The sequence below is a fragment of the Tamandua tetradactyla genome, chromosome 1 (genome assembly GCF_023851605.1).
Source record: "Tamandua tetradactyla isolate mTamTet1 chromosome 1, mTamTet1.pri, whole genome shotgun sequence".
Lineage (NCBI taxonomy): Eukaryota > Metazoa > Chordata > Mammalia > Pilosa > Myrmecophagidae > Tamandua > Tamandua tetradactyla.
Genome location: NC_135327.1, coordinates 205,186,957 through 205,331,135, shown reverse-complemented (window position 1 = coordinate 205,331,135; position 144,179 = coordinate 205,186,957). Strand labels below are relative to the sequence as shown.

General features: G+C 35.6%; 1 protein-coding gene and 1 pseudogene across 4 annotated transcripts; both read left to right on the top strand.

Moving 5' to 3' along the window:
* The first annotated feature begins 31,518 nt into the window (after positions 1 to 31,518).
* NCAPG2 (non-SMC condensin II complex subunit G2) lies at positions 31,519 to 136,247 on the top strand. 4 transcript variants are annotated; one of them, XM_077151596.1, is made up of 29 exons: positions 31,519 to 31,634; positions 31,895 to 32,034; positions 33,505 to 33,624; positions 45,437 to 45,625; positions 46,103 to 46,217; positions 47,728 to 47,882; positions 49,891 to 50,025; positions 59,949 to 60,043; positions 61,527 to 61,596; positions 64,691 to 64,777; positions 79,884 to 79,979; positions 80,714 to 80,839; positions 91,121 to 91,300; positions 94,814 to 94,966; positions 102,490 to 102,712; positions 102,928 to 103,031; positions 104,772 to 104,945; positions 107,067 to 107,137; positions 108,217 to 108,370; positions 108,485 to 108,658; positions 110,300 to 110,416; positions 110,510 to 110,650; positions 111,090 to 111,189; positions 116,351 to 116,538; positions 118,226 to 118,366; positions 124,791 to 124,894; positions 125,731 to 125,831; positions 127,025 to 127,124; positions 135,857 to 136,247. In XM_077151596.1, the coding sequence occupies exons 3-29, from the start codon at positions 33,547 to 33,549 to the stop codon at positions 135,906 to 135,908; spliced, it is 3,423 nt and encodes a 1,140-aa protein (XP_077007711.1). In that variant the 5' UTR covers positions 31,519 to 31,634; positions 31,895 to 32,034; positions 33,505 to 33,546; the 3' UTR covers positions 135,909 to 136,247. The 4 variants fall into 4 exon arrangements, with proteins under 4 accessions (XP_077007711.1, XP_077007705.1, XP_077007723.1 ...); XM_077151590.1 differs by having other exon boundaries at positions 31,895 to 32,166; XM_077151608.1 differs by having other exon boundaries at positions 31,546 to 31,657; positions 31,895 to 32,166.
* On the top strand, positions 80,851 to 86,256 carry LOC143675066 (uncharacterized; annotated as a pseudogene).
* Positions 136,248 to 144,179: the final 7,932 nt, after the last annotated feature.

The following is a 144,179-nucleotide window of genomic DNA, read 5'->3' as shown; positions in this document are numbered from 1 at the left end:
GGGGACTTTGCCAATACTTTTTGATTATCTGGTTAATACACTCTAGGATATTTCCAGGTATTACAATAATCTAAACAGGATTAAAGGACCTCTTTCTTATTTGGTGCTTCCTGTGTTTCAGTTGTTCAAATGAGCTATACAGATAGGTTGAATTAGATTATGCACTACAGAAAAATTCAGTCCCAGGTCAAATAAACCTTTCTTTCACTGGTCTCAAAGAGTATGTGTGGTTCTAAACTATAGACACTGTCTCCCTTAACCCTATGTTCTGAATTGCTTTAACCCCAACCTGTTTGGCTCCATTTTTATCTCTAAACATCAGGTTATATATATAAAACAGCCTCTCAAAATCCGGAAATAATAATAATCACCATTCTGGACTTAATGTGTCTGCTCTAAAAGCTTATAATCTAGGCCCTTGTTTTTATAAGCATTTTCTAAAGGTGACCATACCATTGCTGTTTTTATAATATTCTTTCTAATAGCAAATAGATAGAAACAACCTAAATGTCCTTCAGGAGGAGAAGAGTTAAACAAGTACAATATATCATATGTACTTGTTTACTAGTACATTTACTATCTAGTCAGTAAAATGAGTGAGGTAAATCCATGTGCTATCAAGCAAAAAATATCTATTATATACTAATGAAAAGGAAGTTGCTGAACAATAGTCTTAATATGGTCATGTGTATGTACATTATTCCTTATGGGTATGAATACTTTTTCCTCATATATTTTCTCTATTGCTTTTTTTTTTTCCTTTTTGCATGGGCAGGCACCAGGAAACTCTGTATTGCTTTTTCTTTCCTTTCTCTCTCTATATTGCTTTTGATACGTTGTTATGTTTGTTGAAAATCAATATAGATCACTTCTATAATTTAAAAAAGTGGTGTCCCAGTTGGACCCTGTTCCAGACCAGAGATTGGGGTAAACAAGACCTGAGAACGGCAGTGAGAGGGACCTCTGATAGGAAATGTGAAAAGATGGTATTCATGGAGCTGATGTAAACATAATAGGATCCAAAGGGGTGTGTAGAACAGATCAAGCTGCCTATTGACTTACATCGGGACTTACATCCGGGAAGGGTAACAAGGAATTGCTAGAAAAGTAAAATGTTAATCAAAAGGGTATGCGGTTTTAAAGAGATGCAATGGGTAGCATGGAGAATAATTTTGGCAGTTTTATGCAAATGAAAGGGAAGAAAAGAGGCAGAAAATATAAGTAGCTTTAGGGAAGAGAGCAATGAATCCAAAATTGAGAGATTTGGTTCTGTCATTTGGTAAAGCTGTTAACTAGGGAGGGTCATGTCTCAGAGTCTCTATCTCATCTGTAAAATGAGCTTATTGGTACTTTATTTTTTTTCTTCACAGGATGACTATGAGATTTAAATGAGATGAAACAGAGCTACTTGTTTTTTTTTTAAGAAAAGACAATATAAGTCCAAACAAGAACCAAAATAAAGAATTTATTTATAACTGGAAAGGGAGAAGAAAGGGGTCGGTAAATGTCATCAGATTTCCTTTGCATTTTGGACTACTTAAATGACTAATTTTGTTATTTAAGTTTGTTATTTAAGAATGTTTGAACAGGCATGGAAATCAGTTATATTAAAATAAATGCATTATTTTAAATAAATTAAAATAATATGCAAAGGAAATTAGTTATAGTAAAATTACTTTTGTTAGTCATTTAAGTTATTTGGATGCAAAAATGCTGTTCTGAGAGAGGGAAAGACAATTTATATTTGTTTGTATATAGATTTCCTTGCTATCAACTAAAGTAAGTAATTCTACATAGTTGTCCACCTCCGTATGGGAACAGCAAGATAAAACTGCAGATATTATTTATAATCATAAAGGAAGAAAATAAACAGAAGAAAGTTAATGTAGAAATACTGCATCTCCAGATTGCTTGGAATCTTCATGTTGGGCCTTGCCTTACAATTTTTTCTTTTTTAATATCATTCCCATGAAATTCATGGGAACTACTCAGAAAGAACTATGTTCTGAAAAAATCTATCGTTAACATTCCCTGCACTTTTTTTTTTTGATAGACTTTATTTCTTAGAGCAATTGTGGCATTCCCAGCACATTTCAAATCTTGTGAAATTTGTTTTGCTCTGAGTTACTTGCTTTAGGTGCTGGACATACAAACATAATTAATACATGGCAGTCTGCCTTCAAATAGCCTCCAGTGGCAGACACGTGGACAAAGACATTGTAATGGGAGTGGGGCAGGATTGTCAGGAAGAACTTACTGTGCTTTTGTAACTTCATTTTTTTCTTTTCATTCCTTCTAAATGCTTGCTAGAACTCTAACTTTTTAGCTGTTGTTGTTCAGATGTGTGTTAAGAAGAATCAGGCACCTCTTCTTAGCTTTTGCAGCATCCTTTGAAATTCAGTATTCCAACTTTATAACATATTCATGGGAACTTTAAGAAAAGTGGAAAAAAATTCAGGGAGCTGCATTTTTTTGTTTTTGTTTTTAATCTTATAAACTTACCACTCCTGAATTGAGTTAGTCTTTTTTGGAAAAAAAGAAAGAATTTTCTCCCCTCCCCCATTCACAAGGAACTTAAAAGAAGTTTTTATCTTAGGTGCTGTCTACTACAAAAGAAACCCAACCTTCTCTCTTGGGCTTTCTTTCCTGGCTTCTTTGGATTTTATATGTCATACCTAATTTTCCTTCTTTTTACCTCTACTGATAGTCTTCATTTCTATAGTCTTCTCCATACCTCTCTCTCCTGTCTTTTCATATCTGTCTCTAGTGCCCCCTTTAGTATTTCTTGCAGAGCTGGTCTCTTGGTCACAAATTCTCTCAGTGATTTTTTTGTCTGAAAAGGTCTTAATTTCTCCCTCATTTTTGAAGGACAAGTTTGCTGGATATACAATTCTTGGTGGGCAGTTTTTCTTTTTTAGTAATTTAAATATATCATCCCACTGTCTTCTCGCCTCCATGGTTTCTGCTGAGAAATCTACACATAGTCTTATTGGGCTTCCCTTGTATGTGATGAATTACTTTTCTCTTGCTGCTTTCAAGATTCTCTCTTTCTCTTTGACATCTGACATTCAATTTGTAAGTGTCTTGGAGTATGTCTATTTGGCTCTATTCTGTTTGGGGTATGCTGCACTTCTTGGATCTGTAACTTTAAATCTTTCATAAGAGTTGGGAAATTTTCAGTGATTATTTCCTCCATTAGTTTTTCTCCTCCTTTTCCCTTCTCTTTTCCTACTGGGACACCCACAACACATATATTTGTGCACTTCATGTTGTCATTCAATTCCCTGAGTCCCTGCTCATATTTTTCCCATTCTTTTCCCTATATTTTCTTTTGCATGTCTAATTTCAGATGTCCCATCCTACAGTTCACTAATCCTATCTTCTGCCTCTTGAAATCTGGCATTGTAGGTTTCCATTGTTTTTTTTTTTTTATCTCTTTCTACTGTGCCTTTCATTCCCATAAGTTTTGTGATTTGTTTTTTCAGACTTTTGATTTCTTCTTTTTGTTCACTCCTTGCCTTCTTTATATCCTCCCTCAATTCACTGATTTGACTTTTGATGAGGTTTTCCATGTCTGTTCAAACATTCTGAATTAATTGTTTTAACTCCTGTATCTCATTTGTATTGTTGGTTTGTTCCTTTGACAGGGCCATATCTTCAATTTTCCTAGTATGATTGTTATTTTTTGCTGGTGTCTAGGCATTTAATTACCTTAATTTATTCTGGAGATTGTTTTCACTTTTTTTTTTTAACCTAGGATTTTCTTGCTGGATGACTTTGTTGTCTATCTGTTCTTTGACATTCAGTTCAGCTTATTCTGGACCTCTAGCTTAGGTTTTACTTAACAGATCAGAATTTTTCAGTTCCTGGTTTTTTTGTTTCTTGCCCTGCCTGTATGGTGCCTTTCCTCCCCCTTAGGAGGGTCTACTTAGGTATGATAGACCCCAGCCAGTTTTCCCAGACCAAACTGGCCTCCTCTCAGGAGGAAAGAGTCACCTGTGCCAGCTTTCCCTGAGGATGAGACCCAGCAGATTGAAAGGCTTTCCTATGAAGCCTCTGGCTCTCCATTTTTCCTATCCTGCCCAGTATGTGGCACTTGTCTGCCTGCGAGTCCCACCAGCATAAGGTGATGCAGTACCTTTTACTTCCGCAGACTCTCCCTGCTGGGGGCATGGTGGAGACAGAGGGGAGGTTGTAGTCTGGTTTTAATGGCAGTCAAGCCATAGAAACACAGCCACCAAAATGAAAGAGAAAAGTCCTTTTCAGAGCAGGACACCCATTCCTTGGGTTTGCCAATCAAGAACTTAAGTTGGTACGCTGTTCTGTGTATCTCCAGGTTCTATGTGCCCCCTCCTTTTCTTCAGGGCCCACACCTTTTCAGATCCAAAAAACCTGTTTGTTTTTTTTTTCTTCTTCTTCTTTTTCCATCAGCCCTGACCCCTCTGTGCTAGAGCAAAAACCAGCAACCTCAGCTTTTACTCAAGATTCAGCTGAGCTGGGGGCCTACTTTTAGTAGTCAGAATTTGTGAATTAATTCCACAATTGGAGTTTGGTTGCACTCAGCCCCTGCTGCTGGTAAAGTCTCTTTCCTTTCCCCGCTGGGAAGCAGCCTGTGTGGGAGGGGTGCCAGCCACCATGGTTTGAGGAACTCACAGTTCTGGGTGGGCTCGCAGCCGGTCCCACTGGTTCAGACTGGTGTACACTGTGTGTCCAGTCACTGATGTGGCCCCAGCAGTTGTTCTGTACTGTTCCTGGATATTTATTAGCTGCTCTGGAGGATGAACTATATCCCACACCTCGCTAAGCTGCCATCTTGGCCCCGCAAACAAGCAACTCTTTCAAAAGCAACTCAAGCAGTTTTAATGGGCAGCCATGGTTGAAATTTTTTTGCCCTAGATTATGTGTCTTATTCTCCCTTGAATTATCCACTAGGGAAATACTCCTTTGTTCAGGTCTGTCATCCTAGCTTTAGAGTAGTCTCTTTAGAAGGATGTTGCCCCCTCCCAAAGACACCAGGAGAAAGATGGAGGTGGAGATAACTCATCTTCTTTTTTTACCACTTTTGTCCCTCCAAACTTCTCAAGATTACAATTTTAACTTGTCTTAGTTTGCCAGGTTGCTATGACAAAGACCACATAATGGGTTGACTTAAACAACAACATTTAATGTCTCATAATTTTGAAGTCTAGAAATCCAAAATCAAGGCCATGCCTTCTCCTTAAATTCTGTAGTGTTCTGTGCTGACTTGCCATAATCCTTGGGGGCTCCTTGGCTTGCATCTCACCCGCTATCACATGGTGATGTCCTTTATCTCCTCCTCATGGCATTCTCTGACTATCTGTGATTGAAATTTTTCTGTTTATAAAGGACTCCATTAATATGGATTAAGGGCCACCCTGATTCAGTTGGGCTGCACCTAAATAGGATTTTACAAGATCCTATTCACAAATGAGCCCACACCTTAATTGATAGTACATCTTCAAAGAGTCTTATCTACAAATAGACACAGAAATGCAGATTAAGATTAAGAACATGTCTTCTGTTGGGGTACATCATTCAATGTACCATGCAGCTGTGTTGACAAATGCCTTATTAAAGAGGAATTACAACCTAGGAGGGGAAAAAATAAAAATGGTACCAAAAAGGACCTTTCCCAGAGTCCAGAAGGCTCTGCTTCAGGGCATATTCCAACTCTTAATCTAGTTCATCCATTCTAATTTCACCCTTCAATCCTTGTTGATCTCTGTTAAACTCATCAATGGATAAATCTTTACTTTCCCATCCTCTTCTCCAAGTGTCCCCCTAAGAGTAGTAATTCAATCTGGGGCTCAGCAGGAGGATCTGGAGAGCCTGTTGCTCCCCCACTTCGCCTCCACACCCCTGCCCCAATACCCAGGAATAGAGGAAAGGATGTGCCTTACAACTGGGCTTACAATTACTATTCCTTTATGATGACTTCATTACTTTTTCTTTAATCACTGTACTTTTGGAATCAAACACCTTCACATCCACATTTCCCCTACTATATACAGTACAGCATAAAACCAAAAAAATGAAAAAAATATTTCCAAAATCACCTCATAATTAGCCACGAACTTCCTCTTTCTTGGAATCACTGGGTGGCACCACTGGGCAGCACAATGCTTGACTCTCCTCTCCCTTCCCCTTGAGTCTGCCAGTGGGGACAGGGTGGCCCTTAATAGCTGCTCCACTTTGTAAGGTTTTACCCAGAATGCCTATGAAAGGCTCATTTTACTTTACCTAATAAGTTCTTAGTCAATGTTCTTTGTTGTCTTAGCTTATTTTTCCAATAATACTGACTATTGTTATCAATTGTAAATTTTGTATCATCTTATATGTGCAAAAAATATTTCTGGAAAGTTATTTAAGAAACCGGTAATAGTAATTTCCTTTGGACTGGCAAATTGGGTAACTGGAAGACAGATTATGAGGAGGCTAACTATATATTCTTTTATACCATTTCAGTTTTGAACTGTGTGATTGAATTGCTTATGCAATAAAAATAAACAAAATTTAAAATTGATCCATAGCCAAAGCCAAGTTTTATACCCTTTTCGCCTGTATTCAATACCTTCAGCCTTAGTTTCATATTGCCTTGCCATGATATCCAACTTTAATTCTGTAAATACTTTCTCACTAACCACATTAGAAGGTTTTAAGAGCAGAGATTATCTCATACCTTATTCATTCATTTATTCAGAAAACCTTTTTTCAAGCATTTAGAATGCGCCAGGCCTTATACTGAGAATGTAGGACCAAATAAGATGTTGTGCTTGACATCAGGGAACTAAGTGTATGGTGGGGAGAAATGAGGACTCAAAGATGACAAAGATTACAGGGTACTTATGGAAATGTAAAGAAGAGTGACAAAACTGTTTAGGGGGTTTAGGATATGCTTCCTGGAGAAAGCAAAGCTCGAGTTGTTTGTTTGATCCACAGTTGTTCTTCTGCAGGCTTCAACCCCTTTTCTACCAATCAGAACCTCCACTCTAACCAAGCCCATCTACTCATTGTGTGTCTTACTGAACTGAGTATTGAAAAAGGAATGAGATTTTTTCGGTTGGGGAAAAGCACAGGTGGCATTTTCCAGTGAATAGAAGTCTGAGTGAGCAGAGCACTCGTGTCCAGGGAATGGCACAGAGTGAGGGCTGACATTTATCCAGCACACATTATGTTCCCAGGCACCATTCTACCTACTTTATTTACATAGACATTTAAGCCTCATAACAATCCCCTTGAGTAGGTATTTCTGTTTTTCTCATTTTACAAATCAGGAAATGGAGGCTGAGAGAAATTAAGTAACTTGTCTAAGGTCACACTGGTAGGAAGCAATTTATTCCCAGGTAGACTGGCTTCAAGTCTGCATATTTAACTGTTTTGTTATATTCCAGTTCTTATTTAGGAGGCAGAATGAACAGAAACAGATAACTATTTGTTGTGATGATAAAAAGAATAAGGAAGAGGAACAGATTTTAGTGGGTGGGGAGGGGAAATGGTGAATTTACTTTGGGACGTGTGGTGTTTTGAGTTTGAGGAAGGTGTCAACACCCATATGGAAGTGTGCAGTGAACTGTTGAGAATTCTGGAGCTCAGAAAAGTAATATGCATTATAAACATAGGTTTGGAAGTCATTAGTTTGAAGGTAGTAGTGAAACCTTGGCTATGAATGAAATTGCTCAAGGAAGAGCTTAGGTGAAAGGAAGGTATGGGTATAACCTTGGGGTTATTTTAAAAATGTCAGAGAAAGTGGAGGCCAGTGTATATAAAGTGAGGAAACATCAGGGAAGTAGCTGGAGGTGCAAAACAGGTCGGTAATATATATTAGCCCCTTGTTGAATAGGGGTTCTCTAACTTCCCATGCTTCCAGTGGGGTCCCCACCCCTCTCTCCACCCCAGCTCTTCTTGCCTCAATGCTACAAAATTCTAAATAGACCAGTCCTCTCACCGCACCCCCCCCCACACACAAAAAGCTATAATTTTATAGGATTATCAGCCTCCACCTAAAATGGATTCATCACATAATGCTTTCCACTCCCTTTCCCCTCAGGCACCACAATAAACGAAAGTGTCAAAACATTCTCATCTAGACTCATACTCAGTCTCATCTAGACTCATAGAAGAGGCCACACCTCTTCTCCAAACAATCCCTTTCCTTTGGACTTGAATTGAAGCCTGGATAATTCCAGAGGGCATGCTTTCCTTGAAGCACTATCAGGAGTAGTTATTGTTTTTTCCAAACTCCATGTGCTAAAATGAGTCTGGACGTGACGCAGAAATCTGCCTGGCTACTACTCCTTGGAGCTTCCAGGTAATTATTCCTCCCTCCCCACCCCCCATTCACCACCCGCAAAGCCTTCAATCTGCACAGTACAATCTTGTAACCAGTAGTTACATGTGACTATTTAAATGTGAATATATATTAATTCAGTTGAAATAAAGTGCAAAATCCAAGTGGCTCAGTCTCACAAGCCACATTTCAAGTATTTAATAGCTACATCATCCCAGAACATTCTATTTGATAGCTCTGTATCTGGGTCCTTTGTAGGTAATACTACCCAAAGTCCTGTTTATCAATAACTGTCCACCTCTCACATCTCATTATTAAGCTTTCCACTCTCAGACCACCAGTTCCTGCCTTTACAGCTTATTATCTCAAGTTGCACTGTCTAATAAGGTAGCCATTAGCCACATGTGGCTACTGAGCTCTCAAAATGTGGCTAATCTGAACTGGGATGCATTCAAGTGTAAAACACGACCATATTTGCAAGACTTAGTATAAAAAAGAAAGTAAATGTCTCAGCTCACTAATATTTTAGTATCACTTGAAATGATTTTTGATATGTTGGGCTAAATAAAATATGGTATTAAAATGAATTTCACTTATTTATTTTTACTTTTTTTAACGTGGTTACTAGCAACTTAGAATCACACATGTGGCTCCTATTTGTGGCTCGCTTTAAATATTATTGGATAGCAGTGTGCCAGTCCAACAATCTCAACAATTCTTCAACCTCATCCATACCTTGAATTAATTTGGGTTTGGTGAGGAAAACAGAAGTAATTGTATAAGTTCCAAGCATGAAATAATTTAAAGCAGGAAAAGAGGCACAGACCTTTTAGAAGGTCGGTAGAGCAAGTCAGGGAAATCCGCATTCAGGAAATGAGGAACTATAAGAATCACAGGATACGGCCTACAATTATCTAAGCTGTTTTACAGCCCAGAAAAGTGGGTGATTCACACTAACCTTCACATGTGCCAAAGTCCACAGGCTGCTGTTTCAGAAACAACGATTACTTTTGTTCCTCTTCCACCTTCCAAACATCGTGCAAGTGTTTCTCGTGGGTGATGCTGGCAGAGTTTCCGGAAAATGTAGCTTACTAGTTTCTAGCCACAGAAATGTGAGGGAGAAAGAAAAGAGGCAAAGCAGTGCTCAGATGTCAACAGACAATCTCTAATGCAAACTTCCTTTGCCATTTGTCTATCAACTTTCCTCTGCCCAACAACCCTGATAGGTCCTGGCTTGCATTTCAAGGTGCATCATCATAATCATTCATTTGTACTCTTTGAATGCCATTACCTAACCCTCTCTCTATCAAACTTACCTTACAAGGACCAGGAGTGTAGGTTCAATTCAATTCTTTGTTGACTGAGTTCTTGCAACTAAAGAATTGAATGAGACTGATGATAAAATTTTTTAAAAAAGCAGTGATGACTGGTCTCACTTTAAATTAGTGACAATGAGCTTCAGGTGGACCCTTAGTGCTGTCTACATTTCTCCAATCAACTTACTTTACCACTCTCTTAAGAGACCATTTCACAACGTTTTTTCCTTCCGACAACTGCCATCCCCATGTCCTTTCTCATTCTCAGCTGATGATCTTTCTTCTTTATTCACTGGGAAAAAAAAAATGAAAAAAAGAACTTCAATATTCTTCCATAATAAACTTTATCTAGAACTATACCATATACTTTGCGTTCTTAATCTTACAGTGCGTGAACTGTCCAGGTCACCACCTTCCCCCAAAATCTCATCTCTTGATGGCATCAGGCTCAGGCTCCAACTTCAGTATTTTGTCAACTAATTCAAGTACAAATGTGAATGAGACTCCTCAGGTGTGTTTTCTTTGATTCAACTGCTCAAGTATAGTTTCTCCTGATCCAGAGACCTATGAACTAAAAAGACAAGTTATCTGTCTACTGCATACCCACCAGGATAACTGCAACAAACATTCACATTTAAAAAGCAGAGTAACAGGAGGCCCAGAGCATTCATGGAATGATCTGGCATGTGTTTCTCTTTTCCTTTGCTCTGGGGGCAGGGACTGATTCGTTTTTGTTTTTTTTTAGAGCATTATATTTTATTAATTACTTTCATATTTGGTTGTTACATTGCGCTAGCATTTAACAACTTTTCTTTTAGAGCAGTTGTAGGTTTACAGAAAAATCATGCAGAAAATATAGTTTCCATATACTACTCAACCCCAGCCCTGGTACACACACACAGTTTTCCTTATTATTAGCATTTTTCTTTAGTGTGGTACATTTGTTACAATTGATGAACCAATATTATTATATTTATATTATTAGCTAAAGCCCATAATTTACATTTGAGTTCACTTTCTGCATTTTAGACCTCTCTGTTTTTTAAAAAATTTTTATTGTGATAACATATATGTAATATAAAATTTCCCATGTTGAGTGTTTCAAGAATACAATTCAGTCATGTTAATTACATTCATAGTGTTGTGCTACCATCACCGCCATCCATTACCATCACCCCAAACAAAAACAGTACCAATTAAGCATTAACTACTTATTCCCCACCCCTGCTCCTGGTAATGTGTGTTTTAACCTCTGACTCTATGAAGTTACATAGATTATTTCATATGCATGAAATTACACAATATTTGTTCTTTTGTGTCTGGCTTATTTTATTCAGCGTGATGAGTTGTAGCATGTATTAGAGGATGGTTCTTAATTAATTGTCTAGCTCATTGTTTTCCCTTGTTTTTGGCTCCTTCCTCTGAGAAGTCATCTATTTCCCGTAAAAATTGGACTGCCCATAGAGAGTTTTTGTTTTGAACTGCCTCTGTCCTTTTGTCAGTGCTTTCATCAGTATAATTCTCTTAAACATTTTGGGAGCCTTCTATATTTCAAATCGTGGTTCCCTCCATTAGGCAAATAGCATATCCACAAGTTAACTTGAGAAAGGCTTTCTTCTAGTTTGCTCTGAAAGTCAGAGTACTGTGGGAAAATACCCTCAAGATTTTAGAAATCCTTTTGACTTCTAAGCCAAGCTTTAGTAGCTGTGACGGTCTATGAGGCACTACCTTAAATCTTTCTCAGGTCTTAAACAGAGGTCTTAAAGTCACACCCTTAATTAAATCATTACTCTGAGATAATGTCTTAGCAGTGAAATGGACTTGATTTCTTCCCTGAAGCTCTTTCTTACTTTGAGAACTTTTGAGGAGTTGGAAATGAGAAACAGTTTATATTGCAAGCCAGTGAGTCCTGGGTTGGAAACGTTCCCTTTAATTCTGCTTGAAAACTGATCAGAACTGTCATTATTTAATCCTTCTCTTTCAGTACTTAATCATAGGCAGCTATGATTTGACATTCAACCTGGAAATCTCTTTATCCAGTTGCACAATTTCCTTAGATATATTTCTATTTTCCACATCACTACAAGTGTTCTGCCAATAACATAGATTCACCTTTCTCTAGATGCTAATAGCAATTTCTTCACTGCTCTTCAAAGCCTCCAATAATAGTAATTCCAGCCTCCACCCATTGCCCTGTCCCAATGTCAATAATGCATATTTTAGATTTTTATTATAGTCCCTCCCCACTTCAAGATACTCATTTCTGTTTTGCTTATCTATTGATGCATAACATGGCACTCCAGAATATAGTGGCTTAAATAGCAAAGATTATTTTTTGTCATTCTGTGTGGATTGACTGGGCTTAGATGGTGGTTGCCCATGTGGCTGCATTGGGCAGGCACGGAAGTGTCCAACATGGTCTCTTCTCCTCCAGGGCATATCTCCATATAGCCTCACCCTTCCATGATCTAGTCCACGTTTCTTCAAAGTATTGCAGCTGGGTTCTAAGAAAGCAAAAGCAAAAATATCCATGTCTCTTAAGAGTACCTGGAACTGGCATGGTGTTGTTTCTGCCAAAATCTGTGGATCAGAGTAAATCTCCGGCTAGTCAGATTTAGGGGAAGGAAAAGTAGGCTCAATCTCTTGATGGGAGGAGGGGTATGTTTGTTCATGATGAGGAATGGATAGAGAGAGAGAGGGAGGCACAAGACTAAGAAATTATTATTTGCTTGTTTATGAGAGAAATTTAAACAGGTCTACATGTTGAGGGCAAAGTCTCACTAAATAAACAGAGACAGAGGGCTTCTTAAAAGCAGAAAATTCTGTATTTCTGTATCCCTAACTTCTGCTGTAGTGCCTAATATATTGTACACATTCTTTTAGTGTTCTTAAATAAATGAAATGAGATAAAACAATTAAGCAGGATTCTTGAGGAAGTAGGAACAAGGATGGAAAGCTTAGCCTCAGAAAGGATGAGGGATCACTCTTCATCTAGTTGAATAGGGATAAAAATTAGATTTTAAGGGGGGAAGTGTTTTGTTGCAATGAATTGAAGGAGTTCAAGCCTCACAGCCTGTCTTCTCTTACAGTGAAGAATTAGAGGACATCTGTTAGGAATAAGGAGGTTGGAGGAGAAGACTTAAGAATGGAACAACTGGGAGAGAGAGTTGGCCAGGGGACCTTACAAGAGTGGACTTCAGACATGGGTATTTCAAGACTTTCCAAGGAATATTTTGAAGAGGATACATTTCAGATTCTCTGCTTCTTTAAGTAATTGCAGAAAATGTTATGGTTTCTGGTGTCTTTATCTATCAACTCACCCCACATCTGAGTTCACCTGCAGCTGCCAGAAACAGTTCCTGGCACACTGACAGCTTTCTCCTCAAGGACCTGTGTCTTTCCATTTATCTTCACTATGCAAGTTTGTCCAGGCAGGGGTTCATGTTCTTGGGAACAATTCAATCCCTGAGGATGGGAGTCAGTGGATAAGAGTCCTTCCCGTCCTCTAGAGGGACAATTATTAGGCATGTTCCACACAGTTTCTCAGAGTTTCCCATGTGGAACTGAGTCATAGTTACTTTCACTAGTGACCTATTTATTAACTTACCTTTATTGGGTTTTCTTCCTTCCTTGTCTTACTTCTCAAACTCCCTCACTTGTGCTTCCTGATCGCCTCCATTAGGGGATGAAATCATGTCCCCTGCAAAAGGTAAATTCAGATCCCAACCCCTTCCCTGTGGGTATGAACCTATGTGTAAAGAGAACCTTTAAAGAGGAAATATTCAACTTCCCCATGGTGAATTCCTGATATTCCTGCAAGCAGTGAGGACAACCAATTCAATAGGCCGAGCCCTTGATCTTGGGTTAACCCCTGTTTTAGTTTGCTAGCTGCTGGAATGCAATACACCAGAGACAGATTGGCTTTTTTTATTTTTTATTTTTATTTATTTATTTATTTATTTATTGACAGATTGACTTTTAATAAAAGAGGATTTATTTAGTTAGTTCTTCAGAGGAAAGGGAGCTAACTTTCAACTGAGGTTCTTTCTTACTTGGGAAGGCATAGGGTGATCTCTGCTGGCCTTCTCTCCAGGCCTTGGAGTTCCAACAACTTTCTCCAGGATGATTCCTTTCTGCATCTCCAAAGGCCTGGGCTAAGCTGTGAATGCTGAGGTGAGGAATGCCGAGCTGCTTTTGGTTGTGCTATGTTTAACTCTCTCATTTAAGCACCAGGCAATTAAATCAAACATCATTCATCACAGAAGGCACGCCTCCTAGCCGACTGCAGATGTAATCAGCAACAGATGAGGTTCACGTGCCATTGGCTCATGTCTACAGCAATAGAACTAGGCACCTTCACCTAGCCAAGTTGACACCTGAATCTAACTACCACAGCCCCTATGAAACTAATTCTTGCAAAGGATAGGTTAAGCCTACTTAAAATTAGGCCTAAAAGTCATTCCCCAGAGAGGCTCTTTTGTTACTTAGATGTGGCCTCTTTCTCTAAGCCAACTTGGTAGGTGAACTCACTGCTCTCCCCTCTACATGGGACATGACTCCCAGGGGTGTAAATTGCCCTGGCAACATGGGACAGGATTCCTGTCCTGGGACTGAGTATCATGGGATCAAGAATGCTTGACCAAAAGGAGGAAAAGAGAAATAAGACACAATAAAGTTTCAGTGGCTAAGAGATTTCAGAATTGAGAGGTTATCCTGGAGCTTATTCTTATACATTATATAGATATCTCTTTTTGGTTTATAGTGTATTGGAGTGGGTGGAGGGAAGTACCTGAAACTGTTAAGCTGTGTTACAGTAGCCTTGATTCTTGAAGACAATTATATAATCATATAGCTTTTACAATGTGACTGTATGATTGTGAAAACCTTGTGTCTGATGCTCCTTTAATCCAGGGTATGGATAGATAAGTAAAAAAATAAGGATAAAAATAAATAAATGGGGGGATAAAGGGTAAAAAATTGGGTAGATTGAAACAGTAGTGGTCAATGAGAGGGAAGGGTAAAGTGTATGAAATGTGTGAATTTTTTTGTCCTGTTCATCTCTTTTTCTGGAGTGATATAAATGTTCTAAAAATGATCATGGTGATGACTACACAAATATGTGATGATATTGAGTGTCACTGATCGTATACCATGTAGGGACTGTATGCATGTGAAGATTAATAAAATAAAAATACATTTTTAAAAAATAGGATCTTTAAAGATATTATTAGTTAAGGTGTGTCCAAAATGAATGTGAGTGGTCCTCAATCCAATATGGCTGAAGTCCTTATAAGCAAAGGAAATTCGAAACAGAAAGAACATTGAATTCCACAGAACCTGGAAGAAAGAGAAGATGCTGCTATGTACATTGCCATTGACAGAAAATCAAAGACCAAGGATCACCAGCAGCCAGTTCCAGAATACCACAGTTTTCCTTGATACAGAATCACTTTTCTGATGCCTTAATTTTGGACTTCGTCTAGCCTCAAAACTGTGAGCCAATAATTTCCCATCATTTAGGCCACCCCAGAGACAGCCAGGAAACTAAAACACTTCCCAGATAAGCTACCTGCAAGTCCTTGTCTAGGGGTGCCCAAACGACAACAGCACCCTTTACTACAATAGATTGACCTGAGAAATACCCTGCTTGTTTGGGCGGGTTCTTCATTCCCACATCCCTTCATAATAGTCCTCCTACTTAAAAAAAGGAAGATCTACTTCTCATCCACCCCGAATCTCACTATCGTACATCGTCCCAGCATCCTGAGTATCAAAGGGAAAATTCACATGATTCATTGGGGGGGGGGCGGGAATCTTCCTTAAATGATTAGTCAAAGTACAGTATTCTTGCTTGGGTCTTTTCCTGTTTCAAATATATTTCTGTTTAGGATGTTTTGACTTCATGTATATTGTAGAATGGGACAGTAGAAAAGACCTAGTATTTTTCATCTTCTGATTAAAGGATATATCTCCTGAAAGTAAATGGTTCCTGAGAGTTAAGCAAAGAAAAACTCAAATGCAAGCTACATCTTTTTGTACCTCTCTTCCCTCTCCCTTCTCTCCTTCCTCTTCTCCCTCTCTTCCTCCTCTTGTCTTCCTTCTTCCATCAACAGCTTGAAAGAAAATTCTACTGTAACAGGCTGAAGCCGATATGAGTCACCAAAAGCAGCTGTTACTTATTTTTATATGTGTGAGGCAATTCTAAAGTCCTTTACAAAATATCAAATGTCTCGTTTAATGAGACCACCTGTAAAAAATTACAAGTTTATTTCAAGTTTTTAAATGAGATATGACTCCTCACGCACATTCAATCTCATCAGATAGCTTCAAAATTTAATCCTTGAGGAAAGTTATTTCCCGAGAAGATTTTTACAGTGTGCTAATCTCAAATATATTTATTCATTTATTCCACAAATATTCTTGAATGCCTACTCTGTGCCAGACACTGTTCTAGGTGCTTAGAATTCATCAAAGAACAAAACAAGTAGATCCCTGCCCATATTGAAACTTACTTTCTGGGTAGAGTAAGGCACAGGGAGAGGGGCAAATTATGGATTACCTATAACTGAAAGCAAAATGTCAAAAACCAGAATTTAATTATTATTGTGCTTGTCTGGGCATTCGATTGCTATGTTAGCAATGTTTGGTTGACTGATAAATACATAGGTGACATTAATTCTTATTTATTTATTCCATGACATTTTATTCTTTTTGCTTTCATTTTGGCAAAAATCACTGTTTCCAGAATCAAGATTTTCACAACTTTTATTCTATAGATAGTAATGATCTTAAGCCTTACTGAATTAAGGTGCGAAGTTTTGTATATATTTTCATTAAAATGTCAATTAAATTCTGGCAGCTAGCAAACTAGAACAGTATCTTTCCCTGATGCCTTAAATTGGACATTTCTATATCCTTGCTTTAACTGGGACATTTTCACAGACTTAGAACTGTAAACTTGCAACTTTTAAATAAATTCCCCTTTTTAAAAGCCAAAAACAAGCCAATTAAAATAACTAAAAATATAAAAATTAAATTTACTTTCTTGCACATTTTCAGAAAAGTTTTCTTCTAAAATATTTTAAATGATCTGTTAAAAGCAAAACACAGATTATAACAGGAATAGCAAAATGTTAAATCAAATTATTTAAGCATAGCTGAAATTCTTTAATTTTTGAAATTGTAATGAATCTTATTTAAAAACTTTTATAGAAATAAAAATATTTGCAATTCCAGCATTCAATGACCATTTAGCTTCTAAAGTAAAGAACTGTTACCCAACTGAACACATGTTATATGTAGATCTAAAGTTATATTATTTATGGAATAATATGAACTGTTCAATACTGGAAATGTGACTCAAATACCAAGTGAAACTGTTGTGAATACTATGCCAACCTGTGACTAATTCTGGAAACATAAATTGGAATACAAGGGGAAGCAAGGAAATAGATGCTTGGGACTAATGGGAAACAGTACTTCATTATGTTAGAATTTATTGCATTTTTGCTATCTCTGAGGAAGGATTTGCCAAGTTAATCAATTTGTCTTTTCTCTTACTGAAGTGCTTCAGTGACTAGATGCTACCTGCACTGGATAGTGGTGTCAGTTTCCAACATCAACGGCAGGACAACCCACAAATATTCTTGGCATTTTGTTTCAAGGGTACTAGGCAAAGAATATGGAGTACTATTACTCTGAGGCCTGAGCAGTTAGTCAGTCACGAGAATGGTTGTCTATGGTGACAGGTTGAGGGGCGGTTCTGTGGGCTGGATCCAGATTGACACCGCGGCTTATGTGGTATTATTATGTATCTAGTGCTTGTGAAACACAAGATCATCCAAAACATGGTGCCAAGATCAAGACGTCCTCTTGCCTGGTCTAAAGATAGTACTCAGATGAGGGCTATCCGAGTGTTTTGGAGCCAGCTTGTACTCACTCACAAGAATCAGTTATTTTCAATCTGCTCCAACACTGCATTCAGTGAAATCATATTGCTTGGTTGAAAATCAGGCATGGTGGGAAACTACACCCCAGAAATTGGAAAATACTGTAAAATTAGGGCTTTTCCCCATTCCCATCTCAACAGACAGCTGTTAAACATCTACTAGCACTTCACTGGGTATGTTAGGACTTCAGATGGAGAAGTAACATGATCCGACTTTTATTACAAAAGAATCACCCTGACTACTGTATTAATATAGTTAGCAAGGAGGAAAGAGTAGAAGCAGGGAGATCAGTTAGGAAGCTATTGTTATAATTAAGGCAAGAGATCAGGGTAATTACAGCAATGGTGATAGCACTGGAAGTGGAGAGAGATGATCTGATTCTGGATGTGTTTTGAAGATAGAATCAAAAAGATTTTATGGTTGGAGTCTGTGGACATTCACTTTATTTTTTCCAGTCATTTTTTAAAAATTGATATTAAATTCATTTAACATAAAATTCACCCTTTTGCGGTATACCATTCAGTGGGTTTTATTATATTGCACGAGGTTATGCATCCATTACCACTATCTAATTCCAGAACATTTCATTACTCCCCAAGGAAAGCCCATTATCAGTCACTTCCCATTTCCCTCTTTCCCAGTCCCTGGCTACCACTAATCTAATTTCTGTCTCTACGGATTTGCTTATTGTAGACATTTCATATAAATAAAATCGTACAATGTCTATCTTTTTATATCTGGCTTATTTGACTTAGCATAATGTTTTCAGTACTTATCCATGTTGTAGCATACATAGCACTTCCTTCCTTTTTTATGGCTGATTAATATTTCTTTGAATAGCTATACCACCTTTTCTTTTACTCATTTATTTGTTTTTTTAATCTCCTTTTTGGTTGTTAAGAATATGTTGCTATAACACTTTTATACAGGTTTTTCTGTGAACAAATATGTTTCCAATTCTCTCTTTACAGCAGAGTTAATGTCTCCAAGGGACAGTCAAACTGTTTTTCACAGTGGCTGCACCATTGTCACTGTCACCAACAATGTTCGAAGCTTCCAATTTACCACATCCCTGCTAACAGTTGTTATTGTTCCTCTTTTTGATAATAGCTAGCCCAGTGCACGTGAAATAATATATCATTCTGGTTTTGATCTGCACTTCCCTAAAGACAAGTAATGTTGAACATATTTTTCTGTGTTTATTGGCCATTTATACATCTTCATTAGAGAATTGTCTGTTGAAATCCACTGCTCATTTTAAATATTGGGTTATCTGTCCTTTTATTGTTCAGTTGTAAGAGTTCTTCATATAGTTTGGGTACAACTTCCTTATGATTTACAAATATTTTCTTCCATTCTGTGTATTGCTTTTTCACTTTATTGATAGTGCTCTTAGAATCACAAAAGTTTTTAATCTGATAAAGTCCAATTTATCTATTTTTTTTCTGTGGTTACTTGTTGTGCTGGTTTGAAAGGATGTTTGTCCCCTAGAAAAGCCATGTTTTAATCTAAATCCCATTTCGCAAAGGCAGAATAATCCCTATTCAATACTGTATATTTGAATCTGTAATTAAAAATAATCTCCCTGGAGATGTGATTTAATCAAGAGTGGTTGTTAAACTGGATTAGGTACAGGCATGTCTCCACCCATTTGGGTAAGTCTTGATTAGTTTCTGGAGGCCTATAAAAGAGGAAACAGTTTGGAGAATGAAGGAGATTAGGAGAGAGCAGAGAATGCTGCAGCACCATGAAGCAAAGAGTCCACGAGCCAGCAACCTTTAGAGATGAAGTAGGAAAATGCCTCCTGGGGAGCTTTATGAAACCAGAAGCCAGGAGAGAAAGCTAGCAGATGACGCCGTGTTTGCCACGTGCCCTTCCAGCTGAGAGAGAAGCCCTGACTGTGTTCACCATGTGCCTTCTCACTTGAGAGAGAGAACCTGAACTTCATCGGACCTACTTGAATCAAGGTTCCTTTCCCTGGATGCCTGTGATTGAACATTTCTATAGACTTGTTAAATTGGGATATTTTCTCAACCTTAGAACTATAAACCAGCAACTTATTAAATTCCTGTTTTTAAAAGCTATTCTGTTTCTGGTATATGGCATTCCGGCAGCTAGCAAATTAGAACACTTGTGCTGTAGGTATCCTATCTGATAAGCTATTGCATTTGCTAGGTCATGAAGATTTATTTCTAGTTTTTTTTTTTTTAAGAGAAATTGCGGGTTTATAGAACAATCATGCATAAAATACAGGATTCCTATAAACCACTGTATTAACAACTGTATTTTCTGCTAAGAGTTTCATTTTAGTTTCCTAGGTTGTTCAAAGCAAATAACATGAAATGGTTCAGCTTAAATGATGGGTATTAATTCTTTTACAATTTTGAGTTTGGGAAAATGTCCAAATCAAGGCATAATTAAAGCAATGGTTTCTTCCCGAAGACCAGTTACCAGCGATCCTTGGTTCCTTGCCACATAGCAAGACATGTTGTGGTGTCTGCTGGTCTCTCCCTTCTCTTCTGGTTTCAGCTTCTTGCTTCTGTGGAGTTTTTTTTTTTGTCTTGCTTCCTTTTATAAAGGACTCAGTCATAGGATTAAGTCCCATCCTGAATGGGGTGGGTTACACCTTAACTAAAGTAGCCTCATCAAAAGGTCCTGCTTACAATCCATTCACAGGAATGGAATAATTTTAAGAACATGTTTCTCTTAGGGTACATATAACTTCAAATCACCAGAAGTTTCATACTTTAAGTTCTTATACCTAGGTGTATGGTCCCTTTTGAGTTAGTTTTTGTTTACATTAAATAGACGTTTGACTTCATTCTTTTGTATGTGGATATCCAGTTATTCCAGCACCATCTGTTGAAAAGACTGTTCTTTCCCCCAATGAATTGTCATAGGATCCATGTAAACATCAATTAACCATATATGAATGGGTTTATTACTTGACTCTCAATTCTATTTCATTGATCTATGTGTTTATACTTATGCTGGTACCACACAGTCTTAATTACTATTTCATAGTAAGTTTTGAAATTGGGAAGTATGAGTCCTCTAACTTTTTTCTTCTTTTTCAAGATTGTTTTGGGCATTCTGGGTCCTGTGAATTTTCATATGAATTTCAGGATCAGCTTATAATGCCTGCAAAAAAAGCAGCAGGATTTTTATAGTGATTGAATTGAACCTGTAGATAAATGTGAGAGTTTTGCCATTTTCACAATATTAAACCTTCAAATCCGTGAACACACGTCTTTCCTTCTTTTAGATCCTCTTTAGTATCCTTCAACAATGTTTTATAGTTTTCAGTGTACAAATCTGGAACTTATTATGTTGAGTATTTTACTCTTTTGATGCTGTTTAAGTGGAATTGTTCTCTTAATTTTATTCTTGGATTAATTTTATCAAACATTGCAAATGTTTAGAAATACAGTGATTTTATATTCTTTGCCCTTGCTGAATACAGCAACTATTAGAGCAAAAAACTATGCTCTAATAGTTTTTTGTGTGTATTTGGATTCCTTAGGATTTTCTATATATTTGACCTTGTTTTATGTGCATAAAGATAGTTGTACTTCTTTCCAGTCTGGATGCCTTTTATTGGTTTTCCTTGCCTAATTACCCTGGTTAGAACTTCCAGTAAAATGTTAGAGATGGCAAAAGTGGACATTCTTATCTTGCTCCTGATATTCTGGGGAAAGCATACAATCTTTCACTATTAAGAGGGATATTATTAATTGAGAGTTTTCCATGCATGTCTGTTATTAGATTGAGGAAGTTCCCTTCTGTTCCCAGCTTGTTGAGTTTTTATCAGGAAATGTGCTGGATTTTGTCAAATGCTTTTTCTGCATCTATTGAGATGATCATGCTTTTTTACACCTTCATTCTAATAATGTGGTGTATTACATTGATTGATTTTCCAATGTTGAACCAAACTTGTATTCTTGGGATAAAACCCAATGGTACATAATCCTTTCTATATGTTCCTGGATTTAGTTTGCTTGTATTTTGTTAAGGATTTCTACATCTATATTCATAAGGGACATTGGTCCATAGTTTCCTTTCTTGTGTGCTTTTATCTGGTTTTGGTATCAGAGTATAACTGGCCTCAAGGAGTGAGTTAAGAAGTGTTCCCTCTTCTTATAATCTAGGAATGCCTAGAGTGTATAATAATAGTGAAATGTACAATGTACAAATTTTTTTATTTATTAAAAAAATTAACTAACACAACATTTAGAAATCATTCCATTCTACCTATGCAATCAGTAATTCTTAATATCATCACATAGATGTATGATCATCATTTCTTAGCAATGTACAAATTTTAAAAATGTTTTTGCATGAGGAAGAACAAAGGAATGTCATTATTGCAAGGTGCTAAAAATAGATAATTAATACTTTAAAATGTCACCTTATGTGTGAGACTAAAGCAAAAAATGTTTGTTACAAAATTTAGATTTTGACTAGAGCATTCCTAATATAACTCATGTAGATAGTTTGATTGAATGTCATAAGTACTTGGAATCTCAGGTAGCACATGAGATTTTGTTGGTTTGTCAAGAGTGATGCCCCGATGAATCCCAGAGTGATTTGATCAGTGACTGGAAAAGTATTTGCAAGCCCCCTTCGGGGAATGGTGAGAGCGGGGAGAAATTCAACTTCCCCAAGTTGAATTCTTGATATTCTCACAAGCAGTGTGGACAACCAAAGCTATAGGCTGAGCCCCCAGTCTTGGGATTTGTTCATATGACACTTAACCCCACAAAGGATAGGTCAAGTCTACTTAAAATTTAGGCCTAAGAGTCACCCCCAAGAGAGCCTCTTTTGTTGCTCATATGTGGCCTCTCTCTCCAGCCAACATGACGAGCCGTCTCACCACCCTCCCCTTCTCTTCGTGTGACATGACTCTCAGGGGTGTGGACCTTCCTGGCAATGTGGGACAGAAATCCTGGAATGAGCTGAGACTCATCATCAAAGGACCAAGAAAAACCCTAGAATGAGCTGAGAATTAACATCAAGGGATTGAGAGAACCTTCTCGACCAAAGGGGGAAGAGTGAAATGAGAATAAGTGTCAATGGCTGAGAGATTCCAAACAGAGTCGGAGGTTATCCTGGAGGTTATTCTTATGCATTAAGTAGATATCACTTTGTGACTCAAGATGTAATGGAGAGGCTGGAGGGAACTGCCTGAAAATGTACAGCTGTGTTCCAGTAGCCATGTTTCTTGATGATGATTGAACAATGATATAGCTTTCACAATGAGACTCTGTGAATGTGAAAACCTTGTGCTCCTTTCAGCTACTATATCAACAGAAGAGTAGAACATATGGAATAAAAATAAATAATAGGGGGAACAAATGTTAAAATAAATTTAGTTTGAAATGCTAGTGGTAAATGAAAGCGAGGGGTAAGGGGTATGGTATGTATAATCTTTTTTTTTCTGTTGTCTTTTTATTTCTTTTTCTAAATCGATGCAAATGTTCTAAGAAATGATGAATATGCAACTATGTGATGATATTAAGAATTACTGATTGTATATGTAGAATGGAATGATATCTTAATGTATTGTTTGTTAATTTTTTTTAATTAATAAAAAAAAGTTTAAAAAAAAAAAAAGAAGTGTTCCCTCCTCTGTTCTGGGGAGAGTTTGAGGAGGACTAGTGTAAATTATTCTTTAAATATTTTGTAGAATTCACCTATGAAGCCATCTGGGCCTATCCTTTTAATTGTGGGATTTGTTCTTGGTAATCACATCCATCTCTTTTTATTGTTATAGGTATTTTCAGATCTTCTAATTTTTCTTGAGTAAGATTCAGTAGTTTGTGTCTTATTAGGAATCTGAGTAGTTTATATAGGTTACCTAATTTTGGGCATATAATTGTTCATAGTATTCCTGTGTTAGTTTGCAAGCTGCCGGAATGCAATCTACCAGAACTGGAATGTCTTTTAAAAAGGGGAATTTAATAATTACAGGTTTATATTTCTAAGCCTATAAAAGTATCTAAATAAGGCATCCAAGAAAAGATACCTTGATTTAAGGAAGGCTGATAGGTTAGAAACACCTCTGTTGGCTTGGTAGTCACATGGCTGGAATCTGCTAGTCCCTTGGTCCTGGACTCTGTTGCTTTCAGCTTCTGTTCCTGTGGGGGTTCCTCACTTTGTTTCTCTGGGGCTGGCTTTCATCTCTTAGCTTTCCTTGGCTCTCTCCAGGTTCTGGCTTGCTTAACATCTCATGGTGATGTCTGCTGGGATCCAAGCATCTCCAAACATTCGTGTCTCTGTTCTCCAAGTGTCAGCATCTGTGTCAGCTCTTCTCTGAAGTTTCTGTTGGCTCTGTTGTTTCTGACTCTCTCCAAAGTGTTTCCGCTTTTAAAGGATTACAATAAACTAATCAAGACCCACCTGGGATGATGGAATCACATCTCCATCTAATTAAAGGTCATACCCACAACTGGGTGTGTCATGTATCTGTGGAGATGATCTAATCAAAAGTTCTTGTCCTACAATTTTGGATTAGAATTAAAAGAAATGGCTGCTCCCATGAGACTGAATCAGGATTAAAACATGGCTTTTCTGGGGCACATAATATTTTCAAACCAGCACAATTCCATTACAATTCTTTATATTTCTGTAAGGTTGATAGTAATGACCCCTCCTTCATTCCTGATTTGAGACCTTTTTATTTTGGTTAGTCTAGCTGAAGTTCTGTCAATTTTGCTGATATTTACAAACAATTGATTTTAGTTTCAATGATTTTCTCAATTGTTTTTTATTCTCTATTTCATTTATTTCTGTCTAATCTTTTTTATTTCCTTTTGCCTGATTTAGATTTAGTTTGTTTTTCATTTTCTAGTTTCTTTATATGAAAGTTTAGATCATCAATTTAAGATCTTTTTTTTAAATATAGGTGGTTGTAGTTCTACATTCCCTTTAAGAACTGTTTTCATTGCATCCCATAACTTTTGCTGTGCTATACTTTCATTTTATTTCATCTCAAAGTATTTCCTAATTATCCTTGTTATTTCTTCTCTGATCCAGGTGTGCATTTTTCAGTTTCCACATAGTTGTAAACCATGCAGATTTCCTCCTGTTGCTGATTTTAAATTTCATTCCATCTTGGCCAAAGAACACTCTTCATTTGATTTCAATCGCTTAAGCTTATTGTGACTTGTTTTATGGTCTAACATATAGACTATCCGGGAGAATGCTCCATGTGTTCTTGAGAAGAGTGTATATTCTACTTTGTTGTCTGGACTGTTCTATAGAAATCTGTTCTATTCTTCTACTTCCTTGTTGATCTTCTCTCTAGTTGATTTATCCATTATCGAAAGTGAGGTAGTGATAGCTTCAAGTATCATTGTTAATTTTTTCTATTTATGCCTTCATTTTCTGTCAACTTTTTGCTTCATGTATTTGTAAAATTACATCTTCATGATGGATTGACTCTTCTATTATTACAAAATATCCTTCTTTGTGTCTAGTAACAATTTTTTTGCCTTAAAGTCTATTTTGTCTTAACTTAGTATAGCCACTCCAGCTCTCTTTTGGTTACTATTTGCATGATATATCTTTTTCCATTCTTTTACTCTCAAACTAATTTGTCTTTGAAACTTAAGTATGTCTCTTGTAGGTAGAATATGTGGATCATGTTTTTACATTCATTTTGTCAAACTATCTTTTAATGGCAATGTTTAATCCATTGTAAATTACATTTAATGTAATTACTGACAAGGTTGGATTATGGATTACTATTATATGTGATCTTGAGGTGTTTTACATCTTTTGTATTTATATGGTGGAAATAGTATAACGTGGTGTGCTGCATCTCTTCCCAACTACATGTTTAGTACTGTCAAGTTGGTAGCTTGAAATCGGCCATGGCTGGAGTATTTATATCACATAAATATACAAATTTGTGCTTGACATATTGTTTTGTTGACTGTTATTTTGGTTTGCTAAAGCTGCCAAAATGCAATATATCAGAAATAGGTTGGCTTTTTCAATGGGGTTTTATTAGTTTACAAATTTATAGTTCCAAGGCTATGAAAATATCCCAATTAAGGCATGAGCAGGACAATACCTTTTCTGAAGAAAGGCCAATGTGACAGATTCCTCTGTCACATGGGAAGGCACTGTTAATCTACTGATATTTCTATCCTGGGTTTAGTTTCTGGTTTCAGTGGTTTTCTCCAAAAATGTCTCTGGGCTTCTGTTTAATCTCTTTGAGTTTTTTTTTTTTATCCTCTCACAAAGGACTCCAGCAAAGGATTAAGATCCACCTTGAATTAGGTGGGTAATATCTCCTAAGCAAAATGGCCCAACCATAATAGGACTACACCCACAGGGATGGATTCAAAGAAACTAGGCTTTTCTGTGGTACATAACAGATTTAAATCAGCACAAATGTCTAGAGTAAGAGTTGGAAATTTTTTTCTTAAAGAGCCAGATAGTATACATTCTTGGCTTTGCAGGCCATACTGTCTCTATCACAACTACTCTGCTGTTTTAGCATGAAAGTAGCATAAGAAGACACTTAAATAAATGAGTGTGGCTGTGTTTCAATAAAACTTTATTTACCAAAATAGGCCAGTCTTTAAGCCATAGAGTGCTGATCCTTAGTTTAGACTTAAGAAACTTGCAGCAACATTAAGCACCAATTAATGAATGCATAGACCTCATCAGTCATCCCTGAGAGAGATCAGCCATCCCTGAGAGAGACCAAGTTGGCTCTTCTGCCCTGATGACTGAAATAGAGAAAACATAAAAATGTAGATTAAACTTAAAAGTGTGTCATGTCTATAAGTGATACATTCTGAACCATGATTCAGCAAAGATATACTCACATTACTAGCAGATGATGTTCTGACATATGTCCTTTTGTTTTCCCCACTTACTCTTTCAAGGTAAGTGAAAATATCAACCTACGTTCATGTTGGAACTATTCCAGTTCGATAATTGTTAAGTATAGCTTGGCTGTGGATACAAGAGTTTAGCAACAATCTACAAAGCGTTCTGTGAGGATCAATTGGTTATATGGTGTTTTAGTTTGTAAAAACTGCTGGAATGTAATGTACCAAAAATAAACGGTTTTTTAAAAAGGGAATTTATTTAGTGGCATGTTTACATTTTAAGGCCATGAAAATATCCAAATTAAGGCAAGCCTATAAAAATGTCCAAATGAAGGCATCCGAGGAAAGTTATCTTGGCTCAAGAAAGCCAATGATGTTTGGGGTTTCTCTCAGCTGGAAAGGCACATGGTGACGTCTGCTAGTTTTCTCTCCAGATTTCTTTAATAGCTTCCCTGGGGATGATTTCCTTCTTCATCTCCAAAGGTCTCTGGCTCTGTGGGCTCTGTCAGTTCTGTCAGCTCTAAAGCTTTTTCCAAAATAGTATCATCTTAAAGGGCTCCAGTAAGCAACCCCACCTTGAATGGGTGGAGACACATCTTCATGGAAACTGTCTAATCAAAAGCTACAACCCACAATTGGGTGGGTCACATCTCCATGGAAACAATAAAAAAAGATCCCACCCAGCAATATTGAATAAAGATTAACACACATACATAGCTTCAAACCAGCATATATGGAATTTACAGTAAAGAATATTTTGTATTTTATTATTACTTTAAAATTGTGTGCTATTTGTTGATTACATCAGTAAGTTGATAGTAAACTTACATATGTATATATAAAATGCATTTCTGGGAGTAGTTGTTCAACACTTACTAGCACATCAATCGGTAATGAATATTACAAAATGTTGGCATGAGGTTCAAAAAGAGGAAGGGAGCTATTTTAATTTGCTAATGCTGCCAGAATGCAATACACCAAAAACTGATTGGCCTTTATAAAGGGGATTCATTTTGTTACGAATTTATAGTTCTTCAGAAGAAAGGCAGGTAGCGTTCATCTGAGTTTCTCTGTCACATGGGAGGGTTCGCAGCGATTTCTGCTGGCCTTTCTTTCCGGCTCTGGGTTCAAATGGCTTTCCCTGGGGGTGATTCCTTTCTGTGTCTCCAAACGTCTGGGTCTGGCCTACTCAAGCTCCTCTCTCCTGACTCCTTTTAAGCCTCACTCATTGTGGAAGGCACTCCCCTTAGCCTACTGCAGATGTTGTCAGCTATGGATGAAATTAGCATGCTGATGAGTCAAGTCCATTGCAACCAAATTGGGGGCCATCACCTGACCAAGTTAACACCTGAAGCTAACTACTACAGGAACACAAACTGGAAGTGAATTATTAGAAGCAAAACGAATCTCTACCTCACCTTTTATATTAAGGTTGTGGGAGAAAGAAGACCACCACTTGTGAGGGTTGCTTGGGTGGCCATGTCCTTACAAGAGAGCTATTAAAGTGGTAAGAGATTTGTACGCAATTGGTTGAGGATATAGGAGATTTTTCTGATCATGTACTGAGAATTCTAGAGTCATAGAGGAAAGGTTTAGGGTGAGTGGAGAAAGGGGACAGAACAAGTGATGTGGTAGGAATTTATAGGGACTAGAATGTAAGAGATGAGGGGTAATCTGGGAGTTATGGGGTTTCCTAAAGTGACTGAAAAACACGGTTAATAGCATAGCAAACACAGTCCTACCATCAAGACAAATAGTGGTTGGGGAAGGAGCATAAGGACAGGTAGATTTTTGGAGCTCCTTTTATACTCTTACTAATGACATTAAAAAGTCCAGGGGAGATAAGTCTTAGTCCCAGTTGGTTGATGCTTGCCCCTATTGGGGAACAACTTTAATTCCAGAAGGTGTGTTGTGTTCTTTCCTGACTCTAGCTGATACATTTGAGAACTTTTGGCATTAGCTCAAAAATGGGTATTTTTTTTCACCTAATGATTGGGGTAGATCCTGGGGAAGCTGTGATCTTAACCTCAATATTCAGGCCTCTTCTTAACTCCTATCGAGGGAGGATAATCCTAAAAGATGCATTACTTATTGTTTAATAGCTTTAAAAGTATTCTTCTTGATATTTTTGAGAGAGTTAAGTCTGAACTGGCTGATTGGCTTGACAGTGAGGTCTGAGCTCACCAAATGGAATTTTATATATTCCTATATTTTCTATAAACTGAGTGAACTAAATCTGCAGGTCCCCATGGTTTGAGAAAAACATATTTAAGGCATGTTATAAAAGTTTTTTAAAAAACATGTATTGTAAATGAATGAGTGACAGATATCATTAATAGTAATTTAATGTGTCTCGGTAAAGGTTTTTTGATAAACTTTCTAGAAACATAGAAAGTGAATGATTCCAAGTGATTGGGCAAAAAATCATTTTAAAATTTAGGTGGTTTCCAAGTTTTTTATTTCAATAAAAATGGAAGGAAGTTATTATCTGATAGAAATTAAATAAACATGTTTCAATGACAGGTCAGTACGTGGCCTTTGCCTTTTAACTAAGAAAATATTCAAGGAATTGAGTGACATTATTGTTATTTTTCATTTCTAGCTCATTCATATGTACACGATTTCTTAGCATTTAATCTATGAACATGAAAAAAGCAGTTTAGAGTTATAGTGAACCCATTCACTTTCTAGCATAACTAATATTCATTCTTGGAAACATGAACAAATAGCCTTAATAATTTCACTAAAAGGAATATTTTTATATTTAATACTTATTAAAATCTGTAATATATTTATATGGTTTTGAGCTATGTGTTCAATAAATATAATGTAAAAAATTTTTTAACCTAGAGCTTGACTTTTGGCCACAGAAATAAAAAAAATCAATTTTTCTTCGTATTTTTGTTGAAGAGACATCAAATATAGACTATAGCAAAAATATATTTAACATTGGATAGAATTATTATTAATAGAAATGAGTTCAAGGATGCTAGGTATTTCATTGGGTACATTTACAAGGGATATAAGTTTAAGGTTAAATGTTATAATTATTTCAGAGATTGCATCCTTTTCTGTCATTTAAACCTATGATAAAAAAATTTAGATGTCAAGATTAAAAAAATCTCTAAAATTCTTTTAATGGGTACAGGAGTGAAATAAATTGAAGACCTCCACCTTAGAACAACTGCTGGTTCTTAAAGCTCTTGCCTAGAAAGGATACCATGAATTGGCAGTTGCCCCACTCTGAAGGGGTGGGTAACTAGAGCTGGCCTAGAACATAAAGGCATAGGTTAGAAAGTTAGATTGGTCCAGGATTGGAGTCTCATGATAGAAATGCTATGAATGATGCCTGTGTTGAGTCATAACAAAAAAAAGGTTAAGTGATGAATTTGGGGTCTAAGGAAAGAAGTGAATCCAGGTGGTGGTTAATGTATTGGGTGAAAAAGGACAAGTTTAGGCATTGGAGGGCCTGGGTCCAAGAGGCTGTAGAATGCATAAGTGGAAGGAACAAAGTAGGTTCTTCATTTTCCAGCCCCTACAAGTGTCACCCAGGCTGAGTCTTCACATTGCACACTTTCTCTGCCCTAGTGGGTCTTCCACTTCCTGTCCTGGAGGACTTACGAGTGTCCTCTGCTGTTAAATGAACTTGTGAAACTCTGCCTACATTGGATGGCTTGGACGGGTCTGGATGAGTGAGCATCCAGACCTCAGCACACATCCCTGAGAAAGACCGAGCTGGCTCCTGTGCTCAGGTGCTGGCCATCGAAGTTAAAGACCTGGTGTTCTAGTTTACTAGTTGCTAGAATGCAACATACCAGAAACAGAATGATTTTTAAAAAAGGAAATTTAATAAGCTGCTGGTTTACAGTTCTAAAGCCGAGAAAATGTCCCAATTAAACCAAGTCTATAGAAATGTCCAATCAAAGGCATCTAGGGAAAGATACCTTGGTTCAAGAAGGCTGACAAAGTTCAGGGCTTCTCTCTGAAGTGGAAAGACACATGGCCAACACAGTCAGGGCTTCTCTCTCATCTAGAGAGGCATGTGGCAAATATGGCATCATCTGCTAGCTTCCTCTCCTGGCTTCCGGTTTCATGAAGCACCCGGGAGGTATTTTCCTTCTTCATCTTCAAAGGTCGCTGGCTGGTGGACTCTGCTTCTTGTGGCTATATCATTCTGCTCTGCTCTCTCTGAATCTCTCTCTAAAATGTTTCCTCTTTCATAGGACTCCAGAAGCTAATCAAGATCCACCCAAATGGGTGGAGACACACCTCCACCTAACCCAGTTTAACAACCACTCTTGATTAAACCACATCTCCAGGGAGATGATCTAATTACAGTTTCAAACATACAATACTGAACAGGGATTAGAAGAAACAGCTGTCTTTACAAAGTGGGATTAGGATTAAAACATGGCTTTTCTAGGGTACACGCATCATTTCAAACCAGCACACCTGGTAACAGGCTTTCTAATTATTCTAGGGCCTTCAGGTCCTCTTCCTCCCGTCCCTTGTCTCTTCCCTAACTTCATCCCCACTTTCATCTCCCAAATTGGACAGGGAAGTGGTCTGCCTCTTCCTCAATACATTATGCCCAGAACCCCCCTCCCCACTCGCCGCCCCTGTCCCGGCCCCCTTCAGCATCATCATTAGATTCCTCAGAGTTTTCATTTGACAGCAAATTCGTATGGGTATAAATTCAAAAAATATAAAGCCGCAACTGCCACCTTCCCAGAAGAGTGGGTGCCTGGTGCCAGGCGTGTTCAATGACTATGCAGAGGTCTGAGCCACATCCGGTTCTGTGTTTGTTTCTGAGTCGAGGAAATCTAAGAACAGTTAGTCTTAAGGCCACACCCCAGAGGAGAGGTCAGACGGGGAGGGGAAGCCCAGAGGAGACATCAGGTTTGAGAGCTTGAAGAGCCGGGTGCACTGCTGTGGAAGAAAACGCGCCAATCGAGGGTTCCCGCGGAACCCGGATGCCTGCTGGGTGCGGAGGGAGGGACGCGGGGTTGGGGGCGGAGCTCGGGGGCAGGCGGCGAGGCGAGGCGGGGCGGGGTGGGGCGCGAGCTCTCCGAGTGCAGCCTCAAGCCGCAGGCGCGCTCCAACTCTCGCGAGAGCGACGCTCCCTGCAAGCGAGGTTGGAGCGGCGTCGCTGGCGCCGGCGGGTGCGTTTGAATTTCGGTTCCGAGAGCGGGAATCGCCTGGTCTCAGAGAGGAGGTGAGCAAACGCTACCGACCCAGGTATTTGGTTCCAAGCAGAGGGACTTGAAAACAGCAGGAATCAGGCGGAGAAATCTGCCTCAGCATACTTTGGTGGGTTGGGGTCTCCGGCCAAGACACTTGCCCCTTGTCTGGGCCGCGAATTGAAAACTACCGCTAGTTGGGATACTTCTCCAGGATGGAAAGCCGGGAAACTGGGGAAGAATGTGTTTTCTTGAACTCAGGGTCAACGCCCTTTGTTTTCCTCTCTGTGTTAAGGAGAATTCCCTAAGTACCTGAACCCGGGGGATCTGACTCTTGGCGTGCTTGCCTTTGCCTTGTCGCCGAGTGGAGGGAAATTTGCGGAGAGCTTTATGAGAAGGTGATGAAGTAACTCACAGGCGGGTGACACCACAACAGTGAGTTTTCGTTTGAAACGTTCGCGTTTATTCACCTGGTATTGTGGCCTTCTGTGTGAGAAGCACCCTGCTGTACGGATGGATACCCGATGTGTCAGATAATCTTTTGCCTCGAAAGTAGCTTACGGGCTGGTAGGTCTTCTGTTGCCATTTTGAGTGAAAGTTAAAAAATTTGTAACCTTGAAAGGAATTATAATCACTTGCATAAGGAAGAAAACAGGGAGTATCCCAATGTATTTAGTACTGTGGTGGAAATAGATATATAAGACTAAAATACCAAAAGGAAACACTTGGAATTGACAAAACAAGAAAAGTCATCAGAATCACAAGAAAGATTGGAGGGTTCACATTCTTGCCAGTTAAGATCAGCTATTGTACCTTATTGCAAAAGTATTGTTTATTGTTAAAAAATCATAAACAGATTAGTACTAGCCATTATTAGTCATGCTTGTTGCTAACCACCGTCCCCACCCACTCTGCATTTTCTTGGCCAGTAGTAAATTATACTTCATAGCCAAGCCATTTCAGTCGAGAAACAAGTGGCCGCGTTTCAGTTTTCCTTATGTGGGGAGTCATTAAACTGAGATTTTCTACTTTTGCTCATTTAATTTAGAATTAAGATCTAGGATTATATGTTTATGATGACTCCCTCTACCGTAATTATTGCCATCAGTACCAGTAACATTAGTACCAGTAATTTTCTATATTGTTCTATTCATAATGGTGCAGGAGGTTTTTATTTATTTGTTTTTAAAGTGAGGAGCTCCTATGTGCAAATCATATTGCTGTTATTTCTTCTTAAGGTTCATGTTTTTAGAAGAGGGCGTGGACATTTACTACTAGCACCAGGTGGTGTAAATGTAAAATAGGACTTATTTAGGGAAACACAAGCTTGGAGGTAGGGTGCATACAATTCCCCAGGCTCTTATTATCCTGTCGGAGTGGTGGGGGTGGGGGGGGTGCTTTGCTTTGGCACAGCTAATGCACAATCTTAACAAGCTCCCAGGTGACACCAATGGCACTGTTCTCAGGTTGTACTTTGAATAACAACATTACTCAAACGTGACAGGAACAATGAGATTTTTCTTGATGGAGTAGTTACAATTTAGAAAGGGAGAGTCCAGGGACCACTTTTGTTTTTTTGGTTGCGCTAACTCACATCTGCCGGAGCATATTATAAAGGAAGAGAAGGTGAACCTCCTAGGGCTGTTTAGATTTCTCTGCTCTATAATTGGGTCCTTCATTATCAATGAATAATAACATAATATTATGTTGCTGATATCAGTAGTAAAGAAAATATGTAGATTATTTTTCAGATATAAGAACTTTTTGTATCAGAGTATTTTAAAAGTTTACTCTTAGGTGGTGCAAAAATTTTCTTGCAGTATTTGATGTTAATACCAAATTAAACCTTGAAGGAAAAGATGTATTTACAAATGCAAATTATGGTATGATTGTATTTTCCTCTAGTGTTATGAAATAAATGCCATATGAAAACCAGTTTCATCTGTCATGGAAAAACGTGAAACGTTTGTACAAGCAGTGTCTAAGGAGTTAGTTGGAGACTTTTTGCAATTTATTCGCCTTGATGTAAGTTTTATATTTTAACTTTATTCAGATTTTTTGACTGTTAATATAAAATAATGTTCTAAAAATAAAATATGGTTACCTCAGTGAATCCTTAGGGATCAGTGTTCCTTATTTTAAAAAATAAAACAAATTTTTTTCTAGCCAAAGACTTGCTGATGAGCAATTACTCATAGATTGTATTTCTTTCTTTCTTTTAAGAGAGGTTTCAAGGGATTTAAGTGATTTAAGGCAATGCATTTTATTTTCTTAACAAGTATTTGTTGATCTCTTGCCTTATGGGGGACGTAGCCAGGAAAACATACTATTTTTCCCCTCATTCTTTATAGTGTTGTAGTGGATTCAGGTGAGTAAATAGGCTATTTTAACTGTAGTGTATTAAGTTTCAATATTGGGGAATGTATAGAATATAGGAGGGGTACCAAGTCCGGTTGTGGAGTGTTTCCCATTTCAGTGGAAAGGGTATGGAAACTAAGACTAAATGCTAAATAGAAATGAGGGAAGTAGGGAATAATCATTCTAACCAAAAAGAATAACTAAAGATTAGAGAAAGTATGTTGTGTTTGAAGAACTTGAAGATGTTCCAGTAGGGCTGGAGTGTACAGTGCAAGAGGAAGAGGGGCAAAAGATGAGATAGGGTGTGAGGGTGAGGTGGGGTTTGGTTGTCATGACTTCTTTACCATTTTAAGGAGTTTAGACTTTTTCCTGAGAGGAAAAGGGACAACATCAAAGAGCTTTAACCAGGGAGTGACCTGTGTGTAAGAAAGGATGAGAACACACCATGAAATTAACAATTCCCCTGACCAAAAGGGGGAAAAGAAGTGTGACTAATAAAGTATTAGTGGCAGAGAGAGTTCATATAGAGTTGAGAAGCTACTCTGGAGGTTGCTCTTATGCAACTCAAGATAATGCTGATGCTATACTGGTGACAAAACATCCTTACTTCAAAAGTGCATTAATTCCAACTATCCCAGTAGAAACTTTGTAATGTTGCTTAGTAGCTGACATCTTAAAATACTTGAATTAGCTTTTCAAACTAATGAGGCATTAATTTTAGTTTATAAATAGAAAATTTTATTAACACAGTAACTCAACTTAGTACCTAAATCACTATAGAGCCCTTAGGTAAACATGAAAATGGAAATATATGGGATTGTGTACCACTTGGTTATATTAAGTTGAGCTATATGAAATGCCGAATTGTAGGTCAGAATGATTGAATAATGGCAGTTTCACATTAGCTTGGTAAGAACTAAGGAAGAGACTTGGCATTTTAAATTAGTTTGAGAACTGTTAGATAGACCTCACCGAATAACTAAATTCTGCAATAATGCAACATATGCATGACTAAAATTAACTGTGCTATACAAAATCAGCAGTAAAATGTACAGGGCTTGTGGGGAAAACAGGAGTAGGGCATAATACTCAAAGAATATCCCCAGGTTTCTAATTTGCTGGTTCCATTCTGTTGAGATGACATAAAGTGAGGGTCAAGTTAGAGAAAGAAGATAGGTTCAATTTTAATATTAATTTAAAATTGAAAGACAAAATAGCAATTCAAAGAATTTTGCCAGTGACACATTAATAAAAGATTAGAACCTAATAAAAATAGTACCACAATTCTATACATCTTAATCACTAAGAAATACATAAATACTGCAACAAACCTGATGCTTTTCCTGAAGTTTGCTTGTGCTCCCACTAGCCTACCTTCTGATCCTGTTTGTGAGAAGCAGAAAACAAAAGTGAGGTAATAAAGGAGAGAAAACAGATAGAACACAGAATAAAAATAGGAACTAGGCCAAAGGTAAGAGTGGGACATAAAGAGGGCACAGTGTGGACTCTGGCCATTGGAAGGGTTGCAGCTTGTTAAATAACTGGGAAGTGGTAGAAAGCAGATCATTTGAAATTGGATGGATGGAACGTTGTAACATTGAATGTGAGTGATGGATGTCCCTCATAATGCATGCTGGTAGATGTTTGAGGTATATGCATGTGCACTCTTGTGTAATTCTGTCTGCTTCCATTTAGCTAGGTGTAGTTTCCTGCATTCACCTAGTGTTTCTTACAGATGAAATACCACATAAGCAAATGAGGAATTCACTTATGTTCAAATTGTTCCCTAATATCTCAGTTTCCTTGGAAAAAATTTGCATTTTAAAACGAAGACAAGCATTATAAAACACAATCTTTGTGCCATAGATCATACTTTGAGAATCCGTGATAGAGTAATAAAAGGAGACAGAGGACTGAGGAGAATTAAGAGGATTCAGTCATTTAAAAAATATTTAAGTACCTTCTATATACTTTTAAGTTCCCTTCTGTTCTGGGAACTTGGGATACAGTGGCTATGCCAGTTTGAAACCATTACGTACCTCAGAAAAGCCATGTTTTGATACAGCCTTGTAGGGTGGAAATTTTTAATAGATTATCTCCGTGGAGATGTGACATGCCTACGTGTGGGTGTGGTATTTTGATTAGATGAAGATGTGACTCTACCCATTCAAGGTGGGTCTTGATAAGTGCACTAGAGTCCTTTAAAAGAGGAAACATTTTGAAGAAACTTCAAATGCAGATGCTTGGAAAACAGTTGCTTCGGAGCCAGTATGAGATCCAGACAGGAGATGCAGGGCTCAGCAGATGTCACCATGTGCCTTCCCATATGATACTAAGTAGGCCAGAACCCAGAATTGTATCCCAGAGGAGCTAAGTAAAGGCCCACAGATGCTTAGAGAGAAAACCACTGGAAACAGAGCTGAAAGCATTGGCTCCCAGGACCAAGGAACTATCAGATGCCAGCCAGGTGCTTTCCCAGCAGACAGAGGTGTTCTGGCATTAGCCTTTCTTTAGTGAAGGTGACCTCTTGTGGGTGTCTTAATTTGGACATTTTCATGGCCTTAGAACTGTAAATGTGCAATTTAATAAATTCCCTTTTTAAAAACCATCCCATTTCTGGTATATTGCATTCTGGGAGTTAAACTAAGACAGTGGCATACAAAGCAAAGTTTCTGCCCCAATGGAGTTTATGTTCTTTCTAGAGGTTAAGAAAGTAAAACATAATAACAAAAATGTAGAACAAATAAGTAGGATAAAGGATGGGAGTGATGGTGGCTACCATTTTAATTGAGTTGGCTAGTGAAAGCCTCTGAAGAGGGATATCTGATCAGAGACATGAGTAAAAGGAGGGTACAAGCTGTATGGAGATTTGGGGGAGGAGAATTATAGAAAGTCAAAGAGCTGTGAGGCAGGAGCATGCTTGGAAAGCCAGGGGTCTGGACTTAATGAGAGAAAGGAGGAGTGGCAAGAGTCATGATTGGGGAAGTAGTTGAGGGCCTAGTCACATAGAGCCTGGTAGGCCATGGTAAGGACTTTGTGTGCCATTCTCTGAAGTGCCCAAAGAGGTAGGAGGTAAATGTGGACAAAGTGGCATCATAATGGAGGAAGTATTCAGTAGTGCCCAGTGGAATTAAAAAGGGCTACTGGATGTCTTTGACCTTGGCAAGAGCAGTTGCAGTGGAGTTGTGTGGTAGAAATCTAATTTCGTAAGATGGATAGGCTATGAGGAAGAGGAAGATAATGGTGGTAGCTGGAAAGGAGAGTAGATTAAAGTTGGTGGATTTTTTAAAAACAACCTGGGAGAGACGAGTATAATTAAATGCTTATAGGAAGGGACAATAAAGAGTGGGGCTGACAATACGTGGGAGAGGGAGAGGCACAATGGAGAGTACAGGGTCCATCAGATGGGCCAGGAGGGGAAGGAAGAAAAGAGGGGTTTATGTAGCTCAAGTTTGATCACAGGATGTTGAGGGAATTCTGGTTTGATGACTTCTATTTTTTCTCTTTCCTTTTTTTTTTTTGGTAACTTTTGAAATAATTTCAAAATTGCAGAAAAGTTGCAATCTGTGGCCCATATTCAAATTTCTACAGTTACCCCAATTATATCCTGTATAGCGATATTTTTTCCTGATCTGGGACCCAGTACAGTAAAACACATTGTATTAGTTGTCATGCATTTTTAGTTTCTTTTGATCTGGGAGAATTTCTCAACATTACTGTGTCATAACATTGACAGCTTTAAAGAGTGCAAGCCAGTGGTTTTATGGCATATCCTTTGATTCATATTTGTTTAATGATCTCCTAATTAGACTCAGTTTATGTGTTTTGGCGGAAATTCCGTAAGCAATGTTATGTCCTTCTCAGTGAACTTATGTTGAAGAGCGCATTGTGCCAGTTTGTTCCATTATTGGCGGTGTTAATTTTGATCATGTGGTAAGGATGAGTGCTAGCCACGTTACTCACTGTAAAGTATTATTTTCCCCTTTGTAATTAATAAGTAAGCTTTGGGTAAATACTTTGAGATTATGCAGATATCCTGCTCTTCAACGTTTTACCCAGTATTTTAAGCATCCATTGATGATTCTTGTCAACTCAGTCATTACTATGATGGCTATAAAATTGTAATTTTTTTCAAATGCAGTATTCCTTCTCTATTCATTGACATTCTCATGCAAGGGCTTTCTCTTGTTACTTATTTATTAATCATCAGTATGGACTTGCTGATTCTTATTTTATTCAATGGGTTATGATCCATTACTGTCACTATTTTGGTGTTCACACTGTCCCAGATTTGGCCACAGGGAGCCCCTTTTATGCTGGCTTCTATGTCCTTCTTTTTTCTTTTTTAATTTTTTCTTTTGAAAAAATTTCAAACATGATGTCTGCAGAAATAATTCAAACCCCATTACAGAGAACTCCAACATACTCTCACTTCCATTGATACCCAGATCCACCAATTTTAACATTTTACCACCTTTGTCAGCCTGCCCTCCCCCCTTATCTGTATTTATCTATCTTCTGAGTATTTGAGAGCAGGTTGTACACATCATAATACTTCCATGTATATTTCCTATGAACAAGGATATTCACTCATGTAATCACTTCTAACTGCAGTTACCAGATTCAAGAAATTTAACATTGATGTAAAGCTTATATTCTATATTCCAGTTTTTTAATGTTCCAGTAATGTCCCTTTGAGCCTTTTCTCCTCCATTCTTAGATCTCATCCAGTATCATGTGTTGCATGTCATTCTCTCTTTGTTTATTTTTCCTTTTTTTTTAATTGTGGAAACATATATACATCATATAGCTTTCCATCCCAACCCCTTCCATGCATACTATGCATTGAGATTGATCACATTCACATTGTTTGCATTACCCTCCCCACCATCCATTACTAGAACTTTCCCTTCATCGCAAATAGACACCCTACACTCATTTTGTATTAAACTCACCATTGCCCCTTCCCCCTACTCCTGATAACTTCTATTGATAGTCTTTATGAATTTGCATTTTCTCTGGTATTTTCTTTGGTTTCCACAGGGCTTAAATTTAACATCCTAAATCTATAATAATCTCATTTGCTTTGATACCAACTAACTTCAAGATATATACATACAAATTATGTTCCTATACCCTTCCATCTTTATGTAATTTACAAATTACATATTTATACATTATGAATCCCAAGCCCTGATTTATCACTACATTTTATGTATTTGCCTTTTTTTATTAATTAAAAAAAAATTAACAAACAAAACATTTAGAAATCATTCCATTCTACATATATAATCAGTAATTCTTAATATCATCACATAGTTGCATATTCATCATTTCTTAGTACATTTGCATCGATTTAGAAAAAGAAATAAAAAGACAACGGAAAAAGAAATAAAATGATAATAGAGAAAAAAAAAAGCTGTACGTACCATACCCCTTACCCCTCGCTTTCATTTACCACTATTTCAAACTGAATTTATTTTAACATTTGTTCCCCCTATTATTTATTTTTATTCCATATGTTCTACTCTTCTGTTGATATAGTAGCTAAAAGGAGCATCGGACACAAGGTTTTCACATTCACAGAGTCTCATTGTGAAAGCTATATCATTGTTCAATCATCATCAAGAAACATGGCTACTGGAACACAGCACTACATTTTCAGGCAATTCCCTCCAGCCTCTCCACTACATCTTGAACAACAAGGTGATATCTACTTAATGTGTAAGAATAACCTTCAGGATAACCTCTGGACACTGTTTGGAATCTCTCAGCCATTGACACTTTGTCTCATTTTACTCTTCCCCCTTTTGGTCCAGAAGGTTTTCTCAGTCTCTTGATGTTAATTCTCAGCTCATTCTAGGGTTTTTCTCGTCCTTTGATGCTGAGTCTCAGCTCATTCCAGGATCTTTGTCCCACGTTGCCAGGAAGGTCCACACCCCTGGGAGTCATGTCACACACAGAGAGGGGGAGGGTGGTGAGACTGCTCATCATATTGTCTGGAGAGAGAGGCCACATCTGAGCAACAAAAGAGGCTCTCTTGGGGGTGACTCTTAGGCCTAAATTTTAAGTAGACTCGACCTATCTTTTGTGGGGTTAAGTTTCATGTGAACACACCCCAAGACTGGGGGCTCAGCCTATAGCTTTGGTTGTCCACACTGCTTGTGAGAATATCAAGAATTCAACTTGGGGAAGTTGAATTTCTCCCCACTCTCACCATTCCCCGAAGGGGGCTTGCAAATACTTTTCCAGTCACTGATCAAATCATTCTGGGATTCATTGGGGGATCACTCTGGACAAACCAACAAAATCTCATGTGCTACCTGAGATTCCAAGTACTTATGACATTCAATCAAACTATCTACATGAGTTATATTAGGAAATGCTCTAGTCAAAATCTAAATTTTGTAACAAATAAACATTTTTTGCTTTAGTCTCACACATAAGGTGACATTTTGAAGTATTAGTTATCATCTATTTTCAGCACCCTGCAATAATGACAATCCTTTGTTCTTCCTCATGCAAAAACATTTTTAAAATTTGTACATTGTACATTTCACTATTATTATACACTCTAGGCATTCCTAGATTATACCATCTCGATCTTTACCATCTATCTTTCTTTCTGATTTCATTTATGTCCCCAGCCCTCCTCCCTCTATCATTCTCACATGCAGCTTCATTCAGTGTTTTAACATAATTACATTACAGTTAGGTAGTATTGTGCTGTCCATTTCTGAGTTTTTATATTCAGTCCTGTTGCACAATCGTGTATTCCTTCAGCTCCAATTACCCAATATCTCACCCTATTTCTATCTCCTGATGGTCTCTGTTACCAAGGAAATATTCCAAGTTTATTCACTAATGTCAGTTCATATCAGCGAGACCATACATTATTTGTCCTTTTGTTTCTGGCTAATCACACTCAGCATAATGTCCTTAAAGTCCATTCATGTTGTTACATACTTCATAACTTTATTCTGTTTTACAGCTGCATAATATTCCATCTTATGTAAATGTCACAGTTTGTTTAGCCAACTGTCTGTTGATGGACATTTTGGCTGTTTCCATCTCTTGGTTATTGTTAATAATGCTGCTATAAACAGTGGTGCTAAATGTCCATTTGTGTCCTTGGCCTCGTGTCCTTTGAGTAGAGACAGCATATAGATGGGTCCTGTTTTTTAATCCATTCTGCCAGACTATGTCTTTTGATTGGAGAGTTTAATCCATTAACATTCAGTGTTACTACTGCATGGGTAGTACTTTCTTCTACTGTTTTGCCTTTTGGATTTTATATGTCATATCTAATTTTCCTTCTTTTTACCTTTACTCATAGTCTTCCTTTCTACACTCTTCTCCACACCGCTCTCTTCTGTCTTTTCGTATCTGTCTCTAGTGTTCCCTTTAGTATTTCTTGCAGAGCTGGTCTCTTGGTCACAAATTCTCTCAGTGATTTTTTTGTCTGAAAATGTTTTATTTTCTCCCTCCTTTTTGAAGGACAATTTTGCTGGGTATAGAATTCTTGGTTGGCAGTTTTTCTCTTTTAATAATTTAAATATATTATCCCACTGTCTTCTCGCCTCCATGGTTTCTGCTGAGAGATCTGCGCATAGTCTTATTGGGCTTCCCTTGTGTGTGATGGATTGCTTTTCTCTTGCTGCTTTCAAGATCCTCTTTGACCTCTGACATTCTGATTATTAAATGTCTTAGAGTATGTCTATTTGGATCTGTTCTCTTTGGGGTACGCTGCACTTCTTGGATCTGTAATTTTAAGTCTTTCGTAAGAGTTGGGAAATTTTCAGTGATAATTTCCTCCATTAGTTTTTCTCCTCCTTTTCCCTTCTCTTCTCCTTCTGGGACACTCACAACACGTATATTCGTGCGCTTCATATTGTCTTTCAATTCCCTGAGTCCCTGCTCATATTTTTCCATTTTTTTCCCTATAGTTCCTGTTTCTTGTCGGATTTCAGATGTTCCGTCCTCCAGTTTTGAAATCCTATTCTGTCTCTCGAAATCTACCATTGTAGGTTTCCATTGTTTTTTTCATCTCTTCTACTGTGTCTCATTCCCATAAGTTCTGTGATTCGTTTTTTCAGACTTTCAGTTTCTTCTTTTTGTTCTTTCCTTGCCTTCTTTATATCCTCCCTCAATTCATTGATTTGGTTTTTGATGAGGTTTTCCATGTCTGTTCGTACATTCTGAATTAATTGTTTCAGCTCCTGTATGTCATTTGAATTGTTGGTTTGTTCCTTTGACTAGGCCGTTATCTTCAATTTTCATAGTGTGATTTGTTATTTTTTGCTGGCGTCTAGGCATTTAATTACCTTAATTAGTTTATTCTGGAGATTGCTTTCACTTCTTTTATCTAGGGTTTTCTTGCTGGATGAATTTGTTATCTGTTCTTTGACATTCCGTTCAGCTTTATCTGGACCTTTAGCTTAAGTTTTGTTTAACAGAGGAGAATTTTTCAGTTCTTGTTTTCTTGTTTCTTGCCCTGCTTGTGTGGTGCCTTTCCCACACACACACTTAGGAGGGTCTACTTAGGTATTATAGACCCCAGTCAAATTTTCCCAGACCAAACTGGCCTCCTATGAGGAGGAAAGAGTCACCTGCATTGGTTTTCCCTGAGGGCGAGACCCAGCAGGTTGAAAGACTTTCCTGTGAAGTCTCTGGACTCTGTTTTTCTTATCCTGCCCAGTATGTGGCGCTTGTCTGGCTGCAGGTCCCACCAGCATAAGATGATGCGGTACCTTTAACTTTGGCAGACTCTCCCTGCTGGGGGCGTGGTGGAGACAGAGGAGAGGTTGTAGGCTGGTTTTAATGGCTTCAAATTACCAAGACCTGGTGTCTGAATTCCTTGATGGAGGGATTCCACCTGGGTGGGGCTTCACCCCTCCCCTGGGGAAGGCACAAGCTCCAGATAAGCCCCCAAAAGAGCTCACTTTTGCCTATGCCTGGGGCAGTTGCAGCCTGAAAAGTCCTGCTGCTGTATCCAGAGGCAGTCAAGCCTTTGTAGATACACAGCCACAAAAACCTCTGTTTCCTTCTTTTTTTTTTTTTTCCACCTTTTTCTGTCAGTCTTGCCGCCTTGGCGCAGGGGCAAAAATGATCAACCTCCTCTTTGATCAGGTTCACCCAAGCTGGGGGCCTATTTTTAGTAGTCAGAATTTGTTAATTAGTTCCACAATTAGCGTTTGATTGTGCCCAGTCCCTGCTGCTGGTAAAGTCCTTTCCTTTCCCCTCTGGGAAGCGGCCTGTGGGGGAGGGGCGCTGGCCACCGCAGCTTTGGGAACTCACGGTTCTGGGGGGGTGCTTGCAGCTGGTCCAGCTGGTCCAGACTGGGGTACACTGTGTGTCCGGTCATTATTGTGGCTCCGGGAGCTGTTCTGTACTGTTTCTGGTTATTTAGTAGTTGTTCTGGAGGACGAACTAAAATGTGCACATTGTTAAGCTGCCAACTTGACCTGGAAGTCCCAAGAAATTGGCCTTTACTCTTATTGCCATTCTGTTATAGGTGTCACATTGCTTCTCTTACAGTTTTCAGAATTCTGTCTTTATCTTTGTTATTTGATAGTTTGCCTAAAGGATAGCACAATGTAGGTCTGTTTGGATTTATTGTGTTTGCAGTTCATTGAACATATTGGATGTGTATATTCATGTCTTTTGTTAAATTTGGGACATTTTTGGCCATTATTTCTTAATTTTCTTTGCCCTTTGCTCTCTTCTGGGACTCTCACAGTACATATATTTAAATACTTACTCCTGTCCCACAGGTTCCTCAGGCTCTGTTTATATGTTTTAATTCCCTCTTCTTTTTTGCTTCTCGGACTGGATTTCATTTGTCGTTAAGATTTCTGATTGTTCATTCTGCCATGTCCAATCTTCTGCTGAATCCCTTTAGGGAATTTTTAATTTCTACTGCTGTGGTCTTCAACTCTCTTTGTCTCCTTTTCATAATTTCCAGCTCTCTATTGATAGTTGGGAACTGATTTCCTTTAGTTTTTTATCTATATATTTTTCTTTAGCTCTTGAGCATATTTAGGACCATTTAAAAAATCTTTGTCTAGAATGTCCCAGGGCTGATCTTCCTTACTGATGTTTTCTAATGCGTTAATCGTCTCCTTTGCCTGGGCCACTGCTTCCTGTTTCTTTGTGCACTTTGTAATCTTTTCTTGAAACCTGGGTGTTTTGATATTTTAATCTGTTATGGCAAGAATTTAGAGTTTGAGATGTCTGTTCCTTAAGCAGGTATCCAAGTAGTGTTATGACAAAGCTTTCCTTTGAATGTCAAGCAATAAAAAATAATAGAATAACTTTGTCCTATCTTTGCAGATGACCTTATACATATAGGGAGTTTAGAGAATAGCTCTAGGCCAAAACATAGTGATTTCCTTGGACCTTTCTGTTGTATGAGCCTTGTCTTGAGCCATGTGCATTTGGCCCTAGGCATTTCCCCATTTGCATGGTTCTGAATGTTTCCTCTTCCATAGGAAACAATTTCCTTTTTGTCCAGGGCTCTGCACTGTACATCCTAAGACCAGCAGTTCCTTGCCCCAGGCAGCCACTTGACCTGCTGTCACACAGTGTTTGTAAGAGAGCACTGGGAACTGCCTTCTACATGTAGACAAGTTCTGGGGCATCCAGTACCTTAGGCTACCACCAGATTGGGCCCGACATATGTTCCTAGTATGTTTACAAGTGTTAGTCTACTCCCTCTTGAACTGGGACCAGGGATCCACACTGAGATGGTCCAACTCCATGCTGAGCTGATAAGGCAGGGTAGGAACTAGTCACTTAAGATCCTTTTAAGTGGCCTTTTTCTTGATTAGGCACTTGCCTTGTTATTGCAGGTCATCAACTTTTTCTGGACCTTTGAGAAAAAGGTTTTTGTAGGTTTTTATTGCTGATTAGTCAAAGTTTCTGTAGTAGTGACAGAGACCTGAAGCTTCTCATTCTACAGTGGGCTTAATTGCAGTGGGCTGATTCTTCTATTCTCTTGATAATGGTTTCTGTTTGCTATATCAATGAGTAAGTGAGGTCGTTTGCTAACTGAAATGAAATGACTGTTGATTCAGGGATTTTGAAGGTAATTGAGAAGATTTTAGTAGTCTTGACTAATGAGACAAAGTGATGTATAAGGAAGATTAGAAGGCTAATAACTATAGCACGGTTTTGTAACCTAAGAATGTATGAAGATGATGAACAATTGGATTGATTTTAGAAAGGGTTTTGCTAAATGGGTGAAATTTTGAACTCCCAAGATTTAGGATGCTAGGAAAGAATAGACAGAATAGGAGTGCTGCTTCCTATCTGATAGTCCTTGTACTTTCCCCCTTTTATGAGTGAAGTTTGAAGACCACAACCTAACTCTTGAACTCTTAACTGTTAGCACTTGATTTTTTCTTTTGATGTTATTATAAAAAGGATAGAGCCAAATTTATTTTGTATTGAACTGTTATATTTGCTATTTCTTTTGCAGAAAGACGCTTCTGACCCTTTCAACCTAAATGAATTATTAGATGAATTATCAAGGAAACAGAAAGAAGAACTATGGCAAAGGCTTAAGAATTTATTAACAGATGTGTTGTTAGAAAGCCCAGTGGATGGGTGGCAGATGGTGGAAATCAAGGGTGAAGATAATATGGAAATAGAACATGATTCAAAAATGGTACTATTGGTCTTTCAGAAATACAGAATTTTCCCCTTATTCTTTATTAAAAGTTGTTTGCTGTGTATAATTGAATTTTAAGTTAATATGAGGGACTTTAGAAAAATTTGATATTAGGAGTCAAGAATTTTAGAAATTGTTTATTGTAGTTTCACCCACTTTTCAATCATGTCATTATTTGTCTAGTGTTCATTTTTTTGCTATTCGTTCTAGGACACTAACTTGTATTCAACTTTAATTCACTTTTTAGAATAAGGTAGAAGCATGGTTTGTCTGTAGAAATTTGGTGTCATTTAAACTTCTTTTAAAAATCGAGGTTGAGGGTGGGCCATGATTGCTCAGGGGGAGAGTTCTTGCCTGCCATGCTAGAGACTTGGGTTCGATTTCCAATGCCTGCCCATGTTAAAAAAAAAAAAAATCGAGGTTGAATTTGGTAATTTTAATTTACTGGTGCATTGCTTTTTTTTTTATTTATAGAAAAAAAACATAGAAATAATTCATGCAATTACATCTCTGATTATTACTTCTGTATCTGTAATAAATGAAAATGAGAACTATGAAGCCTTACTAGAATGTGCTGTTATATTAAATGGTAAGTTGTCTTTTCAATAATGTGGCATATTTATAAACAGCACCTGATGATACAGTGGAAAAAAGTAGGTTACTTGTTTTCATGAACCTTATTAAATTTAGAAGCAAAATTGATATTAAGGCATAACTTTGTAATCAAGTCCTTTATTTCAGCTAGGAAAGGAACAAAAGAGTATACTTTGTGGGCTATCCTGAATAATTAATTTAATTTAAGCTGCATTTAAATGTTTCAGCTAATGAAGATGTACATTACTGAGCAACCAACTACTGTTTGTGAGCTTTTCAGGAATGACTTATTTGACTTACTTGACCAATGATCAGGATGTTGTTAAAGGAGAAAATATTCCTGGAATAAATTTCTTAGCTTATGATTATTGCCACATAGTTTCTATTTACCCAAGAATTTGTGACATTGAACTTTTCTCTTTTAATATGTTATGAACATCATCTGAGGAATAATTGTTGGCTCCTAGGGGAGTTTTACTATCTTAAATTAAAATCATAATAATTTTAAAGGTTTAAATAAATGTAAAACATTATTAATTTAGGAGGAATACTAGTTTGAGTTAATGAGAAGATTATAAAATATTTATATAGAAGCATTTTATAGATATAAAAGTGATTTTTATTTCAAGTAATGTTTTTAAGGAAAAATCTCCTTCTACACTTGGCCCTCATGTAAATATGATTGAGTTCGGTTGATTAACTTCAGTTGAAATGTTTTCATCAGGCCTTTCATTGTCATTCTCATTTGGATTTATGTATCTGTTTAGTAGTTTCATTCTGAATTCATTCTTACCCAATGTAAAAATAGCTCCCAAATGCTTCTTGAGTGTTACTACCAGTTTGTGTATTTGCACAGTCTTCAAATAACTGTCGGTAAAATGATTAATGCTAACCTTGTAGTTGCTGCCAACTTCTCAGTTACTTGAGGAATTTTATATTTTATTAGTGTAATACTAGAATTCAGATATTTATGGATTACAATTATGAACACATTATTGGTATTATGAATTTAATTCTTGACCTTCTCCATTAATAAAAGCACTGCAGTTTTTTGCATCAACTGTAATACTTACTTATACTATGTTTAACCTGTGAGCCAAAATTTGGGTCCAATACACTGAGGAGTCATTGTGCTAGAATAGAGGTCAGTAGACCTGATTTGGATCCTGTATTAAAGTGTTACCTTGGACATTGCACTTTATGTTTTGATAGTCTCATTTTCTGTCTCTCTAAAATTGTAGGTTTGGGTAATATCTCTCTAAATTGTCCGGTCCTAAAATTCTCTATTCTACTGAGTCGGCTTTTATAACACTAGTAAAATAATTTTTAAGTTAATACCATTTGCATTTTATGAATAATGTATACAAATCTTCAGCAAGGTAAACATAAAGTTACTTCCTTAGCAAACTTTTATAATATACAAAGTCTTCATATTCAGAATTGTTAAATCTGAGTTAATAAGAAATTACTTTAACAATTGAACAATTATTTGTACTCTGTTTTAGGTATTTTATATGCATTACCTGAATCTGAACTAAAACTCCGGAGTTCTATTCAGGATTTATGTGTTACTTGGTGGGAGAAAGGCCTGCCTGCTAAAGAAGATATGGGAAAAACTGCTTTTATCATGTTGTTAAGGAAGAGTCTTGAAACTAAAACAGTATGCTTATTAACTTTTTATATACTTAAAAAGTGCATGCATTTGTATCAGTTATGAATTGTGTTTGGCTGTGAATAAGAGAACTGGCTACAGTAGCTTCATCAATTAGAGGATTATGTTTTAACTAAAATGTTCAGATGTAAGCAATAGAGGGTGGGTGTGTGGCTCCACACTGTGATCAGCATTTCAGTCTCTTTCTTCCATCATCTTTAGTGTGTGTCACTTCATGGTTGCAAGATAGCTGCTCAACTCCACCTTCTTGTTTGAGTTCCAGGCAGGAAGATAAAATGGGATCAGGAAGGGTCAAACCTTTTCAGAAATTCTGAGTTTATATCCAATGGCCAGATTGTGTCATATGAGCACCTTTATATACTGTAAAATAGAGTATTCGGTGGGGCACATTGCTACCCTTAGAAAAATTAGGGAGCTTTTTAGTAGGCAAAAAAGGGATGAGATACTGGAATAGGCAACTAGAAGTATCTGCTTATAGGAGTGGGTCCTCCAAGAGACATACACGAAGATGAAATTAGATGTGCCAGAAGTTTGTTTGATGAAAGCCCAGTGAAGGAGAAAGGGAAGGAATAGGTATAGGCAGTGGCACCTTCAGACTACGATACAATATGACACCTCTGAAAGTGGGTGGATCCAGTGGAATTATTTTAGAATACAGCACAGATCTATAGAAAGTTCTGGGTATGCCAAAGGGAGTCTTATAATCAAAATTGCCTTTTAGAGGGAGTCCTGTATTGGGCAGGAATGGCCTGGCATTGGGACTCCCATGATGCTCAGTCATTGGTTGGGAGCAGCTGGAGAAGTATTGCCTTGGTGTTAGGTGGTGGTGAATCCACAAGGGTAGCAGCTGAGGCTGTCAGTCAATTGTGTTCCCATAGTGTGTTCTTTTGAAGGAGAACTGAGCCCCCCATGCTGCCACAGTATTTAAACGATTGAGTGACTTTTAGCATATTTGGATGTTGGATGTATGTTTTCTGTACTTTAACCTTTGTTATTCAGCTCAAAAATCTAGGGAAAAAAAGTTTTTTTTTACCTGGTCAGGACAACAGATACTTATATTCATTGTAGAAAATTGGAAAAATGAAGAAAGCTATAGAAGAAAATAAATATCATTCATAATTCTGTCAGTCAAGGAGATTATTGTTATTTTTAGGGGAAATTTAGAATATGTCTTTTGACTCCCCCCTCCTAATCTCTACTTATATATTTCTAGAAATTTACCAAGTTACTTTACTTGAAGGTTCTTGATACATATTGCCATTGGTTCTAGAAAGGTGTACTACTTTATGTTCTTAACCAGCAGTGTCTGAGAGTCCATCTCATTATACCTGCTCAAAGAAGCGGTAAATTTTATGATAAAAAAACCTGGTTTTGGTTGTACCCTCAGCCGGCTGTCTTATTTTCCCTGCTGGGGTAATGGGAATGAGTGAGAAACCCTTTTTTGTGTGTTAACATTTAAACTTATACCAGCATTGATTTGTCTTTTTAAAATTCATTTTCCCTCTTAATTTTGTTTAGCTCTTGAGTCAAGATTTTTTTTTAGTGTCTTCCTAATATTCTAATCCTGGGCTGTTCAATTCAGTAGCCACTAGACACATGTATCTATTTAAATTTAATTTAAAGTTAAAAAATTAAAAATTCAGTTCCTCAGTTGGATTAGTCACATTGCAATATCTCAATAACCAAACATGGCTAGTAGCCACTGTACCGGAAAGTGAAAATAGAATATTTTCATCATCACAAAAAGTTCTGTTGAACAGTACTGCATATCAATATATATGGTTATTTTTGTCTATGTTTTAAAAAGTTATTCTGTAGAGCTCCAGTGACATTTTGCAAATTTACAATCTGTTTTCACTTGTCACTATTTCCTAATCTTGGATGAATAATGTAAAATTATGATATAAGACATTTTTATACTTAATTTGAAATGTGATCTTACTGTTTCTTAAAAACCTCTTAAATATAACATTTTTCTTTTTTATGTCATTCCTAGGGTGCAGACATATGCCGGCTTTGGCGTATTCATCAAGCTTTATATTGTTTTGATTATGATTTGGAGGAAAGTAGAGAAATTAAAGATATGCTACTTGAGTGCTTCATAAATGTTAATTATATCAAGAAAGAAGAGGTAAATGGTTTTTCTGTTTTGGTCTCTTTGGGAGTTGCATTTTATTAGATGTTTTTCCTAAGTTCATATGGTTGCTATTTATAATGTTTTCAATGTTTTAGTCAAAGAATAGGCTGAGCTATAAAGAACCATTATATGTATTGCACACTATTTTTACTGCATGGCAATATAAAGCAGACATTTTACAAGTCATTGCTTATTTCATCATTCAATTAGTTGATAACAGGTGGCTCTGTGAGTCCTGGGGGAGCCATAATTACATTTTAAATGTTAAGAATGATTACAGATAAGGTTAGAAAGTATTTCCTTATGGATCAGATCTGACCCGCTACTGTAGTTTCAATTTAATTGTCATATACCCAAAATCCTCATCTTAATTTCTTCCTTCTACCCATCCAGCAAATCCAAACAGAGACTGAAGTCCTATTGCTATACTGTACAATAATGTGGCCACTAGCCTGCCGTAGGTGGCTATTGACATTTGCTTAGGTGCCTAGTCTGAATTGAGATATGCTATAAGTGTAAAGAAGTACACACCAGATTTCAAGGACTTAGAACAAGAAAAGAATGGAAAATATCTCATTACTTTTTATATTTATTGCATATTGAATGATAGTATTTTGGATATATTGAATCACATGATAATATTAATTTTAATATATTTATCTTTTACTTTTATTAATATGGATACTAAAGAATTCAAAGTTTCAAACTCTCTTACATAATTAGTTCTATTGGATGGTGCTGATCTTTTGTCTTAGGATTCTTCAGTAGTTGTTTATTCAGCGTTGTTTATCCACCCATGCTGAGGATGCAAAGAGGAATGTAACCTAGTCTTTGTTTTCAGTTGTTCATGGTCTAGCAGGAAAGACGGGAATTTTATTGAATAAATAGCAATAATACAGTGTAGTAAATTACATTTGAGGCAAGGAAGACGTAATCATTTCTCCCTGAAGTAGGTAGAGAAAATTTCACAGGAGAATGAGTAGCTATTCTGAAGCTTACGAATTAGGAATTTGCTCAAGGTCTCGTAGCTAGTAGTTGTCAGAGACAAAATTTGCTTCAGTTTTGCCATTACCCACTATATAATCTTTATCCAGCTAGGTTAGATACAGTCTGTGATTAAGACTAAGTCTACTTAATAGTCTGACCTTGGACAGACTATTTATCTTAAATATTTAAACCTCAATTTTCTCTACTATAAAATAGGAATACTGTAGATATTTCACAGGATTCCTATGAGGAAAAATGAATAAGTCATATATATAAACAGAGATAATACATATAAAACTTCTAGCATGGTACCTGACATAAAATAAGAACTTGAGAAATGTTCCTGGATTGTGTTATTATTGCTGTTATTATGAACATTATCATTATTGGAAAAAATGCTGAGTGCACGGCCTGTGTGCTAAGCATTTTCAAGATTGTTAAGAAATTTGGGGAGAATAAAAAGTTAATAGTGTATTCAGATGAATATACTTTATGTAATAAATATTTATATTTACCTTTACATAAGCAGTTGGTGAATCACATTTATCTTTATGTGTGCAAATATGTAACAGACGTAAATATAAATATGTGTACATGTTAAAACTTCCTTTTTTTTCATTTAAATTGATGTGCTCTTTTGAATTTAAGATATTTAAATATAGGAGCATTGTTGAATTGATCAAGGTAGGTCCAATCATTCTGGGTAGCCCATAAGCGTCGTCCAATAAGTACTATTGTTTTTTCACCTTCCTGTTGGAGGCATAGTTAACCTGGTGTTTGTATAAAAGCGTCTTGGCATTTCTTTAGGATTTCTGGGACTACCTAGTGGTATACTGATAAAAAATGAAGAGACAGTGATGATGTTCACTTGAGAAGTTCTTGGTTTCAGAAGTATTTTACGTAGTTTGTAGAATGGAAGCATTGTAGTCAACATTTTTAGGTTCATATGTGTAATCTGGTAGCATGCATATGAGCCAATTAATATTACATGATATATTTATGATGTATTTATAACCCCAGTTAGCTTGGGATCTATATATATATATATTTGAGAATTTTAACTTAGCAAACAGCTTCTTAACTAGGTCTTCTTAACTATACAAGTCTTCAGTTTTTTCATTTATAAAAGGTAAAATGAACTGATGCCCAGTTCCATTCCAACCTGTGATTTCAAGCATTTTTAAAATTTTGACTTTACAGATATCTGAAATGTGAAATGTTTATGAAACATTTTTTAACTTAATTACTAGACACCATAGTAAATGCTTCAAATTATAGTTGTCTATATGTGTTTATCTTTATCTGCCTGTAGTTATACAAGGAAAGAGGAATTCAGGGGTAATTGTTGCTTGACAATATAGGGAAGATGTTTTTTTGCCCAGTTTTTGTAACTTCAAGACAGCCTATCATCAGAGAACTTGCATCTTAAAGTGAATTGCCACTTGAGTCATTTCCTCCCCCCTCCCTGCCAATTAAATTTTCATATAAATACTCTAAATTCTAATAATTTATACTTCCATTGTTAATAATAGCAAACTTTAAAAGTTATTAAACATCCAAAGAGTTCTTTGTTTTTCAGTTGTTGATAGCATTTTTTAAACATTTTTTTATTGTAAAATATATATACAAAAAAGCAGTACATTTCAAAGTACATTGTAGCAAGTAGTTATAGAGCAGATTTCAGAGTTTGATATGGGTTTCAGTTCCAAAATTTTAGGTTTTCCCTTCTAGCTTCTCCAAAGCACTGCAGACTAAAAGAAATATCAATATAATGATTCAGCAGCTATACTCATTTGTTAAATCCTGTCTTCTGTGTTATAACTCTTGGGCTTAGCTTTTCCACTACAGGAATGATCTTTGCAAGAGCAAGCCTCTAGATCAAGGGCTTGGCCTCTTGACTTGGGAGTCCTAATGTTTAGGACAGTATCAGGGGTTTCCCCAATGGTAAAGCTTACTGGTTCCATAGTTTTTCTCCTGTCCTCAAGGGGCTTTGCCAATACATTTTAATTAGCTGGCCAGCATACTCTGGGATGTATCCAGACCTTAAGCTATACAGAATTATAAGCCCTCATTCCCATTCTGGGCTTCGTGTGTTTGGGTTACTTAAAGGATCTATCCAGACAGTTTGAGTTAGATTATGTGCTATAAAAAATTTAGGTTTTAGATGAAATAAACCTCTCTTCCTTTGGTCTCATACTGTAGGTAAAGTTCTAAAATACTATGTCATCCTTACCCTTTATTCTGATTTACCTTAGTCCTGACCCATTTGGCTTCGTTCTTATTTCTAATTGGAGGCTGATTGCTTTTTCGATTTCTTTAACAGTTGTTGTATGTAGCAATGCTGACTTTCAGAACTGCAGAACTCCAACTCTGGGTCTTAGGTGTCATAGAGGTAGCCAAAGTTCCAGGGAAATACGAAGTTATACGTATGTAGCATCTCAAAATCTAGAAATAACACTGACAGCTGTGGACTAAATGTAATTGCTTTAAGAGCTTGCAGTCTAGGCCCCAATTTTCTTATAAGTCTTTTCTGAAAGAGGCCATACAATATTTGTTTTTTTGTTTCTGACTTACTTTGTACTACATAATGTCCCCAAGGTTCATTTACCTCTTTGTATGCCTCAGGACTTAGTTCCTTTCTGTAGCCGTACAGTATTCCTTCCTATGTATCCACTATGGTTCGCCTTTCTACTTCTTAGTCAGTGTATCCTTCAGCCACCTCCGTATATTGGGCATCATGTATAATGTCCAAAGTCAACAATCCATATCTCACATTATCCTCACTTAGTTGTACGATCATCAACACTCTTGATTTTAGACAATTTTCATTGCTCCAAAGAGAAAAATAGCCTATAAATGTACCATCACCATATAAAAAATCCAAACTTCTCCTTAACTCTTCTCTTTCCTCCCAATTGTTTACCCCTGGCATTGCTGTGGTACTGTTGCAGTCTTCCTGTTAAATATAGATCATCGCATGCAATAGTAGTTTTCTCCCTATAACCTTTTATTATTGACTCTTCGTAGAAGGTTCATACCTTTGAGGTAGTTCATGTAAGAACTTATGTTTTTAGTGTTAATCAGCAGCATACATGCTCTGTACAACCTGTTTCAATCATGTTGGCTTTTAATATGGCAATATTACTTATTTATCTGTTACTAAAAAGCTCACTAATGTACTGCCTTGCCTTCTGTCCACTCCCTGAAGTTCAACCTCGTTAGCTAACAATTCACCCATCTCTAGTTTGTGTGTATTTCTAGGTCCTCTGTATTCTATATTATGAGCCTCTAAGTTTACCTTTACCAAAATAGTGAAATCATATAGTGTCTGTCTTATTTCACTTAGTATTATGTTCTCAAGGTTCATCCACATTGTCATATGCTTCAAGATCTCATTTTGTCTTACTGCTGCATAATATTCTATCATATGTATATACCACACTTTGTCTATTTGTCTGTTGATGAGCACTTCGATTGTTTCCATCATATATCTTGTTTGTCTGTTAATGAGCACTTGGATTGTTTCCACCATAAATGATAGAAACATAATTCACAATTACTGTGAATAATGCTGCAGTGAACATCGGTGTACAAATGTCTGCTTGTGTCACTGCTTTCAGCTCTTCTGAGTATATACTGAGCAGTGGTATTGCCTGGTTGTAAGGCAACTCGATATTTGATTTTCTAAGAAACTGCCAAACTGTCTTCTGTAGTGGCTGTAACCATTATATAGTCCCACCAGCTGTGCATAAGTGTTCCGATTTCTCCACTTCCTCTCCAGGATTTGAAGTTTTCTGTTTGTTTAATAGCAGCCGATCTTATAGGCGTGAGGTCGTATCTAGTAGTCTTGATCTGTATTTCCCTTCTAGGAATGAAAATGAACATCTCTTCATATGCTTTTTAGCCATCTGTCTTTGGAAAAATGTCTAGTCATATGTTTAGCCCATTTAAAACTTGGTTGTTTGTTCCTTTGTTGTTCAATTTTATGATTTCTTTATGTATACAGGATATCAAACCTTTATCCCATATGTGATTTCCAAATATTTTCGCCCATTGAGTTGGCTGCCTCTTCACCCTTTTTACATAGTCCTTTGTGGCACAAAGCTTTTAATTTTGAGGAGTCCCCATTCCCATTTGTCTATTTTTCCCTTCATTGTTTGTGCTTTGAGTGTAAGGTTTAGGAAGCTACCTCCTGTTACTAGGTCTTTTTTTATTAATTAAAAAAAAATTACAACAAAGAAACACAAACATTCTTAATATATGCTTATTATCTACATATATAATCAGTAATTCACAATATCATCACATAGTTGCATATTCATCATTCTGATCATTTCTTAGAACATTTGCATCAATTCAGAAAGAGAAATAAAAAGACAACAGAAAAATAAAATGAAAACAGGAAAAAAAAATTTTACATACCATACCCCTTACCCCTCCCTTTCATTGAACACTAGCGTTTCAAACTAAATCTGTTTTAACATTTGTTCCCTCTATTATTTATTTTTATTCCGTATGTTCTACTCTTCTGTTGACAAGGTAGATAAAAGGAGCATCAGACACAACGTTTTCACAATCACACAGTCATGTTGTGAAAGCTATATCATTATACAATCATCATCAAGAAACATGGCTACTGGAACACAGCTCTACATTTTCAGGCAGTTCCCTCCACCCTCTCCGTTACATCTTGGATAACAAGGTGATATCTACTTAATGCATAAGAATAACCTCCAGGATAAGCTCTCCACTCTGTTTGGAATCTCTCAGCTATTGACACTTTGTCTCATTTCACTCTTCCCCCTTTTGGTCGAGAAGGTTTTCTCAATCCCTTGATGCTGTATCTCAGCTCATTCTAGAGTTTTTCTCAATCCCTTGATGCTGAGTCTCAGCTCATTCGGGATTTCTGTCCCACATTGCCAGGAAGGTCCACACCCTGGGAGTCATGTCCCACGTAGACAGGGGAGGGTGGTGAGTTTGCTTGTTGTGTTGGCTGGAGAGAGAGGCCACATCTGAGCAACACAAGAGGTTCTCTTGGGGGTGACTGTTAGGCCTAATTTTAAGTAGGCTTGACCTATCCTTTGTGGGGTTAAGTCTCATATGAACAAGCCCCAAGACTGGGGGCTCAGCCTATAGCTTTGGTTGTCCACACTGCTTGTGAGAATATCAAGAATTCAACTTGAGGAGGTTGAATTTTCCCCCATTCTCATCATTTCCCAAAGGGGACTTTGCAAATACTTTTCCACTCACTGATCAAATTATTCTGGGATTCGTCAGGCATCACTCTGGACAAACCAACAAATTTCATGTCCTGCCCAAGGTTCCATGTACTTATGTTGTTCAACCAACTATCTACATAAGTTATATTAGGAGATGCACTAGTCAAAATATAAATTTTGTACCAAATAAACATTTTTTGCTTTAGTTTCATACATGAGTTTAAATTTTAAAATATTAATTACCATCTATTTTCAGCATTCTGCAGTAATGACATTCCTTTGTTCTTCCTCATGCAAAACATTTTTTAAATTTGTACCTTTAGTCACTATCATTATTACTCTAGGCATTCCTAGATTATACCATCTCAGTCTTTATCGTCTATCTTTCTTTGTGATTTCATTTATGCCCCAGCCCTCCTCCCTCTATCATTCTCACATTCAGCTTCATTCAGTGTTTTACCATAATTGTATTACAGTTAGGTAGTATTGTTCTGTCCACTTCTGAGTTTTTATATTCAGTCCTGTTGCGCAAACTGTATCCCTTCATCTCCAATTACCCAGTATCTTACCCTGTTTCTAGCTCCTGAATGTCTCTGTTACCAATGAGATATTCCAAGTTTATTCACTAATGTCAGTTCACATCAGTGAGACCATACAGTATTTGTCCTTTTGTTTTTGGCTAATCACACTCAGCATAATGTTCTCAAGGTCCATCCATGTTGTTACATACTTCATAACTTTGTTCTTATAGCTGCATAATATTCCATCGTATGTATATGCCACGGTTTGTTTAGCCACCCATCTATTGATGGACATTTTGGCTGTTTCCATCTCTTGGTAATTGTAAATAATGCTGCTATAAACATTGGTGTATAAATGTCCGTTTTTGTCCTTGGTCTCATGTCCTTTGAGTAGAGACAGCATATAGATGGGTCCTATTTTTTAATCCGTTCTGTCAGTCTATGTCTTTTGATTGGGGAGTTTAATCCATTTGCATTTAGTGTTATTACTACACGAGTACTACTTTCTTCTACCATTTTGCCTTCTGGATTTTATATGTCATATCTAATTTTCCTTCTTTTTATCTTTGCTCATAGTTTTCCTTTCTACACTCTTCTCCACACTTCTCTCTTCTGTCTTCGTATCTGTCTCTAGTGCTCCCTTTAGTATTTCTTGCAGAGCTGGTCTCTTGGTCACAAATTCTCAGTAATTTTTTTGTCTGAAAATGTTTTAATTTCTCCCTCATTTTTGAAGGACAAGTTTGCTGGATATAGAATTCTTGGTTGGCAGTTTTTCTCTTTTAATAATTTAAATATATTATCCCACTGTCTTCTCACCTCCATGGTTTCTGCTGAGAGATCTGTGCATAGTCTTATTGGGCTTCCCTTGTATGCTGCTTTTAAGATCCTCTCTTTCTCTTTGACCTCTGACATTCTGATTATTAAATGTCTTGGTGTATGTCTATTTGGATCTACTCTCTTTGGGGTACGCTGCACTTCTTGGATCTGTAATTTTAAGCCTTTCATAAGAGTTGAGAAATTTTCAGTGATAATTTCCTCCATTAGTTTTTCTCCTCCTTTTCCCTTCTCTTCTCCTTCTGGGACACTCACAACACGTATATTTGTGTGCTTCATATTGTCTTTCAATTCCCTGAGTCCCTGCTCATATTTTTCCATTTTTTTTCCCTATAGTTCCTGTTTCTTGTCGGATTTCAGATGTTCCGTCCTCCAGTTTTGAAATCCTATGTTCTGTCTCTCGAAATCTACCATTGTAGGTTTCCATTGTTTTTTTCATCTCTTCTACTGTGTCTCATTCCCATAAATTCTGTGATTCGTTTTTTCAGACTTTCAGTTTCTTCTTTTAGTTCTTTCCTTGCCTTCTTTATATCATCCCTCAATTCATTGATTTGGTGTTTGATGAGGTTTTCCATGTCTGTTCATATATTCTGAATTAATTGTTTCAGCTCCTGTATGTCATTTGAGTTGTTGGTTTGTTCCTTTGACTGGGCCATATCTTCAGTTTTCCTAGTGTGATTTATTATTTTTTTTTATTTATTTTTTTTTTTTCAAAGAGAAGGAAGGAAGGATAGAAGGAAGGAAGGAAGGAAGAAAGGGAAACATCTTTAAACATTTTCTTGTTTTATTGTATTTTGTTTTTCCGTTTTTTGTTACATGGGCTGGGGCCGGGAATCGAACCGAGGTCCTCCGGCATAGCAGGCAAGCACTTTGCCCGCTGAGCCACCGCGGCCCGCCCTGATTTGTTATTTTTTGCTGGCGTCTAGGCATTTAATTACCTTAATTAGTTTATTCTGGAGATTGCTTCCACTTCTTTTACCTAGGGTTTTCTTGCTGGATGAATTTGTTGTCTATCTGTTCTTTGACATTCCGTTCAGCTTTTTCTGGACCTCTAGCTTAGGTTTTGTTTAACAGAGGAGAATTTTTCAGTTCTTGTTTTCTTGTTTCTTGCCCTGCTTGTATGGTGCCTTTTTCCCCCCAGCCTTATGAGGGTCTTCTTAGGTACGATAGACCCCCAGTCGGATTTTCCCAGACCAAACCTGCCTCCCATCAGGAGGAGAGTCACCTGCGTCGGTTTTCCCTGAGGGTGAGAACCAGCAGGCTGACAGACTTTCCTGTGAAGTCTCTGGGCTCTATTTTTCTTATCCTGCCCAGTATGTGGTACTTATCTGCCTTCAGGTCCCATCAGCAGAAGATGATGCAGTACCTTTAACTTTGGCAGACTCTCCCTGCTGGGAGTGTGGTGGAGACACAGGAGAGGTTGTAGGCTGGTTTTAATGGCTTCAAATTACCCAGCCCTGGTGTCTGAATTCCTTGAGAAAGGGATTCCACCAGAATTGGGCTTCACCCTTCCCCTGGGGAAGGCACAGGCTCCAGACAAGCCCTCAAACGAGCTTGTTTCTGCCTATGCCTGGGGCAGTTGCAGCCTGAGAAGCCCTGCCATTGTATCCAAAGGCAGTCAAGCCTCTGTAGAAAAACAGCCACAAAAACCTCTGTTTCCTGTTTTTTTTTCTTTCCTTTTTTGGTCAGCCCTGCCCCATTGGCAAAAATGAGCGACCTCCACTTTGAGCAGGTTCACCTGAGCTGGAGGCCTATTTTTAGTAGTCAGAATTTGTTAATACTCCACAATTGGCGTTTTGTTGGGCTCAGCCCCTGCTGCTGGTAAAGTCTCTTTCCTTTCCCCTCTGGGAAGCAGCCTGTGTGTGTGGCGGGGGGGGGGGTGGGGCGCCAGCCTCTGTGTCTTGTGAAACTCACCATTCTGGGGGAGCTCGCAGCTGGTCCAGACTGGGGTATGCTGTGTGTCCAATCACTGACGTGGCCCCAGGATCTGTTCTGTATTGTTTCTGGTTATTTAGTAGTTGTTCTGGAGGACGAACTAAAATGCTCACATTGTTACGCCACCATCTTGGCCCGGAAGTTCTATTCCTAGGTCTTGAAGATGTTTCCCTTTATTTTCTTCTAGGAGTTTTTATGATACTGGTCTTATCTTTAGATTTGATCCATTTTGAGTTAATTTTTGTTTAGGGTATGAGGTAAGCGTTCTCTTTCATTCTTTTGGCTATTGATATCCAGTTCTTCTATGCCATTTATTGCAAAGACTATTCTGTCCCAGTTTGATGGGTTTGGGGACCATTGGATGTTGAAAATATTTTGATTGTAATTTTAACGTTACTCTTTAACAAATTTTTATTTGTAGGGAAGAAGATTTCTTAGTTCTCTCTTCAGTTGGAATATAAACTTTATTAAAATGATCCATGGGACAATTAAAAACCAGTTACAGGGATTACAAAAGTAAGTTAAAAATAGCATTTAAAAAAATGTTTATCACTATTTTTACTACCATCTTTGAATTCAAGAGGAATAAAGAATTTTGCAAGTTAAAATAAGGAAAAGATATATTTAGGAAAGTAATAAAAATGCAAGTTTCACACTAGTGCATGCACACACACACACAATTTCTGATTTTAAGCGTCCTGAATTATAAGCAAGCTCCCTTCATTGCTGCACATTGACACATTTGACTTCAGTATCCTCTCTTACAACTGGAAACTGTCTCTCAAGTATTTGTAGATCTTAAAAGTAATATCTTATGTTTTTTTTTAATTTGGTTTTGAAAGATTCCATTTGACCTGATTTAAAAGTTATTACTGTATTGAAAACTTTAAAAATGATCTTTTTTTTAATGTACTTATTATGTGCCATTGTATCTATGAATAGGTTTTTTCCTTCTATAGGAAATCATTGTTTTTCCATAATAACCATTGAAATTAAGATTTTAATTCGTAATGATCCTTTATGTAGCCCAGTTATTCTGCTACTTATATCTCGACTGCAACCACATTACTATATCTGATAACATTTTGAATGTAATATTTATTTTTCAATCTAATATGGACTAAAATGTGTGGTTTGATTGAATGAACCCTGCAGTGTTAAAAATCTAGGGATACACATTCTAGTTCTAGCTCTGCAACCTCTTTGAATATCGCAGTAGTTATAGCTAACATAGCAAGTGTTTGCTTTATACTAGAACAGTGCTAAGCTAAGTTCTTTATCTGCTTTTGTGCTAAGTATTTAATATGCATTTAAAATTTCATTCTGAAAGCTTCTTTTGAGATGGGCTTTGGTTGCTGACTTTCCCAGTGTCAGACAGCTGTATAAGTACTGAGTTTGAATTTTATTCTGAATTTCTTTGATTGCAAAAGTCCTGGTGCTTACTAAAATGATTTCTCACATTTATTCATTTGCAGAGTATTTGAGTTGAATTAACAGGTTTCTAAACTTATATGATTTTAAAGTCAACTCGGATATTTTAAGGTTCTCTATAACTGAGACAATTACTAGCTTAGAAAAGCCATAATGACTCCAAGTCCAAAAATGTATTTATGTTTAAAAATATTTGATTTTATATTTTTTGGTTCTAGATTTTTGTTCTCGTGGTTTCACAGACAGTAGTAAAGTTCTGGTGAGGCCTTGACTGAGGAGGAAAAAAGTTTGTCACTTCAATTCGCTGTCTCAAAAATATTCCTTTTTCTTGTACTGCTATAGGTAGATAACTTTTTTTTTAATAGATAATTTGCAAAGCACTAGTTTAAACTGAGTTTCTTTTTCCTTAGGGTAGGAGAACTGGTGAGTGGAGGCAGGCAATTTGCAGTGGTATAGAGGGAGTTCACTTTGTTTGGTGTTTCTATTTTTGTCAACTTTGCTGTTATGATACACACTAAAAGTATAATTTTTTGAATTTACATTAAAAAATCCTTTTTTTCTTGTACAGATATTTGATGGTTCACATTGCAGAAATTTATTTCAGAGCTTGGAAAAAGGCTTCAGGAAAAATATTGGAGGTATTTTTTCATTTTAGTAGATATTAGCACTTATTTTAATTGTATTTTAGTTTTTAAGTGAATGATCAGAGAGGAGTTATTAAAAACCTATGTTCAGGGTGGGCCATGGTGGTTCAGCAGGCAAGAATGCTCGCCTGCCATGCCAGAGGACCCGGGTTCGAATCCCGGTGCCTGCCCATGTAAAAAAAAAAAAACCTGTGTTCACCGGGTGCACAGGTTTTTCAGTGGTTAGAGTGCCTGCCTTATATGCAGGAGACCTGGTTTTGATTCCTGAACCATGCTCCCCACCCCACCCCCAAAACTAACAAACACACCTGTGTTCATACTTTCTGTCAAAACAAAGCCAAATAGGGCAGGCCACAGTGGCTCAGCTGGCAGCATTCTCTCCTGCCATGCCGGAGACCTGGGTTCGATTCCCAGTGCCTGTCAATGCAAAAAATAAAAATAAAGCCAAATGATAAAAATCTAGTGATGGGGATGTGCTAAATATTTGCCCTCATTTATATTCATTTACTTGGTTAAATATCCCCTTAAAGGTTTTTATTACTAATTGAGATGTATAGCAAATTGCGTCAAGACTTTGCTCCTTATCATTTGTAGCCCTTAGACCTATACTGTCCTATATGATAGCTTCTAGCCACATGTGGCTATTGGGCACTTGGAATATGGTTAATTTACATTGATGTGTTATAAATATACAATGTGCACCAGGTTTCAAGGGCTTAGTACAGAATAAAGAAGAATGTAAAATGTCTCTTAATTTTTAACAAAGATATTGATTGCTTTTTGAAATGATAGTTTTGGATATACTGAGTTAAAAATTCAGGGTGGTGCAACAGTGGCTCAGTGGCAGAATTCTCGGCTGTCATGTCGGAGACCCAGGTTTGATTCCCGGTGCCTGCCCATGTCCCCCTTCCTCCCCTGCCCCCCAAAATATGTATTATTCAAATAATTTTACCTGTTTCTATTGTGGTTACTAGAAAATTTAAATACATTTGTGGCTTGCATTTTATTTCTATTGGACAGTACTCCTTGAGACCCACAAGTCACCTCTTTTGGTTATATTACTTTTGAGAATTTAGAGATATTTATTTTGACTATGGTTAACCTTTAATAACTATTTAATTGTTATATTATAAACATCTGGGTACATAGTTAACAATTACAATTAGGCATTTGAAGAAAATCCTGTTTGGGGGAATAAAAGGTGTGTGTCTTATCTTACATTTTTCTCATACTAAGTTTTCAAATGTGTTTTCTTTCCCTCTGAGAGTAAAATTTTTGCTTCAGACAAATAAAAAGGGGATCGTCTACAATCCCTTCTTTCATTCTGACTTTTTTCTTTCTTTGGGAGAGTGAGCTGGGAACTGGTTTGTGGAGGGAGCCAGTTTGCATGGGTGTAGGTGGAGTTCACCTTGTTTGGGGTTTCTGTGTCTGTCACATTTGCTCTCATGTCCACACTGAACTTGATTTATATGCCATGGTTTATCATTGACTTCTTCTAGATACCAAAAAAAAAATTGTTTTGTCATCTTGCTGGTGACTTTTAAAATAGTTTTACAATATATGGTTTTTGGGGGACAGGATGGATAAAACCAGGATATCATTATGCTCTCTCTTTTTTTTTTTTTTTTTTAACATTGTGCTTTACTACTGCATAGAACTTATTCTATGCAGTATTTGGAAAGAATATTTCCAAATATTTATCCTCAGTATTTTGTCCCTCCTTTAAAATTTTTGCATCTAAAAACAATTATTTGACTAGATCTGTACTGAATTAGTAACAATAGTAAGTATTTTTTGATTTCACATTTCCCTTTTTTCCTTCCCTTCTTTTAAGTATTTTAAAGCATATCTCAGACATGTCATTTCATATCTGAAAAAAAATATGGTTATACAATGCCATTATTGCACCTCACAAGATTAACAGTAGTTTTTTGGTAAAAATAATTGGGCCATATTTTAAATATCCTGTTTTTCTCAAAATGCCTTTTTTTGTTTTAAAGAAGTCAGAATCCAGCAAATCTGCCTCAGCATTTTAAAATCTTGCATATTTAAACCTCTTATTCTAGAGCATTGCTTTCTTTGTCTCTTTCTTTCCTTCCTTAAAACCTATGCCACTGACATGTTGAATGTTTCATATTCTTGTAGTTAGCTCTGAAGATTCAGATTAAACTTTTTTGGCACAAATACTTCATAATAGACTGGGTATCTCATATTTCATCACATTACAAGGCAGGCAATATTTGATCCAGATTTAGTGATGCTTAGATTTATTAGTGGCTTCAGGTAAAGCAGGTATTTTCAAAGATAATGAAAAATGGTTAATAGTAAGGTTTCCTTATATTCAGCATTCTTCCTTAACGTTATGGAAATTTTGGGTGTTTGTTTGTATAGAAGAAATGCAGTAGAGTGCAGGGATTAACAGACCAAATGGTCCTTTAGAAGTTTTGGCTGCTCTTGAAAAATTTGCCTTTCTTCAGTCTTTTCAGTTTGGAGGAACTTGAGTAAACTGAGTTATTGAGGAGCTTCCAACATCCATCCCCCTCTTCCTTGGCTCCACCCCTTCTCAGTGGCAGTCCTGAAAAATGTCATTTTAGTCAATTTGAAATTCTTTTACCTTAGAAATATTTTAGTTTTCAGTTTTAGGGAGACATCTTGAACAGTTCCAGTCTTCTAAACATTGCAGGTCAGGCATGACTCAAAGAGTTGTGTTTCTCAGGCCTGTATCTTACTTACTACCACATTAACCTCTGCTTACACTTGCATCAGTGTCTAGATTTGAGCTAATGGTAGGTGAAAGCTTATCCTGCTATTTAGCACAAATTTTATATTTTATCATATAAGATAAAAGAAATAATCTTTCTCTTTGGTTTAGGAAAACCAAAGGAATTTTAAGAGGAATGGAATTAGAATTAAAAACCTCCATTGAAAGGGTATAGAATTTTTTTCCTCGCCATATACAAGATAAATGTATCAGACTCTTCTTTGTATTCATCATATTGTAGTGCCTATCATGTCACATATATACATACACACGCATGCACACACAGACACATGTACCAAGTACCTTATGTTACATTTATTATTCCAGACTATTGAAAATGATTGCATTCAGGACTTTATGTATCATGGGATCCATCTTCAAAGGAAGTCTCCAGTGCATTCAAAAGTGCGAGAGGTAAGTGAAGTACATTAATATTGATTTTATGCAAATCATTTTTGAAATAACATCTCATCTTTTTTGTTTTAGATCGTTGTTTTGATTAAACTTGAGCATTAAACTTTTATAGACATTCAATTAAAGAAATGGAATATTTGATTTCTGGCAGTCTTATTATCAAGATTTTTTTTTTTTACTGTTGAATTCTAGCATATATTTACAGCAGATGCACCAATCCTTTACAAATTCTTCCAATAATTTGAGGCAAGAGCACTTTCTAACTCATTTTGTGAAATCAAATTGCTTTTCTACCAAAATCAGTAAAAGGCATTACAAGAAAACTACAGACCAATATTCCTCATAAATGTAATTATAAAATTATTTTACAAATAACAGTAATATATAAAAAGGGTAATATACCAGGACTAAGTGGGTTTATATCACCAAGATTTTAATCAGTAAAGAAAAAATACACTAATTTTGAAACATTCAGAATTTTATTTGGACAACACTTAATTAAATTCTTTGACAGTACCCTTCCAGAATCATCATTCTTTGATAGCCGTTACCACCTTTTTAAGAGTCCTTAGAATCTGGGCCCTGGCCCTGGGTGGTTTACTGGGGGCAGGCTGTATCTTGGGAAGGGCATCCTAGGAAAGAGGAGGATGTGAGGCACAGTGGTAGGGGAAGATGACGAGTTGTACTTTTGTTGTCAATCAGGAAGGAGGACATTGCAACACTCCCAGCCAGCTACCTGCAGTCACCCCATGGCAGTGATGTTGGCTGCCCATGTCAGAGGCCTATGGGCCACTAACCACTGGTGGATTAGGTGGAGCTGATACTGTCTGAGAAATTGAGTCCTCTGTATAACCACTTAGCAGATCCCAAATCGTTTTTGTTTTTTTTTTGCTCCAATTATGTAATGGGGATTGGTGTGTGCTCGATTGGCTGACATGGCCAGACCTGTAGAAAAACTCACTACAGCTCAATCTGCTGTTTTAATGGCTACAGGGTTTATTTGGTCAAGGTGCTCACTTGTCAGTATTCCAGAAAAGTGGAGTCTTTCTGCTGTTAATTTTTTTGAGGGGGTGCAGGAGCCTTTTGGTCTTTTGGTTTTGGAGACTGTATTAGCTAGGGTTCTCTAGAGAAACAGAATCAGCAGAAGATATCCATAGATATAAAATTGATAGGTGTCTCATAACCGTTGGGAATGTAGAATCCAAGGTCTATAGGGCAGATCGTAAGCTGGTAACCGATTAAAGTCCTCAATGAACTCTTAGGAGAAGCTGGTTGGACAACCTTGGGGATGGAAGAGTCCACAATCCATAGGGTCTGGATGAACTCCACAGGAGAGGCTTATGGGCTGAAGCAGGAAGAGTGACTGTCTCTTTTGAATCCCCCTTAAAAGCTTTCCAGTAATTAGATAATGCCACTCATTGCAGAAGACACCCCCCTTAACTGATTACAAATGTAATCAGCTGTGGATACAGCCACTGTAATCATGATTTAAGTCCATGAAATGTCCTCATAGCAACAGACAGGCCAGCACTTGCCAGACCAGACGACTGGGCACCAACACCTTGCCAGATTGACACATGAACCTGACCATGACAGAGATATAACCAAGAACTAAAAGCTAAAGCAAACAAATAAAAGGAGTTCCTGATCATGTGAACACTCTGGGGATATAACTACTGGGACCTAGTATGATATTATTTACCTACAAGGTGATACTAACTTTCAGAGGGTAAAACACTTCTAACTATAACTAGTAGCTAGTATTTGATTCAGTGGAAAAATAAAGCAAACTTTTAATAGCAATTTTTTTTTTTACATTTGTTCCCCCTATTATTTATTTTTAATCCATATGTTTTACTCATCTGTTGATAAGGTAGGTAAAAGGAGCATCAGATGCAAGGTTTTCACACAGTCACATTGTGAAAGCTATATCATTATATAATCATCTTCCAGAAACTTAGCTACTGGAACACAGCTCTACATTTGCAGGCAGTTCCCTCCAGCCTATTACACCTTAACTAGAAAGGTGGTATCTGTATAATGTGTAAGAATAACCTCCAGGATAACCTTTTGACTCTGTTTGGAATCTCTCAGCCATTGATAATAGCAGTTTCTTAACATACGATTTAAGGAACTTGTGATTAGTATCATTGTTTGTACCATTCACCCATTACAAATAACAGAATCATACTTGTCTGTACATACCTCTGGCTTCCTTCTGTTCTGTAAGCCAAAGTTTATATATATGAGGTTGCATAGATTTAAAATAGCTGAAAAATAGCTTAAAGGTTGAATAATCTGTTGAACAGCAAAGGATGATCATGGAGCTATAAGTGAAAAGAGGTAGAGCTGAGAAAAGTAAGAAATGTGAAATGACTAGCAAAATGACAAATTCTTGTAAGATTTTTTTTTTTCCATGCAAGAGCTTATTTATATTTGTAGTGCTAACTGGTGGGCCTTGTAAGTCTGTACAACCCCTTTCATGCTCACTTTCAATAGAGTAGCATTACTTACAGACCCACTAGTGAACCATTTTCACTTCTATCTATTCACTTATGATTAAGTTCAACCTCTTTAGCAAACTGTTCACCCATATCAAGCTTCTGTGTTTCTCTAGGTCTCCTATCCTGTTTTATAAGCTCTGATTTTACCATTACCATGGTCATAAAAGTGGAATCATACAGTATCATCCCTTTGTGTTTAGCTTATTTCACTTGGCATTATGCCCTCAAGGGTCATCTGTCTTGTCATGTGGTTCAGGATGTTATTTTGTTTGATTGGTGCATAATATTCCGTTGTATGTATATGCCACTTTTTGTTAATCCATTCGTCTGTTGATGGGCACTTGGATTGTTTCTATCTTTTGGTAACTGAATAGTGCTGCTATGAACATCAGTGTGCAAGTGTCCGTTTGTGTCATTGCTTTCAGCTCTTGTGGGTATACACCAAGTAGTGATATTGCCAGGTCATAGGGCAACTCGATATTTAGTTTTTTGAGGAACTGCCAGACTGTCTTCCATAGTGGCTGTACTATTAAACATTCCCACTAGCAGTGCTTAAGTGTCCCAGTTTCTCCATGTCCTCTCCAACATTTTTAGTTTTCTATTTAATAGTAGCCATTCTTATAGTTGTGAGGTGGTATCTCACTGTAGTCTTGAACTGCTTTTCTCTCATAGCTAATGAGAATGAGCATCTTTTTATGTGCTTTTTTTTAGCCATCTGTATTTGCTCTTCAGAGAAATGTCTTCGTATCTTTAGCTCACTTTATAATTGGGTTACTTTTTCTTTTGTTGAATTGCATGATTTCTCTATGTATTCAGGATTTATTTATCTGATGTGTAATTTCCAAATATTTTCTCCCATTGAGTTGGCTGCCTCTTCACCTTTTTGACAAATTCTTTTGAGGCACAAAAGCATTTAATTTTGAGGAGTTCCCATTTATCAATTTTTTCGTTTGTTGCTTATGCTTTGGGTGTAAAGTTTAAGAAGCTATCTCCTATTACTAGGTTTTGAAGCTGTTTCCCTACATTTTCTTCTAGGAGCTTTATGGTACTGTTTCTTATATTTAAGTATTTGATCCACTTTGAGTTAATTCTTGTATAGGGTGTAAGGTAATTCTTTTGGCTATTGATATACAGTTCTCCCATACCCATTTATTGAAAAGACTATTTTGTCCCAGTTCAGTGGACTTGGCTTTATAATAAGTTTTAAAATCAGGGCATGTTAATCCTCCCACTTCGTTCTTTGTTAGGATGCTTTTAGCTATCTGGGATCTCTTTCCCTTCCACATGAATTTGGTAACTAGTTTTTCCAAGTCTTTAAATTAGGTTGGTGAAATTTTGATTGGTACTGTGTTGAATCTATAGATCAGTTTGGGTAGAATTGACATCTTAACTACATTTAACCTTCCTGTCCATAAGTGTGGAATGTCTTTCCATCTATTATATCTTCTTTGATTTCTTTTAACAATGTTAAAGTTTTCTGTGTAGAAGTCCTTTACTCCCCTAGTTAAGTTCATTCCTAGATGCTTGATTCCTTTGGTTGCTGTTTTTTTATTTTTTTTTCACATGGGCAGGCACCAGGAAATGAACCTGGGTCTCCGGCATGGCAGGTGAGAATTCTGCCTGCTGAGCCATGTGGCCCTTAGTTGCTGTTTTGAGTAGAATTTTTTACTTAATTGACTGCTTGGTTAGGTCATTGCTTGTATATAGAAACATTACTTATTTTTGCACATTAATTTTATAACATGCCACCTTGCTGAATTTGTTTATTAGCTCAAGTAAGTTTGTTGTAGATTTCTCAGGATTTTCCAAGTATAGTATTATGTCATCTGCAAATAATGAATTTTGCTTCTCATTTTCCAGTTTGGATGCCTTTTTCCTCCCTGATTGCTTTCGCTAGAACTTCTAGTGCAGTGTTGAATAATAGTGGTGACAGAGGGCATCCTTGTCTCATTCCCGATCTTAGGGGGAAAGCTTTTAGCCTCTCACTTACGAAGATGCAGACAGATACAGCCCAGGCTAATGACTAAATTAAAATACTGAAGGAGACACAGACATTGGAGCAAGTAATCAAAGATGTTCACAAATATTACTAAATAAAATCAGTGGGATGGCTAATGACATAAAGGAGATCAAAACAACAGTAGAAGAGCATAAAGAGGGATTTGAGATAATAAGTAGTAAAATAGCAGATATCATGCAGATTAAAGACTCTGCATAGACTAGAGACACAATAGCAGATTTGAAGAGGCAGAGGAAAGAATAAGTGAACTAACTGTCCAGAGTGATTTGAACAGTGAATAAAAAAGGTATTTGCAAAGTCCCTTTGGGGAAATGGTGAGAAAGAGGGAAAATTCGACTTTCCCATTTGGAGAAGGCCTGATATTCTTTTTGTTTTTAAATTTTTTCTTGTTAATTTTTAAATTAAAAAAAAAAATATGACAAGAAACACAAACATTCTGAACATATGATTATTCCATTCTACATATATAGTCAGTAATTCACAATATCATCACATAGTTGCATATTCATCATCATGATCATTTCTTAGACAATTGCATTAATTCAGAAAAAGAAAAGGACAACAAAAAAATTCATGCACACTATACCCCTTACCCCTCCCTTTTTTTAATTAATTTATTTTATTTATGATACATAACCATAGTCTTATCATATGATCATTCCGTTCTTGTTATATAATCAATAACTCACACTATCGTTACATAGTTGTATATTCATCATCATGATCATTTCTTAGGACATGTGCATCAATTCAGAAAAACCTATAAAAAGAAGACAAAAAAATTCATAAATACCATACCCCTTTCCCCTCCCCTTCACCGATCACAGCATTTCAATCTACTAAATTTATTTTAACATTTGTTCCCCCTATTATTGATTTATTTTTATCCATATGTTTTACTTGTCTGTTGATAAGGTAGACAAAAGAAACATCAGACACAAGGCTCTCATGACCACAGTCACACTGTGACAGCCATATCATCATGCAATTATCTTCAAGAAACATGACTAATGGAGCACAGCTCCACATTTTCAGGCAGTTCTCTCCAGCCTCTCCATTACATCTTGACTAACAAGGTGATATCTCTTTACTGCAGAAGAATAACCTCCAGGATAACCTCTCGACTCTGTTTGGAATCTCTCAGCCATTGACACTTTATTTTGTCTCATTTTACTCTTCTCCCTTTTGGTCGAGAAGATTTTCTCTATCCCTTGGTGTGCTGAGTTCCAGCTCATTCTAGGATTTCTGTTCCATGTTGCCAGGAAGGTCCACACCCCTGGGACTCATGTCCCACATAGAGAGGGAGAGGGCAGTGAGTTTCCTTGTCATGTTGGCTGAGGGAGAGAGGCCACATCTGAGCAACAAAAACGGTTCTTTGGGGGTGACTCTTAAGCCCAATTTTAAGTAGGCTTAGCCTATCCTTTGTGGGATTAAGTTTCATTTGAACAAACCACAAGATTGGAGGCTTCGCTTATTGCTTTGGTTGTCCCCAATGTTTGTGAGAATATCAAGAATTGTCCACTTGGGGAAGTTGAATTTTTCCCCTTTCTCACCATTCCCCCAAGGGAACTTTGCCAATACTTTTTTATTCACGGTTCAAATCACTCTGGGATTTATCGGGGCATCACTTTGGACAAACGTACCAAATCTCATGCCCTATGCAAGGTTCCATGTGCTTATGGTGTTCAATTAAGCTGTCCACATAAGTTATATTAGGAACTGCACTAGTCAAAATATAATTTTGTACCAAACAAACATTTTTTGCTTTAGTCTCATACATAAGTTAAAATTTTAAAATATTAATTACCATCTAATTTCAGCACCCTGCAGTATTGGCATTCCTTTGTTCTTCCTCATGCAAAAACATTTTTAAATTTGTACATTTAGTCACTATCATTATATACTCTAGCATTCCTAGATTATACCATCTCAGTCTTTATTGTCTATCTTACCTTCTGATTTCATTTGTGCCCCCAGGCCTCTGCCTTCTGTCATTCCCACATTCGGCCTCATTCAGTGTTCTAACATTATTGTATTAGAGTTAGGTAGTATTTGTGCTATCCGTTTCTGAATTTTTACAATCAGTCCTGTTGCGCAATCCGTATCCCTTCAGCTCCAATTATCCAATATCTACTGTATTTCTATCTCCTGATGGTCTCTTTTACCAACTGATAAGTTCATTCGCTAACGTCAGTTCATACCAGTGAGACCATACAGTATTTATCCTTTTTTTTTCCTGGCTAATTTCACTCAGCATAATGTCCTTAAGGTCCATCCATGTTGTTACAGGTTTCATGACTTTATTCTGTCTTAACAGCTGCGTAATATTCCATTGTACATATATACCACAGCTTGCTTAGCCACTCATCTGTTGATGGACATTTGGCTGTTTGCATCTCTTGGCAATTGTAAATAATGCTGCTATAAACATTGGCGTGCAAGTGTCCATTTGTGTCCTTGCCCTCATGTCCACTGGGTAGATATCTAGCAATGGTATTTTTTTTTCTTCTAAAGTTTTATGGTCTTAGAGCTAATGTTTAGGTCTTTGATCCATTTTGAGTTAATTTTTGTATAGGGTGTGAGATATGGAGTCTCTTTCATTCTTTTGCACGTGGATATCCAATTCTCTAGACACCATTTATTGAAGAGACTGTTCTGTCCCAGGTGAGTTGGCTTGACTGCCTTATCAAAGATTGATTGTCCATAGATGAGAGGGTCTATATCTGAACACTCTATTTGATTCCATTGGTCCGTATATCTATCTTTATGCCAGTACCATGCTGTTTGACCACTGTAGCTTCATAATACGCCCTAAAGTCAGGTAGCATGAAGCCTCCAACTTCATTTTTCTTTCTCAAGATTTTTTTTTAGCTATTCGGGACACTCTGCCCCTCCAGATAAATTTGGTTATTGGTTTTTCTGTTTCTGAAAAGTAAGTTTTTGGTATTTTAATTGGTATTGCATTGAATCTGTAAATCAATTTAGGTAGAACTGACATCTTAATTATATTTAGTCTTCCAATCCATGAACATGGTATGCCCTTCCATTTACTTAGGTCTTCTGTGATTTCTTTTAGCAATTTCTTGTAGTTTTCTTTGTATAGGTCTTTTGTATCTTTAATTAAGTTTATTCCTAAATATTCTATTCATTTGGTTGCAATTGTAAATGGAATTTTTTTCTTAATTTCCCCCTCAGATTATTACTAGTGTATAGAAACACTACAGATTTTTGAGTGTTAGTCTTGTAACCTGCCACTTTGCTGTACTCATTTATTAGCTCTGGTAGTTTTGCTGTGGATTTTTCAGGGTTTCAACATAATAGTATCATATCATCTGCAAACAGTGAGAGTTTTACTTCTTCCTTTCCAATTTTGATGCCTTGTATTTATTTTTCTTGTCTAATTGCTCTGGCTAGAACTTCCAACACAGTGTTGAATAACAATGGTGATCGTGAACATTCTTGTCTTGTTCCAGATCTTAGGGGGAAAGTTTTCAGTTTTTCCCCATTAAGGATGATATTAGCTGTGGTTTTTTCATATATTCCCTTTATTTGTTGAGGAATTTCCCTTCTATTCCTATCCTTTGAAGTGTTTTCAACAGGAAAGGATGTTGAATTTTGTCAAATGCCTTTTCTCCATCAATCGAGATGATCATGTGGTTTTTCTGGTTTGATTTGTTGATATGGTGTATTACATTAATTGATTTTCTTATGTTGAACCATCCTTGCATACCTGGGATGAATTCTACTTGGTCATGGTGTATAATTTTTTTAATGTGCTGCTGGATTCGATTTGCTAGAATTTTGTTGAGGATTTTTGCATCTATATTCATTAGAGAGATTGGTCTGTAGTTTTCTTATGATACCTTTGTGTGGCTTTGGTATGAGGGTGATGTTTGCTTAGTAGAATGAGTTAGGTAGCTTTCCCTCCTCTTCAAATTTTTTTTAAGAGTTTTAGCAGGATTGGTACTAATTCTTTCTTGAATGTTTGGTAGACTTCACATGTGACGCCATCTGTCCTGGACTTTTCTTTTTGGGGAGCTTCTTAATGACTGATTCAGTTTCTTAGTTGTGATTGGTTTGTTGAGGTTGTCTATTTCTTCTCGAATCAGTGTTGCTTGTTCATACCTTTCTAGGAAGTTGTTCATTTCATCTACATTGTTGTATTTATTAGCATAAAGTTGTTCATAGTATCCTCTCATTACTTCCTTTATTTCTGTGGGGTCAGTGGTTATGTCTCCGCTTCCATTTCTGATTTTATTTATTTGCATCCTCTCTCCTTTTTGTCAACCTCGCTAATGGTCCATCAATCTTATTGATTTTCTCATTGAATGAACCTCTGGTCTTGTTGATTTTTTTTTGATTGTTTTCATGTTCTCCATTTCATTTATTTCTGCTCTAATCTTCATTATTTCTTTCCTTTTGCTTGGTTTGGGGTTAGTTTGCTGTTCTTTCTCCAGTTCTTCCTAGTTGACAGTTAATTCCTCGAGTTTTGCTTTTTCTTCTTTTTTGATATAGGCATTTAGGGCAGTAAATTTCCCTCTTAGCACTGCCTTTGTTGCATCCAAGTTTTGATAAGCTATGTTTTCATTTTCATTTGCCTCGAGATATGTCCTGATTTCTCTTGTAATTTTCTCCTTCACCCACTGGTTGTTTAAGAGTGTGTTGTTGAGCCACCATGTATTTGTGAATTTTCTGGCACTCTGCCTATGATTTCCATCTTCATTCCTGTATGATCTGAGAAAATGTTTTGTATGATTTCAATCTTTTTAAATTTATTGAAACTTGCTTTGTGACCCAGTATATGGTCTATTCTTGAGAATGATCCATGAGCACTTGAGAAAAAGGTATATCCTGCTGTTATGGGGTGTAATGTTCTATATATGTCTGTTAAGTCTAGCTCATTTGTTGTGTTATTCAAATTCTGTTTCTTTATTGATCCTCTGTCTAGATGTTCTGTCCAATGATGAGAGTGGGGAATTGAAGTCTCCAGCTATTATGGTGGATGTGTCTTTTTCTCTTTTCAGTGTTTTCAGTGTTTCTCTCATGTATTTTGGAGCATTCTGGTGCAGTGCATAAATATTTATGATTGTTATGTCTTCTTGTTGAATTGTTCCTTTTATTAATACATAGTGTCTTTCTTTGTCTCTCTTAACTGTTTTATATTTGAAGTCTAATTTGTTGGATATTAGTATAGCTACTCCTGCTCTTTTCTGATTGTTATTTGCATGGAATATCTTTTCCCAACCTTTCACTTTCAACCTATGTTTATCCTTGGGTCTAACGTGTTTCCTCTAGACAGCACATAGATGGGTCCTGTTTGTTTCATCCATTCTGCCAGTCTATATCTTTTGAGTGGGGAATTTAATCCATTAGCGTTTAGTGTTATTGTTGTATGGGCAGTACTTTCTTCTACCATTTTGCCTTTTGGATTTTATATGTCATATCTAATTTTTCTTCTTTTTACCTTTACTGATAGTCTTCATTTCTATACTCTTCTCCACACCTCTGTCTTCTGCCTTTTCTTATCTTTCTCTAGTGCTCCCTTTAGTATTTCTTGCAGAGTTGGTCTCTTGGTCACAAATTCTCTCAGTGAATTTTTGTGTGCAAATGTTTTAATTTCCCCCTCATTTTTGAATGAGTCTTGCTGGATATAGAATTCTTTGTTGGCAGTTTTTCTCTTTTACTGTCTTAAGTATATCATCCCACTATCTTCTCGCCTCATGGTTTCTGCTGAGAAATCTGCATCTAGTCCTGTTGAGCTTCCCTTGTATGTGATGGATTGTTTTTCTCTTGCTCCTTTCAAGATTCTCTCTTTCTCTTTGACATCAGACATGCTCATTAATAAGTGTCATGTAGTACGTCTATTTGGATCTGTTCTCTTTGGGGTGCTCTGCACTTCTTGGATCTGCAATTTTAAGTCTTTCATAAGAATTGGGAAATTTTCAGTGATAATTTCCTCCATTAGTTTTTCTCCTCCATTTCCTTTCTCTTCTTCTGAGACACCCACAGCATGTATATTCGTGCGCTTCATGTTGTCATTCAGTCCCTGAGTCCCTCCTCATATTTTTCCTTTCTTTTCCCTATATATTCTTTCACTTGTTTGATTTCAGATGTCCCATCCTCCAGTTCACTAATCCTATGTTCTGTCTCTCGAGATCTACCGTTGTAGGTTTCCATTTTTTTTCCATCTCTTCTACGTTGCCTTTCATTTCCATAAGTTCTGTGATTTGTTTTTTCAAACTTTCAATTTCTTTTTGTTTATTCCTTGCCTCCTTTATATACTCCCTTAATTCATTGATTTGGTGTTTGATGAGGTTTTCCATGTCTGTTAGTATATTCTGAACTAATTGTTTCAGCTCCTGTATGTCATTTGAATTGTTGGTTTGTTCCTTTGACTGGGCCATTTTTTTCCATTTTCCTAGTATGATTTGTTATTTTTTACTGGTGTCTAGGCATTTAATTACCTTAATTAGTTTATTCTGGAGATTTTCACTTCTTTTACCTAGGGTTTTCTTGCTGGATGACTTTGTTGTCTATGTGTTCTTTGACATTCAGTTCAGCTTATTCTAATCCTCTAGCTTAGATTTGTTTAACAGATCCGAATTTTTCAGTTCCTGTTTTTTTGTTTCTTGCCCTGCCTGTATGGTGCCTTTCCCTCACCCCTTAAGAGGGTGTACTTAGGTATTATAGACCCAAGTCAGATTTTACCAGACCAAACTGGTCTCCTCTCAGGAGGGAAGAGGCACCTGCGTTAGTTTTCCCTGAGGGTGAGACCCAGCAGATTAAAAGTCTTTCTTGTGAAGTCTCTGGACTCTCCATTTTTCCTGTCCTGCCCAGAATGTGGCGGTTTTCTGCCTGCAGGTCCCACCAGCATAAGGTGAAGCTGTGTCTTTTACTTCAGCTCCTTGCTGGGGGCATGGTGGAGACACGGAGAGGTTGTAGGCTGGCTTTAATCACTTCCGTTTTCCAGACCCTGGGGTACGAATTCCTTCAGGGAGGGATTCCACCTGAGCTGGGCCCCACCCCTCTCATGGGGTTGGCACATGCTCCAGAGAAACACTCAAGCTCAATTCTGCCTATGCCTTGGGCAGTGGAGCTGGAGAAGCCTTGCAGCTGTATCCAAAGAGTAACCCAACTGTAAAAGCACAGCCACAAAAGAGAAAAATAAAAATCCTTTTCTGAGAAGGACCCCATTCCTTGGGTTTGCCAATCAGGAGCTTAAGTAGGTACATTGCTCTGTGTATCTCCAGGTCCCATGTGCCCCCTCCTTTCCTGCAGGGCCCAGACCTTTTCAGATCCAAAAACTGTTTTTTTTCTTTTTCCTTTTTCTATCAGTCCTGACCCCTCTGCGCTAGGGCAAAAACCAACAACCTCTGCTTTTATTGGAGGTTCAGCTGAGCTGGGGGCCGATTTTTAGTAGTCAGAATTTGTTAATTAATTCCACAATTGGAGTTTTGTTGAGTTCAGCTCCTGTTGCTGATAAAGTCTCTTTCCTTTCACCTCTGGGAAGCAACCTGTGAGGGAGGGGCACCAGCCCCCATGGCTTGGTGTACATACGGTTCTGAGTGGACTTGCAGCTGGTCCAGACTGGAGTATGCTGTGTGTCTGGTCACTGAAGTGACCCCAGTAGGTGTTCTGTGCTGTTCCTGACTATTTACTAGCTGCTCTGGAGGACGAACTAAATCCCTCACCTCGTTAAGCTGCCATCTTGGCTCTCTCTAGGCCTGATAATCTTGCAAGCAGTGAGGACAACAAAATCAGTAGGCAGAAGCCTCAGTCTTGGCGTTTGTTCATATGAAACTTAACCTCAGAAAGGATTGGGTAAGCTTACTTAAAATTAGGCCTAAGAGTCACCCCCAGAGAACCTCTTTCGTTGCTCAGATGTGACCTCTCAGCCAACTTGGCAAGCACACCCACTGCCCTCCCCCTTTCTACATGGGATATGACTGCCAGGTGTTTAAACCTCCCTGGCAAGGTGGGATGGAAATCTTAGAATGAGGTGGGACTCAGCATCATGGGATTGAGAAAACCTTGACTGAAAGGGGGAAGAGAGAAATGAGACAAAATAGAATGTCAGTGGCTGAGAAATTTCAAAAAGAGTCAAGAGGTTATCCTGGATGTTATTCTTATGCATTATATATGCATCTCCTTTTTAGTTTAAGGTGTATTAGAGAGGCTGGAGGGAAATGTCTGAAATTAGAGAGCTGTGTTTCAGTAGCCATGTTTCTTTAAGATGATTGTATAATGATATAGCTTTCGCAAAGTAGGTGTGTGAATGTGAATACCTTGTTCTAATGCTCCTTTTATCTACAGTATGGACAGATGAGTGAAAAACATGGATTAAAAAATGAATAAATAAATAGCTTTCACAGTGTGACTGTGTGATTGTGAAAACCTTGTGTCAGATGCTTCTTTTATCTACCTTATAGACAGATGAGTAAAACATATGGATTGAAAATAACGGGGAACAAATGTTAAAATAAATTTAGTAAATTGAAATGCTAGTGATCTATGAAAGAGAGGGTTAAGGGGTATGGTATGAATTTTTTTCTGTTTTCTTTTTATTTCTTTTTCTGAATTGTTACAAATGTTCTAAGAAGTGCTCATGATGATGAATATACAACTATGTGATTAAAAATAAATAAATTGTGTTTGATATATTTAAAAATGAATAAGTAACAGAGGGAACAAATGTTAAAATAAATTGGGTAGAAGAAAATACTAGTGGTCAGGGGTATGGTATGTATGAGCTTTTTCTTTTTTCTTCTTATTCCTTTTTCTGGAGTGATGTAAATGTTCTGAGAAATGATCAGGGTGATGAATATACAACAATGTAATGATATTGTGAGCCATTGATTGCACACCCAGTTTGGAATTTTCATACGTTTATAATGTTCATGTTCTATGTTGATTGGTTTTATTAATAAAAATTTAAAAAAATTGTTAAAGAATAAGTAGAAGAATATGTAGATTTTGTTTTTAGGATATAATATAAATTATATAGTCAATAGACTTTTCCCCTTCTCCAAATTATGGTTTTGCTTTAGTAAACTGTAGATTAACATGTGTCATTTATTTCACATATATAATTTGTTTTTTCAGATTATTTAGTACAAAACAGTGAGGATCATTTAAACTATACAAAGATGCTGATGTAGTTGCTTCACTTCTGCTACCAAATAACTAAAGATGTTTTTTTTTTTTCATATCATTTTCTGCTGGGTATTCTGAGTTAGATATTAAAAATGTAAACATCACTTTGGGAAATGTATGGAAAAATGCACACAAGGAATTAAAAGAAAGAATTTTAAATACCACTTTTTAAGCCTTTTGGCTTCTCCCTCAAATCTTTTTTATTTATTTGAGAAATTATTTTATTTATATGTTGAAGAAAGCTTCAGGAATTCTTCAGCAATCATTTGAAAGTAAAATTTTCTATTTTGGTGATGAAAATGTTCTAATATTAGGAATTAGTAAAGGTTGCACAACTCTGAATATGCTTACAACCATTGTATACTTTGAAAGGTTGAATTTTATATAATATGAATTATATCTCAAAAAAATTGCTAAAAAATATTTCTGCGAAGCAGGTATACCTCTAGCACCAAAACTTGATAACATTGTACATCAAAAGCAAACTAGAGACTAAATCACTTATCACCACTAATACAAACTCCTAAATAAAAAATTAATGAGAATAAGGAATTTCCATACAGTAGTTCTTTTAAGATAAAGTTGATTAGGCTCTTAAAAATATAGGCTATTGTTTTATACCCTATTTTATTTTAGTTTATGTTTTTATGAATATAACTTTAGGTCAGAGGTTTAAATTAAGAAAGCAGGTCAAAGTTTATTGGTGTTGGGAACAGGAGTCTTCGAAAAATTAAGGGAAGTTTCTGGATAATAAAAGAAGGGAGTAGAAAACAAAAATAGAAACTACAAGAATACCTTTTTTGCTAGTTATTCTTAAATTTTGGGAAAAACTCAGATAATGAAATTAAACTTATACTGTAAAGACTGATTAAGTAGTCACAGTTACTTTGAGATACATGCCTTTTTGGATGCCTTTATAGATTCTTAAAGCCAAATAAAGTTGTTGCATATTGCTAATAAATAGTAGGTAGACTTAGAGCATTTTTGAACCAGAATTTAGCTCTAGAAACTAGTTAGGCTAACTCCTTTACCCACTCACTTTTCCATTTTACCCTGAAGGTAAAATAACAGTTTAAATGACTTTTGTTGAGGTTATATAGCTATTATTAGTAGTTGGTAGAATCATGGAAACTAAAACTCAAACCCTTATAGCCTAAGGTCATTGATCTTTATTTCTGCCTTAGATTTTTTTCACATGGTTTATCATTTATAGTAACTTTAATATATCTATTGTAGTTACTTTTATTTAGAAATTGTCATGATTGCATGAAGTGCCAGTATATTTTTTTGGTGAAGAGGAAACCACCTTTCCCCTTTTGATTTATTCAAAGTGGAATCTTAAATGCTTTCTTTTTCAATTTTTAAACAACCTTTTTCTCTCTTTTTTTTGCCCCCTGTCCCCTCCTCCTCTCCCTCCCCCCCACCTTAGGTACTGAGTTATTTTCATCATCAAAAGAAAGTTCGACAGGGAGTGGAAGAGATGCTTTATAGATTATATAAACCGATTCTTTGGAGAGGATTAAAGGTACATAGTTGAAATAGTATTATTCATGTTTAGTTTATACTAATTATGCTTTTGAATTTAGCTTATTATTCAAAATTTTTATTAAGTCAATAAAAATAAGACTGGAGGCTGAATACTTTGAAATTTGGGGATCAATGTTTGAGGGAGTTTTTCTAAAGACATTTCTTGGGTCCCTAGAACTGGAAGTCTGAATTAGCTTAGTACTAGCCACACAGTTATTTTTATTATCCAGGGAAGTGAAGAGAAATAGTAGCACACATTAAAACAAAATCTGTTCGAGGTCTACAGAGCTAGGCTGTGCCATAGCCACTTCCTCATGACCAAATAATCTACATAGTTATTCTACTTTACTGTTGTGTTGGTGACTGGGGAATAGGATTACTAAAAACACTCTTTTAAGGAGTGTTCTTAAAACACATTGAGTATTTTTCAGTGCAGATGATTCTGGTGTCAGTAATTGGACTATCCTGGTAAATATTTCTTAATGGCATGAGATAGAACTTTGAAATAAGATAATTGATTTTTTCTTTTGATATCTGCTGACATTGAACTAAGTTGGTTAATTTTAAGAAAGTTCTCACAAGTTTGGTTAATACAAACCTTTTAATTGTCTTTCCAGATTAGTTTGTAAATAATCAATTGAGATACTAGAATTATTTACCTAGCAACACTAGACTGATTGCTTTGTATGTTATGTTTTTGGATTCTGAAATACTCTTCTCTTATTATTATAGGCTAGAAACTCTGAGGTTCGATCAAATGCTGCACTTTTGTTTGTTGAAGCGTTTCCTATTAGGGATCCAAACTTTGATGCTGTCGAAATGGATAGTGAAATTCAGAAACAGTTTGAAGAACTATATGTACGTATTCATGTTGTTTAACTCCTTTTCAACTTCAGTTCTGTCCAGGCTAGTGTATTTCCTGCTTGTTTGTCAATTTTACCTTGTCCCTTACTTTGCTATCCAGATGGATTGCTTTTCCAAATCTTGAGCAGTCTTTAAGGAAACATTCATTCTCTTCTTTGATGCCTCTTGCAACATCATGAACCCATAGTATTCTTTTCTCTTCCTCTTGATCATTTTTGGGGCACTTTAACTCTGTTGCGTTATAAAGTTTTATACATTTTTTATTTATTTTTGTCTCCCCCAGCAAATTTGCAGTATTTCTTAGTGGTTAAAATACATGCTCTGGGATCATAAACTCTGGGTTTGAATCCCACCTCCCTCTGTTAATAGCTGTGTAACTTTGGGCTAGTTACTTAACTTCTCTGTATCTGTATCTATAAAATAGAGAGTATGATACTGTCTAGCATTAGGTTTTTGGGTACATGAATGAACACTGTTTTTATATATATATATATTCATCATAATAATAATTTCTTGGAACACTTGTACTAATTCAAAAAAAGAAATAAAAAGAATACAGAAAAAAATTCATATATACCATCCCCTTACCCCTCCCTTTCATTGATCACTAGCATTTCAATTACTAAATTTATTTTAACATTTGTTCTCCCTTTTATTTATTTTTAATCCTTGTTTTACTTGTCTGTCAAAAAAGTAGGTAAAAGGATCATCAGGCACAAGGTTTTCATAATCACACAGTCACATTGCGAGAGCTATATCATTATGTAATCATCTTCAAGAGACATGGCTACTGGAACACAACTACATTTTCAGGCACTTTCCTCCAGCTCTCCATTACACCTTAATGAAAAAGGTGATATCTATCTAATGCGTAAGAATAACCTTCAGGATAACCTCTCGACACTCTTTTTGGAATCTCTCAGCCATTGACACTTTATTTTGTCTCATTTCTCTCTTCCCCCTTTTGTTCGAGAAGGTTTTCTCTATCTCTTTCTCATTCTCTATCTCAGAATGCTGAGTCCCAGCTCATTCTAGGATTTCTGTCTCACATTGCCAGGAAGCTTCACACCCCTGGGCATCATGTCCCACGTAGAGAGGGGGAGGGCGGTGAGTTTGCTTGTCATGTTGGCTGAGAGAGAGAGGCCACATCTGAGCAACAAAAGAGATTCTCTTGGGGGTGACTCTTAAGCCTAATTTAAAGTAGGCTTAGCCTATCCTTTGCGATGTTAAGTTTTATATGAACAGACCCCAGGATAGGGGGCTCAGCCTATTGCTTTGGTTGTTCCCAATGTTTGTGAGAATATCAAGAATTGTCCACTTGGGGAAGTTGACTTGTTCCCCTTTCTCACCATTCCCCTGAGGGGACTTTGCCGATACTTTTTTATTCACTATTCAAATCACTCTGGGATTTATTAGGACATCACTTTGGACAAACTTACAAAATCTCATGCCCTATACAAGATTCCATGTACTTACGGTGTTCAATTAAACTGTCCACATAAGTTATATTAGGAACTGCACTAATCAAAATAATAATTTTGTACCAAGTATACATTTTTTGCTTTAGTCTCATACATAAGTTAAAATTTTAAAATATTAATTACCATCTATTTTCAGCACCCTGCAGTATTGGCATTCCTTTGTTCTGCCTTATGCAAAAACGTGTTTTAATTTGTATATATAGTCACTATCATTATATACTCTAGCATTCCTAGATTATACCATCTCAGTCTTTATTGTCTATCTTACCTTCTGATTTCATTTGTGCCCCCAGGCCTCCTCCCTCTATCATTCTCACATTCAGCTTCATTCAGTGTTTTAATATTATTGTTAGGTAGTATTATGCTATCCATTTCTGAATTTTTGCAATCAGTCCCGTTGCACAGTCCGTATCCCTTCAGTTCCAATTACCCAGTATCTATCCTTATCATTGCCCGTTTGTCTCTGTTCTTAACTGAAATTCTCCAAGTTACTGGTTATATTTTAAAGCAGGTCTGCAAGTAATGCCTATTACAATTAGTTTTTCAGTTGTTTGCTTCTTTGTTTTCTGGCTTATGAAAAACTTCAAATGTAGATTGAAATAATAGAACAATTAATATTTATAGACTTACCACCTAAAATGAATAATCACTAATATTTTGCGTGTTTGCCTTATCCAATGTTCATTTACCTAAAATTCCTTTTGAGGATAATGGCTAAATTTGAAGTACAAATATGGTTGCTGGGTAAACCAAAACTAGATTTTGGTAGCTTTTAGCAAAAACTTACCAAAATGTTTGCACTCTTCAACCCAGAGATCTGAAACTGTGAACCAATTTGGTTTTTACCTGAAATGTTTAAATATCTGCATTTGAATATATTGCTGGAGTTAAGTGCTGACAGTTTTGCCACCATTGCCACCAATTCCCTGTTAAATTACACTGCCCTATTTTATTTATTTATATTAAATGCTTGTCTTTGTAGGCTAGTTGCATTTGCCACTCCTGATCTAAATATGTATGACTAGGAAATTATAAACCACTTGCTGGTTTATCATTTTAGATTTTTTAAATAGGGAGGCATTTAGTATACTTGATTAAGAGCATGGAATGGAGTTAGACAAGTTTTGTTTAGATTCCAGATCTGCTACTTCATATGTGCAATTTTCGTTAAATTACCTAACCTCTCTTCTGTAAAACTGAGAATAAGTTCAATATTTTATAGGATTGTCATAAGGTTTAAGTGAATATTTGTATAGAAAATATTTGATGCTATCCCTGGTGTTGGAATTAGTAGTAGTTATTGTCCATGGGAATGTTAAAAATATACAAGGAGGAGGGTCCACTGTAGGAGCCACAGACAGTTTGGTGAGCCCGTTAGTTCCCATGACTGAGACTCTATGCCACCACCGTGTCCCGCTATCTGCACTGCCCCCCGACACAACATGTCTCTTCATGAGGAACATGACCGATGATACCAGGCCTGAAGAATTACATTGTGAATTTGGTTATTATGGTTCTATAGTTGATGTGTATGTTCCACTTAATTTCTGCACTTGTTGTCCTAGAGGATTTGCTTATGTTGAATTTGAGGATGTTGTGATGTCAATGATGCATTACATAATTTGGACAGGAAATGGAATTGTGGACGTCAAATTAAAATCCAGTTTGTACAAGGGATCAGAAGACACCAAATCAAATGAAAACCAAGGACAGAAGAAACTATGCAGTTTTTCACTCTATGATGATTATGACAGATAAAGATGTTCTAGAAGCAGAAGTTACGAAAGGAGAAAATCAAGAAGTTGGTCTTTTGATTACAGTTTAGAAGATCTTATACTCCTAGAAACAGACCTGCTGGAAGACCATGGCATGGCAGAAGGCGTTCCGACATTGATAGGTTCAAACACCAAAATCATTCTTTCTCAAGATCTAAATCCAATTCAGTATCACCGTCCAGGTCCCAGCCCAAAGAAGAAATCAAAACTCAATCACCTTCTAGGTCTGAATCTCACAGCAGAACTAGAGGCACCTCTAAAACAGATTTCAGAACACTTATAAGTCTGGCTCAACATATGGAAAAGAATTTAGGAAATAAAACCCACCTAGATCCAAATCTCAGTCAAGATCACAGCCTAGGTCTAGGTTAAAATCTAGATCAAGCTTAAACCATGATATTACTAGGCATGTATCATTCATTTACTCAGTTTAAATGATCAGGAATGCAATGTTGCACTGATGCTTGAAAAAATACATCATTTGTTAGCTTCCCATTTACCAGGCAATGGTTTTAAATAAAATGATATGTTGTTGAAAAGCCAGTATGTTTGATGTTTGATGGGGAATGATGCCAACTGGGATAAGTACCATTTTCAGTGAAATTGAGTTTTTGACTAAAATGTAGAGCTTTCACTGCTTTTTTTTTCTGGTTTCTATGAAAATTTGAGACATAGAAAACATCAGAAGAAGTAACCTTACATTTGAGCAGGTCTTTGATGATAGGAATAATGTTAGGGGGAAAGAATTCTGTTGAGGAGCATTGTTGACCATCACATTGCTTGGTTTTCTTGCTGCTGTGAAAAGCAAAATGTTTCAAAGTAGGTTTTGTTTATGTGTGTATATACTGTAAAATAACTGAATTCTGATGCTTCTAGCACTCAGTTTGTGCATTTGTATCAAATACTGCCTACCTCTTTATGAAGGAGGCTTGCTCTTTTTTTTTAACATTTTTTTATTGTGAGGTATAGCGTATCTACAAAAAAAGAGGCTTGGTATTGACACTTCAGTTTATGTGAGAAGAGTTGAAAGACAACGCACCCATTACCAGGTGATTCTGTGGCACTGTGAAATTTTAAATAATTGGGGGAAAGATAATCCATATCTCTTGAGTTTTTTTTTTTTTTCACGGGCAGGCACAGGGCGGGAATTCTGCCATTGAGCCATCATTGCACCACCCATCTCGAGTTTTTGATTGATTATCAGTGTATTAATTGGTAACTAATACCTGTTATGAGGAAATGATTCCTTTGATGATTTATCATTTCTATTATTTCTCTGAAAGATTGTTTTGGAGGCCATAAAAGTAACTTGATGGTACGTCCAATCTCATTTCACAATAAAAGCTAGCATCTTAAAAAAATCTCAAGATTGCTTGCTTGCAGATTTAAGGAAGAAATATTTGGAAAATCAGAGTCCTTTTAGAGGGTTACTTCTTCACTTTTGGTTTTAGTAAGCTAGATCTCTCTGTAAAGAACAAAGGAGGGTTTTTTTGTTGTTTCTTTTTTTAAATGCAATTTTATTGAGATATGTTATATATTCACATACCATATAATCATCCAAATTGTAAAAATAAGTGGTTCACAGTATCATCATATAGTTGTGCATTCATCAGCACAATTAATTTTTGAGCATTTTCATTACTTCAAAAAAAAAGAAAAAGAAAAATTAGAAAAATAAGAATAAAAAAGAACACCCAAAGCACCCATAACCCCTTATCTCCCCATTATTTATTTATTTATTTTAATGGCTTCATTTTCTTTCTCATCTGTAAGAAACTCATCTGTTTGTACACTGGATAATGGGAGTGTCAGTCACAAGGTTTTCACAATTACATTGTTACACCATAAATACTATCTAATTATAAGACTAAAAAGATAGTTTTTAATACTGTTTGTGGAATGTGCTTGAAGGATTGATTCGAGAACTTATGTATATTTGATAGTATTTCTAATTTTCTTTTCTTTACTGTTCACAGTTAATGTTCATGTTTTGCTATGCAGTCATTTATATCCACATTTCTTTAATTTGTTTTAGATTTCCTGGACGTATAGTTTAAACAACAAAATCTCTACTTAAAACTGTAGCAGTAGTGTACAGTTCTAGCAAAGAGGAATTTGTGTGGTTAAACTTTGTATTATCTTTTTTATATAAAGAAGCTACTAAAAGTATTTTTTATATGTTCTTTTTTTTTTTTTTTTTTTTAAAGGAAAGACAGAGAGAGAAGGAAGGAAGGATAGAAGGAAGGAAGAGAGGAAGAAAGGGAAACATCTTTTAAACATTTTCTTGTTTTATTGTATTTTGTTTCTCCGTTTTCGTTACATGGGCTGGGGCCGGGAATCGAACCGAGGTCCTCCGGCATAGCAGGCAAGCACTTTGCCCGCTGAGCCACCGCGGCCCGCCTTATATGTTCTTTTTAACAAATACTGTGTGCAATCTTTAAGAATCAATGTTGGAATCAAAACAAGACAGCTTATTTTCCATAAAGCAAGCATACTATAATAACAAAATGAAGATGTTAAAAGGTATAAATGTATATATAAAAAGAGATACGGTTTAATTTAATGTTAGGAATCTATTAGTGAATCTTATGTATCTTGTATTAGACTCTGAATTGAATTTCTAGAGAGTTGTGTTTAGTGCTAATTTATTAAAGGTGTAGACGGTAGTATCACTGTTCTCTTGGAGATTTAAATGGTAGCTAAATTGTTTGATATCTTGGATATACTCGAATATTGGCTAATTGGTGAAGAATGTAGATCAATCTTTTACTATTTAGATTTTATTCCATTAAAATCCTTTAAATTATTTTAATTGTAAATTAAGGAAATCTAAATGTGAAAATGTCAGTTGCAGAAATGTCATAGAATAAAAATGTTTCCAAGATAATGACAGTTAATGCATTTTTAGCAATTAATATGTATATGCTAATAATAAGCTTAAGAGGTAAGACTTATGAAATAATTATTTTATAGTTGAAAAAAAAAACCTAGGAAATGAAGTTTTTATTAGAGAAAAGCTCTAAAAGAGATGGCAAATCCTTGCTAGAGCCGAATAATCTTAACCATGTTAAAGTTGGAGGACAGAGTCATCTATATAGAAATGAACCATCATGTTTTTTTTCTTACTTTTTTAAAATAAAAATGTTTAAATGATATTTTATTTGAACTTAAGGGAAAGAAAAATTTAAAAACAACTGCTGAAGCCAGTTAAATGTTTATTCAGTACAAGAGATATTAGATCCTAAAAGATTCCTCTAAATTAAAAAAAAAAAAGGATTGTAGTAAATATTGACGTTAGGTTGTTTTAAAAAATTACGTATTTCTTAGTGGTGATAAGTACATGTTTTCAAGAGGTAAAACTTAGTCTCATAAAAATGAGATACTGTCTAAGCAGGTTTTAAAACTCTTTATTTTTGATATTAAAAACAGTAGGGGCAGTGCGACGGTGGCTCAGTGACAGAATTCTTGCCTGCCATACCAGAGACTCGGGTTCAATTCCTGGTGCCTGCCCATTGAAAAAAAGAGTATTGAGACATATTTGAAAAAAAAAGGAAAAAAACCCCACAAAGTTTCAACTCTAAATCTGTGTTTAGGAAGAAAATTTAATAGGTAAAAGCTCATGTGTGAGCATCATATCCTGTAAAAGCTCTGAATCACTTTTGTGAATGAAATAAGCATATCATGGGGAAATAATTATACCAAGGAAATATTATAAACTGAGAGAGATTGTCAGTCCTATTTTGCTGTTGAACACCCTCGTGTAATTGGAGAGTTATTCCTGAGTGTTTGAATTCCAAAATGGTCTTTCAGTTTATCCTCACATTTAATTTATAGTTGGCCCAGTATAGAATTTTATCTTCAAAGTTATTTTTCCTCACAACTATCAAAGTACTTAACGTTGTCATCTAGCATGGAAGATTTGGAAACTTTTACTGTGTTTTTCTTTATCTATTGATTTTTTTCCCTCTTAGTGCACCATGAATTCAATGAACTATTTTGATTCTTTAGATGAGGGAAATTTTCTGAGTAATTTCTTAATTTTCTTTTCAATGTCTTTTTTTTCCTGTTCCTAACTTCTTTATGGAGGTATTGTAATGTAATAGGTCAGAGCAGTGGTTGGCAAACTTTCTATAAAGACCACATAATAAATATTGAAATTTGAATTTCATATAATTTTCCATGTGTCTCACAAAATAGTCGTTTGATTTTTTTCCCCAGCTATTTAGAAGTGTAAAATCCATTCTTAGCTTGTGGACCATATGTAAACAGGCAGTGGGTCAGAGTTGGCCTATGGTCGTAGTTTGCCATCATTTAGTCTAGAGTTCATGACATTGTTGGACAAAATCCTTAGCCTTTTTAGTCTCTTAACTTGATCTGTAAAATGAAAATGAGTCTATTTCCTGAGGATTGATAAATAGGATAATCAGATAAATTAAAAAATGGCAATTATTATTTTCTGGTATCTTCCAGGTGCCTTAGCTACTCTCTCCTACTAGTCATGTCTTTTTGTTCTACCAGTGCCTCTCAAATTTAAGTAATGTGGATACCTTTTTTAGCAGATAAAAATTGAGGACCCTTATGATTGTCTACAGATTTAGGTAGGGATCCAAGGATTCTACATGTAGGAACACAGCACTACAAATTAAGTGCTTTCATTTTGAGTGATTGTTGATGAGAGTATAATTGAAAACACCAAACTTTAGGCACTGAATTCTTGAGAATATCTGGTTATAAGCTAGTTATCCAGTTTGCCCAGAATGTATTCTGATTATTTTTAAAGGATAGTTTTGAAGATAACTCATGGAAATGAAATCTATAAAACTTGTGAATTCCACAAATGAGTCTTCAGATTTCCATAGATCTGCTGTATTTTCTGGGTGCTTTCTGTATGTTAGTCTTCGAAGTCTTTATTTTGTTCTTCAGTCATATCATTCTGATACTTGGCTCTTCTATTACTTTTTTTAATTTTGAAATTATATTTCTGATCTTCATCTTGATTTTTGATGCTCCTTTCTCAAATATAATTTTGGAAAATTTCTCATTTTTTTTCCTTGCTGTTTATTTTTTCTCAAATAATGGTCATCCTTGCTTTTCAATTCTAATTTGAATAAAAGATTGGGTTGATTAGGTTGTTAGCATGGGTTTTTCTCTAGTTGTGTAAAGTTGCATCTTCAACAGGCTTCTTTATTGAATAATAAGTTGGTACACTGGTTTTGCCTAAATCGGCAGGGCTTGTCAGCAGGTAGATTCTGTTGAGGGTTTAGGGGTGAGGAATAGGCAGACTGATATTCCCCACCCCACCCCACCCCCACACAATTTACCCAAATAGGGAGGTATCTATTTTCTAGACGGTATTGTCTTACAACCTCCCCTGACCCCACGTTGTGGAGATTTTAGAGTTGTCTCTGGCTCTTTTATGCTTCTCACACTTTTCCTAGTATCTATTTTAGGAACTCTTCCCTGACAGTTATTCCTTGGGTATAGAAACTACTTTTAAGGCTTTATCTTAAGGACAGATATGTTTACTCCTGGAGCTATCGCTCTACAATTACCCTGTGTGTGCATGGAGTCTGAGAGAGTGATTGCAGTCCTTTTAATGAACTACCCTTAGCCTTCTTTGCTCTTTGTAATCTTGACTCTGTGCTTGGGGGTTGTCTGAGTTCTGTTTAGGACACTGCCTACTGTCTTCATAGCAGTCTTCTCATAGTAATGCTTTAGGTTTTCCTGCTCTTTACTCCATGAAATCTGTTCCTTAATTGCTTTCTTTCTTGTAGAAATTCTTCAGTTTTTTTGTTTTTAGCACTGCTAAGAATTTTATTTTCTTTCTTATTTTGGGAAGGAGGGAAGGTAAATGCTTACCTACCTTAATGTGAAGTATTTTTAATTTTTTCCCAATTTATGTAATAATCTTTTTTTAACTTTGATAATTGAACATTTCAAGCATAATAAAAAAGATTAGTATAATGAACCTCTGTATATCTGTCACTCAATTTCAGTAACTACTAGTTTAATTAGTAATTTATTTTTCCCTTCAGTCTCTGAGGAGATCTCAGACATCATGTGAAGTCAGCTGTAAGTACTTAAGTAGATATCTCTAGGGACTCTTTTATTAAACAAAATCATACAATCATACTATTATCACAGCTGTAGAAAAATGAACAGTGATTCTTTAATGCCATCAAATAAGCAGTCATTGTTCACATTTTTTTCCAATCATAATTCCTTTATAAACTTGAATTTGTTTCAGTAAGATTTGCACGTTCTGATTAGTTGATATGTCGTGTAAGTCCCTTAAAAAGTTTTCTCTTCCTTTGCCTCTACTTCCTCATTCCCCTCTTTCTTTCTCTCCTTGTCGAAGAAGCCATAGGCTTTCCACAGGCTAGATTTTACACAGTCTATCACTATAGCATCTTCATAAGTTCCTCTGCCCTTGTTTTTCCTGTAAATTGGTAGTTAATATAAAGGATTGGTCACATTCATGTTTTGTTTTTTTTTAGGTTACATCATAGGTGATACTGCCTTTCCATCAGGGGCTACATAATGTCTTGCTGTCTTGTTTTGTATTGTTAGCAGCAATTAATCCATTGCCAGGATTAATTCATTACAAGTAGAATTATTTTATTTTGGACTTCTTGCATTACAGTGTTTTGGAAATTCGAGGAAGTGGTTACATAGACGTGTCTAATATGGAAACTGTTACAGTTCACCTGAGGCTCTGCATATCTCATTTTAATGATGGAGTTGGTATTTGAGGCCCTGCTTTAAGCAAAGTCCTATAGATAGGATATGGCAAATAAGGCACAAATGTTTCTATATTGTCCTTTTCACATACTTCACTTTAGAAATGATAACAGTCTGAGATCTATTAGTCTATATATGACTAATAACAATATTTTTATAACTTGAAGTATCTTTGTGTTAAATTTGTGAATCCTGAAAGTATTAGTGTGTAAAGCAAATATTGATATAAGGGGAACTGATTTAAAAGTTTAAAGCTTTTTTCCCGCTCCTATTTATAGAGCCTTTTAGAAGATCCTTATCCAATGGTCCGTTCCACAGGGATCCTTGGTGTTTGTAAAATAGCCTCACAATACTGGGAAATGATGCCACCAACCATTCTTCTTGATCTTCTAAAGAAAGTAACTGGGGAACTAGCTTTTGATACAAGCTCGGCTGATGTTCGTTGTTCTGTCTTTAAGGTAAGATTTAAAAAAATTTTATAAGCAATCTTTATTATAGAATAGTTAGAAAATACAAAGAAGAAAAAAATGATTAAAATTTCATCCATAAACCTCTGATAACCATTGTTGAAATTTTGTTATATATCCAAAGTAAGATTTTATAAGCCAAATTGAAAGTGTTTTTACAAAAAAAAGTCTAATTGAAATAACGCTGTTTTTTAGTGTATGGTAGAATGAGAGCTCCCCCACTCCAGTATTGTTGATGAATTTATCTTTTCTTTTTATGGAATATCTTTGAGAAATAAGACATTCCCAAGTTGATTAAAGTGCAGTCTGTAGGTAAAGAATAAAGTGACATGAATTGTGCCTTCGGGTGTTGAACTCATGACTTTGATGGTACTGTGATATAATCCAGAGGTTCTCTAACTTTGATGGATATCAGAATCACTGGAATATTTGGTGACTCTATAAAGGCCCAGACCTTCCCATATTTCAGTGAACCTCACTTTGTGTGTTTTAATCTGCTCTTCAGTTCATTCTGATGCAGACCAGAGTTTGAGAACCACTGATCTAATCAATTGCACTGAGGTAATAAAGGCAATCTTATGGTATGGTCATTGATTTTTCTTTTCTTCTATTAAAATTTAGAGATGTGTAGATGAGGTAGAGAGCCAGATAGAGGAGGATTACCAAGACTGTAATAATGAATGCTCTTAGAAGTTGAATTTGAAGTATCGGTAGAAGGTACTATAAAAATCTCTCCAGGGCTCCTAGACTAGCTAAGAAAAAATGAACTACTCACTTTCCTACTATTTGAAACAACAATTTAAAACCTTTGATCTGTGCACCCAGAGCAGATGACTTTCTTTTCCTTTACGTGGAAAACAAGTTTTCAGAGAGCCTTTTTGGCCTTTCACTGCTAAACATCTGCATTCCTCCTTACTTTCTGTTACAAGGCAGAGGTTACTTTGTATCTCATTTCCTCACACTTTCTCTTACTGATTATCATTTTTGGTTTGGTTTGTTGGTTTGGTGAATGTTTAACCTGTCCTCAGCAGCATCCTTTCTGTAATTTTGTAAACATGTTCAAATCCCTACTTAAAAACAAAGAAACAGAAACTTTCCCTTGACTTTGCATCCAGATGCAGATACCGTTCTATTTCTCTCTTCCTCTTTCCAGAAGAACTTTTTCAAAGGTTATCTCTGGTTTGAGGGGTATCCATACGTTCTGGTTATGTGTTTTGCTCTGCAGTAATTGTTAGTAGCAGCTGCTATACTCTCAAGATTCCCAGTTTAGATGTTAAATTATATGACCACCTAAACATTGTCTCTAATTTTCTTACTTCCAGTTCTGCTATGCACTGTCTTCAAGGGCCATTACTCCAATAAAACAGTTGTAGCTGAGGTTCCATTGTCCCCTTTAATAGTAATTTCACATGACCATTTTACAATTCTGGTTCTCTGAGCAGCATTTGATTGTAGACCATTCTCTTGGCTTCCATGAAGCTTACTTTTTCCCTCTCTCATTCTGAATATTATAAATCCTCAGTCCCCCTTTTTAAAATTAATTTATTTTCCCCTGTTCCCTCTTTTACTTTAATATTGGTTTAGAGCTGAGCTCTGGGCAATGCCACCTTCTTAGTTCACTATATGGGCTCAACCTTGGCAATCTAATTCAGAACCTTGGATTCAATGACAATCTCTGGGTAGTTGATCTCATTTTGTAGACAACTATTTACTTGACATCTTTACTTCGATGACCCACAGGTACTTCAAGTGGAATTTTTGTGGCAGGTTAAGTTCCCTGGGAAGCAGACTCTGAGACGAAGATAAGCATGCAAAGCATTGGTTAGGAAGTTTTCCTGGGATAAACACCTGTGGAAGAGAGAGAAAGAAAGCATGATTGGCAGAGGGAAATTTGAGCTGTGACTCAGTGTCACTGAAGACCTCAGACAACCTTATGGAGAATTTTAGAATTGTCATAGCCCTGTAGATTTGTCCCAAGTTGAGATAAAGGGCTGGGTCATTATACCCCACAATGATCAACGCTGGCTGCCCTGGGATGGAGGCATAAACTTAGAGGCTGTTTTCTTTAGTTACTCCATCCCCAAATAGGGCTGATAGCTCTGGACCATTTTCTAACAGCACTCCCAATAGGTGGGCAAATAAATACTTCATTCCTGATGGAAGATCTAAGTGCCACATCACAGCAAATAATACAATATCTAATACTGAATTTCTTACATTCCTCAAACCTACTGCTACCCAAGAGGGTTATTCCCCCTTTCCCCCACTCCTCTTTCTGTCTTTGAAATGGTGGTACCATCTAAGTTTCTTAAGCAAGAAAGCTGAGTGCTATTCTTATTTTCCTCTTTCTCTGTCACTCCTACAACCAAGTCTTATCCATCTTCCCTCCCAAGAATTCTCTGAAATTTACTCACTTCTCTCCATCCTTCTGCTCTGGACTAAGTGTTTTCATCTCTCCTGTTGATTGCTGCAGTAGCCTAACCATGATCGGTAGAAGGTTACACTAATTTTCTACCTTAATTTTCCACTCTGTGGTGTTCTTCTTGTAATGTAATTCTGATAATTTCATACCTCATTAAAACCCTGTACAAGGATTACAGTCTCAAATGCCCAAAAGAGTCAGGTAGTTAATTTGTGAGGATAGAGAGCTGGAGCCCTTGGGTACAAGAGGACTTAGCATAAAGTCTGCAAAGGAAAGGCCAGAGAAATAGAAGGAAAATTAGAAGAATATTGTATCATAGAAGCCAAGGAAAGAGTGTTTGAAAAGTCCTGTATACACAGTAAAATCAACTACTTGTGATAAACTCTATGTACTTCCGTTAAGAACCCATAAAATATCTTTTACCTAGTAACTGGAAAGAGAAGGTAGTAGAACTTAAGGAATGCTAGACCTAGTATCTTAATCTTTGTGTATATTTTATCTTTGTACAAACTTAGATAAATCATTTAACCTCTTCTTTCTGTAAAGGAACATTAAATGCCAATCTGAAGTATCGTATGAGAATGGTCGCATAGGGGAAAATGAGTTTAACAAAAATGGATTGCTATGCACCTCTGTCCCCGCTCAATATATCATATATTCTTTCAAGTCAGTAAATAGAGATAGTTTATAGGCTTTTTTAAAAAAAGGGGGGTTGATTTTTGAACCCCAACTTTGGACATTACTGACTTGAAGACCATTTTATAAGCAATTGTTCTGTTTTTTTAAACCCTTAAAAACCCTCTAAAATTTAACTAAGTGAAAACATTGAATACTGCTTTAAATCTTGTTTGAACAAAATGAAGGATGAACTGATTATCAGTTATTAATACTATATCACATTATTAAAAATAGGCTTTTTATATGAAACTGTTTTAGAAAAATGCTAATTTCTATATTATGTTTATTTCAATAGTAGTTCTAGTAAAGATGGAATTGAATGTTTTCATACCTGATTTTTTTCTTACCTGAATTTTTCATTGGCATGTTCTAATTTTGAACTGTGTATCTTTCTCTTTTGATAGTGTCTGCCAATAATTTTGGATAATAAACTGAGCCACCCTTTATTTGAACAGCTTTTACCAACACTAAAATACAGTCTCCATGACAATTCTGAGAAAGTGAGAGTGGCTTTTGTTGATATGCTGCTGAAAATCAAAGCTGTGAGGGCTGCTAAGGTAGGATAAACAGGATTTTTCTTTAAGACACAAAATAAACTACTCTCCTTTAGAATAAATTTAACAGTATTTCATCAGACAAAAAGGCAAAGCAATTTTAATTTCAAGATTTTAGTAATCACATTTTAAACAAATCTGTAACTAGCATATTAGATCAATTTAAATCAAATTTTTATTTGTCTTACGATTTCATTAAAATGTCTAGAAATATCTCATGTATTTTCTTTTTGAAAGCTATTAATGTAAGCTCCCTCCACCTTAACTTGTATTTTTATTATATGTGTAAAAGTATTTATTGAACTATTATTTGATAAAATATTTAAATACATGACATGTGATACATAAATATTTCTTGTAAATATGTTGAGTATCAGCTTTCCCTTCGACTTTCCCCTCACGTTTGATAAAAGGAAGCAAAGAGAGATCTGCTTTTTAGTGAATATGCATTTGCCATTATACAAACCGTTGAATTGATACTGTTCTTTTTTAACTTTAATTCTATTCAACTTTTGGCTAAAACTCTTAATTACAGAGTTCTTAATTTCATTTATATTTGGTAACACTGTGAGCTTCCTTTCTGCATACATCAGATCTCCAAAATTTACTTCAAAAGTTTTGTCATGGTGTAGGATTTAGAAACAGCCTGAAATATTCATCGGTATAGGATTTGGAAACAGTTGAAATGTTCATCAGTATAGGATAAGTTACATAAATTTGTGGTACATTCATACAATGAAATAAAACCATATACCCTTAAAAAATAAAGTAGAGAAGTTTTTTTATGGTGCTTTTTATGTCTCATAAGATACGTAAGTATGAAAGCATAAAAGCAAAGTATAGAATAGTAAGTATGTCAACAGCTGTGTAAAATTAGGAAAATATGTATGTGTTTGTTCAGATATGCATAAAATATCTCTGGAATAAAACAAAAAGTTAATAACAGTTGCTTGAGATGAGGGGAATTGGATGTCTAGGGACAGGCTTATTGAGAGAGCTTATAATTGTATGTGTGAGCTTATAATTGTATGTGCTCTATGTTTTATGCTTTTTGCATTTTTTTATGATTTTTTTTTTTTTTTTTTTAACATGGGCAGACACTGAGAAATGAACCCATGTCTCTGGCCTGGCAGACGAGAACTCTGCCACTGAGCCACTGTGGCCTGCCCTGCTTTTTGCATTTTTAAGTATGAATTTTTTTATGTTTTAGAAAAAGTATTTTAAATGAGCCATGTACTGTGAATACCCAGTGTCATACTCAGTTGAATTGCCTCAGTACTTTTGTTAAAAGTCAGTTGAAGGGTGCACGGGGTGGTTCAGTGATAGAATGCTTATCTTCCATGAGGGAGACCCGGATTCAGTTCCCGGACCATGCCCTGCCTCTCCCCCCCCCCACCCCCAAAAGATTGATTTTGTGGTTAGAAGGGAGAATTATTGGTTGTATATGTTATTAGGGAAGACACACATACACACATACACACATACACACACACACACAGGACTGTACAACACAAACAATGAAACCTAATCTAAACTATGGAATAATAGTTATAGAACAATTTATTATATTCTTTCATCAGTGGTAACAAAGGTGTCATATTAATGCAAAGTGTTAATAATAGGGAAAACTGTGTGTGTGGGTGTATATAGCAAATCTGCATTTTCTGTAAACCTGCAACTTCTCTAATATTTAGAACAAACAAAAAACCAGAAGTCAATTGATTTTATCTATGTGGGTCTATTTCTGGACTCTGGTTCCATTCATCTGTTTGTCTATTCTTAAGCCAATTACATACTATCTTGATTGCTGCAGCTTTTTAGTAAGTCTTATAGTGTAAGTTCTCCAACTTGGTTCCTTTTAAAAATTACTTTGGCTATATTTTAGGCCCTTTGCATTTCCATGTAAATTTTAAAATCAGCTTGTTAATTTCTGTAAAAAGCCTTCTGTAATTTTTATTGCATTTATTATAACAACCTATTAAAATTATGGTTCTGAATCTGAAAGGGAAATTTTGGGCTTGGTATTGAAGTGTAAATCTGATTGTAAAGAAATTGAAATGCCTGGTATGACACACCAGGTGTGACAGGTATGAATGACAAAATGTCTAATGGCTGACTGTGGTGCTTGCATTTTAAAGGAGTAGAGGCAAGAGAAGGGAAAGAAAGCATAATGCTTTCCTGAAGTATTTTTGAAGTATTTTTTTCATCTAATCTGTAGCTCTGCAAAAGCAAGGCAAAGAGATTTAGTTGTGTGGAACTTTGAATAGGCTTGTTATGTGTGCATAAGCTAATTGTACTTAAAAATTCAGGTCTAAAGAATGACAAGTCTAGAGATGTGACTAATGTGAAGTTGAAAGATAGATATTTTATCTGATTTTATGGGTGTGGCTTATCATTGAGATGTATATTGCTAAGCACTCACACAGTGGTAGTGCATGCATTAATTGTCATATTTGCAGTTATGGTTCTCCTGAAAATAGTTTTAGAGGGAATGAAAGTTATACTTTCGTTTTTATTTCCTCTGTAAGTCATGTTAGTCCTTTGCCACAAGGCTAAGTTCAGTGGTTCAAGAATGGTACCTTATTCATATTTTTGTCCTGAGTACCTTAGTGGAATGACTGATACAAAAATAAGTAAATAAAATAATATTGTGTAGCCAAAGAGCAGTTACCAATTTAATTAGTCTCTTGCTTATATATTTTTTTATTAGCAGTGCTAGTAATTTCAAGCTATTTATAGTTTGATTTTATAATCTACATTGCTTACATTGCATATCTGACTGAGATTTAGACTAAATCTGAGCTTTAGGCTAATATTGAAACCTGTTTTTAAAAAATGCAACCTTTGGGGGTGAGCCACGGTGACTCATCAGGCAGAGTTCTTGCTTGCCATGACGGAAACCCGGGTTCAATCCAGTGCCTGCCCATGCAAAAAAAGAAAGGCAATCTTTGGGCTTATGTATTTATTTTGCAGTTATTCTTAATTTTAGAAGTAAAATACCAGTTACCAATTTAAGTTCTTCTCTGTTGTAGATGGTAGTCTACAGGTAATATATTTGGATAAAATTAAACCTCAGGTACTGAAATAAAACAAAGCAGAATCTCAGCTAACCAGAATGTTTTCTGCATTTTATGTTAGGAAACTGAATCAAAGAAAAACATGCTAATATGAGGAGTTTCTGGAAAAAAAAAAACTTTCAGGGAATGCTAGTTATAGTCAGAATTACCTGGGCAACCTTGGCACATTTGGTAAAAATACTGATTTCTAGTTGCCACTCAGATGGTGGTCTAGATTAGGGTGTAAGAATCAACGTTTCGTAGTTTATAGGCAAATTGTAAAGGGCCATACTTTGGAAAACATTTCTTTGTGGTACTCCCTTTATAGTTTGAGTGCCATTGTATTAAGATTTCTTTTTTCTTTTTTTTATTGTGAAAAATGACAATAAATTTCAAAAATTTCAAAGCAGCAATTACTTGTAGAACAGATTTCAGAGTTTGGTATGAGTTAGATTTCACAACTTTAGGTTTTTCCTTCTAGCTACTCCAAGACACTGGAGACTAAAAGAAATATCATATAATGATTCAGCAGTCATACTTGTTTGTTAAATCCTATCTTCTCTGTTTAATTTCTCTTCTTCTTTGATCTTTCTCCCAATATTTAGGGGTATTTGGGTTATGCCCATTTTAATTGTTTCATGTTGGAAAGGGCTGTCAATAATATGGGAAGTGGGGTGTGGAACTAGTTCATGTCCTGGTGAGTCTTACCCTCTGGGTTTCAGGACTTATCTGGCCTAGGAACTCATCTGGAGGTTGTACATTTTTGGAAAGTAATCATAGTACATGGAACCTTTGTAGACTCTTAGATAAAGCCCATGGCTTTAGTTGGGTTTTGGCAAACCATGTTAAGTAGCAATATCTAGCTGAAGTTTGCATAAGAATAGCCTCCAGGGTAGTCTCTCGACCCTATTTGAACTCTCTCAGCCACTGATACCTTATTTTTTACAATTCTTTCCTCCCTTTTGGTCGGGGAGGCATTGTTGATTCCTTGGTGCCAGGGCCAGGCTCATCCCTTGGAGTCATATCCCACATTGCCAGGAAAACTGTCACCCCTAGGTGTCAAGTCCACCAGAGGGGTGGGCTGTAATTTCACTTGCAAGTTGGGCTTAGAGAGCGAGAGGCCACATCTGAGCAACAAAACAGGTCCTCCGGAAGTAACTCTTAGGCATAACTGTAGGTAGGCTAAGTTTCTCCACTACATGGCCAAGCTTCACAAGAGCAAGCCTCTGGATCCAGGACTCGGCCTATTGACTTGGGAGTCCTAATGTTTGAGATATTATCAGGGGTTTCCCCGGTGGTAAAGTTTAATGGTTCCACATTTTTCCTCCCATCTGTCAAGGGACTTTGTCAGTACTTATTAATTATCTAGTCAACATATTCTGGAATGTATCTGGGCATTACATTAAGCTATACAGAATTACAAGCCTTCATTCCCATTCTGGAATCCTTGTTTTGGGTTATTTGAATTGTCTGTCTGTATTAAGATTTAAGATCTTAATCTTAAATGAAAATCTTAAAAATTAAATTAATGTGTATTCCATTTCAAATAAGTTTGAATTTATATGAGATTTATAAAATTTCCAGCTCTATAGTTCTGTGATTACATGATTTCTCAAGTGTAGGGGTTTCTTCTTTCCAGTTTTTCTTCTTGGCGTCTATTAATGTGCTTTGCACATTCTGGAGTCACCATTCAACAAATGTTATAATTTATTGTAGTGAGGTAACCAAAACATTATTGTTCACCACCAGGCCTTTTTGTAGTCTCCTAGTACGGTTTGAGCAAACCCATTAGGGAATGAGTGATAATACTGCTGAATAAAACTGTTACTCAGAGAAACTTTGACAATTGTTGTATGTGGAATTGTTAACTCTTTTTTCGATATGTTTAAAGTACATTTTTGTGATGTTGGAATACAGGCAGCAGAGCACATAAAAAGGCGAGTTCATTTATTTACACTTTGATCTTGTGCTTAATCACTCTAAGTGTCAATTTCTTGTCTATAAAATGAGAATAGTAATATTTACTTTTGGGGGTTGTTGTGAAATTTAAAATCATACTGCAGAACGCTTAGTTCAGTGGTGGGCATCCATGAGTGTTTCAGGATATGCTAAGTGCTAGCATCATTACCACCTACCAGTGTTTTTCAGGATGAAAACTTTATACACTTGCACTCAGAAATAATAGTCCCATCAGGAAGGGCATATATGTGGCCAAAAACTTTCACATGTCAGTGTGGATAGTAAGGGATCCAACGCGTAGGTGGGAAAAAAGACATTGATAAAAATTGTCAGAATATGAATAACTAGTTTTTATTTGTTTTTCTCTTAAATCTTGAAAACACTACTAACTCTTTTTTTAATTTTTTTATTAATTAAAAAAATTAACAGACAAAACATTAAGATATCATTCCATTCTACATATACAATCAGTAATTCTTAATATCATCAATACTACTAACTCTTGAACAAACATTTTTCTGAATCACTTCATTTCCAAGCCTCATTCTGTCAATTTGGGAGTGAGTGTTAGTTGATAATAGGTTCTCTTCCATGAGGCTACTGGCATCACATTTGGTGAAGGTCAAGAACTAGGAAACTTTCTTGCAAGTGGTATTTTCTCTCCCACCAAATAATGGGCTGTGAGTAGAAATGTTTGGGATGGGATTTGGGGTTATTATTTTTACCATGGTAACTTTCAGAAATACCAAGTTTTTTTTTCAGAAAAGGAGTTTCTGATTGGAATGTCCCAGGAGCATTTCAAGGAGAAAGTAATTAGTAGTGTCAAATGCTGCAGAGAGTTCATTTAAGTTGAGGGTGTGAATATACCCATTTGAACTTGCAAGAAGAGATCATTAGGGCTTTGGCAGGCAAAGTTTTGGCGAGGGTGGAAACCAGATTGAGGTGAATGGGAAGTAAGGAAATATACTGGGGAATAGAGGCAACACTTCCAAGCAGTTTATCTGAGAAGGGGGGGAGAGGAGATATAAGCTATAAGGAGGTATGGAAGGTCAAATAAGGTTTGTGTGTCTTTTTTTGTTTTTAAAATATTTTTATTGATAAAACAACACACAAACATTCTTAACAAACATTCCGTACATGGTGTACAATCAGTGGCTCACAATATCATCACATAATTGTATACTCATTACTCTGATCATTTTTTAGAACATTTGCATCACTCCAAAAAAGGAAATAAAAAGAAAAACTCATACATACCACACCACTTACCCCACCCTCTCATTGACTACTAGTATTTCCATCTACCCAATATATGTTAACCTTTGTTCCCCCTATTATTTGCTTATTTTTTTATTCCACAATTTTTACTCATCTGTCCATGCCCTAGATAAAAGGAGCACCAGACACAAGGTTTTCACTGTCTTGTGTGTCTTTTTTTTAAAGATTGGAATGACCTGAAAATATCTAAATGTTGATGAGAAGGATCCGATTTAAAATATCAGAAAGGGGATAATCATTAGAGCTGCTTGAGAGAAATGCAGGGTCAGTGGTATTATCTCCATATTATAGGTGATGAAACTGGCTTGGAGTGTATTTGTGCAAGATTACCAGTTAGTAAGTGAATAAAGCAGTATTTGAACGTTCTACCACTAAGATCTATTTCTTATCTTTTATTTCTTATTTTCTTTATTTCTTCCCTTAACTTTATTCTATTCCTGTATTCCTTTTTCCTTTCTTCTGTATTTTTCCTTATCTTGAATTTGTGGCTTCATAGTTTGGACCCTATTCTGAAGGCAGCGAATAACATGGAATGCTTCTGAATAGAGGAACAATATGAGCAGTTTTGCTTTATGCAGTTTATCTAGTAGAAGTGTATGAGATGGGCTGGAGGAGGAGCAAAGAGACCAAGATTTTGTGATAATCTAGGCAAATTGCCTAAGAGTTGCCCATGGCAGTAGCATTGAAAAGCGGAAGGAATACAATTATTCAAGAGAATATAGCAGTAGAATAGATAGGACCCGCTGACCATCAAATGTTGGACAAGTTTTGTTCATGACTACCTGGGAAAAGATTGATGGCTTTGTGTGTCTAAGATTGAAAATGTGGTATTTACATTTGAGCTTTCTATGTCAAAACTCTGATATAATTTGTTTTGTTCACTTTTCACATAGTGTCAAAAGTTATGCTGTTTTAAGAAATTTAAAATTTGTTAAAATGATAATAGCTACTATTTGAGAGTGCTAATTAGCGTATTTTTGATTAATAATAATTAATCCTCCCAACAGCCTTATACTTAAATATCTTATACATAGGTACTTTAAAAAAATATTGGTTTAATAATTCTAATTTTTCCACAGAAGAGTCATAGATTCATGTATAGTCATTTGAAGTGAATTATTTTGAATATAAAAAGTATTTCCTTTTGGGTTATGCTCTTGAAATTTTGTTTATAGTGTTTTCAAAATTATAGGAACATTTAATTATTCCCCTTTGCATATGCTTTGTACTTAGTTTTGGAAAATATGCCCTATGGAACATATTTTGGTCCGTTTGGAAACTGATTCTCGACCTGTGTCTCGGCGCCTGGTGAACCTCATCTTTAATTCTTTCCTGCCTGTGAATCAGCCGGAAGAAATTTGGTGTGAGCGCTGTGTCACGCTGATCCAGATGAATCACACAGCTGCCAGGAAGTTTTATCAGTATGCCCATGAACACACTGCCTGCACTAATATAGGTGTTGAATTCAGTTTTTTCTCAGTTTTTATTCTTTTATTTTAACCTGGAGTTTAATTAATGTTATGTGTTCAACACTTGTCATTTTAATAGCTCCATGCTTTAATGTATTTCTTAATGATACATCCTAACATAATATAATTATTTAGAATTATAATTTAATAATTAGATAATTTTGTTGAAGAAGCAAATTATTGATTATCTTTAAAATTTTAGCAAAGCTGATTCATGTTATTCGTCATTGCTTAAATGCCTGCATCCGGAGAGCATTTAAAGAGTGTCAAGAGGGTGATGAAGAAAGGGAGAAGGAGAATGTGAGCGTAAGTAGAATAAAACATCAAGCCTAGTTATGAAACATGACCATGTTTTAAAAAATAAATATAGGCTAGGATATGTTTACCTCACATTATGTAGAGAAAGGGAAAGCAATAAATTAAAGGTCTTATTTCCATTTATTCTCACACTAGGGCTAGTTTTATTTTCTGTTTATCCCTTTAACACTGATATTTGAACTGATTATTTTGGAAGATAATAAGTAATGTTTTTGAAATATTTTGTATCTTTTCTAGTTCATTTAGAGTATGATTTAATGCAGAAGAAAGTATTGGTGATGACTTGTCCAAATTTTCTTTACCTTAAACTTTTCTAAATATTTTAATTTAGTCTAGATATAACATAACTGGATTGGAATCTGAAATTTATCATTATTTTATCATTAGATGAATGATGATACTTTTGAGAATTTCCTTATAGCAAATACTATAGGATTATTCATAAGAAATACTAAAAACATTTTGTGATTAAATTTTTCCTTTCCATTTCCTTTTTGTCCTTTAACTCAGTTAAAAACCTGACTGAAATTGTCCAAAAGAAACTTTACTAAAAAAAGTAATGGAAAACAGAAATGGAATGAAGAGAGGAAAAGTATACCAAAAAAATGAATTTGTGGACATTATTTTAACAGCATAACTTTGAATAGATGTATTTATCAGTGTATAGGTTCTGGGTCTTTCTTTTAGCCTGGTGTTAGAAAACCCTAATCTGAGAGTGTTTTGAGTTGGTTCTCTGCTTAGTTTAGGTAGAATTCGAGTTCTTCCTTTTCAGGGTTTTTCCCTCAAAATATGGCTTTGATAGGCAGAATTTTTCAGGGAAGTCGATCCCACTGCTGCTAATATATCTTAGAAAACTTTTAGTTGAAGATACTAGGATAATGATGCTCAGTCCTTTTAAGCAGGTTTACATGTAGAATCTCAATATGTGAAGTAGATAAAAGTGATGAACTATGAATGAGTATACTATACTATGGAGCAGTCTCTTCTAGACAGTATTTGTAAATATTCAGGTAAGCGATTATTGTTCACTACCAATATTAAGGCCAAGAAAATATAAATAGGTACATTTATTTGAAAACAAACTAAAAGATGCTTATGATTGAATTGTGGTTGATCACAGTCAACCAATAGTATCAGAGTTTTTAGGATTTAGGATTGTATTCTACCAGGCCTTAAAGAATGAAGATAGTTGTCCACAAGGCTATATAATATGTATGGTCTTGATAGGTTGAGTTTTTGTGCTTATATTTTTATAATAATTACATTTAAGTAAGTGAAGTTTTATAATTTCTTTCCCCTTACCAAGTCTGTTCACTTAGAGATCTGTGGTGAAAAGTGAAATCTTTAAACAAATCAGAATATACAGTGAAAAAAACGGCCATGCTTTTATTGGTATGTTATACTACTTGGCCTACTAAAAATAGACAGAGAGCACAGTTTATGCATTTTGATTTTTAGAGGATTTAAATTCATGCAAGTGTTCCTTTAAAAGATGTAGGGTTATTTTATAATTTACTTCTTAGGTGGGCTTTTAAACACACAATAGACTTGTTATATTAGATATTCTTAAATAGAGAACATCATATTATGACATGACAATAGATATGATATCCTTTATGTTTCTGTTTTAGGTCTATAATTCTAAAATGTGCTTTTAAAGACAATGGTATTAACTTTTTTTAGTTGTTATAATTTGATTTTCTTGCAATAAAATTATTTGTATTTTAGGTTCTAGACAATACACTGTCAGTAAATGATGTCGCATCCATGGCAGGTTTATTAGAAATCATTGTCATTCTCTGGAAAAGTATTCATAGAAGTATGGAAAATAATAAAGATGCCAAAGTTTACACCATTAACAAATTTGCCTCTGTGCTTCCAGAATATCTTAAAGTATTTCAGGTAGGTATGAAACTACACTTGAGAGTTGTAAGCAAGATATGTTAAAATTACATTTATTTAGAACTTAGCAATAAGTTCCCTAACATGTTTACCTCTCTGAATTTGTTTTTCTGAGCTGTAAAATAAAATAGTTGAACTAACACTTACCTTGAAGTATAATTAGTTTCTCTCACCCTTCTTTAGGGTAGATGTCATGTGTCTTTTTCTGCTTATATCCCCAACACGCAGAGGAAGATCTAGTATAATCATTTGTTCTTTTAATAGTCTGTGGCACTATTTTAGAGTTTAATTTGACTTGCTGAGATTTAGAAAGAGGATTTTTTTTTTAATATAAAGGTACATTACATGGGGTGCTACACTGTGGCTCAGTGGCAGAGTTCTTGCCTGCCGTGCCAGAGACCTGGGTTCAATTCCTGGAGCCTACCCATGCAAAAAAAAAAAAAGATACATTACATGTAGGTTTGTGAGCAATTTCAGTCAGGTATTTGATGGCACAGTATAAGCAAAAAATGTCGTGAGTATTGGAGTTTTATCTCTGTTGTGGGAATAAACAGAATCGTGTGTAATTTCTGTTTGGATGAAGTAAACCTTCTCATTCATCACCTTTTTACTTCTGAAAGAAGTTAGTTCTTCAAAACTAAGTAAAAGAAGCTAAAAATGCATATTTATTCCCAACTACTGAAAGCATGGTTTAAATATAGACCTCCCCACTCTCATCCTAAATTTTACTCTTGGGTCTTCCACTACTTATGTGACCTCAGAAAACATAGCCTTTCTGAGCCGTGTTTTTTTGACTGTCAGGTCTCTGTTTTATTCAAACTGAAATGACACCATGACCTATCCATGACAGTAAATAATATAAAGTTCCAAATTTGCTCATAGATTTAAAAATTCAAATAATTACATTGAGCTAAGAACACAGCATTGTCTCAAAATCTCAGCAGAAGATAAACAAAAAAGCCCATAGAAATTGAAGGAAATAGTAGATAAACAGTGTAGCCTGGGGATATCTAGCAACTGAATGATTGTAAGAATTTCCCTACCCTCAATAGCTTATGGAATATTGTGGTCATCCTACAAGTAGTTATGTAACATATAAGCCCACGCACAGAGTGGAATCAGCAATAATTAACACTGTACTTTTAACATTGGGAAAATATTTTTTTTCCTTTATTTGGAGGAGTGTATGGGTGGATTCACTGTAACTGCATGCAAATTAATTATGGATTAAATCTTCGTTTTGGCCATGTTTCTATTTCATATATATTTTCAAGAAAATTATTTCTTTTTCCTTTATTATTTGGCCTCCTTCTTTCTCCTAGCCAAGAATATTTTTCATTAAGTACTCTTAATTGAGTCTGAACTACTTTTTACTTTATTGTACTTGTAGTAATAAGGCTACAATTTATTAAGCACCGTATACTCGGCACTGTACTAGAGTTTTATGTGCTCTATTTCATTTAGTTCTTCCAACAAACCTATGGCCTATTTTGTAGAAGAAGAAACTGAAACTCAGTGAATTTGACTTTTTTTTTTTTTTTCTATTTTGTACTGGTTAGGTTGTAGAATCTGATTTGAATTCAGATTTGGTCATGTAGCGCCAAAGCTTATGCATTTTCCATTAAACCACACTCTCTTCCAAAAAAATATTCTGCTCCATTTAATAGAATTTTCTCTGAATAGTTTTATTCTCTTGAGATTTATATTATAAGGATACTAAGTGTACACTTAATTTTTTTTCTTTTATTAGGACTGTTTTAGAAATCGTGACCTCCATAACAGTAAGGGATTTTGTTTATTTTGGTTAGTAATGGATCCCTAGCATCTAGATGGGTACCTGGTACACAGTAGGTGCTTAATAAATATTTGCAGAAATTAATACATTACAAAAGTATTAAAATGTTATATAAAACTTTGAGAATACTTACCAAATAATTTTCTTTACCCCTGAAAAAAGAATTTTATCAATTGGTTTAAATGTTTTCTTTGATTATTAAAAGGGTTACTATGTTTCTTACTGAACAACCTTGAAATGGGTTATTTGGAAGTTATGAGGAGTTTTTTTTTTTAAATTTCATAGCATTTGAATACCCTTATTTGGTTTTCTTTTTATGTTTTTAGGATGACCGTTGTAAGATTCCTTTATTTATGCTAATGTCCTTTATGCCAGCTTCTGCTGTACCTACATTCAGGTATTATCTACATCGTTCAGTACAGTAATAACGTAGAAATCTTAATTATTGTTCTGCTTAATTATTAATTTAATATTCAGCACATCATCTCAATCATGTCAAATTTTTAACTTTAAGGCAATAGCTGCCTATGTAATTTGTGAGCTGCTTCTTTCCTTCAGCTTTTCTTCTCCTTTTAATAGGGAAATTGTTAGGATGCAATTTTTCAGTGGGCTTAGAGGTGTTAAGTAATAAAAAAAGAAAGATTTCAACTTTAAAATTTAGGGGAGTTGTTCTTTAAGCCTTGTTTTAGATACTCTAGAGCTGTGTTGTCCAGTATGGTAACTGTTAGCCACATGTGGCTGCAGAACCTTTGAAATATGGCTAGTCTGAGTTGAGATGTGCTGTGAGTGTAAAATACATATGGGTTCAAAGAGTTGATATTAAAAGAAGAACATAAAATATCTAATAATTTTTTATAGATTACATGTTAAAATGATAATATTTTAGATGTATTGGTTTAAATAAGGTTTATTAATAAAATTAATCTCACCTGTTTAGTTTTACTTTTTAAAAAATGTTAGAAAATTAAAAATTACGTATGTGGTTGCTTTTGTGGCTGACATGTTTTTTATTAGACAGCGTTACTGTACAGTGTTAGTTATTATCTCAGTAAAAATTATTTATTTTTATTCGTTATTTATGAAAGAAATGCATGTTTTGAAATTAAATAAAAAATATTCCAAAAAAGTTAGGAAACATTGCAGAATTTGACAGAGGTGACACAAGACAAAAAGGACAAAGGAATTTATATGATTAGTTGTGTCCTTAGTAATTTAATATTGTATTTAGACTGTTTTTATTTAGATATTCCTGAAGTAGCTTTCAATATTTTGTACTGAAATGTATTCTACATAGTAATTACGGGAAATATATATATATATATAATTTTCTACATTGTAGAATGTTGAAATGTTATTGTAACAAGAAAGGTTTCTATACTCTCAGTTTTTAGTTTATTGATTTTCCTCACCTTTTACAAACAATTGGAAATTGTTTTTGAAATATTAAATTTGATTTTATATATTTGAAATTTTCAGTTGTGGTGTGATTTCCACATTAAGAAACCAGGAAGAAGGAACTATGGACAAGAACTATTGTACTTTATTAGATTGTCTTTGTTCCTGGGGACAAATGGGGCATATTTTGGAGCTCCTTTATGATTGGTTACCAGAGGAACAGCCCCAAAGCAAGGTATATTTGTATAATGTTTCTATAAAAATTTGGTGAATGAGGAAAACTGTTTGAAATTATTTGTTTTTCTAGAAGCATGTTTTAATTATCAATTTCTCCCTTCCTTTTTCTCAGAGTAACTCAGCCTCTAAACGTAAAGTACAAATTCATGATACACGCCCAATAAAACCTGAATTAGCATTGGTTTACATAGAGTATTTGTTGACCCATCCAAAGAATCGAGAATGCCTGCTCTCTGCTCCCCGAAAGAAGCTTAACCATCTTTTGAAAGCACTTGAAACTTCAAAGGTAACTTCATAGACAGATACAGATACCTTGAATGTTGAGTAATTCTATGTAATAATGTGATTAAGATTTAAATTTTACATATTTGCATACTTATAGTGGTTAAATAAGATTAAAATTTTTAGAACTAGAAAGGAATAGAAAGCTATCTAGTCTACCTTTTTCAGTTTGTAGCCAAGAGTACTCAGATTCAGTTGACTTACCTGGTAGTGGCAAGACTTGGACTAGAGTTATAATTTCCTGCGCTGGTCTTTGTAATAAGTAGTGTTTAGAATCCTGGAATTTGGTCCAATCTAATTAGGGAAATAGGACTCACATGTATAGTTCCTGTTTCTCAGAACATATTCTTCAGTAAAGCTAGTCTTTAGTTCTCTTGCACTATTCTTACCCTTCATGTGGAAATATTAGCTTTCTCTTCAAAGTCCTTTGCACCTTTTTCTAGGAATCTCTGGAGAGAGTTTCAGGTGAAGTCACAAACTTAGTATTTTCAACTACCACGTAGTTGAAACTACCACATAGTTCCTTTTCTCCTGTACTGGCTCTCTTTGATCATTTCCCTCACTGCCATCCTACCCTAGGAGCTCTCCCTTCTGAACAACTTCTTATTGTTACCAGTGCAGCAGAGCCAGAGCCATGCATTAAAAGGGGTATGGGGTAGGTGTTAGAAGTTTGAAGAAAGAAAAGTTGTGAAATAGTCATTTAGGAGAGGAAATTGACTAGGGAAGTACAAGATTGCTGGGAAAGGAATTTTTTGTTGCTTCTCATCTTGAATTTAAAGGGAGATTAGTTTTCATGGTTGTGCATTTTCTTAAGCCTTCCTTGTGCATTTTCAGTGGCTCTTGTTCAGGCTGGAATAGGCAGAGATTTGGATTGTGCCAGTGGGCTCGGTTAATTGGAGAGATGACTAAGCTAAGTGCCTTCTGTAGTTTTGTAGGTCTGTTTGTCCTGTCTACTGCTTTGAAAGTAAGGCTGACTGTGGATTCTAGGTAAAATGTGAAAGCATATTCACAGACAGTCTTTCCTGATGGCTTATTTTTTTCTCAACAGACATTTTTAAGGCTGGTGGACCACTCCTCCCACCCAACATTGTGACAGCCAAAAAATGCTCCCACACATTTCTTAACATTAATTTTCCTAACATTAAGACACTACTTTTGTTGTAGGGTATGTGATTAAGAATTATGTAGGCAAGCTGGACCTTCTCACAATTGCCGAAGTAAGGCAGACTTCACTTTGGTGAAGAAGAAGAGTACTCTAGTCCTGGTGAAGTCTTGACCTTTCTTTTCCCTTTTTTCTTAATATGGTCTTATAGTCCTCTATTTTTTCAGGCCCCAGCACACTCATTCAGACCCTTACTAAATATTTATCCCAGGGGCAACAGTTTTAAAATATTTTGTCCAGATGGCTCCCTTGTTTGATTTTCAGTACTGTCATTGGTTCATCATTAAGCAGTAACTCTTAAAAGTTATGTTTATAGGTCTTTATGTAGGACCTATAGATTTTTCAAAAAGCTTTGACTCTTATTAAATTCACATCACTTGCTCCAGTTATCATTTTGGTATTGCAATTGCAATTTCAGATGCTTCAGATTATACTCGTTATAATAGAATTTTAATATGGCCCTTACATTTTTTAATATTACAGGTAGATCTGGAATCAATTTTGCATTCATCAGGTGTAAAACCTCAAACCTTCAATCAAGCCACAGCCCTGCGAGCCTTTGGTCTCCACTGTCGATTAAGTATACATCTCCAATATAAGGTAAGTGATATTTTCTACTTCTATATTAGTGTAAGAATAAAATTGGTAAAACTATTTCATTATTAATTTATCTTTTTTGTTGTTGTTGGACAGTTTTGCTCAGAAGGAAAAGTTTATCTGTCCATTTTGGAAGACACTGGATTTTGGTTAGAAAGCAAAGTTTTATCTTTGATTCAAGGTCAAGAAGAAGAATATTTGAATCTTCATAGGGTCGTTTATCAGCAAATTATCCAGGTTAGAACTTTAAGACCCAGAGACCTTTCTCCTTAGCAAGTCTGATATATGTTTCAAGATTTTCTATTTGTAATTTTAGACTTTAGTATTGCTTTTAAATACGGAATATGACATTTAAATATCCAGAATTGATCTTTGTTCTTTTCTCATAAAATAAACTCTGCATAATTTTTAGCTTAATTTTATACCTTGAATGTAATAATCATTCAGTAATGTTTGTGGAATTGCATAAAATATGTTTCTAGATATTTTGAAACAAACATAAGAATTAATTTATCTTTATGGAAATTCCTTAATAGAGCATCTTTGTAAAATCTGCTTTATGTGACAGCTAGTGCATTAAATTGTAAAAGTTTGCTGGACTGGATATTTATTCTTTTTTTTTTTTGTGACTGACCTTTGTTAATATATTGCATCAGTTCATCTATTTCTTTTATAGACCTATCTGACTGTATGTAAAGATGTTGTGATGGTTGGCCTTGGTGATTATAAGTTTCAGATACAGCTTTTAAAACTAAGTCTTGGAATCATGCAAACAGGTATACTTCATTTATTAAAGAACTTTTAAAGCTGTTAATATTCAAAATATGTCAGTCCCTCGCCCCCTCGGCTCTTTTTCCCTTCCTTACTTTGTTGATGAGGTCTCTTGGTTTTAAGTGACAGATAACACAAACTAGCTTAAACCATAAAAGAAATATATTGGCTGATGCAGCCAGGAAATTCAAAGATGTTCTGACATCAGACATGGCTTAATCCAGTGGTTCTGACAAGGTCCTAGAGATCCTACTTCTCTTTGTGGTTTGCTTTATTCTCAGATAAGACTTTCCACCATGTAGCAGACAAGATGGCCCGTGGCAGCCCTGAGCCTTCTTCCTTATTCAAAAGGGATGAAACCATCCCTTTTATCATCCGTAGGGCAAATCTTACAGAAGAACTGTCTTTGGTTCTGCTCTGGTCATGTTCTCCTGTGAGTCGGGAGAGGGTATGAGTCAGGAGTTGTTATTTGATTTCCCACCAGGCCTATATGGGAGGAAATCCTTATTCCAAGCAAAATCCTATGTCCAAGATAGCAGATTGTTGTTTCCACAAATTTTCTTTAAACTACCTCACATGTCTGTTAAATATGGGTGATAATTACAGTGATCCCTCAGTTAAATAGAGACAATGGTGACTTTGGTTTGAAAGTAGTCAGGGAAGAATTTGTTTCTTTACTATACAATGCTAAGTAGCTAAGGAGAACCGATAAAATAGTATTTATTATGTAGTATGTACTAAATTAAAATATGTTCCATGAGTGAATAAAAAGGTAGCCTGCTTCTTGGTGATATGGGCTGAGTAGAGGGGGAAGTCAACCATCTTAGCCGTATAATTGAGTGATTATCTTGAGAATTATAATAATGGGTCCAGAGGGCCAGGTTCTTGAAATTCATATCAAATGGTTGATAGGGAGAAGTGTGCTGGGAACTGCGCTACAGGAGTGCATCCATATCTTGGAATGCATTTCCATGTCTCCTTTACGCTTCGAATAGCAGTTTCTGTCAAAGAAGACTACTGATATACCGTGATATTATCCCTGCCTCCCTTGTCTCCATGGTGTGATTAGATTATTTGTATAGAATTGTTTCTGAAATATTTTTATTACATTTCCCTATACCTCATTTGGTTCTTTCTGAGGTCTACAGAGAATTGAAAAATTGATATTTAAATTTAATTATACATGGGGATTTTCTAGAAGAGATCGAAAATGATTTGATATGGTCATTTAGTAAATTCAACATTATGTTTTAGAAATTACATCCATTAACTCTGTGGTTAAGTTTATAGTTACTGCATCTGTAGTCTTATTCCCATTGTCTTAAATATCTTCATGTTGGATTTTTAAAAAGTCTTTGTCTATAAATATCTTAAGCCTCTTTTTCATGGTTCTGCTAACTAAGTTGGTGCTTTGACTTCATTGGAGCTAGGATATTGATCACTATTAACTCAGGGTACTAAGTTAATCTTTACTCATAAACAACAGTATACATTGTTTGTTTAAAATACCTAAAGTTAAGATTAAACATTATTTGTTTTAAGTATAACTTTTTTTCTGTTTAATCGTTTATAACTCATTTTTGAACATCATTTTGTGTGTAAGCTTAATAATTGAAACATTAAAAATGACTTGTGGATTTTTTTAACAAATTGATTTATTATTTAGGGATTATTTCCCCCAAGGGCTAAATTTCTTTTTAGTATTTACTAAAATTTACTTTTAGTAAGAGCTAATTAGAATTTTAGATTCCTAGTGTAGGCTGTTTCCTTTATTATAGGGGCATCTTTTCCCCAAAAGTAAAGCTATAAGCTACTGACCTTACCTATTACCAAACTGAAATGATCTTTGGATTTAGAATTACAAAAATCAGGACCTCCTAGGATAGGGCCAACTATATAGTTATTCTTATTTTTATTTCATTTTATAATTTTTCCTTTATAAATATTGACATGCGTCAACAAATTGAAGTAGTAAGTTCAAGGGCTGAAAGATTGCTACTATGAAACCATATAAGTTTGCCGTTTTGAGTAAGAACCTGAATGTTTGACATTGATACACTGAACTCAGGTTCTACAGTTTTTCATGATGGAAGGGTTTAATATACAGGCATTTTTTTCAGTGCCCCCTTTTAGATTTAATTACTTCATATCAAATAATCTTTGCCAATCTTATAAACTTAGCCCGATTCTCTCGTGTAATTTTCCCTGTGATGGCAAGGAGTTTGGGGGTTCTGAACATTACAGTACTGACATTCTGTTTATAATTTGAGGCTACCTTTAGACATTTTAAATCTCAAAAGTAACAACCTGTTAAACCTGGAGGTGTTACTGGACAAAGGTGGTGGATTCTTTTGCCCAGTGTGCTCAAATAACCAATTCCTAAGAGAATTGATCTCTCTCAAAGAGAGAAAAAGTTTATTACTAGATGCTAATGGGAGATCAGATGGCCTATCGGCCCAAAATCTATCTCCCTGAGCTGCAGTAATTCTAATAGTTTTATTAGAGGAGAAAGTGGGCAAGGTTTAGGATAATGAATGAGCAGTAATCCCAGATGATGTAATTAGAGGCGATCTAATTGTTGAGCATGTGATAGTTACTCTTTTGTGGTCATTTTACAAATAATATCATAGAACTGCATTTAGCAATCTAGCTGTGTAGACCTGGAGCCTACCATTCTCAGGGATTTTTGCTCTGCTTAAAAGTCTTAATAAAGAAGCTATTTTAATTAAAAATAAATTCTCTGGGTTTTTTGATCTACTTAAAAGAGTGTTAATAAAGAAATTTTAAAGTAGTCTACATTTATACTTTTACTTAAATATGGTATTATCTATGCTGAAATGAGTACTAAAGAAGAGTTGTCCTTAGAATACAGCTAAGTCCCTATGTATAATCCAAACATAATGCAAACTCACAAAAATGCAGTGTTTCTGCTATAATATAATATATGTGTTTTTCTTTTAAAAAAAACTACATATTCTGTAAAATCAGGCAGTAAAAATAACAGAGAAAGGACTGAAACAGATGATTAAAAAACTAAAACTGCCATGAAAACTAAGAAAATAACAATCTTAATAAAAAACAAGCACAATTTAAGAAGAATAAATTTCTAATAAATACATATTATAGTACATATAGGAATTGTCTTGAAATGAAAGGTAAAGAGAGATTGATAGAAATGTAGGGAAGAGTTGAAGTTCCTGCACTATGGAGGCAAAAACACAATGCATAAAGATTAAGGAGAACTGTACAGGAAAAGAACTCCCAAGACAGCACATGCTGAAACTGAGCCCAAAAGAAGAATGGATTCATATGTAGGATCATATTTCTGTGTGGCTTGTTGCCTTTGATTGCGTTAGTGTGCTTTTTGATCATTTGCAGGTATGTGGTGGTATAGAATATTAACATGCTGGGGAAAAAGTGACGTAAGCCAATCAGTATTCCTGCATTATACTGATGTCCTATTCCCTGTTTACTAATTGCTCATGGACCAATTCACTTTAAAGAAACATATTGTAGGAGAAGTAACAACACTGTGAGACTTTCAAAATTAATGTCTTCTATTTTTTATTGTTGTGAATACTAACATCAAAAAAATTATTTTACTAAGTAAGATCGTGTATATTTTGTTATAAGGCACATGCTGCTTGAATACAATGAAATAATTTTCCATCTGAATTTTTTACTTTTCAGATTTTTGTCAATAATTATATACGTTAGTTATGTGTGTGATTCTCCCACATCAATACCTTCTCTGCACTACCTCCGTTTTCACCTTGAAGATAGATACGAGAGTACAAACCCTTTTGTGTGTGTTAATAGATCACCTTGTACTTTAAGAGTCAATACATCATCCTTCTGTGATTTGTTACTAATAAATAGCTAAGTAGTTAGCTATTTACTAACTCTTTAAACAGCTCAATATTTCTTTATGTTCTGTTCTCAATTTTTAAATGAGTTGTATTTGTGAAGAATTTATGCCCTTTTGCCTTCTTTTAAACAAAAAAGAATAGTTCCCTTTGGAAGTTTCTGTTATGTTTTTAATGATTTTTTTATAAATTTTTATTGATTTTGGTGGAGGGAGCCATAAACCTTTATTGGTGAACTCAACTGGACCATGACAATTAATTTTATTTACTTTAGCAGATGACTTTGGGTTTTTGATTAATTTCTTTGTTTCAAACAGAGCTAGATATCTTATTAATCTGTTATGTAAACTAGACTGCTTTGCCTACTCTCTCCAGGTCCATTCCCCATATCTGGTCATATGATTCTGATCACCTAGATATTATTCTCAATGCGAAACCTTATTTCTGTTCCTATAGATTTGCTTTTTCATATAACATTTTTTGATGTATAATGGGAGACAAAAAAAATTGTTCCACATGTTCATACATAAGAGAGTTTATTGTCTAAATAAGGAGCCAAACTATGCATATATATAAAGAAGGGCATGTGAAGAGTGGTACAACAATGTGTAAGAAATGCTAAAGTTCATTGGAGGACAAGATCATAGTGGACTTTGTAAAATACTATTTTTTTTAAACTTGCTCATGGACCAATTCACTTTAAAGAATTTTTTTATATTTAGTCCTTTTTATAGCTTAATTTATAAACAAGATTCGATAGAAGCAAAAATGAAAATTCAAGATTTCAAGCATGGATAGTATTATTAGGCTTACATACAGAAATAAATTTTGCCTAATTAATATAACACACAAGGAAATGATTCAGAAGAGAAAGAATGAATAAACTACTACATTGTGTTAGAAATATAAAAAAGTTGGCTTGTGAAATTCTCAAATCATATCTTAGATCATCCCTATTAGACTTGTAAAAGTAGACCTGGTTGTTGATTTCACTATTATATGAGAAAATAAGACATGTTCTTTACTTCAGATGTTTGAAGAATCATATTGTTAAATTTCTTTATGTTCACATGTCGGTGAACATAGTACTTTGTTTAGTGACTTGATCAAATACACTTGTTAAGTGGAGCAAAATTTTTATCCATTTAAATTAATTTGGTTTGTCTGTTTTTTGGTATTGGCTTACCAGTAGTATCATTCTCTTTTAAGCTGCTATAGTAGCAAGTGTTAAGTGAAAAATGTGTAATGGCAACTATAAATTATGTGATTAGATAAATGATATTTCCAATTTTCTTTTTAGTAAAGGGATTTTTTTACGTTTCATCACTTCTTGGCATTCTGAAGGAGATAACTGGAAGCTCCTTGATTCAGAAAACAGATTCAAATGAAGAAATTTTAACACTTTTTGACACAGTCCAGAAAGTATTTCAGAAAATGTTGGAGTGTGTTGCATGGAGCTTCAAAAAGCAACCAGAAGAAGGCCTACGGGTACTTACCATTTTTATAGAATTGGATAGCTAAATAAAATTACTCGTTTGATGAAAGTCTAATCCATTGCCATGGTCTAACGTGTATTGAAGTAATGTCTACTTGAATAAAATTTGTTAGCTTTTGATTGTGGTGTTTTATGAAATAGTATGGTATGAATAATTCGTATAGGCCACCATTTCATTGCTTTCCAACCTTTTTCATAGCATTGAACACTTAGAAAAAAATGATAATATTTGAATTTTAATGGCAACCAGAAAGGACCAAGAGTTCTAGCATTCTAGACATAAGTTTTCACTAGTACAGGTAAACAAACTACAAGTGAGAATGTGTCTATTGTGTAGAATATGAAATCCTGAACTGATCGCATTAGGCTAACGTGTGCTATTACTATTTTTCAAAATGTTCCAAATAAATTTGCTATTGAAAATGCTTATTTTCATTATTTGTGGAGTTTTGGCTTTAATTTAACAAAGACTTTCTGTGGAAGAAATGTTAATTTCTTCACAGGTTATCCTCCTATCATATTATTAACCTTGTATTTAGAAATGAGAGTCACAGTAAGCTTGAATGTGTTTGCTGTTTGAAAATTAATGTGAAATAAGATTATTGAGCAAACAATAATATTTAAAAAATACTGACCCTGTGTGCCAGATTTGCTTTCCAAACATAAGATAATATAAATTCCTGAACAAAATCATATTGTCATCATAGCCATTATCTTTTTTTTTTTTTTTTTTTTTTTTTTTTAAAGGAAAGACAGAGAGAAGGAAGGAAGGATAGAAGGAAGGAAGGAAGGAAGAAAGGGAAACATCTTTAAACATTTTCTTGTTTTTATTGTATTCTGTTTCTCCGTTTTTGTTACATGGGCTGGGGCCGGGAATCGAACCGAGGTCCTCCGGCATAGCAGGCAAGCACTTTGCTCGCTGAGCCACCGCGGCCCGCCCACCATTATCTTTTTAAAGTAGTGATTTAAAAATATGAATTTGTAAAAATATGAATTTCTTTTTAAATGAGGATTTTTAAAAAATGCTTATGAGAGAATGCTTTTTATGAGATATTGAAATACTGAAAAACTGTCCATTATACTCTATTCTTATTGATAGAGGTAATTAAAGGTTATTGGCTCACTGAAAATTTTGAAATAACAATTTTTATACATTTTTATTCTCTCTATCCTACTTCATATTTGAATTCATTTGAGATGTTTCGTTTTTGATTGTTTCAAGTGTTTGTGATCTGTTTATGTAATTGGTTTGCCCCCAAATCTTTTATTTTCCCACCGAATCTTCTACCATTGGCCATGTATTTTCCATTCAGAACACATTCCCTCATAACTGATGTCTTATTTTAATGTAATTGATGTTTCTTCATCTTTTCTTTCTGCTTTCTTTATTATTATTAATACATCTGTTCTTGATGTTTTGTCTTTGTTTTGGAGAAAGAATATATATTATCAGTGGCCTTTAGTCATAACTTTCTTTTTCTAGCCATAGTATTTTTGAGATTTGAATCAACGCAAGTTCAGCAATAGAAAGGAAAGTAGTGGACATTGGTAATGGGCAAATTGGATTTATAAGTCTTTGAATCTTAGGAGAGGTTGATAGGAATAATCATGCTTAACATTTTACTTCTTTTTAACCATGACTTCCATGCCACTAAAAACAACTGATCTGTTTTATTTTAGCTACTGTATTCTGTTCAAACACCTCTTCATGAATTTCTAGCCACCATTCAGTCTTGGCATAAGGATACACCTGTTCACCGGGGAGTGCTTTCTACTCTAATTGCTGCACCAGTAGTTGAGATAAGTCACAAATTACGAAAGGTAAAATATATTGATCCTGAAATTATTGTGTTGTTCTGTTCTCTCTTTGACTATATAAGATGCAACTCTTTTGAAAGTTTTCAAAGTATTTTTTAAGAACTCAGAATTCAGTGAAACAATCTGTATAGTAATATGTTTTTCTAGCTACTGTGCCTCAAAGTTTAATAGCTACTTTGAATACTTTGTATTTCAGAGTCATACAACTATTCTGAAAAATATCATAAGGATGTTAGATTAAACCCAAACTAGCCCTGACATTGTGAACACTTGTGTTCTTTTTGTTTTTTGTTTTTGCTATTTTAAGGGTTTACGTGAATCTGATTAATGTATTAACAATTTTTATACAGAAAAGATTATGGCATTTATAGTTAGCAATGAGCAGAATGCAAGATTATACTCTTGAACTGAGTTTTTTGGGATATTTCACAATCGCTGACTGCCTTTCAATATTATTTATCAGCATTGCTTTTTTTTCCCCCAAGGCATGGGAATTTAGAACTACTGATAACATTTAAAGAGATAATTTATTCATTCCTACTCTATAAAGGACTGTCTTATTTTTCTAGCAGAGTTATAGAAGAATGGAAGATTATTAATTTTCCTGTTATTCTGTTTACTATTTTTAGCCAGTTTGGTTAAAGGTTGATATAATCAGGAGGATAATTTAAGCCAAAACAAGTAGCTGTGTTTCACCACGTGGAATACTCAGAGTACTCTTTTCCTCTTCACCTCAGAGATGCAGTTGAACAAGAGGATGGGTTAGTGACTTATGAAGATAGTAAAAATATATGTTTGCAATATAAAAAGTTGAAATACGACCAAAACTATAAATTATATAAATTTATATATTAATTTTCTAGTATAAAGTCATGAATCTAAAAAGATGTTAACTAAATTCTGAAACATTAAATAGAATTTAAGGCCCTCCTTAAAGCTGAAGAGAGATCATTTTGGTTTAGTAGAGTGTTCTAGTTTCTAAAAGTTCCAGAACACAATATACCAGAAATGGAACAGCTTCTAAAAGGAGAATTAAATTGCAAGTTTATAGTCTAAGGCTGTGAGAATGTCTACATTAAGACAAGACTATAAAAATGTTCAAACCAAGTCATCCAGGGAATGATACCTTGGCTCAAGAAGGCCTTAACTTTCAGGGTTTCTCTCTCAGCTGGAAAAGCACATGGTGACATCAACTAGCATTCTCTCAAGACTTCTTCAGTGGCTTACCCGAAGGTGTTTTCTTTATGTATCTCCAAAGGTCTCTGGCTATGTGGGCTCTGTTGGTTGCAGCTTTTTCTAAAATAGTTCCCTCTTAAAGGGCATCCAGTAAGCAATCCCACCTTGAGTAGGTAAAGACACATCTCCATGGAAACCATCTAATCAAAAGTTACCACGCACAATTGGGTGGGTCACATCTCCATGGAAGCAATTAGAAAGATCCCAACCAGCAATATTGAATGAGGGCTAAAGGTTGTGGCTTTTCTGGGGGTACATAATAGCTTCAAACCAGCACAGAAAGTAAGTTCTAGATTGTATACATAAATGAAAATTAGGACCTGTTTACTCTACTGACCTATGTAAAACTAAGAGTAATAAGTAAATCAGTCATGGGTTTGGACCAGGGGTTGGCAAATCTGGCCTGCCACCTTTCTGTCTTTCTTTATTTTTTTTTTTCTCTTTACATGGGCAGTCACCAGGAATCGAACCTGGGTCCTCTGGCATGGCAGGCAAGCAGTCTTGCCTGCTGTGCCACCGTGGCCCGCCTGCCTTTCTTTATTAATAAAGTTTTATTGGAACACAGCCACACCTGTTCATTTATGTATTGCTGATTTAGTGCTATAACAACAGAGTTGTGTAGTTGCAGCAGAAACCATATGGCCTGCAAAGCTTAAAATATTTACTATTTGGCCCTTTACAGAAAATGTTTACTGATCCCTGGTTTAGACAAATGCAAAAGTATTAGATTCCTGATGATTTGTTAGAGGGAAGCAAGTAATTGGCTGTCTTTTGGGCATCAACAGTAAGGAAAAAAGGTCTCTTGCTTTAATCTATTTGGATTTTTCTATATTCCTTAAGATTAGAAATATGTTCATTTTGATTGATAATTTTTAGTGCTATTTTTTGTTTAAAATTTTTTCTTAACTTTTTATTATGAACATTTCCCAACATACAAAGAAGTAAAGAATAGAAACACCCATTTATCTAGCATCTACGTTCAACAGTTTTCTGTGATTTGGCTTAGTCTAGTGCAGCATGAAAGTTGCTGAATATTTCAATCAAATTTATGCAAAAAAATTGATGAGGAGCTTTATTGAGTAGTGGTAATCTAGTTTTCCTAACTTATACCTGTATAACTAATTATGAGAGTCTTAAAAGCAACACTTGAGATTGTGTATCAACTACAGTAAGGAATATCATGAAACAGGGAAATAAAAGTTGCTGTCAGAGCTTACAGTATTCTCCAACACTTGGAAACCCATGACCTCATAATCTTAAACACTAGTAATCTCACTCATGTACATAATAAAAACAATTATTGCCTTTCTTCTAGCTTTTTAAAAAAAAAGGTGTAGTTTACACCCATTGAAATGCACAGATTGTAAGTAAATTGTTTGATCACTTTGACAAATGCATATACTCATGTAACACATAAATATTAAGATATGGAAGATGTTATCACCCTGGAAAATTCTCTTGTGGCCCTTCCTAGTCAATTCCATATATCTACCTCTACCCAAAGGAAGCCACTGTTTTGATTTCTAACTCTAGATTAGTTTTGCATATTCTAAAACATCTTATAAATGGAATTACATGGTATTCTTAGTACTCTGTCTTTATTATTTCATTCACCATAAGGGTTATTCTTGTTACGTTGTGTATAAGTAATCCATTCATTATTATTGCTGAGTCGTATTCCATTGAATGAATATACCATGGTTTATTTACTATTTCTTCTTTGAAGAACATCTGGGCTGTTTCTAATTTTTAGTTATTATGAATAAATCTATGAATATTTGAGTATAAGTCCTTATGTAGACATATGTTTTCATTTTTCTTGGATAAATATCAATTGCTAGTATTATATAGAACTACATATATATAGAACTATATACATACACACATTTAATATAGTAGTATAAAATTTTTTAAGAAACCACCAATTTTCCAAAATGATTTTACCATTTTATACTCCACGGTTATGTGTGAAAGTCTCAATTGCTCCATATCTTTGTTACATTTGTTGTTTTTAAAAGTCTTTAATTTTAGTCATCCTGAGGGGTGTGTAGTAGTATCTAATTTGATTTTAATTTAAATTTCCCTATGAATAATGTTGAGCATTTTTCATGTGCTTCTTAACCATTCATATCTTGTGAAGTGTCTGTTCAAACTATTTTGTTATATATATTTATATTTTTTTATATTTTTATTATTGAGTTGTTTTTTTTATGTTATGTATACAAATCCTTTGTGAGCTACATGTGTGGCAAATATTTCTCTCGGTGTCTTTTGATGAGCAAATACTTTTTATTTTTATGATAATGAATTAATCATTTTTTATGGTTAATGCTTTCTTTTCTAAAATAACCTTTGTCTATTTCATTGTCTTGATGACATTCTATCTTTTTATTTGCCTTTTTTTTAAAGAAGTTGTAGATTCTCAGAAAAATTATGCATAAAATACAGAGTTCCTATATGCCACCCTATTATTTGTTAACAATTCATGAAAGAATGTTTTTATAATTGTCCTATTAACTATAGTCTATTGTTTACAATAAGGTTTGCTGTTTGGGTTGTACTTCTAGAAGCTTTATAGTTTAGCTTCTGTGTGTATATATAAAGTAGGGGTAGAGATTTTTCCAGTATCCTCCCCCTGTCAACTCTGATAGCCAGTTGTTTCAGGCATCTGCTTAGAAGTTTCTTTTCCCCATTAAATTGTTCTGGCTCCCTTGCCAAAAATAATTTGTAGATTAATTTCTTGAATCTGTTTTGTTCCATTGGTTTGTTTGTCAAACCTTTACCAGTGTCCATCGTCTTCATTTATAGTAGCTTTAAGATTCATTATAACAATGTACTGTAACTCTTCAACTTTGTTCTTATTTTTCTAGATTGTTTTAGCTTTTTTAGGTAAAAGTTTTTAAATCAGTTTGTTAGTTTCTATAAAAAAACAGCTGGATTTTTGTTTGTGATTTCTTTGACTCTATAGTGTGGGAAGAATTGAAATCCTAGTATTGCATTTTCTGGTAAATGCAAATAGTGTATACTTCCATTTATCAAGATCCACTATAACTTCAATATTGAGATCTTAGACAGTGTTAGTTAATTTATCCCTAAAACTTTATGCTTTTAGATGCTATTGTAAATATTGTCAAATTTTATTTTCCTGTTTTTTTAATGTAGAGAAATAATTGATTAACTTTTTAAAATTTGAACTTTTTGAATTAACATAAAAGTTGTAAAAAAGAAGATAGTAGAATTTTCATATTCCCCTTGTCCAGATTCCACTTATGTTAACATCTTACATATTATAGTACAATTACCAAAACCAGGCAATAACATCGATATAATAATATCATCTAAGCTATAGACATTATTGAATTTCACCCTTTTTTCCCCCACAAATGCCCTTTTACAATTGATTTTTGCCTATTGATTTTGTATCCAATACCTTTGCTGAATTCACTTATGAATTCTTGATGATGAACTAATAACTTCTTGAAAAATTGGCCATTATAGTATTAATAAATATCCCTCTTTATCTTGGTAATACTTTTTTTTTTTTTTTTTTTTAAAGGAAAGACAGAGAGAAGGAAGGAAGGAAGGAAGAAAGGGAAACATAGACAGATAGAAGGAAGGAAGGATAGAAGGAAGGAAGGAAGGAAGAAAGGGAAACATCTTTAAACATTTTCTTGTTTTATTGTATTTTGTTTTTCCGTTTTTTGTTACATGGGCTGGGGCCGGGAATCGAACCGAGGTCCTCCGGCATAGCAGGCAAGCACTTTGCCCGCTGAGCCACCGCGGCCCGCCCTTGGTAATACTTTTAATCTTGAATTCTTGAAGTCTGCTTTCTCTGATACAAATACAATCAAATCAACTTCCTTATTTTTCATGTTTGATTAATATATCTTTTTATCCTTTTACACTGTCTTTATGTTTAAAGACATATAGGTGGGCCTTTTTTTTTTTTTAATCCAGTCTGACAGTCTGCTTTTTTACTTGGGATGTTTAGTTCATTTCATTTTACTGTAATTATTGATATGTTTGGGTTTAGTTCTACTATCTGGGTGTTTGTTTTCCATTAATCTCATTTGCTCTATTAGTCCTACTTTTTCCTTTCCTGCCATTTTTTGATGAATCAAGTAATTTTTACTATTCCATTTTACCTTTTCTGTTGACATTATCCTTTGTGTAAACGTTTTAATGGTTTCTCTAGAGATTTCAGTATGCATGTTTAATTCATTACAGTCTAACTTCAGAAATTATGCTAGTACATGTATACATAAAAATCTTATTACTATATCCTTCCGATTAGTATTCTCCTGTCTCTTTTATTCTTGTCATATATTTTACCCTACAAATGCTAAAAATTTCATAATTATTATTTTAACCAATCAGTAGTCTTTTCTCATCAGAAATGCATTGCAACATTTATTTTTAAACTTTAGCATTTTACTGGGAAAGTTATATTTTACATAGATGATTGACTTCAGTAAGTAAGGAAAGGAAATATGGAAAAAAATAATAGTAAAAAAAAATTAGATACAAGATAGTGGTGGAAAGATAAGGGTGGGCATATTTACTCCTCAGTGAATCGAAAAACAAAGATATAAGTTCCTTCCTGGAACAAGAATTCTAGATTTAGACTTTCTGAGGAGCCATTTGCATGTGGAGTTGATACACAAATAATGAACAATGTATAAATTCTTAAGGTTTTAGAATAACAAGCACAAATCTAAGCAGTACTTCTTTTGTGGCTCTAGATCAGCAGTACTCAACCAGGGATGATTTTGCTCATCAGGGTACATTTGACCCCACAGAGACATTTTTGTTACAACTAGGGGCAAAAAGGCAGGGGCTCTGCCAGACATCCTAGTATGCACAGGATAGCCCTCCACAACAAAGAATCATCCAGCCTAGGATGTAAGTACTGCTGAGATTGAGAAGCTGTGATAGAGAATAAGAACAAAGAGTTGAATTTGCTTAGCATAGAATCACATTATTTGTAGAAGATATCATGTTGATAAAAGGCTTAAGATATCCCTGTATGTAATAATAGTTTATTTGTGATCATTGTGGAAATTTCAACAGTTTAATAAAGATCATTATTATGAGTTTTTGCAAGTCCGTTCTCAAGTGATGAAGAAAACCCAAAATGAGTAGTTAGCCCAGTCTCAATTTATAAATTATTGACTTGAAACGTTTTTTGTAGGCTTCTGATATAAAAGAGCTTACTCCACCAGAGTGCCTTTCAGACCTTCCACCATTTTCAAGGTGTTTAATAGGAATAATCATGAAGTCTTCAGATGTGACCAGGTAATTTTTTCTTTACTATTCTAAAATTCCTGTTGTGGATATAAGCTCTCTTGACAGCTTTGCTATTTTTACTCTTAACATTTTTTAAGATATACTTTTTGGTATGAAAAAAATATTCTATTGCTCCATAGAATTTTCTCTCATTTTGTCAGTTATTGAAAATAAGTGTTAAACTTATACACAAGAAATTCTAATGTTTTATTAAATGTATTCACCTGAATAGCTTTAATTATGCTTATAACTAAAATTCAGTTAGAAGGAAACATTTAAAGTATTAATAAGGTGTAAGAAATAGTTCTTATGAAATATACTTTAAAAATACTTAACTAAGTTAAACACCAGTATAGTTTTCATTCAACATGCAGTTGTTATTCATTTCTCCAATTATTTCTGTGTTTGAAATTTCCAAAGTTATTGTGGTACATACAGGATTGACTGATTATAAATGGAATTTTAATAGTGAATTATGTTCAATTAAAAATTTTAAAAACATCTGTAGTAATTATTAATTATCTCTCAACTACATATTAACTATTTTTGTGTATGTTTATTGTAGGAATACAGTGTGGCTTTTTTTTAACAACAGTTTTATTATCTTTTTAGCAGCATTATCTGATTTTAATATTTATATGATTTGGTGAATACATAGTGAAAAGCATGGAAAAAGTTTTATCAACTTCCCATGTTATCTGAAAACATGAATTCATGGTTATTGATAAACTGTAGCTATATAAATAATATATATACATATATTTGAACCTTGGCTGTATTTATCTTTCTAAAATATTAAAGTATATGCTATAGATTAATTTCAAATGTTCTTAAATTGTTTACAGATCATTTTTAGATGAATTAAAGGCCTGCGTTACTTCCAATGACATTGAAGGCATTGTATGCCTCACAGCTGTTATGCACATTATTTTGACTATTAATAAAGGTTGGTTAAATGTTCTCTCATATCATCTGGAATATTGCTAGTTAAATTTCACCCAAAACTGTTAATGGAGTGTTTGGAAACTCAACTCTTTATGTTTGACTATGACTCCCCAGTTATAATTCCTTTCAGACACCGTGCTTTCTCATGCCCTTTGAACATAGTGCCATCTACTTGGATTTCCTTTACTTACCTAATGCTGTCCTTGTTTTTAAACTAATTAGCTCTTCTCTAGTGCATTTCCTTTCCACCTTTCCACTTTCCCCACTGGACCCATCTAAGTATTCCCATTCTGTGCTGCCAAATTGAATATCTACCGATTTGTCATGTATTGTCTAAATTAAAATTTTTGAATTTATTTTTGCTAATGTTTTGGTGTTAATATTTAATCAATCTATTTCTAGATGTCTCAGCTAGTTGAAATAGTGCTTGAAAACTAATTGGAGATAACTAAAAAATGCTTCTCTTAGTATAAATACAGTAACATCCCTACAGGTTGACTACCTTTAAATTTCAATATGTTTTCCTCAGGTTTAATAATGTTAAGCATTATTTTTTAAGGTAATATGTTCTAGATAAGAGAATGCTCTTGTCATTACAAGCTCTTTCCATAAGTCTGATTGCATAGTATACATGAGATTTATAATATTTTAAAATAGTTGGACCTAGGCAGGCCATCATGAAACATTTTTTAAGATAATGACCATTGTGCTGATATAGATCTAAAGAATGAGGAAAAGTTCACTAAATGGAAAGATGTGTGAGGATCATGTTTGTGATGTAGATGACTATTTAATAAATATTTGCTTAACAAATAGGTACTTAATAAATATTTAGTAAATACTTGCTAAACAAATCTATTTCTCTGAAATGATTATTGCCATTTTCTGATATATATGTATATTCATTAGGTCTGTGATGGTATAAATAGAATAATTCCCATAATGGCTTCATGTGAATATGTACATTTGAAGTGTACTTTATAGCCAGTAAAGTGCTTTTATATCTGTTCATTTGATTTTCACAATATCTTTGTGAAGGAGATAGTTGCTATTTGCAGAGCAATAAGTTAGCAAGTTAACTCAGAAGGGAAGTATGGGGAAGCTCAGGATTATTGAAATTGTACTTAAGTGTTTAGCATTTTGTATAGTAGTGTTAAAATCTTTTCTCTGTCTTTTAATATAATTTTTCCATAGGTAAACATAAGAGTTCAAAGGTGAAGGAGGTTTCAGCCACAGTTCAGAGAAAACTAAAGACATTCATGGAAATTACTCTGGAAGAGGATAGCATTGAAAGGTAAAGAGCTGGAAGGTATATTCCAGATGCAGTTACCTGCAAACTACTAGTTATTACTTAGGTATATTTTATATTGTTTCCATTTTTGCTGTTTACGACCATGCAGTAAGAAAACTTGCACACAGTGTTTCTGTGTGCAAAACCCTTTGAGATGTATGTGTAATTTACGTATTAACTCTGACTTCAAAAACAAAAAACAAAACTATTATTTGCTAAATTCTGCTCTAGAAAACTAAGGGCATACAAACACTTACTTTATATGATTTTATGAAGAAACATGAGAGAAACTAGGCAGATTATTTTTGGTGGTTATTATGTTTTTCAACCCTGGTCATTTCCCAAGGTATTAAATACCTAGTCCATGAAATTAAATACAACAGAGATAGGAAAGGTTCCCTCCAGAGCTTCAGAAGAAATATATTTTTTCTTTCTAGGTGACCAGTTGTTGCCTAGGGATATGTTCATTGAACTAGTTTTCCAGTCAGCTACTATGTAGTATTTTTGGCAAGCTATGCATGTTCTTGTGTAAATTGTATTTGATTCAGATCAGCCACAAGAACAATTTTTTCCATGCTGTTTTGAGGGATGTGGTAGTTAGATTCAGTTGTCAGCTTGGCCAGGTGAAGGTGCCTAGTTCTGTTGCTGTAGACATGAGCAGTGGTACATGAACCTCACCTGTTGTTGATTACATCTGCAGTCAGCTCGGAGGCATGCCTGCTATAATGAATGATGTTTGATTTAATTGGCTGGTGCCTAATGAGAGAGCTCAATGTAGCACAGCCAAGCAGCTCAGTATACCTCATCTCAGCACTCACAGCTCAGCCCAGGCTTTGGAGATGCAGAAAGAAATCACCCTGGGGAACGTTGTTAGAACCCAGAGGCCTGGAGAGAAGGCCAGCAGAGATAACCCTGTGCCTTCCCACATAAGAAAGAACCTCAGTTGAAAGTTAGCTCTCTTTCCTTTGAAGAACTAACAAAAAAGCCAATCCGTCTCTGGTGTGTTGCATTCCAGCAAGCTAACAAACCAGAACAAGGCATAAATAAGGTTAAATGTTAGGGAATTCTGAATTGAATTAGATAAGCTAATATAATTGTTTTATATATACCTTGAAAACTACCACTTTATCCTTTGGCAGAGGGCTTTCTAAATTCTAAATTGCTAATTTCTGGATAAACTTCTAAAGAATGAATAGCTTTTGTAGATTAACTTGTTCTCTATAAATATATTGAATGCTCACTTTATAGAAAATTAGGTTAACAAATAAATTTGGAAATTGGGAATTAAAGTTAACTGAAAGATTACTGTATGTATTTTTATTACTTGTTATCTAATTTATTTATAAGAATAAATAAGAATGGAACTGAGATTTTATGCACTTGAGATCTGTTCAAAAATTGAAGTAAAAAAAACTGTTTAATTTGTGACTTAATTCAGATTAAAAAATGTGTAAGTCTTTTATCCAGTTGTTAGGAACTTAGAAAATTGATATGTGGTATTTAAATTTGAACATACATCACAAGCCAATACCTGAATTTTAAGATGCGATTTTGTAGGAACTCAGAAATCTCCAGTGCATCTCCCTCTCACTACCACTTTCTACCTCTTTGAAGGCAATTATCGAGGCTCTAATAACTTGATTAATTTTCCCCAGGTTTGGACTTTCTGTAAATGGACTAATAGATTTGAGTTTTGTGTCAGGTTTATGTGGTCCATCCACATAGTTGTCTGTAGCAGTAGTGCTTTCTTCTTTGATTATGGTATTGTTGAGACTTGCTTTATGTCTTAGCATATGATCAGTTTTTTATAAATATTCCATGTGCATTAGAAAAATATTTTATAGATGACAGGTATAGTCTTATATATATGTCAGGCCAAGTTTATTAATGGTGTTGCTTCAACTTTTCTGTAGTCTTATAGTTTTTTTTATTTTGTTTTTTTGATCATGTATTCTACTAGTTACTGAGATTTTTGTTAAAATATTTTACTGTGCTTGTGAATTTGTCTAATTCTAGTTTTTAGGTCAGTTTTGCTTTATATATATTTTGTGCTTCTGATGTTAGATGCATAGGAATTTAGAACTGCTATATCTTGTTGATGACTTTAACCTTTTATTTTTCCAAAGACTCCCTTTTTATCTTTAATAATACTTCTAAAAGTTCATATTATCTGATATTCTAGCTGCACCAGCTTTGTTTGGGTCAGTATTTCTATGTTACATCTTTTTCTGTGTTTGTCAGGTTGTTGTAGTTTGCTAGCTGCCTGAATGCAACACACCAGAGATGGATTGGCTTTTAATGAAAGGGGATTTATTTCGTTAGTTCTTCAGAGGAAAGAGAGCTAACTTTCAACTGAGGTTCTTTCATATGTGGGAAGGCACAGGGTGATCTCTGTTGGCCTTCTCTCCAGGTCTCTGGGTTCCAACAACGTTCCCCGGGGTGATTTCTTTCTGCATCTCCAAAGGCCTGGGCTGAGCTGTGAGTGCTGAGATGAGGTATGCTAAGTTGCTTGGGCTGTGCTACGTTGAGTCTCTCATTTAAACACCAGCCAATTAAATCAAACATCATTCATTGCAGCAGGCATGCCTCCTAGCTGACTGCAGATGTAATCAGCAACAGATGAGGTTCACATGCCATCAGCTCATGTCCACAGCAATATAACTAGGCACCTTCACCTGGCCAAGTTGACACCTGAATCTAACTACCTAGTTAGGAGACAGGTCCTAGTCAGGAGACAGAAACCATGCAGTGTTTTGAACAGGGAAAAGTTTAATGTAAAGAATTATTTGCAAGGGAATGGATTAGTGAGTGTTGAAAGGAAAATTGTCTAGTGAGTGTTAAAATTTCAAAGAATACAGCTATACCTTGATTGCATTTTGCAGAAAATGTGTATTTTGCAAATTGAAGGTTTGTGGCAACGCTGCCTTGAGTAAGTCTATCAGCGCCATGTTTCTACTAGCATGTGCTCACTTCATGTCTGTCACATTTGGTAATTCTTGCAATATTTCTTTTTTTTTCATTATTACTGTATCTTTCATGGTGATTTGTGATCAGTGATATTTGGATGTTACTATTGTAATTGTTTGGGGGCCACCATGCCCGTGTAAGATGGCGAACTTAATTGATAAATATTGTATTTTAAAATAAATGTTCTGATTACTCCACCAACCGATCATTCTCCCATCTCTTTCCCTCTCCTTGGGCTTCCCTATTCCCTGAGACACAACAATATTGAAATTAGGCCAATTAATAATCCTGCAGTGGCCTTTTAAGTGTTCAAATGAAAGGAAAAGTCACATATCTCAGTTTAAATCAAAAGCTGGAAATGATTAAGCTTACTGAGGAAGGCATGTCAAAGCTGAGAGGCCAAAAGCTAAGCCTCATGTGCCAAACAGCCAAGTTGGAAGGCAAAGGAAAAGTTCCTGAAGGAAATTAAAAGTGCTTTTCCAGTGAACACGTGAATGGTAAAGTGAAATAGCCTTATTGCTGATGAGAAAAATTTTTGTGGTCTGGAGAGAAGATCAAATCAACCACAGCATTCCCTTATCCAGAACAGGGCCCTAACTCTCTTCAGTTCTATGAAGGCTGAGAGAGATGCAGAAGAAAAGTTTGAAGCTAGCAGAGATTGGTTCATGAAGTTTAAAGAAAGAAGCCATCTCCATGACATAAAAATGCAAGGTAAGAAGCAGGAGCTGATATAGAAGCTGCAGCAAGTTATCTAGAAGATCTAGCTAAGATAATTGATGAAGTTGGTTATACTAAATAACAGATTTTCAATGTAGATGAAAGAGACTTCTATTAACAAAGTTGCCATCTAGGCCTTTTATAGAGAAGAAGTCAATGCCTGGCTTCACAGGACAGGCTGACTCTTAACAGGGCTGAAAATCCTAGGGCCATTAACAATTATGCTAAATCTACTCTGCCTGTGCTCTATAAATGGAACAACGTCTGGATGACAGCACATCTGTTAACTGTAATTCACTTAATATTTTAAACCCACTGTTGAGATGTACTGCTCAGAAAATAAGATTCCTTTCAAAATATGATTGCTTTTTGGCAGGGTCACACTAAAACTTTAATGGAACTATACAGTGAGAAGAATGTTTTCATGCCTACTAACATAACATCCATTCTGCAATGTTTCAAGGAGTCTGTTAACTTTCAGGTCTTATTATTTAAGAAATAAATTTCGTAAGGGATAGTGATCCTCTCTCTGATGGATCTCTGATGGACAAAGTTACTTGAAAATCTTCTGGAAAGGATTCACCATTCTAGATGCCATGAAGAACATTTTTGACTCATGGGAGTAGGTCAAAATATCAATATGAAAAGGAGTTTGGAAGATGATTACAACCCTCATGGGTACTTTTGAGGGATTCAAAGCTTCAGTGGAGGAAGTAACTGTAGATGTGGTATTAGTAGCAAGAAAACCAGAATTGGAAATGGAGCTGAGATGTGACTGCATTGCTATAATCTCATGATAAAACTTGAACAAGATGAGTTGCTCAAAGAAAGTGGTTTCTTGAGATGGAATCTACTCCTCGTGAAGATGCTGTGGACATTGTTGAAATAACAACAAAGGATTTATAATATTACAAAAATCTGGTTGCTGAAGCAGTGTCAGGATTTGACTCCAATTCTGAAAGAACTTCTATTGTGGATTAAGTGCTATCAAACAGCATTGTTGCTACACAGAAATCTTTCTTGAGTGGATGAGTCAGTTGATGTGGCTCACTTCATTGTCTAATTTTAAGAAATTGCTACAGCCACTGTCAGCAATTACCACCCTTCCCTGATCAGTTAGCAGCCATCAACATCAAGGCAAGACCCTCCACCAGCAAAAAGATTACGACTTGCTGAAGGCATAGATGATAGCATGTATTTTTTTTTTTAGCAATAAGGTATTTTAAATTAAGGTATGTACCTTGTTTTTTAGACATAATGCTTTTGTGTGCTTAACTGACTACAGTATAGTGTGAACATAACTTTTGTATGTACTGGGAAACCAAAAAATTTGGTGACTCACTATATTGTGATATTCACCTTATTGTGATAGTCTGGAGCCCAATCTGCAGTATCTCCAAAGTATATCTGTACAGGTGTAGAAGATAAGGCTGCTACATGTTGTTGTGCCAAAACTGTGGCCAAATGCTGCTGGCATCTATAGGAAACTAGCATTGCAAGTCCCTGTAGACCCAGCAATGGAGGAAAAAAATTGTGTTCTGCAGAAACCCTTACTTCTCCAGTGTCCCTCCGTCGCCCTCTGCCGGCAATGCTTAATATCTTGCCTTGCTGAAACAGATGAACTGGGCTTTAAAGCCAATGGGTAGGATTTGGATACACCAAGGTTGTAAATGAAGGAAATGCATTTAATTATATATTTTATTCCAAAAGCTACTAAATATTCACTATGCAGATTGTAATGAGGTTAGACTTTAAAACTGTATATTTAAATAAGAAATGCAACTAACTCATGAGTTTTCTTAATTTGTTTTATTTCTAAGTATGCAAGAGAAAAGGGAACAAATAGTGGTCTTCTGACTTAAAAAGCTGAGAAGTATTTATATGTTTCAGAAAACACATGGCAATTTGAATATTTTTACCAGGCAATAATTATTAAATAAGAAAATGAGAATTACAAATGATAAGTTACTGTCTTAGGCCATAGAAACAATCAAGAAGTCCAAGCATTTTACAGAATGGCATAAAATTTGCAAGGATGGGTTTTTTTTTTTTGGACGTAGAATGGTATGTGTTTTTCTGAAGAGGGACATTTACACCTTATTAGAGATTTCTTTCATTTTCGCTTGCACATAGTTTCAAAGTAAATATATGAATGCTATTACTTATTTAGCATTGAGTGGAAAAAAAGTCTTGAGAAGTTTAAAACTTAAAATATGGAAAAAGACATTGATGAAATTTAAATGTGGGATATTAACGTTTTGTTTCTACATTTCCACAACTGTTGATTTCTACAATTGTGTGCTATCCTTTCTACTAAACTGATACACACAGAGTGAAAAATAAAAGTGCTTCCCTTTAAGGAAGAAATAACCTAGAAAATAAGTAATAAGGAGTCTGAAATATTGGCTTCTTACTTACATATGTAAAAAAATAATGGATAGAAGTATCTGGAAAAAATCAATCTAATGGAAGATAATTAGAACTTAAGACTATTTTTTTTTTTTTTTTTTTTTTTTTTTTTTTTTAAAGGAAAGACAGAGAGAAGGAAGGAAGGATAGAAGGAAGGAAGGAAGGAAGAAAGGGAAACATTTTTTAAACATTTTCTTGTTTTTTATTATATTCTGTTTCTCCGTTTTTGTTACATGGGCTGGGGCCGGGAATCGAACCGAGGTCCTCCGGCATAGCAGGCAAGCACTTTGCCCGCTGAGCCACCGCGGCCCGCCCAAGACTATTTTTAAATACCACTGATTTAATTGTGGACTTAAGACATTAGATCAAGTAAATATCTTTAAAACTCTGGGAACTCTATGGTACAATTAATATTTTAGAGAATAGAACATTAATTTAGAAGTGAAAGTATTCTTAACAACTAATGTAGTTTTCTCTCCAGCAGAGTTAGCATTTTGTTGACTGGTCTGTATGGTGCTAAATAAAAATTGTTTTTCATTGCACTTTAGTCTGTTTTCCCAGGTAATATACACTGAAAATGAAAATTGAGCATATTTTCTCAGGAGGAACAACATCCATTTACCAATGCAGTAGTACATTTAAATGTCAAGTATGCCATATTTATTATTTTTATGAAATTTACAAAGATAGCAATAAAATTTTAAGTTGAGGTTAGAGAAGTATTTCTTAAGGTGAGTTACATCATGAATTTTTTCCACTGAATAAATGAACCATAATCATATTATAGGCAATTTATCTGCCAATATTAATTATACCCATATGTAGGCAACTTTAATAGTATTATAATTCAGCCACCTACATTAAGCCATGTCGTTAGGCCTTGAAGGAAAGGAATATTCCCCGAAAAGATTAGTTTCTTTTTTATCAAGCACATTTTAATAAATTTTATTTTAATTTTATTCTGGTGTGTGTGTGTGTGCGTGCGTGTATCTAAGAACTTCAGGCCTGGCTGCTCTCTGAGTCTAGACTGAGGATCAGGGTTCCTATGGACAAGGAAAGTGAAAAGTGCCCATGGCAGAGCTCTGATGATCGTCACCTACTACCACAGGCTGGGCCGAACAGTTGTCCATAGTAGGAACAAAGATAGGCATTGGAGAAAACTGCATAACAGGCAGTTTAACCAAAGACACTATGAGCTTTGGTAAAAGCAACTTCTGAGGTTATCTTGGAAGTGTTGTAAGAGTCTGTTTTCTGAAATTAGAGCTGCAAGGCTCATGGATGAATTGGAGAGCATGGTCAGTATTGAAAGAGATTCCAAATCGCCTAAAATATCAAGTTTGACAATCAAAAATATTGATGAAGAGACTGTGAGGATAGAGATAGGCTTGGAGGAATGATCCAAGAGACCCAATATGGAGGAAAGACAATAATTTAACAAACAATAGAAAATTTTCCAGAGTTGAAGAAATCCCTAAACCTAAAAATTCTTTTTTTCTTCCACTAAATTCTGGATGAGATTGATTGGGAAGAAAAAAATCACTACTAGGCAAGTGTGGATGAAAGACCCAAATTTCAAAAGAAGTTCTTAAAATCTTTCTAGATTTGTGCTGTCCAATTTGGTAGCCACTCATTACATGTGATTTAACACACATATGATTTACATTATATTTCTAAAGGATAGTGCTGCTGAAGTCGAGCAAGTTAGTTTCAAAGTTAGAAGATCAGATAGAAACCAGTTTCTCATTTGCAATATTGGATACAAGAAGGCAATAAAAACATAGACTGAGAATTTAAAAGCTAGCTATCTTTCAGCATGAAAGACAGGTATTTGTTCCTGTGCAGAAATTCAGAGATTAGCTTATCCATATGCCTTCACTAAGGAATATATTCGGGAGAAGACTCTAGCCAAATAAAAATGCACTGGGAATCTTTGAGTTACTGGAAAATAAAGAAAAAAAAAAAAGGAAATAATGGTGAACCATAAACTTTTAAATATATGTATTTAAATCTCAAAGGTTAGATACACTGAGGGGAAATTAGAATAATAATTATTCCAACATGAAGAGTACTAAATGATATCAGCCCAATCCTTGGCCTAGAATGGGGCAGTGGGAGATGGAGAGTTAAAGGATCCCAAGGGTCTCACGTTGGGGGTACAAGAGGAGGAGAGTGAGAGATTTTTCTAAAATAGCACTTTATTAGAGGTAGTGGGTATGTGTCAGAGTAATAGAGCATCTGTTATTGAGTAAAAAAGTTGACAAGTATAAAACCACTACCATGTTAGCAAGCTTTATTAAAATAGTACTTTATTTAAATTAAGGGGGTACAGTGACTTGTTAGTCACTATAACTCTGGGGACAATGAGATGGCCACCATTTACTGAGTGCTTGCTCTCTAGATCCTGTGTATTATGCTACATGTCATCTGCATATTATCTAATTTCAACCTTTTGATAACCCTGCAATAACAGGTTTTTATTCCATTTTTCATGAGAGAAACAGTTACTGAAATAATTATAAATTAAACCTTTTTTTTTTAAGTATGTTTGGTTGGAAACTTTTTAGGTTGAATTTTGTGGAAATATACATTTGGATAATTAAATTACTTTTCTGTAGCTAATTATTTCTTTTTCTGTGTTTCAGATTTCTCTATGAATCATCAACAAGAACTTTGGGTGAACTTTTGAATTCATAACCAAGCAAACATCTTTGGACATGTAAAATAGGGGAATAAGGACTTATATAAAATATTTGAAATGAATGTGTATTTTCTTAATGTTTTTAACAGAGTAGGGTGTGTATTTTGGGGGTGGGGTGGGGTAGTGTATGAGTTGAAAACTCAAAAATCCTTAAAATTTGACCAAAACCTGCATAAATAATATATTTAACATGTAGGAGCTCAGGTACCAATGGTACTGAAATCAGTGGTACAAAGAAAAAGAGAAAAGAAACTTTCTTAGCAAACTCTGTTGTTTTTAAAATAACACACACATGAAATATTACTTGTAAACTGTAATAAAACAATGGTAATATCTATTTGTGTATTCTATTTCAAAATACCAATGAGTTTTCCCTTTGGGGACAAAAATGTCATCCTTCTAAACCTGTCTTGTACACAAAGAGACTAAAGTAGTATAGCAAAGGTAGAATGGCTAATGCTTGGTGCACAAGAGACAGACCTCAGAGACAACTCTTTAAATTGTGTTTCTGAACACAGTCTCTGCTTCTTTGTGTAAAATGAGATTGGGTTATAATGATAGATAGCTTTGAGATCTTTGATGGCCTTGTAAATATATGTTGGTATTTTTATTTAGCTGTCATCCATATAGTTTGAAAGATGGCATAGGACAGTAATTGTAGCGCATCCTATCCTCCATACAAACACTCAAGAATTCAGAAGTTGTGAAGAAGTTCTCAGGTTCCACAACTGCACCCTTGTTGCTTCGATGACCAATACCTGCCATTATATTCTTACCTCCTAAGTAGTAAGGAAATAAAGCGTTTCTGTTGAATGTCAGTTGACACATTCTCAGGAGATTACTGAAGTTATAGTGTGGCAAAACTCTCAGTAGCAATCTAGGACACCTTTACACTCTTAAGAATTATTGAGCACCCTACATACTTTTTGTTTATGTGGCTTATATATATATATATATATATATATATACACACATCAGTATTTATGGTATTAGAAATTAGGGCTAAGATATTTTGAACATGTTTATTTACTAATTTAAAAATAACTAGTAGATCCATTGCCTGTTGCCATAACATTTTATGGCTATGTTATTTTACATAACTTTATTTTCCTGCACAAAAGTAATCAGTGAGAAGAGTAGCATTGTTTTGCACTTTCGCAAATTTTCTTGACAGCTAGGTTCTCACATCTGCTTTTGCATTCAATCTATTGTAATATATTGATTGGGTTGAAGTTCACGAAGAAAATATGGCCTCATACAGATTTTAGTTGGAAAATGAAGGAGTATTTAATAAAGCCTTTTTAGATAATTGTGGATACTTGGATACTATACTAAAGTTTGACCATGGGAGTTTCTTAAAGTCAGTTTGCCATGTGGAATCTGAAACCAAATCAGTGAACTTTTTCTACTCTGTTACATTAAAATCCACTAGGGGGCAGTGCAAAGGTAGCTCAGTGGCAGAATTCTCATCTGCCATGCTGGAGACCCAGGTTCGATTCCCGAGCCGGCCCATGCCCCCCCCCCCCCAAATCCACTGGGGTATCTTTCACTTTAAATGTGTGTTTACCATGTGTATCATTGGGAAAATATTGGTTCACCGAATTGTGCAGATCTTCCAATATTGACACATTTCACTATAAAATAACTGAAAATTTGCATTGGTTGATATTAGCACCACTTTTTCAGGAAAGGCTTCAAGTTTATGAAGTTCATGATAGAAGATATGACTTCCAACATTCTAATTATTGCTTGCAAGCTTAATTTTCTTATTACAAAAAATGTCAATTGTCATTGAAGTGATAGATTTGCTCAATTTAAAAAAAAAGTCTGCTTTATAACCAAATCTGACTGACTATAGTTTTTCTTTTGGTCATTCTTCCAAGTAGAAATGATGTTTCATGAAAAGAAATGGCTAGTTCAGCTTACAACTCTATTAATTGCACAAGTGCTTTTTTCTTTGAGACAAACTCCTGTATATAGCAGAAGTACTTTATGCATACTTCTCATTTGTCACAGAGATCATTAAAAAGATGTGTTCCCAAGGATTAGGCTTAAATAAAATTAATTTTTTCTTTACCAAGAACATTCTTAAGTGAAACTTGCTGTTTACTGCAGGTGCAAAGCAGTAAAAAATACAAAGCCTATTAGTACAATTTAGTGTCACTCCTTTGATTTATGTTAAGGCACCAGGAGTTTACCCATGCTGCTTTTGCTTCATTAGTACAAATGTCAATTCAGTGAAAAAGGCAATAATGATATAAACTTGTTATGATAATAGTTTTGGCTTCCTGACCACCCTAAAAATTACTTAGGGACCCCCAGTAGTCTGTGAACCATGTTTTGAAGACCACTCTGGATGATTTCCCCATCTAAAGAACACAGCTGTCAGTAGGAATGTCATTGGGAATTTATTTCCTTGGGGTAGAGGAAACGGAAATGGAAACAATAGGAAGTTTGTTGAAAGTTGAACTATAAGAGGAAAACATTCAAGAGTTTAGAGCATGTGTATAAAAAGTATACCTGGGCGGGCCACGGTGGCTCACAGAGTTCTCACCTGCCATGCCTGCCCATGTTAAAAAAAAAAAAAAGGTAATGTGTCATATATGTTTGCTTGCAGCTTGGGAGGAGTGAGGGACTTTCCTGTACAATCCATTATGAAACTTTTGACACTTTTTCTCTCAGCCAGTGGGGACGGGATTCCAGCTTGGAGGTACAGCTTTGGAGAGGAACTTGAGACTGCCAGTGTTGGAACTGGCCTCTTCACTGTCAACTTTCCTTCTGCCTGGCTTCTGAGCTGAATAGCTTGATACCTGGGTGTTAAAGAGACCAGGTGCTCTCCACCAGTTTTCTTTCTGCTTCTCTTTGCTCTAAATCTCTTCCCCTTGCCCCTTCTATTATTTTACCACCTTGATCTGTTCTTATAAAGCTATGATGTTAATTACAGGGTTTTGTTTTGTTTTTTGCATGGGCAGGCCCTGGAAATCGAACCAGGGTCACTGGCATGGCAGGTGAGAACTCTGCCTGCTGAACCACCGTCGCCCGCCCAGGTTTTTTTAGCAGATGCCAGCTGTACTTGAGGACTCTTTGTGCCTCAAGGTGACTCACTGATAAGTGTTTAGGGGTGAAGAAAGCACTGCCTTTATGTTGCTGCCACAAAGCCTTTATTTTTGGGCAATGGTAAATCTTGTGAAATCAAAGGGGAGTTCTGGAGGAAAGAGACCAGGCCCTTTGTACTATCTTATAATCCCATGAACTGGGGGCCCCTCCCATATGGGCCAGAGCCCCAATTTAATTTAACATTGTGTATCCCCAGCCAGCAGTGGGCCTGGCATGTGGCAGTTGCCCAGGACTAATCAGAATCAGCATATATCAAGTGCTTATTTATAGGCCTGGCCTTTTATATGCTTGCTAATCCTTACAACCATTCTATGAGGTAAATACTGTCCCTGTACAGCAAGGAAACTGGGCTCAGAGAAATCTACTCGTGTAAGTTCATACTGAACCCTTCCTCTCTAATGCCCACTCCCAAGGATGGAATGAAGGTGCTTAGGAACCAGATGGGTTCATACTCCAAGTGTGTGTGTAGTTTTCAATCATTGGAAAATCTTTGGAGGAAGTTCTTTGTATGAAAACCATGATTTTTTAAATTAAATGTATTATTTCAGGAGAAAAGGGTAGAAACAGGTTTGTGTTTTCAGACTGCAGATGCCATTAATAGGTATTTCCTTGTAAGGTAATTGAGATCTGCACACACTGTCATTGATGAATGATGGAAATAAAAGTAATGAACTATTCTGTGTCTGAATAAATTCTGAGCCGGAAACAGCTCAGAAAACTAGAAGGCTTCAGAGCCTCTGACAGAAAGCTCTTGCTAATGCTGCTTCGCTAATTATCTGAGTTTTGTATACATGTTCTGGCCTTAAAGTGAGAAAGGATAGCATTTTCCAAAATGCTGAAGGGCATCCTTTCCCCAAATTTCCCCCTTACTGATGCCTGAAATTCTTTTGTTAGCATCTTATTGTTACAGTTTAAGCATTACTGTCTCCCTGGGTCTCCTAATACTGCAGTTGCTCTCAGAAAACATTGAACGTCTAATACTTCTGGTGAATGAGTTAGTCAGGTCCTTTTCAATTCTTCACTATGAATAGGAACCACAGTTTCAAATGCCATCAGGTGTCTTGCAGATACTCGAAGGAGTGAAACTGGATAGAGTGGATTAGAGAATCTGCTCCTTATCCGAAGTGAACAGCTGATCAAGCTCCATGACTGGCTTATTTTCCAAGAGAAGCCAGAAACCAGAAACCTGGATTTTTCTTTGAAATCACCTAATTTTTAAATGTTGATTTTTTTTTTTATAATTAATTTTTAATAACCAAAGAAACCCATCCAGGCGCAGAGAGACAGTGGCTGGGTTGGCTGCCGGTGTGTCATCTCAGGGCTGAGAACAAAAGGCAGGAAGAAATCTAAAAGGAGGGAAACACATTGGAAAACACATCTAAGAAAAAGTGACATCATCCCACTGACAGATTAGGGGGACTAGCCAGGTATAGAGTGAGAGTATTTTAGGAAATGGAAACAGCATGCATGAAGGCCTCAAGTGGGAGGGAGAACACTTGAGAAATTAAAAGTAGTTTTGTGGTAGCTGTAATATAAAGAGTGTGTATTTTAGTCTGTATTTAGTGGGATGAGGTGTTATGTTGAAGCTTGAAGGAAAGGAGACTCACGAAGGATCTGGTTAAGCCTAGCTTAACAATTTATCCTTTTTTAAAAAAATATTTTTTTTGACAAAACAACAAACATTCTTAGCACGCAAACATTCCATACATGGTATACAATCAGTAGCTCTCACAATATTACATAGTTGTATTTTCATCATGTTCAGAGTTTACTTGATTCTAGTTAGAAGGTTGTGCCAAAATCTAGGCAAGAGATGATGGTCTGCAGAGAAGAATAATAGCAATGGCAATAAAGGGGGAAAGACTTGAGGTAATTAAGTGAAAAAAATGAACAAGGTTTTGAGAAGAGGAGTCAAGGAAGATGATTTTTGTTTGTCTGGGCAGCTGCATGATGGAAATTTGAAATTCTGAGCTGAGAAACATGAGAAGGAATAGGTGAGAGAGATAAGTTTAATTTGGGGTCTACTGAATCTGAAGTCCCTGTTGGACATATAAAGATAGAGGGCACAAGGAAGGAAAGGCAGAAGAACTCAGGAGAGCAACTGAAGGACACCACTCTAAAGTGATAGGAGGGGAGGCATTTGTCAAGGAGACAAGGACGGGGGCACAAAAGTGAAAGGAAAATCAGGAGTGGGATGGTCATGGGAGGAAGTGAGATTCAGCCATAAGAAGGTCCTTGGGGTCCTTTCCCAGAGTGGTTTCATTAAATGGATGAGAAACTAGAATAGAATGGACTAGGAATTGAGAAAAATGAAAGGAAATGAAGCCCATGAGTGTAGATGACTGTCAAGAAGTTTGACTGCAAACTGTGGTATATACCTACGATGGAATATTATGCAGCTTTAAGACAGGATAAACTTATGAAGCATGTAATAACATGGATGGACCTAGAGAACATTATGCTGAGTGAGTCTAGCCAAAAACTAAAGGACAAATACTGTATGGTCCCACTGATGTGAACCGACATTCGAGAATAAACTTGGAATATGTCATTGGTAACAGTCCAGCCGGAGTTAGAAACAGGGTAAGATAATGGGTAATTGGAGCTGAAGGAATACAGACTGTGCAACAGGACTAGATACAAAAAGTCAAAAATGGACAGCACAATAATACCTAATTGTAAAGTAATCATGTTAAAACACTGAATGAAGCTGCATCTGAGCTATAGGTTTTTTTTGTGTGTCTGTCGGTTTTTTTTTCTTTTTCCTTTTCTTTTTTTTTTACTATTATTATTATTTTTATTTTTTTTCTCTATATTAACATTCTATATCTTTTTCTGTTGTTTTGCTAGTTCTTTTCCTAAATCGATGCAAATGTACTAAGAAATGATGATCATGCATCTATGTGATGATGTTAAGAATTACTGATTGCATATGTAGAATGGAATGATTTCTAAATGTTGGGTTAATTTCTTTTTTTTTCTTTAATTAATAAAAAAATAAATAAGAGAAAAAGATAAAATTTAAAGGTGTATTATTCAGCAACCTTATCTTATTATCTTGATATTGCAAATTAAAAGCATTCTCACTGCTAATGCTTAGCCTGAATTTTGACAGATCCTTTGTATCTTAAATCTAAGTATATTGCACACTACTCCATTCTGAGTTTGTAAGCTATGAGTCTTCATTAAAATAAAATAAAAAACTTTCATGGCTTAAAAAAAAAAAGTTTGACTGCAAAGAGGAGAAAGGGCATTGTGGCAAGTAACCCACTTTTTTTTTTTAGATGGGAGAAATTTACTAATGTTTTAATATTGAGCAGAAAACAGAAGAGTGGGCAGAACTTGGTTGTGAGGTCCTGAGAAGTCAAAGAGAATCAGACCCAGGACCTAAGTGGGGAGATTGGCTTTAGGAAAGAAGGAGGGCACCTCTGCTGTAGTAAGAAGAAGGATAAAGGATGTTTGCAAATGCATGTAGGTGTTGAGGGAGCTTTCTTTTTCAATGAGGAATACCCCCATTTTCTCTACCACTCCACTCACTCCTTGCTGAGGAAAATGGCCTATCTTGATTGATTAGCATAAGAGCTCAGACTGAAAGTATACTCTGGATTTATCCCAGGGAATCTGGATCCCAGACTCTGGTATCTTCCCACAGTCCCTTGTCACCCAAGTATGAATTCCTGGATCTCACCAATGGGGGAGGCCTGTCATCCTGCAGGGCTTGCCTGGGATGGATGAAGTTGCCTCATTCAGGGATCAAGTGTTAGCAAGACACATATTCTAATCAGATTTATTAGTTAAAAACTTTATTAAATATCTTTGTTTCTGCTTGACTCTGGGAATCTCTCAATTTGTTTCATATTTCGTGAGAAAGATTGTTAAAATCTCAACAATGGGATAGTGGCAAAAAGTTGAATTCAGACTTGGCCTCTTTTTTTCTCTGTGTAGTTGATCAGAGTCCTCAGCTGAGAACGAAGACAGGGATGGTATGGAAGAAGGTTGAGAAAGTAGAGATAGTGGGCAGTAGGAGAGTGAGGTGACAGAGTAAATGGAGAGTCCTTGAGGAGCCCAAGGAGTCACCAGGTTGTGGACATGAGTTTATGGTAGCCCTGGCACCATGGCTATATAACTTTTCCTCAGCAGCAACCCATGAAAGTACACAGTTAGAGCTAGAGTTTGGGTTCTTGGCAGGCAGGTTGCAGTAAAAGGATGATGGCACAGGAGATGAGGAGACAGAGAAAGTGGTTGAAATGCTGGGCCACTGCATAATGTGGAGGCCTGAACTCAGATCTCAACAACTGAAATCGTATATTAGTTCTTAAAAAGGCCTTCCGTAAAACATCCCCCACATCAAAATAGTTCAAATGTTTTAACTCAATTCAGGCTTTTAGATATTTTGACCATTCAGTGTTGAGGTAGAGTCATAAATTGCCTCAGCCTTGAAATAGGGGCTTCGATATTAATATAGTGATGGAAATAGAAGCACTAGAATTAGCCTTTTAAACCATGGACTTAGAATCATTTTTGGAAGGCCCATTTAAATATTTTAATATTTAATACAAGATATGACATAGGAGGAAAAGGAGATTTTTTAGTTGCTGAAACAGTCATGTGGCACATTGCACTTATAGGAGAAGATCTGAGACTTTAGATGTGACTTGTTGTCTAAGTACCATCTCCAATACTCACTCATGTGTCTTCTAGGACACATGGAAACAGGGACATGTAGAAATCTAGGAGCAGGAATATGCTCATGATTGTGCTGCCAACTTTAGTCATTGATTTTGCATAATTGTTATCCCTTCTCCACTAATTCCTTAATATCCTGGTGGCAGGTGTTGAGAGCAGCAAGACAGTAATGTTATCAAACTTTAATGTGCATACCAATTACCTGGGAATCTTGTGGAAATGCAGATTCTAAGTTGGTAGGTCTGAGGTGGAACCTGAAATTCTTTGTTTCTTACAAGTTCCCAGGTAATGCTGATGCTGCTGGTCTTGACCACACCTTAAATAGCAAGGACCTAAGGACCATTTCCAAGGTATCTGTTGGCCTTCAGAGAATTCTCAAAGAAACTTCTACACTAGGAATTTTCTAAGGGTCATCTTAAAACAACAAAACAAAGGGAAAATGGATACACGGAGTTTGTATAAAG

What these genes read in the sequence shown, in the direction of transcription:
- NCAPG2 (XM_077151596.1), top strand. Translation starts at nt 33,547, where the DNA reads ATGGAAAAACGTGAAACGTTTGTACAAGCAGTGTCTAAGGAGTTAGTT. An exon ending in GGGAGAAGGAGAATGTGAGC is followed by an intron (nt 103,032 to 104,771) that starts GTAAGTAGAATA and finishes TTTGTATTTTAG; the next exon opens with GTTCTAGACAATACACTGTC. An exon ending in TTTATCAGCAAATTATCCAG is followed by an intron (nt 110,651 to 111,089) that starts GTTAGAACTTTA and finishes TTTCTTTTATAG; the next exon opens with ACCTATCTGACTGTATGTAA.